At 35.8% G+C, this 144,179-nt stretch overlaps 9 protein-coding genes, 3 long non-coding RNA genes and 1 other non-coding gene across 15 annotated transcripts; 7 read left to right on the top strand and 6 right to left on the bottom strand.

The window, feature by feature from the left end:
* The first annotated feature begins 2,900 nt into the window (after positions 1–2,900).
* On the top strand, positions 2,901–3,876 carry LOC127802776 (uncharacterized). The gene is made up of 3 exons (XR_008023344.1): positions 2,901–3,278; positions 3,361–3,421; positions 3,516–3,876. It is a non-coding gene; the product is annotated as an uncharacterized LOC127802776 (long non-coding RNA).
* Positions 3,877–12,879: 9,003 nt separating this feature from the next.
* Positions 12,880–13,835, top strand: LOC127802777 (glycine-rich RNA-binding protein GRP2A-like). The gene is made up of 2 exons (XM_052338797.1): positions 12,880–13,047; positions 13,311–13,835. The coding sequence occupies exons 1-2, from the start codon at positions 12,937–12,939 to the stop codon at positions 13,635–13,637; spliced, it is 438 nt and encodes a 145-aa protein (XP_052194757.1). The 5' UTR covers positions 12,880–12,936; the 3' UTR covers positions 13,638–13,835.
* A 13,353-nt stretch (positions 13,836–27,188) lies between these two features.
* Positions 27,189–31,571, bottom strand: LOC127801233 (uncharacterized). Its single transcript, XR_008022988.1, has 3 exons — positions 31,297–31,571; positions 28,015–28,193; positions 27,189–27,890 (listed from the first exon to the last, which is right to left on the bottom strand). It is a non-coding gene; the product is annotated as an uncharacterized LOC127801233 (long non-coding RNA).
* LOC127801232 (protein RADIALIS-like 1) lies at positions 29,999–31,298 on the top strand. The gene is made up of 2 exons (XM_052336162.1): positions 29,999–30,273; positions 30,889–31,298. The coding sequence occupies exons 1-2, from the start codon at positions 29,999–30,001 to the stop codon at positions 30,890–30,892; spliced, it is 279 nt and encodes a 92-aa protein (XP_052192122.1). The 3' UTR covers positions 30,893–31,298.
* Positions 31,572–50,164: 18,593 nt separating the features above from the next.
* On the top strand, positions 50,165–52,570 carry LOC127800983 (3-ketoacyl-CoA synthase 4-like). The gene is made up of 2 exons (XM_052335703.1): positions 50,165–51,166; positions 51,266–52,570. The coding sequence occupies exons 1-2, from the start codon at positions 50,475–50,477 to the stop codon at positions 52,122–52,124; spliced, it is 1,551 nt and encodes a 516-aa protein (XP_052191663.1). The 5' UTR covers positions 50,165–50,474; the 3' UTR covers positions 52,125–52,570.
* A 13,887-nt stretch (positions 52,571–66,457) lies between these two features.
* Positions 66,458–68,374, top strand: LOC127801018 (uncharacterized). Its single transcript, XM_052335782.1, has 4 exons — positions 66,458–67,233; positions 67,750–67,848; positions 67,998–68,065; positions 68,192–68,374. Exons 1-4 carry the CDS (start codon positions 66,592–66,594, stop codon positions 68,304–68,306), a joined length of 924 nt encoding a protein of 307 aa, XP_052191742.1. The 5' UTR covers positions 66,458–66,591; the 3' UTR covers positions 68,307–68,374.
* An 11,960-nt stretch (positions 68,375–80,334) lies between these two features.
* LOC127801019 (uncharacterized) lies at positions 80,335–83,460 on the top strand. Its single transcript, XM_052335783.1, has 4 exons — positions 80,335–81,058; positions 82,761–82,859; positions 83,032–83,099; positions 83,224–83,460. Exons 1-4 carry the CDS (start codon positions 80,417–80,419, stop codon positions 83,336–83,338), a joined length of 924 nt encoding a protein of 307 aa, XP_052191743.1. The 5' UTR covers positions 80,335–80,416; the 3' UTR covers positions 83,339–83,460.
* A 3,353-nt stretch (positions 83,461–86,813) lies between these two features.
* On the bottom strand, positions 86,814–94,940 carry LOC127802053 (uncharacterized). The gene is made up of 3 exons (XR_008023258.1): positions 92,955–94,940; positions 87,931–87,992; positions 86,814–87,371 (listed from the first exon to the last, which is right to left on the bottom strand). It is a non-coding gene; the product is annotated as an uncharacterized LOC127802053 (long non-coding RNA).
* Positions 94,941–95,780: 840 nt separating this feature from the next.
* On the top strand, positions 95,781–98,549 carry LOC127802051 (transcription factor bHLH63). The gene is made up of 7 exons (XM_052337703.1): positions 95,781–96,592; positions 96,709–96,954; positions 97,065–97,199; positions 97,300–97,371; positions 97,449–97,658; positions 97,756–97,861; positions 98,350–98,549. Exons 1-7 carry the CDS (start codon positions 96,107–96,109, stop codon positions 98,385–98,387), a joined length of 1,293 nt encoding a protein of 430 aa, XP_052193663.1. The 5' UTR covers positions 95,781–96,106; the 3' UTR covers positions 98,388–98,549.
* Positions 98,550–105,488: 6,939 nt separating this feature from the next.
* On the bottom strand, positions 105,489–115,441 carry LOC127802052 (uncharacterized). Its single transcript, XM_052337705.1, has 5 exons — positions 115,153–115,441; positions 114,430–114,509; positions 106,055–106,173; positions 105,898–105,974; positions 105,489–105,807 (listed from the first exon to the last, which is right to left on the bottom strand). The coding sequence occupies exons 1-5, from the start codon at positions 115,382–115,384 to the stop codon at positions 105,782–105,784; spliced, it is 534 nt and encodes a 177-aa protein (XP_052193665.1). The 5' UTR covers positions 115,385–115,441; the 3' UTR covers positions 105,489–105,781.
* Positions 115,442–121,535: 6,094 nt separating this feature from the next.
* On the bottom strand, positions 121,536–121,617 carry LOC127802929 (small nucleolar RNA U30). Its single transcript, XR_008023379.1, has one exon. It is a non-coding gene; the product is annotated as a small nucleolar RNA U30 (small nucleolar RNA).
* Positions 121,618–122,411: 794 nt separating this feature from the next.
* On the bottom strand, positions 122,412–128,421 carry LOC127802297 (uncharacterized). The gene is made up of 11 exons (XM_052338013.1): positions 127,850–128,421; positions 127,610–127,657; positions 127,379–127,534; positions 127,245–127,291; positions 126,771–126,927; positions 126,611–126,672; positions 126,124–126,316; positions 125,749–125,838; positions 124,677–124,819; positions 124,472–124,598; positions 122,412–123,968 (listed from the first exon to the last, which is right to left on the bottom strand). The coding sequence occupies exons 1-11, from the start codon at positions 128,321–128,323 to the stop codon at positions 122,913–122,915; spliced, it is 2,553 nt and encodes an 850-aa protein (XP_052193973.1). The 5' UTR covers positions 128,324–128,421; the 3' UTR covers positions 122,412–122,912.
* Positions 128,422–134,687: 6,266 nt separating this feature from the next.
* On the bottom strand, positions 134,688–142,937 carry LOC127802307 (protein RER1B). 3 transcript variants are annotated; one of them, XM_052338037.1, is made up of 5 exons: positions 142,793–142,886; positions 142,563–142,621; positions 141,852–142,230; positions 135,441–135,621; positions 134,688–135,065 (listed from the first exon to the last, which is right to left on the bottom strand). In XM_052338037.1, the coding sequence occupies exons 3-5, from the start codon at positions 142,199–142,201 to the stop codon at positions 135,009–135,011; spliced, it is 588 nt and encodes a 195-aa protein (XP_052193997.1). In that variant the 5' UTR covers positions 142,202–142,230; positions 142,563–142,621; positions 142,793–142,886; the 3' UTR covers positions 134,688–135,008. The 3 variants fall into 3 exon arrangements, with proteins under 3 accessions (XP_052193997.1, XP_052193995.1, XP_052193996.1); XM_052338035.1 differs by lacking the exon at positions 142,563–142,621 and having other exon boundaries at positions 142,793–142,937; XM_052338036.1 differs by lacking the exon at positions 142,563–142,621 and having other exon boundaries at positions 141,852–142,222; positions 142,793–142,937.
* Between the last annotated feature and the right edge of the window lie 1,242 nt (positions 142,938–144,179).

The raw sequence follows: 144,179 nt of genomic DNA, 5'->3' as shown, positions 1-144,179 counted from the left end.
GCAGAAAATGGGCCTTAAATATGACGGTGCTAGGGCACGGCTAATGGGCCATTTGGCTTGGGCTTCCTTAAGCCTTAAGCAAATGGGCTCAGCCCATTTCTCCTCCAAAGGCTTAATTAAGGGCTTATGGCCCAACTTTTTAATGGGCTGCCAATGGGTGGTATATTTGGACGGTACTTCAATCCCGGGCCGAAGCCTATGAAGATAAACCCGAATATTCGTTATAGCCTTGGGCCTCTTTGGGAAACAAAAAACAACACATAACATTCCTTTATTTTACAAGACTAAACATCAATGGAACATAAGTTTCTCAACATAATTAAAACATATCTAAATCTTCATGAAGAAGCAAAATATCGAAACAATTTGCCAAACCCATTAGACACGACATTCCATGCCGTTATATCTCAACCACTTCCTTGCCTTCGCTGTAAGTCCCAACTTGAACGTTTGAATATTCTAGGGACATAACCCAATTAGAAAATGAACCTTTTAGTGAGAGTTTAAAAAAATAGTTACATAAATGAATGATGCAAATACATGAACAAACATATGCCCTAGTGTAACTTTCCTAGCAAACCAACTCGGCACGAAACCTTAAGCAATCATCCCGACATGCACACAAGGCAACATGATACTTCTATATGTTGTTCCAGCAACACTCTTGGGGAATTTCAGCTACACTATCTGGGCAACATTCCATCCCAATCACAAGTATCGATATGCCAACAGTATCATGCCAAGTAAAAAATCACAACTATCGATCCAACAATACATGTATAGATATGTCAAAATGTACATAAATTACATATAACATAGCAATCTTTGTGAATATCATGCTCAATATAGGCAAAACATAACACATAAGTGTTCGGAGAAAATCACTCACCTTTATATAACAAAAACCTCAAAATATGTGCCGACCTTGATTTACGTGCCAGGACTCAATAATTGTATAATTTCTCAATCTCGAGCCTCCACAATCCCCGACCATCATATTTATTCAAAAGAATATCAACATCTATTTTTTTCTCATAATTTCTCCTCATTTTCTTCCTATTTTCTCATCGAAAATTCTAAAATAAATACATACTCAAGGTTTTTCCCAAATTTTTCTCTACCATAATTCATAAAATAATTTCAGAAAAATAATAGAATAAATTTCAAAAATACTCGTGCCTCATGCGCCACCCGCGAGTGGAGCTTGCGTGTGCATGCCACGCGCATCTTCTTCTCTAGCAGCTACTTCACCGCCGGCGACCTCTGGCTTGTTCTGATGCCTGATTTCTTTCTTCCTCTTTAACCTACTCATCCTTTCGACCACATTAGTCCTAACCTTGGCCTGCAATTCTAGTTAAAGCTCCCTCAAATGGCTGATTTTTAGTCGGCCTCCGGCAAACCCCGATTTACCTACGACTCCTCAAAACAGCTTCAAACCATCTTGAAACCTTACCAAAATCTCCAGAATTCCTCCCCATACACCCAATAGCAAAAGCCCCTTATCCATTTCTTTCAATTCTTTCTCAAACACTCAAATTTTTGAGTTTAAATTCTCCATTTTTTGGCCATCTCTTAACCCCTATTTATACACAATTTTTGAACCAAAAGGAGCCATGCCTAGTCAAATCCAAGCCTTAATGCCTTGATACGACTTTAAATCACTTCAAATCGTAATGATTTTCCACGAACACCCCTCCCCAATTTTTCGGTGACCCTTGCTCATACCTACCTTACCAACGTCAAATCACGACCATTCTTGCCTTATACCTTATCCAAATCGACTCCCCATGCCCTGGAGCCCTTGATGGACCTTGAGGCAACCCTTTTCGATGATGGCAAGAGGTTGGCCGACTGTGGCCATGGTTGTTTTTTTTTAAAGTTTTACACTTTTTATTTGAAGTCCTTTGTAACACCCGAGATTTTGTTTATTTCTTTTCTCAGTTCAAATATGTAATATCCAAGAACTTTCAATTGTGATATATATCAGGGATATTTAAGTTCAGATACATGATGAAATGAGACATTTTCAAGGGGTTACGAAAGTCCTAAGACAAAAACTTAGTTTTTGAAGTAGTGGCAAAATCGTAATTACTAAGTCCGGGTAAAAGCGAAATTCTTGAAAAAACTTGGGCACAAGTGTAATATTAGTAAACTAGCCAAAATATCAACCAAAAATATCAAGGATTAGCCAATGATCACCCTCCAAGTGTCCTTGTGAGGTGGAAGCATCCTATTGGGTGTTTGAGGATAAGATCAACGATGACGTGGCACAAATCTATTGGCCCAGATTTCAATTAAAGTCTTAAGGTGGCTTAGCTTGGAAGTTGTAATAATTAACTTTACCCCAAAAGTATTAGAATGGCTTACCTTGGAAGAAAGAGATTAGTTACACCAAAAGTCTTAGAATGACTTACCTTGGAAGAAAGAGATTGGCTTACACTAGAAGCCTTAGAATGGCTTACCTTAGAAAAAAGAGATTGGCTTACACTAGAAGCCTTAGAATGGCTTAGCTTGGAAGAAAGAAATTGGCTTGGAAAGGAAGAGATAAGGGCCATGATGGGTTCCTATCCTATAAGCCACGTGAAGGTAAGATTTGGAGGCTTGGATTGGAAGAGAATAAAAGCTTGCTTGAGAATATTGGAAAATTCAAAGATTGTAATGATTATAGGACACATGACATTACTTGAATGGAAGCACATGGATAAGTCTAAGTCTTCTCCAAACCGTTACTTAACCTCCAAGTTTGGGACACACGTCACCATTTGGGTGGTAACAAATGGAAGTAATGATGAATCCGAAATAATTAAGGTGACACATGGCATGCTATGATTTGATGGATAATTCTATAAATAGGCTTGAAATATAACTTCTCAAGCCATTTCAAAATTGTGTGAGCCAAATCCAAATTACTTTGAGAGAAATTTCAGATAGAAATAAGATCTTGAGTGTGAGGAGGAAGTTCTGTAAAAGAAAGAGAGAAAGTTGGTGAAAAACAAGAGAGAAAACGAAGGAGAGGCAAAAGCTTGACGGAAAGCGGATAGCTGCAAAGATCTACTGTAACAGTCTTCCAATTGGAGAGTTAAGTCTGATTTCTTTCCATAATCATGTAGCGAACTGAAATAAGAGTCCGTAGGTTCAAACGGAAGTCAATTCGGAGTTAAAATGAGAGAGATATGGCAAAAATACGAAAGGGTGTCGAATCTGCCTCCAAGGCGCGAAAATGGGCGCCACCTCTTCTTGGGGCGCGTGGAAGCCCCTTTTTCCATGAGATTTCACATGTCAACCCCTTATTTAATTACCTACAATCCTTTGTAACGTTATGTGAGGTTTAGTTCACGAAAATATGTATTTTGTCTGCAGAAATACAAACCCGGTAAGGTGTGAAGCCTTAAACATTCAAATCTTGTCCAACTAAGTTGAGGTAAGTACATTATGAACTATTTATGATGTTTAAGCATGATCATGAATTATGTTATGTGGTCCCTCATGTTATGTTATGTTCACGCAAGTTTCAGGACCGGAGCTCGATAGCGCTACGTATGAGGGTTCTTACCCCTGCAAGTTGGTGGAACCTCTCATGTCTGCATATGTTATGTTATGTTATGTCATGACTTGTTTAAATACATATGATGGTTCTCTTGTACTTACTGAGACTCGCAAGAATCTCATCCCATATTTTTCTCCCCCAGGTGATTATGAATGAGGAGATCGGAACGTGGACGTGGAGTGTGGTGGCTATTTGAAGATAATTTTTAATAGTCGAAAAGATGTTTCTCTCTTCTTGTATTAGAAATATTTTCAATATTTCACTCTTATGATAGATGTACACTATTGCTACACCATATGTCCTTAAAGCTTATATAAGTTTATGAAAAGAGCCAAGTCTCATTTTAAGTCCGGATTTCTCGGTATGGATGCTATTATATTTTCTAAGTCTTTCTTTCTTCTATTGAAGTCATGTTTTCAGTACCAAACTTTATATTTACACAAAACATGCTCTGAATCTTATTATGTTCGAAACTTTACTCAAGTTTATAAAAGTTTTGTTTCTCAAGTTTTCGTCTGCGCTAAACCCTGAAGTTCATAAGAATATTATTATTATCATTATTATTTTTAAGCATGTTTTAAGTCACGGGTGTCACATCCTTAATCTTCGATATTTGACCATTTGAACCCCTAAGATCCATGCTCTTCATTTATCCCAACAAATTAAAAAAAAATATCATTTTCGACCTTTTTTCAACTAGAATTGAAAATTACACTTAAGCCTGAAACTATACAAAAATCACATTTTGATTATGGATCCTTTTGTTTTTTTTTTTTGAAATCACTTCAGGGTTTTTCTACTTACAAAATCAAAATCTTCTCAGCTTTTCGTTAACATTTCGAAAGTCCTTTACGACCATTCGGTCTTTTAGGCCGAATCGTAGCTATACCGAAAATCGTCTATGCTCAGACTGCTTTCAGCATTATAAATCACTTCTCAAGACACTCGTCAATGAAATACCTTTTTCCTTAGGTATCTCAGCTCCAGGGCACTCCTTATAGCTAATTTGGTCACTTGTTTCCCTTACAAGTCCATTTTTTGATATTTTAAACTCACTTAAATTACGTGACAAACTTATGAAAATATGGGGTATTTCATTAGCCATCCACTGAGGAAAGACCCTTTTCTTGTTGTAATTTCCTAATAATTCCTGCTCCAAATGGATATTATCAACCATACTTCTACCCTGGACGAAAGCGAATTGAGCTTGGTTTACCAAAGAATCAAGGATAGGAGCAAAACGCGTTGACAACTTTTGAGATGGCTTTATAAGTGATCTTACAGCAGGAGATAGGACGAAAATCCTACATTGTGGAAGAGTGAGATGACTTAGGAATTAAAACAACTGTAGTATGGTTCACCTGCTTTAATAAAGAACCCAAGCCAAAAAATTCCATGATCGCTTTACAGAATAGATCACCAATAGAATTCCAAACTTTCTTGAAAAATGAGATCACCAAGATAAAGAAAAAAAATGAGGGGCCTTAAGCCTTGGGATCGAAACAACCCCTAATTTCTAGCCATTATGACTAAGGTGCCACCTGAGTGCTTTTGCATCCCTACCATCAGGCTCTATGATGGGATCATCGACCTGACTGACCATATGGGGCTTTTCTTTTCCCACATGGTTGTTCAAGCTTCTATTGATGCCATGTAATGGAGAGCTTTCTTAGCTACCTTGGGGGGGATAGCAAGACATAGTACTCGAGCCTCTCTTATTGCTCAATTGTTAATTACAAGCAATTGAAGACTTGCTTTATAACTCATTTTGCACTCTTAAAGTGTCATAACAAGGGTCATAACAAGTCCTTGATGGCCTTGGTTACCGTTAAGTAGAACCAAGAAGAGTCACTAAAAGAGTTCATAGCTTGGTTCATTAAAGAAATGCTAAGCATGGAGACTTTGATTAAAGGATTGCCGTGGTCACATTCCAAAATAGTCTATGGGTTCGTAGCTTGGTTCATTAAAGAATTGCTAAGCATGGAGACTTTGATTAAAGGATTGCCATGGTCACATTCCAAAATAGTCTATGGGTTCATAGCTTGGTTCATTAAAGAAATACTAAGCATGGAGACTTTGATTAAAGGATTTCCATGGTCACATTCCAAAATAGTCTATGGGTGGGACCATTGCGCAATCCTTGGCTAAGACACCACCAAAGACTTTCATCAAGGTCCTTAGCTGGACACACAAGTATATCAATGCAATGAGGTGATGAAGGTAATAAAAGGATGCAATGATTGCATGCACTAATGCTTAGCACTAGATGCAATAATACATAATCAGTTTTTAAAACTTTTTCAAAAACCAAATAAATGAGCAACGAGAATGGATCGTTTCTTGCAAGACATAGTGATAACAGTCATATGCATATAACAAAGCCATATATTATGGAAATGCAATAAATTATAACTTTTACCTCAGGCTCAAAGACAGATGCTTTTGTTGTGCGTCTGACCCGAACACTTCGTTCTCCCGATCGAGCTCCAATGATCTCATTGTGTACCGGCTCAAGAACCAATTTCCCGAACTAGCTCTGGTACCTGTCCTTGGCTGACCAAACCACCTCCACAAGCATAGGGGACCAAGTCAGTCCACCCGTAGGTCGCCCTAGAACCCTTCGTTCAACCCATTCTAGGACTATCTCAAATGAAGGTGAAAAAGAGCTAGGACCGAACTTCCAATGGGATGTTTATCTTATGAACTTGAAACGGGATATAACAAAAATGGACGATAGCTGTAAATCCACCACTGGCAACTATTATCGGATAGTTACCAGAAGCTTGCCAGAAACCACACAACCCCTGTCATTGTTAGCAACTCTTGTCGTCATAGTTGCTGGAACCGCTGGAGAACTAACTGTTGTATTTTGTGTGAATGTAAGAAGAGTAGTGTCCCACATCGAAAGAGTAAGGGAGATTTCAAGTTTTTAAGTAGCCCTCACTTGCTCTTTGGGTTTGGGCCTCAAGGGGCACCCAGATTTTGCGAGAGGGTGAGCTCCTACCCACTCGCACTTCTGTCGTTACCGTCGTTTGTCCAATCAGTCGGTTCGATTTGAAGAGATATATATATATATACATTTTATGTATTTTTTTTATTTTCAACGATGTTAATTATCGGAAGTTATGAATTTGCTTTTGGTTATTTTATAACTGTTAAAATCGATTAATAATTGAGTTGAATAATCAATTTCGATTTCACGGTTTTAATTTTCAATTTCACGTTTTAATCTTCAGTTTTGCAATTTTAATTTACTTTTGGTTTCTTGTTTTGATTATCGGATTGAATGTCCAGTGGTTAGTTTTGGATTCGTCAGCTATATATACCCTAGCTTTCTTCGTTGTCTTTGATCTAGTCATTGAGCATTCTCTCTTCCTTGTGTGTTCCATTATTGAGTTATGGAAAGCAAAGTATCCAACGTGTTCTGCTAGATTCGGTTCGTCTATGATTGCAATTCAACTGGAGCGATCATTGAATCCTGTTGAGACAGACATCATAGTCTGCTTGTAACTGGTACAAGGCGAAATCTGTCTCTAGACAGCGTTTCTAGCATGCCTCGATTGCTGTTGTTTCCTTGTTGTTGTTCGTCTGTTTCCAGTTCGTGTAGTTCTAGATTGCTCCAATTTTCTAGTTCCATGTTCCTGGTTGCTTCTAGTTCATTGCTTATTGCCAAGTTCTTGGTTTGCTGTTGTTTATCCCAAGCTTTATTGGGTTGGTTCTGGTTATACATATCTACATTGCTATTGCGATTGTTTCCAACATTAACCACGATCGCCACAAGTTGCTTACTACAATACACTACTGGTTGTCGGCAACTCTTGATGGCGCTGAAGTGCTGTTATCTGGCTGTCTACGTTGATCTCTTACAACTGTCACGACCAGGGCCGACTATGAGGATTGAGGGTAGGCGACCAAGATGGTCGCTTAGGGCCTCCCAACCATAGAAGGCCCGCTAAACATTGAGTTCGAGTTTTGAATATATACTTTAAATATAATAAATACATGCTAAAATACATAATTTACATCAATTCTATTTGAGCTTAGTTAGTAGAGTGGTAAATTGTAAATCAAAGGTTTCTTAGGTCACTAGCTCAAGTTACTCTACCAATACATTTGAATTTTTTTATAATTTAATGTTTTTTAAATAATAAATACCAATTCCACAAATTTTGTAAGAAAAATTAAGGGTTTGTTCTCTTTACTGTTTTTAGGTCATTTTTAGTTTTCTAAAACAATGAAAATGTGTTTAGTTTCATATTTTCAAAAATAAAATTTTGAAAACAAGAAAAAATTTTGTAAAAAAAACTTAAAATAATAAAAAATTGTTTTGAGTATTTTAAGCCAAAACATTCTCAAAAACCCAAAACGCGAAAAATAACTCTTACCCACCTCTCTTCTTTCCCATTTGTTCCCATACCAAGCCACGTCTTCTGGGAGGTTTCCTTGGAAAAGAAGGGGCAAATTCCAAAAGCCTCAAACGATCGAGATGTGAGACGACGACCGCGAGAGATTGTCGATAGTCACGATGGCAAGATTGATGGCAGACGCAACCATGGGAAGCAAACAGCAAAGATAGCGACCGCCATCAATAAAGGCAAAAGATGGTCGCATAAGACCAAACGACAATGAAGCAATGATCATGATGAAGTGACGGTGGGTGGTGGTGGCAATGGCAGAGAAGCCGACGGCAAACCTAGCCGCAACGGAAGCAAACGACGATTGCTAGTGAGGATTAGTCTCTCTCAACCACGACTCTATCGTCCGTCGGTGCGCTTTGACCCACCGGCTTCTCTGCCATGATCACCTTTTACTGAGGCTGAAACATATGGCTTCGGAATAGTTTCTCGAAGGTTAATTGAAGAGAAACGTGGTTCAGAACAATTTGTAATGAAAATCGCCAACAACAAGATTGGTCTGGTAATTGGTAAAGGAGATACTATATGGAAGACATTTGTTGAAAAATCAATTACTAGTCTTGAGGCAATGGGAGTTAGAATTTATGGACTTAATAACCCAATTTGGTTATTGGAAGTATGTAATATCATGTGATAATATTGTTGGATATGATCCGTAAAAAAGAGATATAGAAGATACAATATTGTTGACTCTTCAAAATTCTAAAGTGTATAATAATCAAATTCATTGAATGAAATGTCATAAAAAAATATTTTTAAAATTTCAAAACAAAACATGTTTTCTAGCTTTTTATTTTGAAAAACAGTTTTTTAAAATGACAAACCAAATATATTTTTAATTTTTTAAAAATAGATTAACAAAATAAAAAATTAAAAATAAATTCAAAATTAAAAATCAAAGACAACGTGTCCTAATGCTTTAGTGATTTTTTTATTTTAATATTTGCTAAATAATAAATATCAATTTCACAAATTTTGTAAGAAAAATTAATGCATTGGTAAATTATTTTATATTTTTTAAATAGTAAATATCATTTATATATTTTTTTATAAAAAATAATATTTTAATTATTAAAAATTTTAAAAAATTAATTAAAATTTTAAATTTAAAAATTAATCATGTAAACCGTTAATATAATGTAAAATGTTAAGAGTACAAGGCCCTGCTGCCCCCAAAATCTGAGGGCCGGCCATGGCCACGACCAACTCTTTCGCCGAATCTGCAGTTGCTGTCCATTCTTTGGGCTTCCATTTTCCGGGATGCTTCCCTCCATCTCATAGATTTTTCGTCGAAAAGCTTCCCACCGAAGGACACTGATGGCAACTCCTTGCAATGACTTCCTTCTCAAATATACATATATATCATATATATATATATATGTATGTATGCGCGTGAGAGACGGAGAGAGGAGGAAGAGAAGACCGACAGAACAAGAGGAAGACGACGGAAAATCGGAGGTTCTGGAAGAGGAGCAAAATCACCAGAGGAAAGGGGCTGCTGCTCATTTTTAATAATAATAATAATAATAATAATAATAATTATTATTATTATATATTATATATGTATCGACAGGTTCATTTGGGGAGAACAATTCTCCCGAGCCAGCCAATGCCCCTTTCAATTTAATTTCTCCAGTCACATGATTGCGCCTCTGCCAGCCTGTTGTGCTTTTTTAAAAGTAATTTTGACTTTTCAAATTATTTGTCCTATTAATAATTAATTAATTTTTTATGATACATATATAATAATTATATATATAAATATTATATAAAAATTAATTACACACTATCAACATTTCCTATAAATAATATTCTGTTAAAAATTTTATTAATTCTTAATAATAATTTAACTCTCATTAACTATTAATAGTAAAAGAACAATCTATCAATTTAGATTTACTACTCGAGGGAATTACCTACTTAAGATGTAACTTTCTAAACTCATAGTCATATAATAATCAGGATACACCAATTCTTGATGTCGATCGAATATTTTAATCTACTAAGAGATTATCTTTATTTTCTCAAAGTATTGTGAAAGATTATGAGTATCCTCTAATTAAAATTCAATATGATCATAATGACAATGAAGTTAAAAATTATTGTAAACCTATTTGGATTCTCAACTACTGTGTACTATAGTTCTTTCACTGACTAACATTCCCGCTGAGTGAGAGTCATGGACCGACTAAACTTGCAGAATTCGATAATTATGTAAGATTTAGTCTGGGGTGATCGAGATGACGTATCGGAACTCCTTCTGATATCGAAAACTCTTTTTGATCATATGTGCCTTGGTTAAGGACTCCTACAGTCACCAACTGACTGGGATCATATAGGATGTTTACCCCTATTTCTCATCCTGGATGGTTCCGTTCAAAAATAAATCTTCGACACTAGTGTACAAAACAATTATGTCGCTTTCGATCAAAAGACCAGATACACACTTGAAAGCCAGTACCAGATCATTAATCCTCTCAGTCATGTGATATGTTACAGGTGTCACATTTAGTAAATGTTCAACTAACACATACTCACATGTTTGCTATTTACATCTCATGGAATATGACATGTGACTCACCATCATTTATCATTAGTATCTCATATTAATCAAATGTAATAGTCTATGTACTAGTCCGTATTCGATTAATCTTAGTCATCTTTAGAGAAATCTTAAGACTAAGAATACATTTAAGAAATCTTATGTTATAGATCTTTGTCACATATTCTTAAAAATTTAAAAATAAAGATCATTAGAATATCAAGTGACTCGTTCATATATAAATTGAGAACTCTGAATGAAAATATTATCATTTAAATAACAAGCAAGATTATATCATTAGACTCAATACTCATATTAGATGTTATCTAAATCTAACATTAGGGCATTAACACCGACAAGTAAATAGGGTCAAGTAGCATGATGGAAAGGAAAAGAAGCTTGAGCAGTCTATTAAGTAGCAAACAATGAACCAAGGAAATCTAAGGACTAACTAATAAACTAAAGAACTATGGGCTGCCATTAAGGAGTAGAGGACCACCACCCCAAATTGCCATCAAGTCTAGGGATGACCTTGGCTGATTATGGAGTCAGGGACCATCTAGTATCACCATGAAGTCTGGGGACAACCATAAATGATTAAGAGGAACCACTATTGGGCACTTTGGGGAAGATAGTCAACTTGATTGAACCAACTGCTGCCTACACCAAAGGGTTGATAATCAATTCTAAGTCTTTAATTGGTTAAGTGTTAAGGTAGTAAAGGTTGAAAAGTAAAGGCGTTCACTATGAGGTCCTAGGTTGCTTACCTTTACTGAGCGCCAAGGTAGAGCAAATAGAAATGTGTTAAAATGGATTCCTATCATGCTTAAAAATCGAGCTAGAAAGTGTTAAGGAATAAGCTACAAACCAACAAGTTAAAATGGAAAGGCCAAGAATAAAGGCTTATGCGACTCAGGGAGAGGGGACATGATTGATCAGGCTGCATGTTCTAGCAATCCGACATAAATCAAAGCAACTTGATGACCAAGTAGGCTAGTATGGAATTGAGCATGAGTTATTGAGGTTAAAATCGGGCACGAATCACTAAGGGCAAAAAAACACAAGCAATTGAGGCTAGAACTGAGCCAAGGAACAAGCAATTAAAGGCTAAACTAAGCCAAGCATGAGCCATCAAAGGTCAAACCAAGCCAAGGATTGAGTAGCTGACAGCCAAATTGAACACGAGTCGAGTTGAGGTTGGTGAAGAACTTAAGTAATGGAGACTCGAGTTGCCAAGAACAACGTGATCGACCACAAGATTGTCTAGTGGCCAAACACGAGGTGGTCGAGCAAGAAAGACTTGGGTGGTTGAGTAAGGGAGACTTGAGGGGTCGAGCATGAGGTGGCTGAGTAATTGGGCACGAGACAATCGAGAATAAGCAACTTTAACTGAAGCAATGAAGCAAGTAGAGACCAAGTAGCTCTAATTGAGCAAGGGAGCAAGACAAGGCCTTACATAGATTGAGAACAGCAATCACCCATTTCCCTAGTTGAGTTATTCTTTATATATTTATTATTCATTTATTTTATTGACTTTAACATTAAAGGTTATACTTAGGGAATCAACCTCCACCTCTTTCTTATGAAAAATATTTAAAAAAAATCAAATTATGATGTGGAAAAATATTCTAAAGAAAATGTTGTTTCACGAAAAACCCATATATATGTCATGTGTTTGAATGACCTAGAATGATTTAGGTTCAACGAGGAATAGAGATTAATCTAGGTATTATTTCAATCAAGAAATATATATTTAATCAAAAAATGAAAGAGATTAAATATGGATTCGAATAATCCATATCTCTGTTTTGGGTTATTTGAAAGATTGAGGATGGACCCAAATCAATTTAGATATTTTTCAAATCCAAAAAACACACACACACATAGACTTATGGATGGAAGAGTATATTGTTGCAACAATCATATCGGGATGCCTATTTGGATTGGAAAAAGAGAGAGAAAAAAAAGAAACCTCATTAATTGAAATAAAGGCTGAAATCTCTATCAATAAGAGTTTTCGAGAAGAAAGAGTTATAAAAATTATTTTTGAGAAGAGGGAGCTATAAAATTTGTGTCCTCCATTTGGATTGGGGGAGGAGCAAAGGAGATGAGATGAGTGATAAGAGAGAGCTGAGATGAGAAGAAAAGATAAAAAGTGGTTTAAATATAGGAAACATTATTAATTTACTAGGTTTATTAAAAAAATAAATAATATTTTTAAAAATAGTCGGTATAATTTACACAAATGGAAAATCGCAAGGCTATAGTTGGGATTTACCCCCTATAAATATCTAAGGCGCAGTGCGCACCCGGTGCAACGTAGCCCAACCCTAGTTATCTCCGCCTCCGTGCGGCTATATATAGACTCTTTCGCTCAGAAGGGCTAAACCGTGCCCCCATTTTCTAGGTTTTCTTCTCTCCCTGATTTTGCTATGGCCGCCGAGGTAGAGTACAGGTGCTTTGTTGGAGGGCTTGCCTGGGCCACCGATGACAACTCCCTTGAGAGAGCCTTCTCTCAGTTTGGTGAGATCGTTGATTCGAAGGTCCGTTTGCTCACAGAGATCGGATCCGATTCGATTCGGCTTTGTTGACTCTGTTACTGCTACTACTACCCTGCTCTCTCTTCTGTCTTTGTTACTCTGTTACTCTATAATGCTACTTTTACTGATTTCCTGAAACGGTACGTTCCATCTTTGATATTCTTGATGGAGAACGGTCGATTTTCAGTTTCAGTCCTTTTTGTGTTGTGAATCTGTTCAGATCTGATCCATTTATGCTTATTTGTATTATGGTTTTGGCGTTTCAGATCGTCAACGATAGAGAGACTGGCAGATCCAGGGGCTTCGGGTTCGTAACATTCAAGGATGAGCAGTCAATGAAGGACGCCATCGAGGGCATGAACGGCCAGGACCTCGACGGTCGTAACATCACCGTTAACGAGGCCCAGTCACGCGGGAGCGGTGGCGGGGGGTTCCGCAGCGGGGGAGGCGGCCGTCGTGACGGTGGCTACAGCCGTGGAGGCGGCGGTGGTTACGGTGGTGGCCGCGACCGCGACCGTGACCGCGGGTACGGTGACAGTGGGGCCCGCTACTCGAGGGGCGGTGGTGGATCTGAAGGATACTGGAGGAACTAGGGTTTTTGAATGGTGGTTTAGTTTTTTCGCTTACTTTTGTCGGTGCAAGTGATGTTTGTTTCGGATCTATGATGTCTAGTTTTCTATATGTAACTGTCCGTCTTCTGGCTGCCGCTGGTGTGTAGTGCTGGCGGGAGGCTTCGTTTCGATCTCCGGTTTGGAAAATGCAAGAACAAAACTGTCGTTTTTGACGATTGATGATTGGGTTTCCTTTGTTATTTTCAGTGTTGTGGCCGGTCAATGAATTTACCAAAGAAAATATGAACTAAATTTATTCAGTGGGAGATGGAAAGTGCTTAATCAAATTGGAAACCATTCGTAGAACCGCCATTGATATATGAACACATTAAAGGTGTTTAGTATTATTTAGAAATGCCATAAAAATCTTAAGGTAACATATCTGAAGTGTTATTTATGCTTTTGGTTAGTGACTAATCTCTTTTTTAAAAATGTTTTAATTCCAAACGTAAAGACGTCTGGGGTTAAAACAATTATTTACCTCAATAATTAACATATAAAATATCTGAATATATTTTATAAAATAAGTAAATACATTAACTTAAATTTTTATATAAAAATTAAAAAATTTACTGTCACAGATACTTAAGAAATTTAAAGTTGTATTAGATAACTAGTTTTCGACCCGATGCACGGTATACAATATCTAATAAAAATATATATAAAATATAAAATAATAATTCAAAATATAGAATGTAAATTATAGTAAATTTAATATACTGCATTGAGTTAATGAATGAACAACAATATTATTTCATGATTAAAGTAAATCTTAAGGGACATATAATTAAAGTAAATCTTAAGGGACTTATATGGTCGAAATTGTTTGTTCATTCTATTTATCATATATTAACATCTCATGAAATTGTTATATTTAATAAATAAAATAATTTATTTTTAATACATTAAAATCTCCTGTATTTAATAAATTAAATATAAGCAAAGTAATAACTTGGGAGAAAAAATAAAATTAGTATAATAACTTATTAAGTCTTTTCAACTAATTAATTTTGAAACCATCATTAATAATATTTATATTAATAATATTTATTTGCTATTTAATATGTTTAAGATATATTTTTTTATTTTTTAATTTCTAAATATTTATTTAATGTATTCAATAAATTGAATAATTTTTTTAATACATTGAAACTATTATATTTAATAAATTGAATAATTTATTTTTTTGTGTATTACAGTGTTATATTTAATAAATTGAATAATTCATTTTTTGATACATTAGAATCTATTGTATTCAATAAATTGAATGTAGGTAGATTCGGTTATATTTATCTCCTTGAATAATTAACTTTGAAACCATCATTAATTATATTTATTTGTTGTTTAATGTGTCGAAGATGTATATATTTTTATTTTTTATTTCTAAATATTTATTTGTTATATTCAATAAATTAAATAATTTAGTTTTTGATGGATTGAAACTACTGTATTTAATAAATTGAATAATTCATTTTTTGGTGCATTGAAATTTGTTATATTCAATAAATTAAATAAATAATTATTGAACAATTCATTTTTTAGTGCATTGAAACTTGCTGTATTCAATAAATTGAATAAATCATTATTGAATAATTCATTTTTTTGTACATTGGAACTTGCTATATTCAATAAATTGAATGTAGGCAGAGCAATAGTTTAGGAAAAAAAAATTAGCATAATCTACTTTTTAAGTCTTTGCTTTCTTAGTTTTAATTGATAGTTATACATTCGGTAATATTTATCTGCTTGAAGAATTAACGTTGAAACCATTATTAACCATATTTATCTACTGTTTAATGTGTATAAGATATAATTTTTTATTCATAAATATTTATCTGTTGTATTCAATAAATTGAATAATTCATTTTTTGGTGCATTAAAATTTATTATATTTAATAAATTAAATAAATTATTATTGAATAATTTTCTCGCTGCAGGCATAAAACTCTTTTTAAATAAATGGGATGGCTATTATATTTCGAGATAATTACAAAAATATGCTATAATATCTATTTTTTATGAGAAAAATAACTATTTACTAAGGTTATATGGTACCATTTTGGTATTTATTATTTAAAAAATAAAAACAAGAAATAACATTTAAAGCCAGTTTGGATGTCTTTTTATTCAATTTTTGTTTTAGTTCTACTTTTTATTATTAAAAATTTCACTATTTTTATTTGTATATTTTTTCTCCCCCTATCAGCGTCCGCTTTAATGTGGGTTGGGATTGATCCAATTGTTAGATCATCTCCAATGGCCATAGGAATCTCAATCTTTATTTTATTATAAATAATTTATTTCTTATTTTAATTTTATTTAAAAAAATTGTACATGTTTCAATTCACTCCGTATTCTCTTTTCTATTTCACTTTTTATTTTATTTATTTTATGTTACTTATAATTTTTACTATTATAAAAATTTATTATTTATTTTGATAATTCAATAATAAATATGATGGTATTGAAATTTTATAATATTTAATATATTTTTAAATAAATTTACTAATTTTTTTAAATACAATTATTTAAGAAAATTAGCTGAAGTATTTCTATAATTCAAATACACAAATCAATAACTAAATTCATAAATACACAATATCACTCATCTAATACACAAATAAAAAAAAATATAAAAAAAAAAAAATCACAAGTCAATTTGTTTGTTGATGAATAGCAAGCCAAAAAATTCACAAACCAATTTGGACGATGAACAACAATCGAGAGTGGGGGCACCATTGCCGATTGTTCTGCTAATTTTCGCCACCGCATTCATTGGTCGCCATAGCCTTCTCTTCTTCAGATCTCCTAAACAATTTATTCATTTGGTAATTTAATCTTGTATCAATTTGTTCGATATAGATAGACGGTCAATTCATTGTGTCATATGCAAGTGCGTAGCTGCAGTTGTAGTTGTTGTAAATTGTTTAGTCATTGATGGGTGTGAGAATAGTAATAACATGTTGAGACAATCTTGTATTGACGTAATATTTTTTAATTTTTTTTATCTAAATCGAATATATAGGCATTAGGTTGAACAGCTTTGTATGACACTAAAAAGATTTCACTAGTTGTGTCATGTCCTAAAAACACTCAAATTTTTACAACCAACTTTGAATATGAGTGTCATGGAGCAATTGATGGTTTTTTTTGCAAATAATACGACATAATATTAGGTTTAGGGTTATTGGTGAAAAGTTTTACAAATTGGTTGAAACTATACATCGTTATTTTTGAATTGTGCTATGTATAATTCTAAAATTATACAAATATATTATTAAAGATCGTAGAAGTGCCACCCCTACACCAATAGTCAACAATGAGAGATATTATCCTTATTTTTAAAGTGAGTGATTGTTTCCGTATATTTGGTTTTACCAATTTAACAAAAGAAAAAGTTCTCACTAAGGCTTTTTTAAAAAAAAAATTAGGATTAGGTTGGAACACTTGATGAAATTTATGTCCGAGTAAAAGCCCCTTACAAACTTCAAGCAACATCATCATCTAATGTACCTTTTGCATACGTATCTCATAAAAAGAAATGTTGCAATTTCAGGAATACAACTCGATGATGGTTTTTGGGACTGACCACCACGTGTCACTTCTGTGAATGGACCTCGGGAATTAGACCTCGGACTTGGTGATGTTGAACCTCGATGACAGGACCTACAAGACAACAGAGTGACGGGGTTAGGGTCCCCCGGGATGGACTCTGACGCTCAAATTAGTAGAGTAAATGTAAGTCGTAAAAATGTAAGAGCTGTGGAACTTGCCATACCTGGTGAGGACTCTTGTCCTTTTATATATAGACCCGTTATGGGGTACCCGGGATAAACCCGTGTTGAGCGGGGGCACGACTCCCGAGGATCTCAGTCAAGGTAGAACGAGTCTCGCGGCTCGGCCCGGATTTCTCGGGCTCCGCTCTGGATTGTTGACTTGCCACGTGTCAGTCTCTCAAGCGATCCACGTGACGGGTAAGATTATTGGCACGTAGGGGTATTTTGATAATTTTGGACAGTGCCACATCACAACTACTTCAATATTAGCTTTGAAAGTTAAAAGAAATGGCTATAAGAATTGGAGAGCTAAGCAAACAAGCACTTGCCGTTAATGTTCTATATTGAAATGGTTATAAAAGTAAAAGATTTTGATAAAGTTACTCTTATCTTTATTTTTGATTATTTGGCTTAGAATGAGAAGACTGCAAAAATTTTATTGACTAGAAGTGATAGATTAAGAAAATTTTAGGTGCATAACTTTATCAAGAGAGATGGTGGATGATTCATAACAAGATAATATTATGATTGGTGTTACTTAAATTTGAACTTTTACTTTTATTTATTTATTTTGTGGACATGCAATTATTAATCTTATAGAACTTAAAGCTTGAAAGTTTTTAGCTTGTTATTTTTAATATTGTAGAACTTATGATATAATGTAAAACTTATCTAGAACTTTTTAGCTTATTACTTTGTTATGCATAACTTTTAATATTGTAAAACTTATGATTATTTGCAAACTTGTTTGGATAATATATGATATCATTATATTTTAATTTTTATTGTTATTATGTGTTTATTATGTTTTTTTTTTATCTTTATGTTATAAATTTAATGATAAGAAAATAAAAATATTATAATTTTCTAAAGTACCAACAAAACACTGAAAAAGACTTTTCAACAACATTTTCAACTTACAATCAAATAACAAAAAAACACATTTAAAAAACACTTTTCAGAAAGCTGTTTCCTATAAAGAAAACACTTTTTTTTTTTTACAAACAAATAGAGCCTTAAAAATCAACGTAAGTGTAGTGGTACGCCACGTGTAACACCCCGCAATAAAGTAACATAAACCCCAAGGACATAGCAAAGTGATAAAGGGGTAGGCTGAAAAGCTTATCTGGAGGTTCCTAGTGTGGGTTCGATTCCTGGGGGAAGAAGAACGCTTCATTTTGGGGAGGATTTTAGGAGTGATATTAGTGGTGCTTAGCTCCCATCCTGATCACTTAGGCACATCCCTCGATTTACCTTCTTAGTGTAACTCTAGGGGTGGGGTGGTTGAGGATGCCAGTAATAAAACATAATAAAAAAAAAATAACATATACAGAGAGTGATATCTATAATCCTATTAATATATTAATGACATAAAAAAAATAAAAAACTACTTACACATCTTTAACACTCTATTAATCAATTATCAATATACGCTTATAATTACCAATATACCCCTCATTGTTAAAGTATCATAAATTATAAATTACAATTTAAGTAAAGAATATATTGATAATTAATTAATAAAATATTAATAAAAATGTGTAAGTAGTAATTTTTTAAATAAAAAACAAAAACTAGAGAACATATTCATTTTTTTTTCTTCTTTCTCAACTACCTTCTTTGTTATTTTATAAGTTTTTTTAATAAAAACATTTTACTTCATCTAATAAGGCTGAAAAACGAGAAAAATAAATTATTAAAAAACAATTGATGGTTAAAATAACAAAAAGACTATCTAAACGTGTAACTTAAGATTACCTTATTTTAAGTACCCTGTACAGTGTAAATAGATATTACATTCATGTTGTACAAAGCACGAGTGTTAAATGGTATCATAAAATTCCTCGCAAAGAGTTCAAAGTGGAGATTGTTTAGCAGAAAACCATGTTTTCTCTTGCAAATAAGTGGGTAAACATGACCCAAATTTATAAAAGAAAAATCAGAAAACATCTTTAACTTGTTTTCTAAAATCTAGTACAAATTTATAAAATACAAAATTTATTTTCTATTCTTTAATTTTGAAGAAAAAAACTTTTTAAATATAATTTTTAATTTTATATCTTTATAGAGATATTTTTCTAAAAACTACTCATCTTCCGCAAGTAAATAGGCCTAGGTCTCTCCCCTTTCTTTTTATAGCCAACCTAGAAGATCCACTCACCCAGATCAAATTTGAATTATTTGGATTGAACTCTCATTCCTTCTTCTTTTTTTTTTTTTTTTTTTCTTTTTTAAGTTTTTCTGTTTATTTTTTATCTTTAAAATGAATATTATAAATATATTTTATTTTTTAATCTTGAAAATAAATATTTCACCACTATAGTTATAACTCAGAGAGATATATTTTACATAATATCCTCGAATACTAATTTACGTGCCGAGATAAATACGACCCTACATAATTATGATAGAGTTATGATGGCAAACTCATGTTCATAATAATTTTTATGACTTAGAATTGTATATTTTTTCAACAAGAGAAGACTTTTATGATTATTATGGTAATAGATTCACATTCACAATGGTAGTTATGACTTCAATTGTATATTTTTTCAACAAGAGAAGACTTTTATAGTTGCTATGGTGGTCATCCAATTCATCTCTTTCATCAATAAAATAAATATTTTATTATTCAAATCCTAATCAAGAAAGAAAGTTCAATAGTCAGGGGTTATCCTAAAAATTAAAAAAATGTCAAACTGTTCTTACGTTTGCGCGGAGAGAGGCTACAGATAAAAACTGACTGTTAGGTTCCTTAATTTACATCTCTAGTTGGAATCATGGGTCGAGCAGCAGGAGACGCTCGTGATGGTGCGTTAATCAAAATAAATAAATAAATAAATAAATAAATATTTCATAAAAAAATACATATAGATAAGATAAATAATAAAATAATTCAAACACTACGTCATAATTTAAAAAAAAAATTATTCTGAAAAACTGTCAGTAGCAATGGAGGTTACGAAAACAACCAAAAAATCCAAAGAATTTTGCAGCGGTTAATAAAATAGTGTAAGTGATGTAAAAGATAGGAAAAATAGTGGAAAAAAGTATGAAAAAACGCAATTACGAAAACTGAGAAATTTCAAGGTCACAAAGATGCTAAAGCAGTAACATTATCCAAATTAGCAAGATCACAAGATGCTAAAACAGTAGCATTATCTAGAACAACGGACGATGCATTTATTTGTTGCATGAGGACGAGGGTGCTTTGAGCACCATTCTTGTCTTATTAGGCCCTCTTGAGCATCCCCAATCCTTTCCTCGGGTTAAAACTGATCAGTTATCCCAAATTTATCCTAAACTCTAAATTTACCCTAAATTTGAAGTAAAGATAAAATTATCTCCAACCATTTACCTCAAATTTGGGGTAAAATAATAGTATTTTTTTATTTTTGTTATTATAAACATTTATTTTATTTCTAAGATTATTTACTTACCTATTATATATCAACTTAAATTACTACCTAAAAATTATGTAATTAACTAACAAATTTCAATTAATAATAATATTTTTTTTATAAAAGGATTAAATCTTGAAAACTTTAATTTTCAAAAAATATGCAATAATATTCATTCGGTTCATTTTTAATTATCGTGTCTATAACTTTTATTTAATAATTTTTAATTTAGTGTATTTAGTAATTATTATTTATCAATAGATTACAATTTATTAATATTATTTAAATATTATTAATATTAATAATAAGTAAATAAAAAAAGATAAAAAAAATTAAAATTTATTATACTTAAAATGAAAGAACAAAATAAAAATAAACACATAACCTCAAATTTGGGGTAAGCGAATACTATTACCCAAATTTGGATAATACTATTCACTTACCCTAAATTTGGGGTTTTTAATCCTAAATTTGGGGAATTTGGATAATACTATTCACTTACTCCAAATTTGAGGTTTTTAATCTTAAATTTGGGGGTGAGTTGGAGATGTTACTAGAAGTTCGTTTTTTCGGAGTATTAGTATAGGATGATAATAAGGTTGTTAATTAAATATTTACTTTTTTATTAAATTTGTTAAGTTATAACCTATAAACATTTACTTGGAATATCATATTTTTATAGAGTAAAATTTTATAAAAAGTAATCATTACACTTTTTAAGGATAAAGAGACGTTTCAAATCTAAAAACAATTTATTTGAGGGATTTAACTATAAAAAATCAACTGTGAGGGAGATTGGAACCGTTTCAAATGAAATAATGTAATTGTAAATTAAAATATAATCTTAGAAACTTAGGACAAATTTATGTAAAAGATCAATAAAACTAACATATAGAGTCTCCAATGTCATTTCAAAACTACTAACAAAGTTTCATGGTAAAAAAGAATAAGGATTTACATTTTAGGCAAGACTCTTTTAAAAATCATACAGTAAATTCCTGTAAAATTACAATAAATTTAACAAAAGCAAACGCTTGTTATTGTAACAACAGAGAACATTTTGACAAATCTTAGATAAATTTTTGTAATTATCCCTAATGATGATGGTTTTTGAGATTAATTACCACAGTTCTATCTTGATGTGAATATTTGAAAAAATGGGTAGACTTGTTCCCTCAATATAATCTTTGACTCTGAGTTAGTGAAGTAAATGTTCAGTAAAGTGTATTGAGTACTTAGAGTTACTTGCTTTCTAACCTTTATATAAGCTCTGTGGGTTAAGATACTTAAAATTATCTTTAAGATTTTTATGATCAGATATCTCAAATTAGCGAAGAATTCATTGGAGTAGTTATTTTTCCAAGATTCTCAAAGTATTCATGGCTCAACTATTTCAAGATGATAATGGTAGATTTGTGATATTGGGCCGAAATTATTTTCTCTGAATTTTCGAAGTCATCTTTAAGTATCCTTGGCTCAAGTTTCTTAAGATGGTAAAGGATTCACCACGTCGATTGGAGATAAGTTTTAGTCTTGACCCCTTAAATTTGAACTAGGGAACAAGTCATGTGTCATTCTATTATCAACAAGTGATAAGGAAACACAAAAATGAGAATGGTTGCTTTTTAGGAGTATTTTAGTAATTTCTTATTTTTTGGGTGTCTCTTTATTACTTCATTTCCCATTTATCGAGCTGGGCAATCCATTCAATTCGGGGAGTAATAGAGATTATTTCTCAACTTGTCACTTAATATTGTGACTCTCGTCTCTTTGTTGGGTTTTTGTTGGATTAGTCTCCTCCCAGCTCGGTTTGGCCAAATTGGTTTTCCTGGATTCGATATTTCCAATTCCATCTTTACTTACTTGGGTATGCACTGCTTGATCGTGCCATGTTCAGGCCCTCAGATTGGTTTGGCATGCCCTCACTTCAACGAGTCATAACTTTTGATCTTATAGGAGTTACGTGTACTAACATTTTCGACTTTGAAAATAATTAATTTATAGATTTTAAGGAGATTTATCGAGTTGTTTGTGTGGTTTTGAGAAAATGGGCAATTAGGATAATTAAATATTTTATGTGAGAATATTTATGGAAATAATGAAAAAATAAAATGGATTGATTTGGTGAATTTTTGGAAATGTTGGGGCATAAGTGAAATAAGGAAGAAGTGGGATATGGGGGTGTGTGCATGATTACAGAAGCCTTGGGGCGCTGGTGTAATTCCGAAAAAAGTTGGAAGATTAGTTAAATAGAATTGAATGCATATATAGTTTGAAGGCAAGTGGCAAAACGGGCAGGCAGGAGTGGGATGCGGGTTCGATTCGTGAGGGAGGCGTGCACGCTAGAAGGAAAGGGCTGATTTTTAATCAGCCAAGGCGCCCCAAAACAACGTCGTTTTGGGGAGGCCAGCTGCTGGCCTTGCGAGGCCCAACCGCGCCACGTGGCACGCGTTGGTGCTTCCTCTGCCACCTACCTATGTTGCTTGCATTTTACTCATTTTCTGTTGTTAATTTGCAGTCACGTAAATGAGTAGTGGCTGAGGCATTTATTAACTGTAAATCCGTGGATTAAACTATGGATTTGAGAGAGAAATCAAGGGGTGGCCGAGCCTATAAATAGGCAAGCACAGCCGTGGGATTAAGGCATTAAGTGAAGACGAAGTTCCGTGAGGTGAAGAAAAGGAATTCGGCACTGAGGTGATTAAATTAATTTTAATATATAGTTTATTTAGTTAATTTATTAAGTTAATTAAAGTAGTTAGTTTAATTGGTAGATAATATTTAGAATTAGTTAAATTAGTAAATTTATTCGTGATTAGCCAATAAAGTACTTAGTCTTATGTATATGTATAATTGTAATAAGGGCGTTGCGGGTACGCTATCAGCTTGTATAACGAAATGGGGTTAGTTACCGAGTAGCAAATAATTCAAGGTAAGGGTTTAATATGTTATGTGTATAAATTTCTTTTGTCATGACTTATATAAAATATTGAGGAAGTGCCTAGGCATAGGGCGGTGGATTGTTGATCGTGAGAGTTCTAGGATGAGGTTATGGATGGAATCACTAGGGGCCACCTAAAACCTGAGATAGGTGCGGTGGACGGGCTTGCATGCAAGTTGCACTTCATTTTTATCTATGATGTAATACTTATTAATTTACTGCATACATATTGCCTTTACTGAGTCTCCGGACTCACCCTATTCACTCCCACTAACCCAACAGATGGCTCGGGATCTAAGAAAGAAAAAACAGTACTGGTGGGAGGGTCACCAATCAACAGTAATTGCAGGCAATGAGAATGTGGGTTATGTACGTATCGTTTATGTAAATTATATATGCTTTGTACTTGACTATGGAAGTCGGCTATGATTTAAATAAAGTTTGTTTTGGGTCAAGTTAAGGTTCCCGCTATGAGTAATTCAGTAAGTGTGAACTAGTTATACTTGACCATTGGAGTATTGTATTAGGCATGTTGGTATTTATTTATTTTATTTGAAATTAGATTTGTATTTTAAGGGCCTAGTCGGGTAAATTTTTGCTACCTTTGTACTTGAACCCAAATACTCAACAGTTGGAAGTGGCGAAGCTTGGACCCCACCCAGGGCGTCCATATTATTTCAATACTTTATGATGATGGGATATAATCATCCTTTGAAATAAGTCGGGATTATAACCACGAGTTACGGTGACACTTGATAGTGAGGGTCAATGCATCACACGTGTGTCATAAACTACCCTTGGAAAATTTATTCAAAGTTCTACGACATGACTCAACTGCTAAACTATTTAGGCGTTATTTTGGGTTTCAAAATCCATCAAAATCATTAATTTTGGGTCCTTAACACCTTGTCCCTTGGTTCAACCTGAATCTCAATTCATTTTCCATTGCTTTTTCTCGCTTGGTTTTATGCTAAGCCGTGAGGTTTGCTCGGCTATGCTGCTGTTGTTGGTCCACCACTGCTCAGTCTGTATTGAGCTTTTTGGCCTTGGTCAATTTGCCTTTCGTTGTGCTAGGTTCGCCTCGGCTCAATCAAATCTAGGTGCTTGGTATTAATTGAGACAAGCTTGGCTTGATCACTTGGTTGAATCTTATTTACCCCCCACTATTTGCTTAGATTTTGCTTGATGGCTTTGCTCAATATGATTGCATCCAAGTCTGGCTCCCATAATATTAGATGGTGTGGAATGGAAGGTGTCCTCTCGCCTTTTTGAACTAAGAGTTGGGCTCTATGAACTTAGGGCATTCGATCAAGGTAGAGAAGAAGTTGAAAGGTTAGCTATTTTACCTGAGGATTTTTCCCAACCTTACTTCACTCTTGACTAAGGTGGATATTAACGCCTTTACTTCTTGGATTGCTAGCTCATAGCTGGTTCCTTGGTCCTCTTTTGCTCGGCATTTGACGGAGGTAGGGGATTTGGAGTAGTTTCCTTGTCTTTGGTCCCTTCCTGCTTGGTACTTGGCCGACTTGGGGATTTAAAGTTTTCTTTTGATTAGCCCTACCTCGACACTTGACGGAGGTGAGCAACCTAGGACCTCATAGTTGGCCCTTAGATTCCAATCTTTGCTACCCTGATTGAGGTAAAAGACTTAAGATTGATTAACAACCCTTTTGGTACTTAAGTTGGGGTCAGTTCAAGTGAGCTAGTCATCATCCCTGAAATGACCAAGCATTCCTCGTAGGGATAGATGAAAGTGGTTTTGCTGCTCATCTAGGGTGGTCACCTAATTTCGATGTTGATTTGAGGTGATCCCAACTTTTCTCATCTCAAGTGGTCCTTAGATTTCCTTAGTTATTTTGGGATAATCCCTGGTCTTTACATTAACAAGTATCAAGTGTTTGAAAAAAAAAAAGCAAGAGTACATGAGGAGTTGGGTGGTCCCTTTCTTTGTTACTTACAAGTGTCCAAGCTCTACTGTGTGCTTTTTCCAGGCATGGTAATGGTTGCCAAAGTATAGAAGATTAGTGACTGTTGTGGCTCTTTCATTAGTTAGTTCCCCTCTCTTCTTGGAGTCAAAAACCGAGTTTTTTCTCTAGAGTGTCTTCTTCCTCCTCGAGGGTAATCACCTTCCCTAGAAACCAAGGCCTCGATTGATTAGCTCTTGAATTTCTTCCTTGAGCCATTGACAATTCTCTATGTCATGCCCATGGTCTGGGTGGAAGTGGTAGTACTCGTTCTAGTCCTTTTATGGGTCGGTGTCCTCATAGAAAAGAGGCGTCTCATGTACTCCTTGTCTTTAATAGCCATTAATGTCTTAGCTTGTAGTTCAAAGAAGTGAAATGAACTAGACTTATCTAGGTAATGGTTGAACCTAAACACTCGTAAGCTCTTACCTTGGGATTGCCTTTCTCTAGCTTGGAGCGTTGCTTATTCTTCTTCACCTTTTTGTCCAGTTATTTGGCCTATTTTGCCTTATCATCTCCTCGATATTGATATACTTATTCGCTCAATTGAGGATTTTGGTGAGCATCTTTGGTGGTGCCTTCGCTAAGGATGGAGCGAAAGGGCCAGCTCTCAAGCCATTTTGGAAGGCCACCATGGCGATCCTTTGATTAAAGTCCTTGATAGTTAATGCCTCTTCATTGAATCGAGCCACTAACTCTTTTAGTAATTCTCCTTGGTACTGCTTGATGACCAAGGCTATAAAGGACTTTCGATGATGCCTCAAGGGTGCAAAATGGGCAAGAAAACAGGTCTTAGCTGCTCGAAATTAACTATCGAGTGATGAGGAAGGCTCGAATACCATTCCTGGCTTGCCCTCTCCCCAAGGTAGTCGAGAAAGCCTGACATCACATGGCATCAGTAGATGCTTGGATGAGCAAAATGGGCTAGGAAGTGGGTTATTTCCACTTTTTTGGCTACAAGAGGGTCAAGCCATGGTTGAGAATGAGGCTGGGAGGCTTGGTAGTGCTAGAGGGCAGAGGTATGGGATCTTATCCCACGGTTGGTGCCAAATGATAATAGTTTTTGAGACAAATCACCATAGCTTTTAGCTCAATACAAACACTTGTAAGAATGGATGGGGCTTGTTCCTCTTGTATAGCTTCTGATGCTCAAGTTAATAAAGTAAATGAATAGTAAAATAAATTGAGTACTTAAAGTTGTTTGGTTTATTTGTGAGGGTCGTGACTTTTATATAGGTAAAACGAGTTGAGATATTTAGAGTTATCTCTGAGATTTCTAAACTCAAATATCTCGAATTAGCAAAGAATTTGTTGGAGTAAATATACGTACGAGGTCCTCAAAGTCAAGTATCCATGGGTTGACTATTTTGGAATGATAGCAGATTTATGCTATTGATTCAAAGTTATCTTCTTAGGATTTTTGTTGTCACATCCAAGGTTTCTGGGCTCGATTTTCTGGAGATGGTGGTAAATCCATCGAACGGATTTGAGACAAGTTCTGGTGTTGATTCTTCAAATCTAAATTAGGTGAAAGGCCACGTACCTTCCCCTTACACATGTTGACAAAAACAGCAAATGAGAATAATTGCTTTTCAATAATATCTTGGTGATTTCATCTTTTTGAGTACCTCCTCCTCACCTAATATTTTTAATTGGGAATATGAGATAATTGTTCCTCAATTACAGTCTACATGGAAGATATTATTCAAGGAGGCAGATAGGTTGGGGCCACCTGGCTCACTTGCAACCTGAGGACATATGATATCACAAGCCAACGATCTCTGATACCTTACCAGTTCAAATATCATTCCAAGCATATGGTTTGATGCCCGGCTGAAACTGTCCTTTCCTCTATTGATACACTCCACCAATGTGCATACTTATGAAACATGAATACAATTCTCCTCAATAAACCCGAGGGCGATTTATGTTACTAAGCCAAGTTAAGCAGGCAGCCAAGCTTAAGAGATACAGTTGCTAAAAGACGTTCACAGAATAAAATCAGCATCGTTTTACGAGTTTATCAGTGGCAGACAAAGGGAGAGCTTAATTACCTTTCATGAAGTCAAGCAAACATCCGACCATTTGTTGAACTGGCAATTCTCTGGAGACCAATTTGCAGCCTAAAAGCAGTACATTCATGCCCAGCTAACCTGCATTAAGAAGAGATACGGAAACGGTTTATCAGGATCCATGATTACATGAAGAAAGCCAGCACAAGGCTCAGTTGGAAACAGTATCCCGAATTTTTTAACATCACAAGGAGAAGCAACTTACCCAAGGGTACCAACTGGGCATTTGCATCCGAGAGAAAAAAGATTCTGTTACATCATTATATCTCTGCCACTTTGTCAAAACAAGTGAAAAGAACAAACAGATGTTTGGACACTTTTTATCCCGGAAGTAAAGAGATGTAGGGGCCAATCCAAGTAAATGTCGTGATCACTTTCTTTGAGCTAGAAAAATGACAAGCAATGAATTGGAAAGCTATGATTTCTATCCTTGAATGAGTTCAAAACTAAAGAACAAGCTGGCTGATAACATTGGCCAAAGGTTGCAGTTCCAACTTCCGAAAGGGACCAAAACCGTGCCAAAAATACCAAAAGCAAAAAATCATCTGCATGTATTCATGTTAGATATGGTGCTACCTAATTTTGTTTCTATCGATATTGGCCTTGGATCTGTTTGGCACATGAAAAGAGTGAGAAGGTCTAAGCCCTCTCTGTTATGATGGTAACACTTATCGCTCCCGTTTGCTTGTACTAAATGACGCAGTTTCGCAAATACGATTAGGTATGATTAATGGTCTCTGTTCAAAAACCAAGACGCAAATGCAGATTAATTCTGATGCACTAGAGGTAAGTGAAAAAACATGGGCATTTAATTTTACAAATGGATGGGCAGTGACGTGTACCAGACAATAAACTGAATAACAGCTACCAATTTATAAGGCCAGTTGTTGCGGATAAGGTCTAGATGGTAGATGGTATTTCAAGTTAGAACTATGATCATGACCATTAACAATATAATGCACCCATCCAATTGGTGATAGCAGATAGATACTAGAGAAAAACTAAACCCTAAAACCTAGAAGAGCCTGAAACCATGTTGATAGCTGCCGTAAAGGGGAGACCTTTGTGCCCAAGTGACCAAACAGCTTTCGGAGGGACAATTAAGAGCACCAACTAGTACTTCCCTTGCTAGAGAACTTAAGACTCGGGATGGTATCCGGACTGGCAAATAGGTGTGTAACAACTGTTGACATATGCTTGGAGGAGAACCATAACATCATGATTGTACGGAGTAGATGGCCAGCTATAAGTTTTGGAAAGTTGTTCAGGACAGAATACGTTTACAGGATCATTCGTGATGAGGAGAACAGCAGAAGTTATTATCTGCACAAACACGAGGAGAGGAGTCTGGATTATGGCACTCTCGTGAAAGGATTTGTACGACCAATCGATTCGGGCCTACCAAATTCTCACGGAAGAGGATACTCTTTCCGAATAAAACAGAGAGGGCAGACAGGATAAAATTTTCTCTGTGACACTGAAATTTCCTATACTGATTTTCTTTTTTTTTTCTTGCTTTATGCAGTGGCATGCTTATCCTCCGAGGTTCAAGCTCAATAAAAATTCCTAATATCCGGGAGTTAGGCAATCCCAATAAACCAAACCACGTGAGCAAATTTTGATAGGGTAAGTTGGCGTGCCATATACCACCGAAAGTCAATAGGAGAATGTGTAGAATAGTCTTTATTGATAGCTTATGCTGTTTTTGGAATTTCTAGCTGTTTTATCATTATAAAAACCACGTTTATATGTTAAACATAGAAAATCATAAGTGACATGAGGTCTGAACAAAAAGAAAGTAAACGATATGCAGTGGTATTAATCAATTTCGATATTCTTATGGACTGATTTTTCCCTTTGTTAGTTCTTTGTCCTGCTTCATTTTATGGTTCTTAAGGAGACAACAAATCAATATCATTCTACAACTTTTTGTAAATCTCCTAAGCCAGCTGGCAAAGACCCCACCTCACCCCCTCTACTCTGGACATTATAAAAAGAGTAGGCAGTGACACCTCCGGAGCATATATGAGCTCCTGACTAGAGTCTTCCCTGTTGACTCTCTTCATCCTTCTCACTCACTACTCTCTTTCTTCTGCTTTTCTAACAAATTTCCTAAACATTTCGCCTTAAGAGTTCAACTCTTCAGACCATTTTGCCTACTGATTCTTGCATAAAGATAAAATCAACATATGGCCTCAATGTCCTCTCGCGGCTCTGGCGCTTGGACTGCTGAGGAGAACAAAGCTTTTGAAAATGCTCTAGCTGTCTACGACAAAGAAACCCCGGACCGTTGGTACAACATTGCCAAGGCTGTCGGTGGGAAAACTGCCGAAGAGGTGAAGAGACATTATGAGATCCTTGTGGAGGACGTCTACCATATTGAACACGGCCAAGTGCCCTTTCCAAACTACAGGGCCACTGGACGGCGGATTAGCCATGGAAGCACTCGCGAGGAGGAGCAAAGGTAACATGGCTCTAATAGAATGAATGACCCATGAAATGAAGTTATCAACTTCATTAATTTCATCTTCCCCTTCTTGACCCACCATGCTTGCTTGTGGTCATAAACCCATATCAAATCATCCCAAATTTGCAATCCGTCTTCCTCAGATCGACTCAAGTAAAATTATGGATTATCACTACCCTTTATCTTTATCCTGGCGTTCCTAAGGAACACCAAACAAAATTGGCAGCCCAGCAGAGTTCCGGTTGCACTCTTGTCTTTGTTCCTTAAAAGGGATTTTAGTCATTTATTATGTTTCTAAACAGGGAATCTGATATTGTTCTAGCCTTGCTGTCTCCAACTCTCCTCGTTTTGTCCGGATAAAGACAAAACATTAAGCACGGACGTGCATACTTATCCTGTAGACTTCAATTTTGAGATTTAAAACTATTGTTTAATTCTCTCTTATTTCCTTTCCTATCTATGCCTAGCATCTAATTTTAACTACAAAGTAATGAGTATCCAAATAGTTATCACATAATTCACATTTAACTTCCTCAGTACTACATTTCAGGATTTCTTGTCAGATGATAATAATTTTTTTTTTCTTTTTTGTTTTTAATTCAACTTATGCAGATGAGAAATATAAAGCTCCAGTGAATTACAACCTCGCAGTAGCCAAAACAAGGAAGCATTCCTCTTGGCCGTGCAGACAGTAATTCAAGAATCAAGAGTAGACGATTGACTCTCTCTCTATCATCGTACCTTACCACCTAGTAATCGGTCTATTTAGCTTCAGAAATATTGAACCACTGATCCAGGAAGTAAAATTAATGTAATTCTTTTCGTTATCTCCAGTTTACTGAATTCCACCAATGAAATGTGTACTACGTATGCATCTGTCGGAATTTAAAAACATTTGCAAGTCCTCCTCCTATTCATGAAATTCACGGATGAAATCATCACGAAAGTGAAGCAGGAATTGCAATCTAAGGCTAAACAAAATGTTAATTCATTCATTTAACCTTTCGTAAGAGATCTAACCTTGAAAGCCGATGCTTAAACCTTCGAATCCTGCTGAAGCGTGAATCAGAAAGAAACAATTAGAATTCAGAGAGAGAGAGAGAGAGAGAGAAAGCGGGAATCCTTTTCGTGTAGAAAAATTTGTAATTAATGAATAATGAATATACAGAAACCGCATCATTGTGACTATAATTTTTGCATAGAATACGGCTGAATGCATCACGACGCTACGCTAGCAGTAGAAAAGTTGAAAGGTGAAGACATCAAGGGCAAACCGAAGGCTGGCTCCCGGTTAGGTGTAGTTTGCTCAACTACCTCTTCCTCTTGCAATTCCGAGATCCACAGCCACATCTGCCATGGCCCCACCAGCACCGCATCAGAATTTGAGCACTCAGCCTCACTGATTCTTTTCCGAGAACGATGGTGATTTTGTGGTCCATCGTTATATTTCTATTTCCACGTGATCACTTCCAAGAATAGGTGGGGTTTGTTTCATCGAGTCCACCTTAGTACAAGTAAATGAGTAATAAAGTGTAATAAAAGGATTCTAGGTTGAAATCTTGATGTGTAATATTAATGGTTTGTTATACTTAGAATGATGAATGCAATGCATTGAGGAGTTATGCCCACTACATTCAAATAAGTGATTTGATTCGAGTAATTTTATAAATCATGATTGATGATGACGTCATTAGTTATGTGTCGTATTTTTATTAAAGAATGTGTTAAGTAAAAGAGACAATAACACGTGATCATCTTAGTTTCTTTTAATAAAGATGTGTCACATAACTAATGACACAATTATCAATCATGATTCATAACATTATTCGATTCATATATTGAGAATGCATTTATTCAGTTTAAACTTTGAAAAAATAATATGGTTTTATCGTCGACTAAGGTAGGAAAATGGCGAGGGCCTACAGTGCTTTGCAGCTTTGGAGGGGCTCAGGCTGCGGGAGCAAAGCTGCTGGCCCGAAGCTAGCCTGTCAATGATCCGAATTTAAATAAGATCCGATTCAAATCTTCTTTTATGTGATGATTTAATTTAAATTCATTTAAATTTTAAATGGATCACGTAAAGGATCGGAAGATCCATTTAATTAATTCTGGGGGTTTAACTTGCAGCCGGGCTGCTCCATTGATGGGCTTCGCCTGGGCTTTGTGAAAGTTAAAAGCACCCAAATTGTCACCTAGAATGTTCCACTGGCACAAATGATATATAGTGTTGTTTAGAGTCGTAATCGAGTTGAGTTAGACCGAGTCGAGTTTTGTTCAGCTCAACTTTGGCTTGTTAGAATTTTGGGGAACTCGATTTTAGTTTCTCAAAACTCGTTTATCATGTTAGTCAACTCATTTAATATGATGCACAAATTATGTTTAGCATTATTTTAAGAACGTCTTAACATGTTTTTTGTCAGGGCAGAATGTGAAATTATTTAAATATTCTTTATTATGTGTATGTGTATGTATATATAATAAAAGGCATTTAATTAATTTCATAACTTGTCCAGACAAAAATCAACCAAAACGTCCTCAAAATTAGCATCTATATATATATAAATAGACATCTTTCCAAAATTTAGAGAAAAAACGATTTTATGATACAAAAAACAGCTACAAGATGATTGCAAGTGTATTCAAAACTTTTCAAAATAACATTTGTGGCAGTAATAAAGAGTAACTGAGACTCCTAAAATTTGAATTAAAGATGTTGAGGTATTAACATTATCTACAATCACTAAACTATAATATAAAATATTCATTGACTATCTTAATATTATTTTTTGTTAAAGTGTTATTATTTGTCCGAATTTTTGTGTGTGTAAATAAACACTAAGTGTCTATAATTTAAAAGTACTTCAACCTTGATGAGAATCATGGAGGGCGAACTAACTATAACGTAATCGGATCAATCAATCGAGTCAATTGTGTCGGAATTGGATGAATAGTAATTCTTTTTTGACTAAGATTCTTGTTTAGCAAGTTATGTACTTATTTCCTATATAATTTAGAAATGAGTTAGTTTTATTATTCCAACTTATAGTTGGATTTGGATTATGTTAGTTTTATTAGTCCAACTTGTAGTTGGATTGGATTATTTTTGTTATTCCTACTTTTATTTGGAGTGGGCTAACTAAAACCCATTAAATTTAGGATTTAGTTTATAACTAGGTTTTGGATTTTTATTAGTTTTCAAGTAGAATTAGGATTTAATTATTTTTGCTTATTTAAAGGCTTTTCCATTGTGAAAAAGAGGGAAAAAAATTATGAATTGAATTTGAGAGATTTCTCTTTTCTATCTTGTTCTTTTATGAACAAAGCTTCGAACTTATCAAATGAGTGATTTCTTTGTGGCGTTCAAATCCTGAACTCATCAAAGATCTAGGCAGTTTTTGTGGCGTTCAACAACACAATTCTTGGTTCTTGTTTCCGCACATCAACAGGTCTAGATTTTAACATAATCTAGGTTCTTGGTTCGTGAATCAACGGGTCAAGAATTATTTGCCTTATATCCGATTTTAGCTTTTCTGGGGTTCGTTTCAATATTTTGTGGGTTCCTTTGGCTTCATTCCATCGCGGGTTCACATCAATTGGTATTAGAGTTTCGGAGCGCATATCAAACCCTTTTAAGTATTTAAAGATTTTTGTCATGAATGTTTATGTTTGTGATGTCAATATCTAATTATTTATTTAGATAATGTTTGTTAATTAAGATATAGGATGGAAAATGTCAGATATGAAAAGTATTCTGGATATTTATTATTTTCAACGTATTTGTTAAATTTATTTGGTGACCCTTAGGGAGCGTTTGGTACGAGAAAAATTTTTAGATTCCAGATTCATGATTTTTGAGAATGTTCTTGAGAATTTTTTATTTTTAAGATTTATGCAATTCTATATTTAGTTAGATTTAAATATTTTTAGAAATATTGAATATTCTTTTTTGAAAATCTTACATTTTTATGTTTTGTTTAAATTTATCTGGTGACCCTTAGGGGACGTTTGATACGAGAGAAACTTTTAGATTAATAGGATTCATGATTCTTGATGATACTGGACCGATCACCGAGGTCTGCCTCGAACCAAGTACCAGCAAGGGCGGGGCTGTAATCCCCCGGGAGAACTCCGACGCTCAAGTCAGTAGAAGAAATATGCCCAAAATGGAAAATTGAACCAGTAGTCAGATGATCCGTACCTGTAGAAGTCGATATCTATTTAAAGATGGGGTAAAACACACATTGAAGAGATAAGATAAGTCTTGAACCGGACGTTGGAGAGAATCTCGGTTAACTGGGTCAGCCTTGTTCAAAATCAAATATGAGATAAATGATGAAGATATAGGTGATACGTGGCACTTATTGGGGCCGGCACGTGGCGGCACCACATTGGAGATCTCCAAGGGTAGTATAGGATTTTTGCCCTTAGTAAAATATTCCCTCATCACTTGCCCCCCCCCCAACTCCTTGAGCTGCGAGGGAGAGGAGCTCGGGCAGCTGAAGGAGTTGGGGGGGCAAGTGATGAGGGAATATTTTACTAAGGGCAAAAATCCTATACTACCCTTGGAGATCTCCAATGTGGTGCCGCCACGTGCCGGCCCCAATAAGTGCCACGTATCACCTATATCTTCATCATTTATCTCATATTTGATTTTGAACAAGGCTGACCCAGTTAACCGAGATTCTCTCCAACGTCCGGTTCAAGACTTATCTTATCTCTTCACGCACTAGTACCGAGCTCACTGCCTCTTCTGCCACGGCCAAGTAGAGGTATAGTGGCTCACCCATCTTTGGCTTAGTAAGGACTGGCGGTGAAGCTAGACATTCCTTGAGCTCGTTAAAAGCCTCCTGGCACCCAACGTCCCAGACAAAATCTTTGGTCCTGGATAGGGCTTTGAAAAAAGGGAGGCCCTTTTCTGCCGATCGGGAGAGAAATCTGCCCAGAGCCGCTATCCTTCCAGTGAGTTGCTGGACCTCCTTAATACTTCTCGGGGTCGGCATGTCTAGTATCGCCTTAATCTTCTCAGGATTCACCTCTATCCCACGATGATGCACGATATACCCAAGGAATTTTCCTGCAGAGACACCAAAAGCGCATTTAGAAGGATTAAGTTTCAATTGGAACCTGCGCAAGGTTTTGAAGCACTCTTCTAAATCTGTCGGATGCTCCTCTGCCAGCAGGCTTTTCACTAGCATATCATCCACATAGGCTTCCATGTTGCGACCCAATTGGTCCTGAAAGAGCCTATTCACGAGCCGTTGGTATGTAGCCCCTGCATTTTTTAAGCCAAAAGGCATAACAGTATAGCAATAAGTACCCCGATCAGTGACGAATGCTGTCTTCTCCTGATCTTCTTTATGCAACGGGATCTGATGGTATCCTTGAAAAGCATCTAGGAAACTCATGAGGTGGCATCCGGTCGTGCCATCAATTAGGGCATCGATCCGGGGAAGTGGGTAACTATCTTTTGGACAAGCCTTGTTCAGGTCAGTGAAATCAATACACAACCTCCACTTACCTTCCCCCTTAGGAACCAAAACCACATTGGCTTGAGATTGAGGGAAGAAGAGCCATACGACATTGTTTCTAATCAGCCATTAAGTCGGGAGATCATGGCAATTACCCCATCCGAGCGCCTTCGAATCCCAGCTATTAAGCCATATGGAGGCACAACTGACCCCACCGATCACTTAAATCTCTTCGCCTCTCACATGATGGTCCAGGCGGCACCTGATGTTATGTGGTGTAGAGTCTTCCCAGCCACTTTGGAAGGACATGCACGGTCCTGGTATTCAAGTCTGGCACATAGGTCGATCGCTAACTTCGGACAACTTCTGAATAGGTTCTTGGCTCACTTCGCTCCCCTTCGGAGGCACCGGAGGTCTATCGTGACCCTCGTGAATCTCAAGCAGAACCAAGGGGAGTCGTTAACAGATTTTGTGGCCAGGTTTAATATGGAGGCATTGAGCATTGAGAATCTTGATCAGAGTATCGCTATGGTGGCCTTTCAGAATGCCTTGAGGGTTGGCCCTTTTACCCAGTCACTGGCTAAGAGGCCTCCCCAAACATTCACAGAGATCCCGAGCCCCTGGCCTCCATCACTGCGCGAAAAGTGAAGCAATTTTTATGGAAGAACCTGGTTTGTCGGTTCGGGATCCCGCGGGTGATTGTTTCAGATAATGGGACCCAATTCACAGATCGGACGATCAAGGAATGGTGTCAAGAATTGGGGATCAAGCAGCACTTCACCTCAGTAGCTCATCCACAGGCTAACGGATAGATTGAGCTTGCTAATAGGACTATGCTCCATGGATTAAAAGCCCGGGTAGACAAGGCAGATGGAAGTTGGGTGGACGAGTTACCGAGCATCCTTTGGTCTTACCGGACCACGAGGAGGGGGTCCACCGGAGAAACCCCATTCAACTTATGTTACGGCTCAGAGGCCCTTATTCCGGTAGAGATCGGGATCCCAACTTTTAGGGTGGAGCATTTTGATCCAGAATCCAATGAACAAGCCTTGAGGAATAATTTAGATACAGTGGAGGAGCTTCGGGACAAAGCAAGGGTCCGCCAAGCCGTTTATAATCAGCGAATTGAGAGGTACTATAATCGAAGGGTGAAAGCTCGGAGTTTTCTACCTGGCGATCTGGTCCTTCGACGAGCGAGTGTGAGCAACCCCTGAGACTCCAACAAGTTGTCGCCGACTTGGGAAAAAAAAAAAAAAAAAACTGAAATGAAAAAGCAAAAAAAAAAAAAAAAAAAAGAGGAGGATGAAAGATCTCTTACCTTTTCACTGCACCTCCAAGTATGTTTCCACTCCAATAGTGTTTGTGAGGAGGGGACCATCCCCACCCCCCTTTTTATAGAATTCTTGGAGGGCCATGGGGAGTGGGGATGGGATGTTTAGTTGGGAAGCGAGCCAACAAAGCCAATAATAGAGCTCTTTAATCTTATTCATTTATCTTTTTTGTAAAATCTCTTTTTTCAAGAAAAATTGAGAAGACTACTCCTTCAGCTGCCCGAGCTCCTCTCCCTCGCAGCTCAAGGAGTTGGGGGGGGCAAGTGATGAGGGAATATTTTACTAAGGGCAAAAATCCTATACTACCCTTGGAGATCTCCAATGTGGTGCCGCCACGTGCCGGCCCCAATAAGTGCCACGTATCACCTATATCTTCATCATTTATCTCATATTTGATTTTGAACAAGGCTGACCCAGTTAACCGAGATTCTCTCCAACGTCCGGTTCAAGACTTATCTTATCTCTTCAATGTGTGTTTTACCCCATCTTTAAATAGATATCGACTTCTACAGGTACGGATCATCTGACTACTGGTTCAATTTTCCATTTTGGGCATATTTCTTCTACTGACTTGAGCGTCGGAGTTCTCCCGGGGGATTACAGCCCCGCCCCTGCAGGTACTTGGTTCGAGGCAGACCTCGGTGATCGGTCCAGTATCATCAATTCTTGAAAATATTATTGGGAATTTTTTATTCTCAGAATTTATGTAATTCTATGTTTAGTTAGATTTAAATATTTTCAGAAATGTTGAGTATTCTTTTTTGAAAATTTTACATTTTTATGTTTTGTTTAAATGCAACATTCTTGAGAATCTTTTTTTTTTTCCAAAATTACCCTTTTTTGATTTTTTGTTTAAAAATGATAAATTTTTTTAATATATAAAATATTGGGACCCACAACCTTTTAGGAAGTTAAAAAATGTTATTTTTTTTACACATTATGTATATATGTGTGTGTATATATATACATTTTATATGTTTGTGTAATATATTATGTATATATACATAATATATATGTTTATATGAGTATATATATATATATATTTGTAAGAAGCAAGTTATAGCAAAGATAATCGTGAAAGAGTTATAGAGTTATAAGAGAATAATGGGTGTTTTAGACTTTTTATTTGTTAAAAACTTTCCTAAGTCTATAGGAATGTAAAATTCTCAACCCTCTCATGAAAATCTTTTTATGAGAAAGTTGATTAAAAATAAATCATGGGAATATTATTTTTCCAAGATTCTTTTTTAAAAAGTTGTTCCAAACATGAGAATATAGATTCTCAACCTAATATTTTCAAAAATCTAAAAATTTCTCCTGTACCAAAAGTCCCCTTAAAAAAATGACTTCTTATTTTGATTTTTCTAGATATGCTTATCTCTATTCCTTCAAGATAGGCATATCTTAATCCTTACAAATAAGAAAAAAATGACACTTGTGTACTTTAGTGCATTTCAAAAAATTTAACAAATAATTTGATAAAAAATTTAAAAGATTTCTCAACCTTATCTTAATCATTCCATATCTTAATCCAGAAAGCATTCCAATTTTATTTTGATACTTACTTATTTTACCCATTTTAACAAACGTTACCTTAAAAATATTTGAAGAGGACACGAACAAAACTTGAAACCATCAATGTTCAACAAGAAATTCAAAGCAATCCAAAGTGATTTTCGTACTAGGGTATGAAGTTTTATACTCTAGATTATATTGAATGGATTGTTATATTCTTACCTATGTTGTTATCTAACACAAAATTATATGTTCTAGAAATGCATAGATGTTATAAATGACACTCATGTGGCAACATGGACTTCAGCATTGAAACAAAAATCTTTTGGGGGGTAAGAAAGTAGCATTGGTGACACAAAATATTATGGTTGTTTATTCTCATGATATAATGTTTACTTTTGTATATACTGGATAGGAAGAGATTGTTAATGATGCTTGTGTGTTCTTAAATACTCTATCAAGAGAAGGAAATAATTTTTTGTTTCTTAACGATGGTAAGAGTTAATATCATATAATATTAGTTGTTTATTTTGTTTTACAAGTTATTATTATGTGATTGATTTATATTATTCAAATATTCTATTTAGCTCCATATCATGGTGAGAGATACCATTTAAATGATTTCGTGGTCAAGGAAGATTTGTGAAAAAAATGAATTATTTAATTATCGACATTCATCTCTACTTAGATAGCGTTTGTTAAAATGAGCAAAATAAGGGAGTATTAAGATAAGATCGGAATGGTTTTCGGATCAAGATATAGAATGGTCAAAATAAAGTTGGGAAGCATTCTAATATTTTTATCAAACTGTTTGTTAAATTTTTTGGAATGCATTAGAGAACACAGATGTCATTTTTTTCTTATATGTAGGGACTAAAATATACTTATCTTGAGGGGGATGAGAGATATATATATATCTTGAAAAATTAAGATAAGAGATCATTAATGATTTTTTCAAGAATGATCATATAAGCTTAACAAATATGTTGAAAATGATAAAAGTCCGAGATGCATCTCATATCTTGATTAACAAACACCTACTTAAATGTTATCGAGAGGTCCTTTGGTATTTTGAAAGCTCGATTTCACATTTTAAAATCAATATCAAACTACCCAAGTTGACAAAAATTGATTCCTATTACATATTGTGCACTTCATAATTTTATTTGGCAAGAAGATAAACCTAATAATTTATTTACACTTTATGAAATAGAAGATTTTGGAAATACCTAATGAGATGGGTCATGAAGTAGTGCAAGAATGTTTTTCGATAGATATGTTTCAACAACAACAAATGAGCATTGTAAGAAATGTTATTGTGTTTGCCCGCATGGGCAGCCCAATTGGTCAAGAAGAAGGGCACAAAGTGCCTTCCGTGGTGAATCTTGGACCAAGAAATGTCATTGTGAACCAATTATGGAAAGACTATAACAATCATTAGTGCGACAACAATGGTAATTTTAAATGTTAGTTTATTTCAGTTCGTGTTGTATTGATAAAAATTGATTTTCCCTCGAGAGTTGTTCCACATATAATTTTGTTAATGACTAAAATTAGGTTAGCATTTGTTTTATTAATTTGTTTCAACTTAATTTTATTTTATATTGACAATTTTTTTTTTTTTTTTGAAAAGCACCCAATTCATGAAAAACTCACATTCAAACCTTACCAGAATTTTTTAGAGAGTCCATTTTGAACCAATTATGAAATGACTACAATCATCGTTAGGGTAGCAACTAGATAGTCTTAATACTATTTGATTAAGAAATACTATTTCTTGAATGACATGAATTCAACGATGATCTCTATTTTATGTTATATTTTAATTATCAAATTTTATAAAAATATAATAAATTATTTTGCAAAATGGACAAAAAAATAAATAAAAGTTAAGAAACCAAGTTGGGTCATATCTAGTTTGAGTTTGAAGAAACAAAGTTGGGTTAGATCTTTACAAATTGAATATTCAAAATGAAATTGGCCCAAACCCTAAAATTTAGGTTGAGTGTTCAAACCCACATTTTGGGTTATGGGCTTTTGGACCTAGAAATTTGGATTCGAAACTTTGAAGATTCAAACTTAGATTTTTTAATTTAAAACTTTAAAGATTCAAATCAAATCCAGAGAAAGAAAGGGGGGGGGGGGGGGGGGGGGGGGGGGGTGGTTGTGTGTGGGTTACCTTACTATATACAAAGGGGTTCAATTTCAAACCCCTTTTTGCAATTTTGAACCCCTTAAAGTTCAAACACGAATCAAGTTATAAATCTAACCCTAATTTGTTTGTTTGCAAAAGGGTCGATCTCTCTTTACAAATCGAACCCCGATAGGGTTTGATTGACAAAAGATTTTATTTCCCTTTTAGTTCCCTCTATAAATTGAACGCCATACTAATTTAGCTTGATAGAGTTAGAGAAAATTGTCGGCAACAACAATGATGAGGTGGTAGTTTGGGATGATGATGTAAAGGTCGAGTACTAGAAATTGGTGTTGTTAGTTGTTGTAGAGAACGCACCCTAATCAATGGAGACGATGATTGTTGTAGACAGAGAGAAAGAGAAAGAGATTTTTAGAAAAAGAATAACACGATTAATTAATATAATTTGTTAGCTATACAAAGTTTTAGAATCACAAGAATAATCTATACTATTTAATCAAATATGAAGAGTAATCAGCAAAATGTATCTTCCCAAGTTTAGTCCATAGCCAATCCTAAGATTGGATAAACGGAGAAATTAATATTCGTCTACGTGGGCTCAGCGAGATTTACACCTAAACAAGGCCTTGTTTGGACGGGTAAAGTTAGTAGATCTGTCTTTACCATTTAAACCCTTTCAAGAAACTTTTAATTACTCCCATCGATATTCAAGGGTTCCTTTTGATTTCTTCTAGTCTCCTCAGTCCTCGTCTGGAAACGGCAGTGGGTGGGTTTGGGCGGGATGATTATTATTAAGACAACAAATTATAATAATGATATTATTAATCATATGTGTAAGCACCCCCGCCCGGATATCTCCAACCACCCGAACTATCCGAACGGGAGCGTCTACGGGAGGAGAAAAATAATGAAACACGAGACAAAGACCACCCCGGCATGCATACACGAAAATAAGAACAGCGAAAGCAAAGCTCAAGACATGCATACACTATGGGTACCCCGCTAACACAGCGGTCACAAGATAAATAAATAAATACAAACTCCTGTGCCAACATACACGAGACTCGAGAAAACACCTGGCACAGTACGAAATAATAAAACAAATTCTACTTAGACATCAGAGTGGATAGGGATTGACGAGACTGCCTGTACACCACACTGACTCTGCCGTTAAAGCTGACTCCCTTGCTATGGCCCACGCCGCCACTACCTAGAATGATGGAAAGCAAGGTGAGTCGAGAGACTTAGCAAGCATAAGGAAGAAAAGGCTGAAGGCTACACAAAACCAGAAATCTCACCCCAAAATAAACCCCCAGGTACACACAAGCCATGAGACGCTACAACACAACAGCTCAATAGCATAACAAAATAAAAGCACATACCGGTCCTTGGGGCCCACATAAGACACTTGGCACCCAAGTCCCATACCAACCTGCCGCTGCCCTGAAAGGCAACAAATATCTGCAACAAACCTGCGCGCGCTGTCCCAGGCCGGTACTCCCGACAACCGAGCTAAAGGCTCCCTCGGAACGGTACTCCCGTCCGAGAACTAAATACTACCAGTATCCATGCAATGCACATAAAAATGCAATAGCGTAATGAGCATCAACGTGATACAAGGCGCCCATACATCCAGACATCAGGCCATGCTCTGCCCACATAGTAAACTACACGCCATGCATATGCTCGCGCTGGATGCAACCTAACCAAGCTAGAATGTCCGTGTCCAAGAATACTCAATAAATGAATATCCCAACATGCATCCCATACCCATGTGTATACCAAATCATGAACAGTAATACAATGCATCTACTCATACAATAAATCACATACCGGCAGAGCTAGTCAGCAATGCCCGGCACCGGTCAACGGCTAGTGACTAGGGGTGTCCACCCGACGGTCCACTTCAGGGCCGTACCATAGTCTACCCCAACGTCACCAACAACCGACTCCTACCCCACTGCTCGATAGCTCTAACCGAACCATAAATAAATCTGAGAAAAACTATAAAAAAATCCAATAAAATCGTAAATAAACCCTCACGTCTAGGAACCTAGTCCCCAAACTGGTTCAGTATCATTCTCGAAAGGTGTAGGGGCGGTACAAACCCCCGTAGGCACACAACAAATAAAACTCTAGATGTCTCGGATTTAATTTAACTTAAAATACTGAATAATAACTCAACAAATAAGGCGAGGTGCCGAATTAGAGTAAGAGAGAAGATAAAATACAGGAAATCAATGGATCTTTCACGGGAATTGAAGAACACGAGGAGAGGGTAGGAGCTTGCCTGAAACCAGCTGATTCTGACCTCACTCGAGCTCCCGATGCAAATTAAATCATTTCCTAATAAATAACACAACCGGGACCCAAATTAATTAATTTTAATCGCGAAAAATTTATAATTTAAACATAACATGCTTCTATTCATTTTTACCCACGTACCTGATCACTTCTCACGCCGAAATAATTCCAAAATCCCTTTATTTCACTTATTTTCTTTTCTTTCCTTTTCTTTTCTTATTTTCTTCTCCTCTTCTTCCTCCTCCTCCTCCTCCTCCTCCTCCTCCTCCTTCTTCTTCTTCTTCTTCTTCTTCCTCTCCCTGCGTCTTCCTCCTCCTGCAACTCTATTCTTCATCTCCTTTCCTTTCCTTCTTCTTCTTTTCTTATTTCTTCTCCCTCTTCTTCTTCTTCTTCTTCTTCTTCTTCTTGCGGCCGAACCATCACCGCCACAGCCTCCTTCTTCCAACTGCCGCCACCTCTGGCCAGCGGCACCACCGGCCAGCCCCGCCTCCAGCTCCGCCTTCCACGACCGCGCGCGCCACCTGTAAGCACCCCCGCTCGGATATCCCAACCACCCGGTTTATCCGAACGAGTGCGCTCACAGAAGGGAAGAGGAATAGACAAAAGACAGAAATGCCCTGGCATGCATAAATAAGAAATTTAACAGCGGAAGCAAAACGGTAAACATGCATGCCCACAAGCACCCCGCTGATACAGCGGTCATGAAGTATATAAAAATACATACAGACCCTGTGCCAACAATAGGAGGTACAAATGACGACCTGGCACAGTCAAAAATAAAAGACAACGACTCTAGCAAAACATCAGAGATGACGGGGGCAGCTAACTGTACACCTTACCAACGCGGCCGGCTGCTAAGTGGAACGATCCTCGCCCTCGGCCTTTGCTTTACCCTTACCTGGAATGATGGAAAGCAAGGTGAGTCGCAAGACTCAGCAAGTTTATATGAAAAGGAAGGCTATAACATGAATCGAAGAAGAGATCACCCCAAATACAAACCCACATGTACACACAAGCCATGTGACGCAACCAAACAATAGCACCGCGTAATAAAAGCACATACCGGTCCTTAGGGCCCACATAAGACACCTGGTACCCAAGTCCCATACCAACCTGCCGCTGCCCTGAAAGGCAACATATATCTCCATAAGCCTGTGCGCACTGTCCCGGGTCGGTACTCCCGTCACCCGTATCCCTGCCGGTACTCCCGACAGCCGAGCCAAAGGCTCCCTCGGAACGGTACTCCCGTCCGAGAACTAAATAATACCAGTATCCATGCAATGCACATAAAATGCAATGGCGTATTGAGCATCAACATGATACAAGGCGCCCATACATCCAGGCATCAGGCCATGCTCCGCCCACATAGTAAGCCACACGCAATGCATATGCCCGTGCTGGATGTATCCTAGTCAAGCTAAAATGCCCGTGACCAAGCATAACCAAGTCATGTTAATCCCAACATGCAGCCCGTACCCATGTGCACATCAAAACATGCAACGAAAATAAAATATAAGCAAGTATGCTATAATCACATAATGGTTAAACTAGTCAGCAGTGTCTGGCACCGGTCAACGATCAGTAGGTAGGAGAGACTCGCCGGCGGCCTAAGGTAGACCGTACGATAGTCACTCCGTCATCGAACCGCCGCTCCTAGCCCCCACTGCACAACCGCTCCAGCCAGAAAATAACCAAAAATCCAATTAATACCCGAACCGCTAAGAACCTAGCCCCGGGTGAGTACGGCATCATTCCCAACAAGCAAGGGGGTGGCACAAACCCCTGTAGGCAACCAACGAATAAAACCCACGAGATCCATTTAATAAATTAAATCTTAAACTAATCGTTTAAAACTTCATAATTAATTAATAGCCAAAACAAATGAAGGGAGGCCCAATAAATCGCCAACGAAAGAAACGACAAGATAGGTAAGAAGAACTTGCCTTATCAGAGATATCCTTAGGCTCGTTGGGTCCAAAAGCAGTAAAAATTATACAAACTGCAATATCCCAATTATTTGCCAAAATTAATAAAATTGGACGCAAAACGAAATTCTGACTGTACAGAATATTAATTACTAGCTGCTCTACATACCTGGATAATTAAATCTGGAATTAAACGCAATTTAATCCGAATTTTTCAGCCCCAAAATCTCACAAATTTCTCCCGTGCGCGCGCTGGTTTTTCTCTGAAATTGCTACTGTTTCTATGCTCAAAATCACGCCCGAAATCGGGCTTAAATGCGGCTAAAAATAAGCGGAGGAGACGCGGCCACGTGGCAGCGCGCAGGCCAGCCACTGGGAGGCCACCGCCTCATCGAAACGACGTCATTTCGGACGTCCAGTGGCTGATTAAAATCAGCCAAAAATCCCCCCCGCACGCAGCCCCCGCGACTCGAAGCCGCGTCCACCGCCTGGCAGCCTCGCGCGCGACCGCTCGCGCCCGCATGTGTCTTCAACCTATATGTGACTTATATTATATTTAAGGTGATTTTGAGCCCTTTTCTGCAACACACGCCAGCACCCGAAACTTTCCATTAATTGCACTAACGCCCACTTAATTAATTACATTAACTCCCGAAATTTCTGAAAATCCCATTATTGAATTTCTTTTAATTTTCCTATAATTCCATAAATTCCTAAAACAAATTAATTAATTATTTTAATTTCTTATTTCCTTAAAATCACATAAGTAAATTTTATTAAATCACAACAAATTATTTTAATATTTCTTTTAATTTAAATTACCCCAAAATTAAATTAAATTGACATTTACGGGGCGTTACACCACCGCTGCTCTGTGCCGTCGCCGCCGCTGCCGTGTGTTGCTAGAGTTGGCCTTGCTGCTACCTTTATATGCACCTACATACACACTGATATATATATCAAGTTGCAACTGTAAACCTACTTAGACGATCATACATACACGGATCTATATATATATATACACACTTACAGTACCTCACTTACACAGACACCGAGCTCACGCTCCAGCTCGCTACACCCAATGTAAATAGATGGGTTTGCACCAAACGGCCATGGCAGCTTCTTGACCCATCAAGCTCACTGTTAGTTATATATATATATATATATATATCACAGCTTTGCAATCTTAAGTTTCTGCCGACTCCACTGCCTCAATCTCAATCCTCTTTTAAAAATATATTATGCTAACAATTAAATATTGATTCATATACTCATGTATATAGCATGCAATTGAAACCTTGGAGGCTAAGTCTCTATCCCATTTCACTCTTCCCAGACGTAATCATGGTCTTCTGCCAATTTTCCCTTTCAACTGTCTTTTCTCCCTCATCTCTTCCCAGCCGTTTGATTTTCACCTGCTAGGGACATGCACACACATGCATTAATTGAGGTGGCAGCTCATGGAAATATCCTCATTTCCATTTCCCTTGATTTTTTTCACACACATAATATGTTTACTAAATTAATATAATAGGATATTAGCATAACATGTATAAACTTAAATTAATATTTGCTATTAACACAGTATATCATCACATATACGCACATTAGCCACTTCACTTCAAGATTCCTTCACTTGCTTTATTTTATTATTATTATTTAAATTTATCCCATACAATATATTAATTATTATATTAATATCTTTCTTTATTAACTAGTTCTAATAATTTAATTAAGTATCTTTAATCCCTTATTTTCCTCAAAACCACCTAAATAAATATTTCCTCTTAAATTTTCGAATATTCATTAATGTCCTTAAACACCGATTTGAATAATTATTATTTATTTTCAAATTTGAGATATTTCAATATGTATACATATGGCAATGAATGGCGGGAACTATAAATTCCATTCTCGCTCCATTCTAGACAAAAAAAAAGATTGAGACTTATCCCTACCTCACCTCAATCCTCAATTAAGTGATAAAGGGGTAGATTAAAATCTTGTCTAGAGATTTTTAGTGTGGATTCGATTCTTGAGAAAGCAGAATGCTTTCTTCTGAGAGAGGACCTTAAGAGTGATATTAGTGGTGCTAAGATCTACTACTCTGATCATTTAGACACATCTCTCGATTTACCTATTCAGTGTAGCTCTAGAGATAAGGTGGCTGAGAACGCTAATAATGGAAAGTAATAAAAAAAAAAAAAAGAGTTGGCTTTGCCCCCGAGGTTCAATCCAGTGATTTTTGATGATTTTCAAGAGTGTTGCCATCACGTTTGTATTGATCTCAAAATTGAAATTAAGAGACTATCAGGTCTTGATTTCAATAAGGATAAGGCGACATAAGTCCATGTAAAGACGAGTCATTTTATTATCCTTTCCATCATTTTGGGGCTAAATATTAATGAAGAGTAAATTTTTATATGAAGTAATATAATTTGTTAATATGCTAAGAAAAATATTTATGGTTAGGGTTGTACTTTAATAACAGGTGGTAGCATTTGTGAATCTAAGATTTTGAATTTAAGTCTCTTATGTTTCAAGTCTTTATGTTATTATATGAAATAATAATATAAATTTTAACTCATTAATCAATTTTATTTATAATTTTATCGTCTAAGATATTTTTATAGAACTAATATCATATTTAAGTATATATATCGTTTATTATTTTTTATTTTTTCAATCTCTTTTATTAGATATTTATTTTATTCTATCTACTCTCCTTATTTACTGTACTATAAAAAAAATCATTATTATATTATTATCACATTTCAGAAGGCTGGTTTATCTCAAAATCATGGACGGTGGGTCCCGCATTGGGGCAGGGTAGGGTAGCTCATGAGTCTTCCTTCACACGTAAGATCTCAACGTGTCTTTCCACCGTCAGGTCAGGTCAGGTCAGGCCTCAGCCTCTTCGTCAAAGCGTGCAAACTGCAAACTTCCATAAACGTACCCCCAAACGAAGCTTCCCACGTTTCGTCCTGATTTTCGATGACCCGCTCACCACGCTTCCCTTTTTTTCTTTCTCGTTCTTTTCGACTTCTTTAATGAAACTACTAAGTCCAAGGTTAGGCCGATCCCCCATTTCAGTGAGAGTGATCCCGTACGACCGCAGTTTTTAATAACGTAATCTGCACGTGGGCTTTTAAATCAGGACCCTTCGTTATTATGATCAGACTTGCCATGGTGTGAAGATCACGCGGAGCGGAAACTGAAATTTCGGGTTCGGGTGCCCATTAATAGCAGGAAACGTGTTGGCAGCTCTAAATATGTCACTGAGAGTTACAAAACTGTTTCGTGTGATACTTTTATATTTTTATTAATTAGATATGTAGTATAATATATGGATATAAAAATATCATACTAAAAATTACTTTTAGCGTTTAAATAATTTGTGCTTATTCGAAGAATTAGGCCTTGATAATCTATATTTATTCGAGAGGTCAGGTCTTAAGTTTGATCTACGATTCACTTATACATCTGTTCAAGCAAAAAATGTAGCAGGTCGTGAATTTTTAAAAAAATGAAATGCTCTTAATCAAGGATTATGTGTTGATTAGAGACTTGAGTTTCTCGCGCTAAAAAAAATATAAAATTTTAAATAATAGTTTCAGAAAAGTATATCACAAGTTAAAATTTTTTCAACTTTAGAGTCTCAATAATGTGAATTAAAGGCGGAACTTAAGTTTAATTTGTAAATGTTTTAGATAATATTGTTTATGAAAAGTTTGTAGAATATTTGGTATAATAATATGAAAAATATATTTTTTAAGTGTCATTAGAAGTTTGTGAGTCTTTTTAAGTGTAGTTTGTTTTTAGACAAAGTGTATTTGTCAAATTTTATTTCTAATATATAAATAATCTGATTGATTGATAATAAATACTCATATTTTAAATTATATTAATTAACCAATTAAATTATTAAAAATAAAATAAATATATTATTTAAAAAATAAAATATATTCATTACAACTTGACCATTATTAAAAGTATAATAATAATTAACATTGCTATAACATACATATTGCCTAGATTGAGATGGGTTATACATATTGGGGGCATCCTCATCCCAAATTGTACTTTTGGATCATAAAAGAAAAGAAAAAAGTATTGATTTTTAAAACCCATTTTGAATTGAGTAATATTAGAAGTCGTGATGGTATATGACATTTTTATTGAAAGAGTCATTAGTTAGACGAGACAATAACATATTATCTTCTTAAGCTGTTCCATTATTAGTTATAACTCTTAATATTATTTTTTTTGAGTTTTTAAATTATAATATCTTAATTTTGAATATTTTGGTAAGTTGCGCCAAAATTGTAACTTTGGGAAACGCAAGCTGTCTGGGTTTGAAAAAACTTCATTAAATTGGCGACGTGGTACTACACATTACATTGAATGCTTGAATTAAAAGAAAATCATATAAAAAGAATTAATAATTGTATTATACATTAAATAAAAAATGCCACATATATAGTTATGGGTGAGGCTGATTTGGTCAAAATTGAATTTTTACATTAATTTAGTGCGATTTTAATATAAAATAAGATTGATATATCTTTTTGTTTCAGTTCTTAAGAGTGGTATTTTGGTTTTTAATTGAATAAATCTAATTTACAAAAATTTCACTATTTTTTTTATGTTATTTACAGAATTGGCACAACTGAAATTAATCTTTTCGTGGTAATTGAACATAATTAAATGTCTTAAACTCTTCTTAAGTACCATTCCTAGCTAATTAAGATGATTTATTATTATTTTTTATTTTAAAATATTTTAATTAATTGATAAAATATTTTAAAACATAATTTATTATTTATCAACAAACAATAAAAGTCTTTTGTGAGTTGAATTAAAATAAATTACAATAATATACTTTATTTAAAAATAAAATAAATGGATTACACATTAACCATTGTTCTTAATATTAGTGTTGGTTTGAAATGACTTAAGATAGAGCTTAATTAAGCATATATATATATATATATATTTTCAACAAACTTACTGATAAAAAGCTTGTCTTGTGACATTTAATATGATAATATAAAAAATTGCTTATTAATGAATTCTTTTAAAGTGGTACTAAAAACACAAAAATTTATCTAAAGCTTTTAATTCTTCTATATTTCTAACTATAAAATTCGATAAAAAGCGGGTACCAAACAATGCGTCAGATCAAATATTTGGATTACGTTATTATTATATAATTAAGAGAGGGGGAGGGGAAGTTGCAGAGACGGACGAGGGGGTTAGATGATCGGCAGCCATTGTAGCCCCCCACGCCATGCCGCCGACTGCGAGCCATAAATGAAGCTCCATCATCATCGTCGTCGTCACTAATTCCAAATTAGTCGGGCCGCTGAAAAACTTGGCTATGTCGATGTCCAGCCTCAGCTGTTGATGTAGTTGCATCTACCCTACCGCTTCCAAACCCCCATCCAACCGCCCTTAAATCTCATTCCCCCCAATACCGTACATATATATATATATATATATGGTGTTCCCTCCCTCTCATTCTCCATTGATCCACACTCCAATGAGCTCCCAATCAATCCCTCCCTCTTCCGCCGGCCGCGGCCTGCCGGACTTCTCACTCAGCGTCAAGCTCAAGTACGTCAAGCTGGGCTACCATTATCTGATCACCTATTTGCTCACTCTGTGTTTGGTCCCCCTCATGGCGGTCACAGCTCTCCAGGCTTCTCAGATGGGATACGACGAGATTCACCACTTGTACGTCCAGCTCCGCTTCAATCTCGCCGGCATCGTCGTTTTGTCCATTGTGCTGGTTTTAGGGTCTACCATGTACATAATAACCAGGCCCAAGGCGATGTATTTGGTGGACTACTCGTGCTTCCTGCCGCCGGAGCACCTTAAGGCGCCGGTTGAGAAGTTTGTGAAGCACTCGAGGCTTTTCGGAGAATTCGACGAGTCGTCGCTCGAGTTCCAGAGGAAGATTCTCGAGCGGTCCGGGCTGGGGATGGAGACCTGCCTGCCGGACGCCTTGCATAAGGTCCCGCCGCTGATCTCCATGGCCGCCGCCAGGGAGGAGGCCGAGATGGTCATGTTCGGCGCTCTCGACAATCTCTTCTGCTCCACCAACGTCAAGCCCAAAGACATCGGCGTGCTCGTCGTCAATTGCAGCCTCTTCAACCCCACCCCTTCCCTCTCTGCCATGATCGTCAACAAGTAAAAGACGCCACGCTCACAAACATTAATTAATCAATATTGTATTATACACCAGTATTAGAGATAAATCTCATTCAAATTTGATGTGATTTCATTCAGGTACAAGCTTAGAGGGAATATCCGGAGCTTTAATCTGGGAGGAATGGGTTGCAGCGCCGGCATGATCGCCGTTGATCTCGCGAAAGACATGTTACAAGTTCACTGGAACACTTACGCCGTTGTGGTCAGCACGGAGAACATCACCCAGAACTGGTACTCGGGCAACAAGAAATCCATGCTGATACCCAATTGCCTCTTCCGAGTAGGCGCCGCAGCCGTGCTATTGTCCAACAAGCCTGCCGAGCGCCAGCGAGCCAAGTACAAGCTGGTCCACGTGGTGAGAACCCACTGCGGCGCCGACGACCAGGCCTTCCGGTGCGTGTACCAGGAGCAAGACGGCGAAGGCAAAACCGGCGTTTCACTCTCCAAAGATTTGATGGCCATCGCCGGCCAAGCTCTGAAAACCAATATCACTACGCTTGGCCCGCTCGTCCTCCCGATCAGCGAGCAGCTCCTCTTCTTTCTTTCCCTCGTTGGAAGAAAACTCTTCGACTCTAAAATGACGCCGTACATCCCGGATTTCAAGCTGGCCTTTGAGCACTTCTGCATCCACGCCGGCGGGAGGGCGGTGATCGACGAGCTGGAGAAGAGCTTGCAGCTCTCGCCGCCGCACGTGGAGGCTTCCCGGATGACGCTCCACCGGTTCGGCAATACGTCGTCGAGCTCGATCTGGTACGAGCTGGCTTACACGGAGGCCAAAGGGAGGGTCCGGAAGGGCCACAGAATCTGGCAAATTGCCTTCGGAAGCGGGTTCAAATGCAACAGCGCCGTCTGGCTAGCTCTCCGTCCAGTGAAGCCGTCAGAGCATAATCCATGGCTGCATTGCATTGACAGGTACCCAGTGGAGATGCTCCCCTGAAAATCGGCGTGAATTAATTAATGGATTGTTACAGATTCTTCCATGAGCGAAAGTTGACAACTTTGATGAAGATTTGGCGTGCGGGTTTGTCGAAGGTGAATTTGGCGTCAGATTCTCTTAATTTGTCTTATTATTAGGTTTCTGGTTTCTCATTATCCCATGCGGTTTGGATGTGCGGTGGGTTGCGTCCAATTTGTCACACACAATACTCTCTGGGTGGTTTTCTATTGCAAGTCTCTGCATCTCCTCTTGCTTTGCTTGCTTGTCACATGGCATGGCGCATATATACATATATTGTAATTAAATTAGCAACGCTAGCTGTATAATAATATTTTTCTTGTGTTAGTAAAGACACAGAGAATGTTTCTTTACTCTTATTATTATAAATGTAAGCTGTTTAAGTAATCTACTGGATACTAGCTACTTAATTGTTATTACCAGTTGGATCCCTAATCTTTTTATTTAAGATTTTTTCTGCTTCCTTTTACTTAGGGTGTGTTTGATTGCAAACATGGAATTTACATGGAAAGAAAATATTTTCTTGGTAATTCAATTGCCTAGAATTATATTCCAAGGAAAATATCAATTGAAGGTGTTTGATTGACTTAATTTTTTACTTAGAAATTGTTGTAATTTTTCAACTTTTGATTTTTGATTGCAATTATTTTTCATAAAAATAATCACATATACACTAATCAATAATATACAAATTAATAATTGATTACAAAAATAAATTAAATATAAATATACAAAATATTCAAAAAAAAATAAATCAAATACAAATATACATCCCCGATTCATCCATCCTTCAAAGACCCATCTTTGTTGCTAAGCAGCGAAGAAGGAAATGTAGAAAGAGAGAGAGAGAGACCAATTTTTGTTGCTGAGCAGCAAGGAAGAAGGTGAAGGGTAGAGACCCATCTTTGTTGCTGAGGAGAGAGGAAGATCTTTGTTGCTGATCAGAGATGAAGGCAATTATATACATTGCAGCAGAGACCCATTTTCATCGCTGTAATGTGAGTGTATATATACATATATATACATTGCAATAGAGACCCATCTTCCTCATTGCAACATAGACCCAGCAAAAACCCATTTTTCCTAGCAGAGACCCATCTTCTTCACTGTAATGTGTGTGTATATATATATATATATATATACATTGCAGCAGAGACCTAGCAGAAACTCATTTTACCTAGCAGAGACCCATCTTCCTCACTGTAATGTGTATATATATATATATATATTGCAATAGAGACCCAACAGAGCAGAAACCCAGCAAAGCAGAGACCCAGCAGAAACCCATCTTACCTAACAGAGACCCATATTCCTCACTGTAATGTGTATATATATATATATACATTTCTGCGTGTAATCTGCTCTTCACCTCCTTCCGCCCCCACTCGATACAGCGTCTCTTCCACTCTTACAAGAAGGTCGTCGCCCCACCTTCGCCTCCCGTCACTGGCCAGCCCTCTCAAAGCCAAGGGAAAGACCAAGTTTGGTCCATTCTCTCTCCAAGAGACACTTCGAAGCTTGCCTAGAAAATAATTTCTCTGCCCTTCCATGGGAATTCATTTTCCAGCAAAAGTGGAAAAAGAGGGTCACGTGACCTTAAGTGAGAAAATATTTTTCATGGAAAATTTGGCCAATCAAACACTCCAAAAGCTAGAATTTAGGTAGAAAATGATAATTTTCCATGGAAAAAATGGCCAATCAAACAGGCCCTTAATCTTGTTTTCTAGCTTTTTCTCACAATTTATGCTAAAAAAAATATTTATCGGCTCAATATTTTGAAGTGTATAAGTTTTAAATTATAAAATTTTAATTTATGGTGTAATTTTGGAATGGACACTTATAACATCAACTTAATTAAAATTTCATAATAAACAATTATTAATTAGTTGTTAATATTATGAACAAGTAACATAAATGCTACTTAAATATTTAATTTTAAAAGACTTCAAAATTAATAATGCAACCCAATACTTCTTACGTAAGAGTAAATTATGGACCATGCTATTGGTACTCTAAGGGCTATGTAACAACATGTTTTTCCTAAGTGTGCATTAATTTGAGATTTTGAAATTTTTTTTTTCCCAACATCATATGCGCAACATAAGTCTCTCGATTTACATACCCTTAACATAATCATTTCTCGATTATACTTTCTCAGCATATCAAATTTAATAATTAATAAACCAAGACAGGTAATATCAATCACATCAGCAAAAGCAAAATCGAAACCTCAATGATATATAACCGACAAATGTTTTTTACATACAAATAACCAAATCGATGTTTCACATGAAAATATCAAAATATAACATAATCTCTGAACATCGTAATCATAGACAAAGACCTACGAAAACTAAACATAGCGGCTACATCTCGATCACGTCTTTTCCCTTGGTGCCACTACTTTCACCTGGAACGTTTGAATATTCCAGAGACATAGTCCGAATTAGATGTTGAATCATCTAAATGAGAGTTCAAAAAACATTTTCATGATTTATGCAAGACCATAAACCAAACCGACATATCTCGACACACCCTAACTGAAGAGAATCTCATACAGCACTTAACCCATACCACGGGGAAAGATCAAATCTCTCTACAGGCAACCAGACCACACCGACATATTGGCATAACACAACCTAAGCTTAAGAGGGGCAACAACGATGCATAAACCCAAGAATCATCCCGTCATCATTACATTTCCACTCAAAGGCATCCTGGATCTCATTAACACCAACCCTGGCCACCAGATGATCAACACTATCATTGGGAATCCATGTTTACCTTGAAAACAATGTTGTCGCTCAAAGGAACCTAGGGTGGTGTCCACTCTCAGCCCCGTCACTTGAGCCGACCCAGGGTGGTGTACACTCTCAGCCCTGCCACTTTTGACTCGCAAGGGTGGTGTCCATTCTCAACCCCCATCATAGGTGGGCATTGATCCTTGGCACGTTTCCCTAGTGTTATCACTCAAGTGTAGTAACACAGGTTGACATCCCAACATCCCACATGAATATCACAAAAGATATGCCAATGCCATAACCACAACATATATCAATGAATTACAAACAACAACATTTCAAAGCACATGCAAAAACATTTGGATAAACCTTCCATATGAAATCAACCTATCACGGGTCAACCATTTGTATGCAACAAAATTGAGTATAGGGTCGTACCACCCACAATAAATCAAGAGTGATCATAAGTAACAAGAATATGTACTAGAATTGGATTGAACAACTGACCTCGAACATGTTCGGAATGTCTCGATCCACGTGCATTGTCTTGATTTGGGTGCCTGATAAAATTGAACTGATATGGAACACACCAAAAGGGGGGGTGAATTGGTATAATTAAAAATTTCTTTTGAGAAGCAAAGATACTTTCAAATGGTGAAGAGTAAAAATGGAATCTTATCAATGAACAATCAAAGTCAGTAGAAACAGAAATGCAAAGATAAGCAAGAAAAGTATGGAAAGCTATGAAGACACGAATTTATAGTGGTTTAGTTTTTCAAGCTTAGTCCACTACCTTAGCTATCAACTAAGGATTTTAAAACCAATCTTTACTCTCAAACCCCCTACTCAATACGAGCAGGTCCTTTAGTCCTTGACTAGGTAATTTACAACCTCCCAACTTAATGGGCCATCTAGCTACCGCTAGGAAAAAAAAAATACAGAGAATGAAATAGAGATTCTAAGAGTACAACTCTTAGTTACAAGCTCTCTCTTTAAATGAATGATCGAGGCTTAAAAGAATAGAATAGTAAGATATCAAAGCCTCTTAAATGGAAATACAGAGAGAAAAAGTTAAAAGCTCGATGTAACAGTGAAGGCACGATCGTTTAAGATATTCAATGTGTTTCAGCAGCTTTCAATGCATCTTCAACCGCCTATTTATAGTTGATGGAGGATATGTTCAAAATTTGGACCGTTGTGGGTGGTTGGGTGAGTATTTAATGCGCCAAAAACTAGCCGTTATAAGTTTCTGAGAAACACATAGTCGACAGAGAAAATGGATTAGTCGACTATTCTATCAAATAAAGCTAAGCATAGTCGACAGACAGAAAGTGATAGTCAACTATTTTTTAACACAAAAATCCCATAGTCGACAGATACAAATGCATAGTCGACAGATGTGAAAATGTGAAGAGAATTTTGAATTTAAAGAACAAAAATAGTCGACAGATGAAAAGCCATAGTCGACTATCCTTAATTGATAGTCAACAGATGTAAAAATAGTCGACAGATCAAATCATCATAGTCGACTATCCTTATACATAGTCGACTATCCTTAACAGTATATTCGACTATTCTAAGGCATAGTCAACAGAATGAAACACATAGTCGACTATCCTTTTGAAAACATAGAAAACTTAACAAATCCTCATTTTGATCTTTTTAAAAGCAAGTTGAGATTATCAAAAGTATATTTTGAAATAAACATCACTCAACCAAACTCAATATTTCTTCTATAGGTTTTCATATCTTGCTTCAAAATTCATGTATTAAAAAGTTATTTTCTCATTCATATAATTCATATTGTAGAGATTGATTTTCATATAGTCATTATCAAAACCATTTTATTACTAAGAGTAAAGTATCAGTGCCAAATCACAAACATCCAAACTTATACTCAACCTCGAACCACGACACTCCTTAACCACCATATTTAATTAAAGGAGCATAAAAAATTCATTTTTCTCAAATTTTTCATAATTTCTTCTATTTTTCTTCTAATTTTCATCTCGATAATTCTAAAATAATTATCTTCTCAAACATGTTTTTAAAATTTTCAACATGATAATTTCTAAATTAAATTTAGAAAAATATAGAAGCAAAATACCAGATTTGCCCTTGGTCCATGTGCCTTCACGCGCCAAGCGCGTGTTTGTGCGTGATGCATGGCGCGTGTAGCTCTTACGCTATCTTCTTCTCCGATTTCCAGTCGCTAGTGACGGCTCTGATGGCCGATCTGAGGGTGCCCCCTTGAAGCTCTCAACTAGTCGATCAAGATGGTACCAACCTTCGACCGAAAGCACACTGGAAAAGCCCTCGATCTGGTAGTTGCAGGCGCAGCGTGGCAGTCTGCCTCGTCTTTCCAGTCAAGCTCCAAAACCCACTCAAAACTACTCTGCTCACCAAATTTTCCAAGATTTATCCTTGATCCCTCAAGAACAAAAGCTCTCTATTCTTTGCCTTCGATTCACTCCCAAACGTGAACGATTTGTTGCTCTAAAATCAGCCAAAAACCCTTGCTATTTATAGCCCAAAATCGACCCTCACGTGGCCAATCACTGACCATAGCTTCTTCCACATGCCTCTTGGACCATCCTTAGCCATGCCTTGACGAGATTTGCCTGCCATTTCTTCGAATTTTCTGGCCAAGCTTGAGGCCAGATCAGCCATGCCCGCAGATCTTTCAGAAATTACACTTGGCCCATTTGAAACTTTCTTTTGTATTTTGGCCCTCATCCTCAAGCCCCTGCATTATCCAACTATTACACTAAGCCCCATAAGATCTAAACCCTCAAATCCAGCCTCAAAGACTCAGAAAAACCATTGTTTCGACCTCCCTCGGCCAAAATTAATAAATTACACTTATGCCTGATTATACGTAGGATCATATGTTGACCGAAAATCCTTATGTTTCTGCTCGAAACCTTTTAAGGGTTGTTTCTTATATTTAATATAGCCCTACTCGAGGTCCCATTGATTTCTTGGGAATCCCTTACCATCATTCGATTTCTCAGTCTGAATTTTAGCTTTACCGAAAACCATTTCAGATTTGATTTTTTTCTGTGCCATAAATCTTATCTCGGGCACTCATTACTGATGTGCCATTTTCTTTAGGCATCTAAGCCCTAGGTACTCCTTGCAGTCAATTCGGTGATTAATTTTTACTATTAAGTCATTTTTCGATATTTTAAGCTCACCTAAATTACATGGCGACTTCATGAAGATATGAGATATTATAGGCTGTACCTTGAGCTACACAATGCATCATAAATAAAAAAAATACTCCTCGTGCCTTAACCCCCTAAGCTGCCTCATTGCCTTGGGTGAGGGATATTTTAGTCATACCCCCTATCGTCTCACGTCGCCTCACCATTTTATTTCACCGCCTTGAATGAAGGGTATTTTAAATATTTTAACTACATTATGTAGTTCAATGTGTAACCCATGATATACCAATAACATTTTCCATAAATTATTTGATTATAGTGGTATTCCGTGAGCCCATAACCATTGTCCACTTGGTTGTCCCACTAATAAAAATAAGCCACATCATTAAATTAATACGCATCACAAAACAGTGATCATCCTAAACTAACGGTAAAAAACTTAACGTTCTTCTTCTAAAATCTATTATGCAATTAACAGGAAAAATGCATCTCTCCATTTTGAAGAGATGGGTTTTTTTCCAAACAAAATAGGTTTTTCTAGACAGAATACTTCCAAATGAATAGATATGTTTTTTTTTTTCTATTAATTATGCATAATGAATTTTGAAAGAAAAATATTAAGTTTTTTTGCCGTTAGTTTGAAATAATCACTATTTAGTGATGTATATTAATTTAATGATGTGACTTATTTTCATTAGTGGAATAGCCAAGAGGACATGAATATGGGACAATAGATCTCAACTCGTATACCGTATTGTTTAAGCTATTTTTTTATTGTGATTTTAGATTTACCAATCGACCAGGTTATGGTAATTAATTAATTTTTTTTAAACAGTATGATATATCGATGTTCGTATGTGTCAATACTTCGTCAATTCATAATTTTAGATTTAATTATTTTTTATTTTATTTTAAGGTAAATTGACTATATATTTATTGGATTTTTACTATTCAGCTTGTACATCTTGTAAATTTTAAAATTTTTCTAATTAATCCCTAAATTTTTTAAAAATAAGCAGAAACGTTCTTCCAAAACCAAAAATAAATTGATTATACATCCCTAATTTTTTTATTTTTTCAAATTAATTCCTAAACATTTAAAAAAAAATCAAGATTGATTTGACAAAAAAATAGAAATTCAGGAAGAATTCAAATTAAGGACTCAAAGTTTAGAGAGTATTTAGATCGAAAATTCAAAATTCAAGGGGTGCATGATTAATTTACCTAATAGTGTTAGTAAGAAAAGGTGTTTAATCATTAATTAAGTTAATTTTAAAGTTTATGATGTGTTCAAGTTAAATAACTAAAGTTTAATAAATATATAATAAATTTATCTTTTATTTTATTTTTATGTTTGAACAAATTTAAAATTATTGGTTAGCGTACCAAAATTTTAACCATAATAAAATAAATAATAAAGTGTAATGGGCCTCAGCCCACGTGGATTAAATTCCACGGGCTCAGAGGGTTTCGTTTTTAAATAAAACAAAAATTAAAAAATCCACGCGTAGCTTTAAGTATTGTTTGTTTTAATGTAAATATTTTTCATAAAAGAAATAAATTTTCATTAAAAGATTTTAGACAAGAAGTTATTTTTTTATATTTTTTTAATTTTTGGCTTATTTTAAATTTTTCAAAAAAAAAAAAAAAAACAAAATCTACCTTCAAATTCATTTACATAAAAAATGCATCACCATAATACAGATTATGTACTTTTTAGACAATATTTTTGTTAATAAAATATTTCATATAAAAGTATTTTTTTTTACCTAAATGCTACATAAAATATTTCATCTATTTTATTATATAAACAAACACTTTGTCGTCACAAATTTGAAAAAATTACAAAGAACACCTTTAAGATTTGACAAATTTGCAAGAATTTTTTTAACATTTGAGAAATAATAATAATCACCCATGTTGTTAAAAAATCTTAAATAACTATTTTACCTTTCTTATTTTTTTCTCTTTCTCACTCTTTTCCTATTATTTAAAAAAAATTAAAAACAAGCAATTAGCAATTTCCATTTAAAGAACAAAAAAGGTTGAACCCAGACTAGGCTTGGGTTTATCACCCATAGAAAGGGATGATGATGATGGATCTAGATGGTCCATGCAGAGATATGAGGATGGATCTAGATGGTCTATGCAGAAAAAGAAAACAAATTAGAGAGATAGAGACAGAATGAGTGAGTGAAATCCGTTATCTCAAACTTAAATCTAGTTTTAAAGAGAAAAAAAAAAGTAAAAAGAAGAAATCAAAGAAAGAGACGAAGAGAAAGATAATGAAACCCTTCATCTCAACCTAGATCTAGGTTCAAAGAACACACACACAAGAGAGAATGAGTGAAACCTTTCATCTCAAATTTAAATTTGGGTTGGAGATGAAAAACAAACCCAAATTTGGGATTAAAGAAAAGAAATGAAGAGTGAGAGAAGAAGAAGCTATCAAAAAGAGAGGAAGATAGTAGATGCACTTATTGCCATAGTTGTTAAACAACCTTCATCACTTTCATCGTGACTAAATGTCCCTATTGGTATTGTTGCCATTATTACTAGCCTCCACCATTACACAGAAAGAGAAAGAAAAAGAAAAAAAGTCTAATGCCTTTACTATTCTCATTGTCGTCAAAATCATGAACATTTTTCACTACATTTGATGTGACTAGATGTCCCCATTGTCATCGTCGTTAGTCTCAACCATTACAAACTAAGAGTGAGAGAGAGAAACAAATAAAAAATAAATAAAAAATGAACAACTGTGGCCATGAATCATGAATGGATGGCTATTATTGTTGTTGTCATCGTTTTCGCTCCTTGTTCATCATTATTATTGTCATTGTTCATCGTGTTTTGTTGGCTGCAAATAGAAAGAGAAAATAACAAAAGAGATAAAAAGAAAAGAGAAATAAGAGAGAAAAAAAAGAACGATTTTAAATATAAAGATATTTTAATTATTTTATAAAATTTAACATTAATTAACTAACGGTAGGAAGAAAATTACAATATAATACTGAACTTCATGAGTAGTCTTTGTATTTTCTCAAAGAGACACTTTTTGCAATTATCCTAAATGTCAAGGTATTTATAATACCCAGTGTTGCTGTGTTAAGAAATTAAGAAAGGAAGTGAGAAGCTTTCACAAATGCCCTTGAGAAAGTGATGAATCTTTGAAAATTATGATAGTTTATTAAAGGGGCATTTTGGTAATTTAGATAATGAAGTCCAATAAAGGATAATTTGGTAAATTGGAAATAATTCCTAGGTGAAATTAAGTATGAAGGTGAATTAATTTCTCATTTTCGAATTTATTTGGAGATATATGGGATTAATAATTCACAAAAGGCATTTTAGTAATTTAGAGTGAAATTTCATAAAGAAATTAAATTATGAAAAAAGAAAAAAAATGAGAATATTCAATTATGTGAGGAAATAATTGATTTTTTCCTAATTTGATGAATTAATATGGTAATGCCACATAAATAGTTGAGATGGAAGCATGGAGGCAAAGACTTGTGTCTAGTGGTGACACATGGTAAATTCTCCTTTAAGGAGAAGAAGAAATTAAAAAAAATGAGAAATTAAAAAATTGTGATTGGTGACACATGACATAATCTTGTGGAGTAAGAATAAACATTTAAAGAAAATTCAAAATGGAGAGATAATGGTCTTTCAAGCCTTAAATGCAAGCCATTATGATGTTGCCTAAAAAGAAAATAAAAAATAAAAGAAATTAGTCATCCATTAATGGTGTGAAAATAGAGAGAATTTCTTAAATGAAAAATAAAGTGATTTATGTTTTTCAAGACTTGTCTTGAAAATGGTCAAATTAAATTAAATAAAAAATAAAATAAAAATTCCCATGTGATCCAATGGTTGTGCTTGAATCTTGGAAGAAGAATGGATCCAATGGCTAGAAGTGAATCTTAGAGGATGGCATGGATTGCCAACTTATTAAAAGAGCGTGTTTTCTCTTTAGGGTGGAGATTAGTTCTTCTAAAATGGATGGATGTGATTGTGTCTTGCAAAGGCACATGGATTGTGCTTAATTGGAGGGCTAGGATGCATTCTTCTAACTTAAGTAAAAATCCTAAGGCTAAGATTTATTCTTGCCATGAAAATAAAAATGAGTGAATAAAGGGAATTTGGCTATATAAAGGGAGGTAGAGAAGAAGGTTAAGGTTTTTTGCCAAGTGCTTAATTGAGAAAATAAAAAAATCCTCTAATGAAGAAGGGAAAAAGAAAGAGCAAGAAGGATTGGAAGCATGAAAAGTCTTGAAAGCAAAGTTTTTGAAGCTTCAAAGAATGGAAAAGGTCTAGGATAACCCGATGGGATAGTGGCTTGGAAGTTGTAAGTATGTACTTAAACTTATAAATATGTGCATTGACATATTTTTCTTTGTGTTCAAGGACCTATGGCCATGAGATTGTGTGGGGTAGGGTAATTTAAAGTCTCAAACCAAGGTGGTTGTGAGGATGCAGAAACCCTAACCATGTTGCATGCATGCATTTGGCATCACATGATATGTTTTTGTTCATACTTATTGTCATTGCACCTTTATTGAGCTTAATAACTCATGAGATCTTTACCCTCACATATAGGTTGTAAAGGCATGAAAAAAATCAAGGTAAAAATGGAATGGTATGTGGAGTCATGGGAATGAAAATCCAAGACCATTATCTGGCTTATGGAAGCCTATGTTTGTTATTTATGATTCATGTTGTAACAAGTACAATGAGTGGGTGTAAGGACTATTATCATTATTATATATTTTGTGTAAGTTTTGGTGGAGAAAATGGGTATTTGTGTTTTATGGATGATGTGTGTAAAATCTAGGAAATTTAGGCTAAAAAGGTTGAGAATTTTTTTTGAGTTATGTAGGCAAGTCACGAGCGACAGGTAGGGTGTAACGCTCCATTTTTCGAGCGTGTTATAACTCAGGACAATTTTGGGATAATTTTTTTTTAAAAAAAACTATTTTTAAATCATTTCACTCTTTAAATATATCCCAAAAGCTCCATTCATTTATCTCCAAGGAGAATCATCATAAATATTAAATGCGGAAGCTAGAATCGAACCTAACATCATAACATTAATCATAATTCAGTGCTTACATCATGGGAACATAAATTTCTCAACATGTCTTAATACATAATATACGTTCTCAACTAACATTAACCCTAAAAAGGGTTCTACATCATCATTTCTCAAAACATTCAGAATTCAAAGTAGCAGAATTTAAATACATGAGCTACATAACATACATTTAACTGATCATACAACTCATCATGCACTTTGCTAAATGTCATTTCATGCCTCATTCATCCTCGTTCTGCTACAATCTCCATCTGGAACGTTTGAATATTCCAGGGGCAAAGCCCAAGTTAGATGATGAATTATCTAAGAAAGGGAAACAAAACATTTAATGCTCGTGTATGTATGTAATGCATATAACATCATAACTCTCATGTTTTGGTCTATTGCACCTTAAGATTACTTGCCATTTTTTTAGTCTCCCTGTCAAACCAAGGTGTATGGGTGCACCCTTGACAAAGTAACGGAGCCAGTACCTAATCCCAAACCCATGCAACGTATGACCGTGAATCTTATCATACTCATATGCATATTTCATAAATCAAAACATGTAAAATGCAATCTACACGGCATACTCATAACAAGGCATGACAACATGATAAGATCATAACACTTGGTCTAGTTGGGAAATACCACTTACCTTATAAAAAGACAATTTTGCCCCTAGCGTAATTTTACTTCAAAATTCACGCTGAACTTCCAATTGTACTCAATTATAAATCTTGACGTACCCTAACATTATAATTATTTAAGAAAATTAGATTTCTAATTTTTCTCTAATTTTTCTAATTTCTCCAATTTCCTCCTATTATTTCCTCAAGATTATGAAATAAATACTTTCTCATAAAATTTTCTCAATTTCTCTTCACAATAACTCTTAAAATAATATTTCTAAGCCCTAAAAATTTTCTCATAATTTTAAAATCCACGTTCTATTTATTTCTCATTTTTCCTTTGATTTTCAAGCATCTATTGCCTTAAAAATCCATAATAAATACTAATCATGCATTTTTCTTCCAATTTCACTATAAAAAATTCTAGAATATCATTCTAATATTTTTAGAATTTTTAAAGAAATGTTTAAAGATAACATACCTTCCCATGGAGTGGTTCAGTATTTTTCTATACTGCAATGAAGTCTCGATTTGCGTATCTAACAATGCCTTTTGTTACAAATTTTTACACGAACTACTAAACCCAACCTATAGGATTTTTCTAGAATTTTTTGATATTTTTCTCTATATTCTTTCTTTCTTTTCTCAAATCTCTCTCTTACTCTCAAATCCTTTTTTCTTACAACATTTCTCTTTCTAATTCAAATCCTCCAACCTTTCAAGTTTTCTCTATTTATAGAGGTTGAATTAAGTTTAGTATAATTGTAGTGATCCACTATCTTTTATTATTTTATCACATTTTTTAATTAATTTTTCCTAAATCTTACTCATAATTTTTAATTATTTGTCCATACTCTACTCTATCTTCTACATTTCTCCATTAATTCACCCATTATCTTTGATTATTTGACTACACTCTATTTTGTCTCCCACATTTCTCTATTAATTCATCAATTATCTTTGATTATTTGTCCACACCATATTTTGTCTCTCACATTTCTCCATTAATTCACCCATTATCTTTGATTATTTGTCCACACCATATTTTGTCTCCCACATTTCTCCGTTAATTCACCATTATCTTTGATTATTTGTCCACACTCTACTTTGTCTCCACATTTCTCCATTATTTCACCCACTATCTTTTATTATTTTTTACTTTAATTATTTTCAACTAAATCTTATTTTGAATAGACTATTCTTTCATTTAATCCATAAATTTAAGCCCATTTTTTTAGTCTACTAACTTTAAACCCATTTACTTAACCTTTAATTTCTCAACTTAGCCCACTAACTATAAGCCCATTTACTTAGCATTTTTTTTTTTCAATTTAGCCCACTAATTCTAAACTCATTTATTTAACATTTTTTTTTTAACTTAGCCTACTAACTCTAAGTCAATTTACTTAACATTTCATTTTTTCAAGTTAGCCCATTAACTTTAAGCCCATTAGTTTTCTCAATTATAATCTCTAATGGATGTTTAAAAAAAATATTTTAAATACAAAAATTAATTACTATTATTTTCAAAATACTAGGATATATTTACTACCTCTAATCACTCAAGAAATTATATATCTAAAAAATAACTCAAGAAAAAGTAAATTTTTTGTTGAATAAGTTGAAAAGGTACCTTTAATCACATAGAAGCTAGCCATCACGCTCTATCGCCGCTGCCATGTGGGCCCTGCTTCAAGTTTGAAACGTTAAAAGTTGAAAGTTGAAACATTAAAAATATCATCAAAAAATAAAAGGCTAAAGGCATATCCAGCCCCCTAACATTTCACCATTTAACTATTTTGCCCCCTAAACTTGAGGGGAGACCTATTGCTTTCTCAACTTTCAATTTTGAACTTGGTAGACACTTGGGGCAATGAGTGAGTTACACACGCGATTGAGGTACATGCAACATCATCTTTTTCTTCCTCTTTTCCAGTCTTCTTCGTCATTGGTGACTTTCCGCCTTCTGACTGACCTAGATCCTTCTTTTCTTGTAGCTGACTAACCTCTGGTCTCGTCTTTTTCTATCGATGGTCGTTGTCTCTCTCTCGCTCTTGTTCTCTTTCTCTGTCAATGGTCGCCAACGGTGTGGGAGATGTCAATCCAACCATTGGTCTCACTCTCTTTCTTTGTCGGCGGTTGCCAAAGGTGTGAGAAGTGTCAATTGAGGTCTGAGGGCCATTGATAGTAGCGGTTGGGCAGGTAGTGGCGTGGGAGGTGTCGATTGGCTTGGGATTTGTCAATTGGGGTCTGGGGGTCGGCGGCGTGGGAGGTGAGCGATCGATCGCTCGCCTCCTTATGCATGCTAGTGGCTGGCGATGGTGTCGATTGGGGTCAAAAGGGCTCACAATAGCAACAGTTGTTTGCCGTGGTCATTTTTCGGTGTCTTCTGATGTCGATTGAGGTCATTGGTAGAGGTTGTTGCACCTTCATTGTCGTTTTCTGGCAGTTGTAGTAGCGTCATTCGTCGCTGGCCCTCTTCCTCTCTTGTAGTAGCGAGACACAAGGCGTGCTTTCATTGGCTTAGTCAATGTAGGGTCCACGCGAGACCGTGCGTGTAACACATGCACAATATTTATTGGATATGTATTTATTACAAAATTGATAATTTAATGACACAATAAATTTAAAATTAAAAGTTGAGGGGCCAATACTCCCTACTCCCACCCACAAAATTTAGGGGATAAAATGGTTAAATGGTGGTAGGTGAGAGGCTAGGTGGCCAAAAATAAAACTCTTTTAGGACGGGCAGTGCGTGCCGATTCCCTTATGGGTGTCTTTTTGTCATATATCTTATCTATCTATTGACCATCAGATCGATCTATCGAGAAGATGGTTAGATTGGTTTCAGGAATTTTGGTGCCATTACTGCATGGCCTGATGAAGCTCGCCGGAGTGACGCCACAAGAGCTGGAGATCGAGCCGGGCACGACCATGAACATCTGGGTCCCTAAGCAAACCATCAACAGAGCCGCCGGAAAGTGGAACAAACCCGCCAAACCAGCGCTGGTCTTCGTCCACCCGTTCTGCGCCGACGGCATTCTCATGTGGTTCCTCCAAGTCCTCGCCTTCTCCGGCAAGTACTCCGTCTACGTGCCGGACCTCCTCTTCTTCGGCGGCTCCACCACCTCAGCAGCCGGCCGGAGCGCCTCCTTCCAGGCGGAGTTCCTGGCGAAGGGTCTGAGGAAGCTGGGCGTGCAGAGATGCACGGTGGTGGGGCTCAGCTATGGCGGCATGGTGGGGTTCAAGATGGCTGAAATGTACCCGGATTTGGTGGAGAATATGGTGGTTTCTTCCGCCGTGATGGAGTTGACGGAGTCGTTGACGAGAGAGAGGACTGCCAGCATCGGCAGGTTTTCAAGCTGGGTTGAGTTTCTGCTACCGGAGACGGTGGAAGGATTCAAATTTCTTTTCTCCATCGGCTTTCATAAGCTGCCATGGCTGCCTCGTTTCCTCTACAATGACTTCCTTCAGGTTTGTTCACTCTTTTTTTTTTTTTTTTAATTTTTAATTTTCTTTTTGAAGGAATGTATGGATTGATTAGTGACCACATAAGCATATAAGGGCTCGTTAATGTTTAAAAAGTATACTAAAAAACATAAAGAAGTGATATTTTAACATTCTTACATATGAAAGTAGGTATATATATGTATATATATTATTTTTTATTTGTAAAGTATATTATCATATTCATATTCTATAGTGTAGATAAATCATGAATATTTAATAGTGAGTGAAAATAAAATTTTAGTTTTTATTTTTAAATTTCTCAAAATCTACTTTCTATTATGCATTCCCAATTTATATACATAAAAAAATATATATAATTAGCGCACCTTTGGTCCCATTAATATTTTCGCCTTCTTGAGTATCTATAAATTAATTAATATTATGGGTTTTTCATCTATTTCTCTTTAAAACAAAAAAACAATTAATTATTAAGAGCAATAATTAACGATTTAATTGGTGATCCATTTTGCATTATTACAGACCCTATTCGGGAACAGAAAGGAGAAAGCTGAACTTTTGGAGGCCTTGGTGGTCAGCGACAGTGACGACTCCACCTCCATTATCCCTAATTATTCACAGGTTTGTATTAACCGGGAAAGGATAATTCAGACAAGTTTTTATCAATGTTTGGTAGCTATCTGTTATGAGTTAGTGAGAGTGATGTCTCAATAATCGTACCGTCTGCAAGATGAGTGAGGGCCCATCACTGATGGCTATGCTTCTTGCAGAGGATCCTCTTCTTGTGGGGAGATGAGGATAAGATCTTCAGTTTGGAGCTTGCTCAGAGCATGAAAGAGTATGTAGTTTTTATTAATGTTCTTATTATTATATAAAAATAAATATGCTTTGAAGATGATTTTAACCATTCTTTAATTATTTGGGGTGGGTTTTATAATTATAATTACACAATCACGATTCACAGGCGAGTGGGAGAGAAAGCCAGCCTGCAACGGGTAGGGAAGGCGGGCCACCTTCTTCAAATGGAGCGCCCCTTCGCTTACAACACACTGATCCGAAAGTTTCTCTCGTCCTTGTAATTTGTTTTTACATTCGGGATACCAATGGATATGGTTCTGCTGATGCTGGAAACTGATTTGAACTTTCAGTCGCTGTTTATTAATCAAACTGAAAAAATAGAAGATATAAAAAGTATTATAATTGTTTGTTAAAATTATCTAATTATTCTTAAAAAAAAATCATATGACTTCTTATCTAAGTTTTTCTAAATATGTTTATCTCTCTCCCCTCCTTCAAAATAAGCATATTTATCTCGTGTGTTTATTGAATAAGTGCTTTGAGATATTCTTTTGCTTGGAATGTGCTTGGGTGAGAATTATCTCTATCTTAGCTTAGAAAATACCTTCCATGCTCATCTTCAACTTAAATTGGATTCTTTCGAGTACTTTAGGGAATATTACCTACCCGAGGTTCGAATTCAACGGTATAGCAAGCCAATCAGGATAATCCTATGCGTTGATCGGTGCTTTAACCTCCAACGTGACTTCAATGATAGGGGTCATAGTTTTATGTAGATTTTTCAATTTTTTGTACATCATCAAAATTAATTAAAATTAGACCTAACAAGAGGTTTCACAATAATTTTATAACTTATCAAGCCTCAAAAAGGATCTATGATAACCAAACACGTGAATTCACGAATGAATGAACCTAATCAAATTGGGTTGAACCCAATACTCGAGATTGTAGACAAGGTTACTATGAAATCATGGGACCTAAGTTTGTCAAAAATTGGCAAAATGATTAAAAATTATTCGAGGCCAAAGTTGATTGAAATGCATGATAGGTTGATTAAATAGTCTATTTTGAAGTTGAATAAAATTTGAATGAGCTCGGATTTAAACAAACTAAAAAATTAGTGTCAACATAGCATAACCAAAAACACATTAGTATAACCAAATTTCACAATTGACCTTTGAATCCAAAATAATCCAGCTCGAAAGATTGAGGAAAAATTTTCTCGAGACACAATGAACAACTTGGTTAAGTAACTTTGAGTAAAATTTTGAACAAATGGTTAAGAATTGGGTCGAACTATTTTACGAACTCAGAGATGCGATAGAAAAGAACTTGTTGGTACTTTCGACACTAATTTTTGACCACAAACAAACAAGATATTAAAGGCCAAAAAATAGAAAAAATAACCAAACAAAATCAAAGAAACTAGTAAAGTGTTTGCTGGACATCGATTGATAACATTGCATGGACGTTTCTGGCGTGAAAGAAAAGTTGTTTGAGGTTGTTGAAGGGTGGTCAGAGGCTTGTTGACGATGAGATAGTTAATGAAGAAGAAAGAGGTTGGGTGGAACAATTTCTTAAAATATTTTTAATTTTTTGAGATGACACTTCTACCCCAAGGTTTTGAGTTATTGCACATAAATTTACTATTTTCTATTTATTATGCATAGCCTTTGATTTCGTTCAAATTGCACCAAGACCTTATAATTTGCATTCTATTATGCATGAGACCATTTAACTGGCAAAAATCATATTGTCATTGAAATTTATGCACAAATATAAACTTTATACTTGTTACAGGTATTTTTCGCTTTACTTCTTATGGGCTGGACTTAATTCAGCAGGCTGACCCAATCGCATAAGGTCCAATAGACTTTGAGTTGAGCTCGTTGAAGTGAGCTCACACATTGTTGGAGCTCGAGTTTGGATCGCGGGGCCAAGCAAGCTCCCGAAAATTCCTCTAACTTGAGCGAGCTCCCAGTGACTTTCACAGCTCGCCCGCTCTGGCCAATCAGCTTGTATAACGAGAAGGTTATGCGCTAGAGAATAATAATAGGCTAGGGGCAGGCCCAACCTGGCCCCAGTCTCTCGGCCCATCTGACTGGCCCATGCCAATTCTATCCTGGACTTTTGCAACAACATCATTACAGTCGCTTCTGGGTTTCTGCGCGTTCACCTTAGATTTCATCCTCATTAATGACGAATCCCATCATCATTAATGACGGATCTCATCCATATTAATGAAAGTTCTGTCGGCACCTTGCCATTGCATGGACGTTCTCATCGGCGCCAGGTATTCTGTCCCATCTCCTGCAGACGTACTACACATGCAGGGGGACATCTCCTCATATATATCAGCTAGCTATTTTGAGAGCCAGGGTATGTATGTTTTTCTACCTACTTACTAATATCTTGCATACTTACTTACTCGCTCATTGATTTGGGCATTGGAGTACCTTGCAGGGAAGGGCCGGCGGGTCAACAAATCGGACCAGATATCCCATTTTTCTTCCTCTCAAATCCACCACACCACTAAGGACCAACGAATCACCGTTGACCAATTCTGAACGTCGATAATACTTCATTGTATTAAAATTCATTTTTAATTGCACATATCCATATTTGGTCATATAATTGCCAATTATGACTTGATGTTTCGTCCTAAACCAAACAATAGAAGTTCGTTTGATAAATAATAAAATCTGGGTTCTACTCTATAGACCTAGTTAATTGAGAATCTCTCTAATTTTTCGAAAATCTCTCCAAACATATAAGAAATTACACTACAAAAAAAAAAGAGTTTAGAGACGAGAAAAATCAATCTTTAAACCCATAAAATTTCAACTCTCATATTTTAGAGGTGGAATTAGAGACAAATTTTGGTTCATCTATAATGACTCATCACTAAACAATTAGCAATGGATATTTTTGTTTTGTCGCTATTAAAGATGAAATTTTTTCATCTCTAATTCATAAACAGATTGTTTTATGTCTAAAAAAAATATTCTATCTCTAATTTAGTTATGTAATCAATCTTAAAATTAGTCAAATTTTATATTTAGAGATAGACTTGAAAAAAAATTATCGGTTGTTGGCCATCGTCTATGATAGATTCTGACAATCAAAACCGATCATCAGAATCGCCTCGGTCTAGCGACCAACATACCCAAAAATCAAAACAATCCAACAATTGGATCTCGATTGATCTAAAAATTAAATTTTTGCAAAATGGATTCTTGGTTCTGGAAAGGCATCATCGGCCATTGTCCATGGCAGATTTTGACGATCAGAACCAATCATCCAAATGGCCTTGAACTTGTGACCAACATTTCCAAAAATTGATCAAATAGTCAAATCTCAATAGATTTAAAAATTAATTTTTTGAAAAATGGTTACTTGTTTTTGGAAGGGTGATCGCCCTAAAATTTGCTGTAAGTGTATGGTTTGAGCAAGTAATATAGTAGTGAGTAATAATATCGTTCGCACGAGGAAAGGTTTCAAATACAAATTTTCAAACTTTCTATATTATTTAGACAATAAAAAATTTCAGATTTAACAAAGAACAGAAAAAAATAAATTAATCAATTGATTAATAAAAAAATTAATTTAGAAGATAACATGAATCAAATAAATTAGTGAATTTTAATAATTAAGGCACATATATGAACATAGCTATGCAATGCAAATTATAGATTTTTATGCGAATGAATTGATAAATTGAGTATGTGATAGCGAAATCTCCTAACGCATTCGTTACCCTATTTTTAGATTATAACGAGTTTATTCTCATCTAATAACTTCTTATATTTTTATAAAAGTTAAATTAAATGAAAACGCATTACAATTTATGAAATTCCTAATTTATCGGTAAAAGCCGCACAAAGAAATTAAATTCTATTTCTAGTTGATTTTATTTTATAATGTATGGTACCTATGATGCAATCCCTCCGTCTCAAGATTAGGCATCAAATTTCGTAAATAGTAGCTAATTATTTATAAGCATTAATTTCAATACCACACAACTCATCATAATTCAAATTATTCAATCACAAAAAATTATAAAAAATACACCATCATAGTTTCAACAAATACAAGACCTTAGTTTAACAGATTAGTTCATGAAAACATTAATTAAAACCTAAAATAACAGCGAAAGCATAAAAATTTAATTAAAAAAGAAAAAGTAGACAGAAATTCCTTAGCCCAGATCTGTTCAGATCTGGGTTAAACAAATCTGCCACCCCGCATCCGTCTCTGCCTGCGGCTAAGCCTGCTGCGTGCTTCCGCCTTGCTTCTGCCGCACAAAGCTTCTCCAATTTTCTTCACTGCCCGCTGCACTCCTTCAATCTCCAATCTGCCAACAAAAATCCTTTGCTTTTCCGCCTTCAAGTTCCGCTGCAATTCTGACTTCCTCAACACTCCACGTTCACACCACTTAATTTAATAAATTAATATATAACATATATACATAATATAATATATAATATGTAATATTTAATATTTAATATACTATTAATTATATTAATTTTAATTATATTATAATGTTAATTATTTATAATATTTATTTTTTATTTATATTATAATATTCATTTATAGTATTAATTTTGAAATTAATTTTATAATATCTTATTTTTGAATTTTTTTATTATTTTTTAACTCAAACACTAAGTACTATTCTTGTAAAATAATAAGAAGTATTAGAAATTAAATATTTGTAAAAAAACTTAAAATATTAGACAATTTTAGGTAAAATACACATAAAATACTAAAAATACTATTTAATTATGACTAATAAATGTGTGAATAAATTCTCATATCAAAAGGCATTGCAACAACCATCTTGGTAGATTTTGACGATCGAAACTAATAATTGGAATAGCATTGGTTTGGTGATCAACATATTCAAAAACTAAAACTTGAATTTCAATAGATTTAAAAAATTATTTTTTTAAAAAAATACTACTCATATTTGGAAAGGCATCACCAGCTACAATCCATAGCAGATTTCCATGATGAGAATCACGTTGGTCTAGTGACCAACATATCCCTAAAACAAAATGATCCGACAATTAGATCTCATTGGTAGGGGTGTGTGCGGTACGATTTGACCAGTCTAAACTATTTTCAGCACGCCAAATCGCTTGTGCAGTTTTTCGACCAAACCAGACCACTCTGGTTTGGTACGGTTTACTGCTATTTGAAAATTTGGTACAAATGAGGTTTAAAACCACTAAAAATTAAGACAAAATAGTGTAATTCAACATATAACATTTCAACATTAAAAGTAGAAAATAATCTGTTTAACAATGAATTATGCAATCAAATTAACCTATTTGGGGTCACTTTATAAAAATATTTTTTAATAATTTTTTGGGCGATTTGGTTTAAGACCGAACTGCCAACTGTACAAACCGTGAACCGCGTGGTTTGCACAGCGTCCAAACTGTTTTTGACTGCAAAAATAAAAATCCAATCGATTTGGTCTGGCCGATTTTTGCAGTGCACAGATTTTTTTGAACACCTATATTCACTGGATTTAAAAATTAAAATTGGATAACATTAAGTTCTAACCTTAAATTGGAGAAACTTTAGTCGCCGACGTTTGGGACGGTAGTTAGTGGCCGGATAAGAGAGGAAGAAAAGACAAGACGATGGGCGATGACTGTTGATTGAGGAAGAAGAGGAGAAAGAGACACGCTAGAGGGAAATGAATAGGTAAAGACAAAAGAGAAAAGGAGGAGAAAATAATGAAGACAAGCATACATATATATAAAGATTTAGTGACGATAAATATTCCGTCTCTAATTTTCGTCACTTAAAAAAATAAATTTTTGTCTTCTCGTGTCTAATAGAGACAAATTAGTAAAAAATCTTTTTAGAGACAAAAATTATTCCTCTTTGCGTTAAAGACGGAATCAAAGACATATTTTTCATCTCTAAAATAATATAGTTTTTGCTTAAATAAATATCAATACAGCAATAGAACCCTTTTCCCTTTTCTTTTTCATAAAAAACATGTAAATTATTTTATCTTTATAAAAGTGACATTAAAATTTCTATTCATGAAAACATCAATATCATGGTCACATTGATCAAATAACATTAGAGAGCAAGAGTAGGGTTGTAAAGAGCTGAGTTGCTAATGAGTAGCTTTACCTTTATAAAAGAATTGAGTTTGAACTCTAATTTGGATCTCAACTTATAAAAGAGTCGAATTTGAACAAAATAAAACTTGACTCGATTTGTCTCATAAGCAGAACTCGCGAATAAGTTCACAAACAAGATTGCGAAATAAATATTTTTATTATTATTTTAATATTTTGATATTTGTTTTTGTATTTCTGAATAAAAATATTTCTATTTATTTGAATAGTTTTATTGTATTTGATAATTTATACTTATATTTATTATATTTTTTATTATGTAAAAATAGGTTTTAATGACTTTAATTTTAAAAAAAATCTAGTAAATTTGAGATCGACTTATCAAAAGCTTGTTTATCATGATAAAGGAGCTAGCTTGAGCTCGATCAATCCTTGATGAGCTCAAACTCTCTAGAATTATAATAAAATAAATTCGAGTTGAGCAAAATTCAACTAAACAACATTTGATAACAACTCTAAATAAGTGTAAAGAGACACTTGTTTTACGAACTTAGAGACGAGATAGAAAAGAACTTGTTGGTACTTTCGACACTAATTTTCGACCACAAACAAACAAGATATTAAAGGCCAAAAAATAGACAAAATAACCAAACAAAATCAAAGAAACTAGTAAAGTGTTTGCTGGACATCGATTGATAACATTGCATGGACGTTTCTGGCGTGAAAGAAAAGTTGTTTGAAGTTGTTGAAGGGTGGTCAGAGGCTTGTTGACGATGAGATAGTTAATGAAGAAGAAAGAGGTTGGGTGGAACAATTTCTTAAAATATTTTTAATTTTTTGAGACGACACTTCTACCTCAAGGTTTTGAGTTATTGCACATAAATTTACTATTTTCTATTTGTTATGCATAACCTTTGATTTCGTTCAAATTGCACCAAGACCTTATAATTTGCATTCTATTACGCATGAGACTATTTAACTTGCAAAAATCGTAGTCCTTGAAATTTGTGCACAAATATAAACTTTATACTTGTTACAAGTATTTTTCACTCTATTCCTTATGGGCTGGACTTAATTCAGCGGACCGGCCCAATTGCATAAGGTCCAATAGACCTCGAGTTGAGCTCATTGAAGCGAGCTCACACATTGTTGGAGCCCGAGTTCGGATCACGAGGGGCTAAGCAAACTCCCAAAAATTCCTTTAACTCGTCAACCTATCCGTGCAAGCTCTCAACCACGCTTCAAGCGAGCTCCCAGCAGCTTTCACAGCTTGCCCGCTCTGGCCAATTAATTTGTATAACGAGAAGGTCATGCGTCAGAAAATAATAGTAGGCTAGTGGCAGGCCCAACCTGGCCCTAGTTTCTCGGCCCATCTGACTAACCCATGTCAGTCCCATCCTGTCCCTTTGCAACAACATCATTACAGCCTTGTCTGGGTTTCTGTGCGTTCACCTTAGATTCCATCCCCATTAATGACGTATCACATCCACATTAATGAAGGTTCCGTCGGTACCTTACTGTTGCATAGACGTTCTCGCCGGCGACAGATATTTTGTCCCATCTCCTGCAAACGTACTACACATGCAAAGGGACATCTTCTCTTATATATTAGCCAGCTTTTTTGAGAGCCAGGGTATGTATGTTTTTCTACCTACTTATACCTTGCCTACTTACTTACTCACTCACTGACTTGGGCATCGGAGTACCTTGCAGGGAAGGGTTGGCGGGTCAACAAATCGGACCAGATATCTCATTTTTCTCCTTCTCAAATCCACCACACCAATGCGGGCCAACGAATCACCGTCGACCAATTTCGAACGTCGACAATACTTAATTGTATTAAAATTCATTTTTAATTGCACATATCCATATATGGTCATATAATTGCCAATTATGACTTGATGTTTGGTCCTAAACCAAACAATGGAAGTTCACTTGATAAATAATAAAATTTGGGTTCTACTCTATAGACTTAGTTAATTGAGAATTTCTTTAATTTCTCAAAAATATCTCCAAACATATAAGAAATTGCACTACAAAAAAAATGAGTTTAGAGACGGAAAAAATCAATCTTTAAACCTATAAAATTTCAACTCTCATGTTTTAGAGGTGGAATTAGAGACAAATTTTGGTTCATCTCTAATTGACTCGTCACTAAACAATTAGCAATGGATATTTTTGTTTTGTCGCTATTAAAGATGAAATTTTTTATCTCTAATTCAGAAACAGATTGTTTTATGTCTAAAAAAAATCAATTCTATCTCTAATTTAGTTATGTAATCAATCTTAAAAATAGTCAAATTTTATATTTAGAGACAGACTTGAAAAAAAATTATCGATTGCTAGCCATCGTCTATGGTAGATTCTGACAATCAAAACCGATCATCAGAATCGCCTTGATCTAGCGACCAACATACCCAAAAACTAAAACAATCCAACAGTTAGATCTCGATTGATCTAAAAATTAATTTTTGGCAAAAGGGATTCTTGGTTCTGGAAAGGCATTGCCAGCCATGGCAGATTTTGACGATTAGAACCGGTCATCCAAATGGCCTTGAACTTGTGACCAACATTTCCAAAAATTGATCAAACAGTCAAATCTCAATAGATTTAAAAATTAATTTTTTGAAAAGTGGCTACTTGTTTTTGGAAGGGTGATCGCCCTAAAATTTACCGCAAGTGTACGGTTCGAGCAAGTAATATAGTAGTGAGTAATAATATCGTTCACACGAGAAAAGATTTCAAATACCAAATTTTCAAACTTTTTATATTATTTAAACAATAAAAAATTTCAGGTTTAATAAAAAATATAAAAAAATAAATTAATCAATTCATTAATAAAAAAATTAATTTAGAAGGCAACGTGAATCAAAGAAATCAGTGAATTTTAATAATTAAGGCACATATATGAATCTAGCTATGCAATACAAATTATAGATTTTTATGCGAATGAATTGATAAATTGAGTATGTGATGGCGAAATCTCCTAACGCATTCATTACCCTATTTTTAGGTTATAACGAGTTTATTCTTATCTAATAATTTCTTATATTTCTATGAAAGTTAAATTAAATGAAAACACATTACAATTTGTGAAATTCTTAATTTATCGGTAAAAGTTGCACAAAGAAATCGAATTCTATTTATAGTCGATTTTATTTTATGATGTATGGTACCTATAATGCAATCCCTCCGTCTCAAGATTAGACATCAAATTATGTAAATAGTAGCTAATTATTTATAAGCATTAATTTCAATACCACACAACTCAGCATAATTCAAATTATTCAATCATATAAAATTATAAAAAATACACCATCATAGTTTCAACAAATACATAGCCTTAGTTTAACAGATTAATTCATGAAAAAATTAATTAAAATCTAAAATAACGGCGAAAGAATAAAAAAGTTATTAAAAAAGGAAAAGTAGACAGAAATTCCTTAGCCCAGATCTGTTCAGATCTGGGTTAAACAAATCTGCGACCCGCATCCATCTCTGCCTGCGGCTAAGCCTGCTGCGTGCTTCCGCCTTGCTTCTGCCGCACAAAGCTTCTCCAATTTTCTTCACTGCCCACTGCACTCCTTCAATCTCCAATCTGCCAACAAAAATCCTTTGCTTTTCCGCCTTCAAGTTCCGCCGCAATTCTGACTTCCTCAACACTCCACGTTCACACCACTTAATTTAATAAATTAATATATAACATATATACATAATATAATATATAATATATAATATGTAATATTTAATATTTAATATACTATTAATTATATTAATTTTAATTATATTATAATGTTAATTATTTATAATATTTATTTTTTATTTTTATTATAATATTCATTTATAGTATTAATTTTGAAATTAATTTTATAATATCTTATTTTTGAATTTTTTTTATTATTTTTTAACTCAAACACTAAGTACTATTCTTGTAAAATAATAAGAAGTATTCGAAATTAAATATTTGTAAAAAAAACTTAAAATATTAGACAATTTTAGGTAAAATACACATAAAATACTAAAAATACTATTTAATTATGACTAATAAATGTGTGAATAAATTCTCATATCAAAAGACATCGCAACAACCATCTTGGTAGATTTTGACGATCGAAACTAATAATTGGAATAGCATTGGTTTGGTGATCAACATATTCAAAAACTAAAACTTGAATTTCAATAGATTTAAAAAATTATTTTTTAAAAAAAATACTACTCATATTTGGAAGGACATCACCAGCTACAATCCATAGCAGATTTCCATAATGAGAATCACGTTGGTCTAGTGACCAACATATCCCTAAAACAAAATGATCCAACAATTAGATCTCATTGGTAGGGGTGTGTGCGGTACGATTTGACCAGTCTAAACCATTTTCAGCACGCCAAATCGCTTGTGCAGTTTTTCGACCAAACCAGACCACTCTGGTTTGGTACGGTTTACTGCTATTTGAAAATTTGGTACAAATGAGGCTTAAAACCACTAAAAATTAAGACAAAATAGTGTAATTCAACATATAACATTTCAACATTAAAAGCAGAAAATAATCTGTTTAACAATGAATTATGCAATCAAATTAACCTATTTGGGGGTCACTTTATAATAATATTTTTTAATAATTTTTTGGGCGATTTGGTTTAAGACCGAACTGCCAACTGTACAAACCGTGAACTGCGTGGTTTGTGCAGCGTTCAAACCGTTTTTGACTGCAAAAATAAAAATCCAATCAATTTGGTTTGGTCGATTTTTGCAGTGCACCGATTTTTTTGAACACCCATATTCGCTAGATCTAAAAATTAAAATTGGATAACATTAAGTTCTAACCTTAAATTGGAGAAACTTTAGTCGCCGGCATTTGGGACGGTAGTTAGTGGCTGGATAAGAGAGGAAGAAAAGACAAGACAATGGGCGATGACCGTTGATTGAGGAAGAAGAGGAGAAAGAGACACGCTAGAGAGAAATGAATAGGTAAAGACAAAAGAAAAAATGAGAAAATAATGAAGACAAGCATACATATATATAAAGATTTAGAGACGATAAATATTCCGTCTCTAATTTTCGTCACTTAAAAAAATAAATTTTTGTCTTTTCGTGTCTAATAGAGACAAATTAGTAAAAATTCTTTTTAAAGACAAAAATTATTCCTCTTTGCGTTAAAGACGGAATCAAAAACATATTTTTCATCTCTAAAATAATATAGTTTTTGCTTAAATAAATATCAATACAGCAATAGAACCCTTTTCCCTTTTCTTTTTCATAAAAAACATGTAAATTATTTTATCTTTATAAAAGTGACATTAAAATTTCTATTCATGAAAACATCAATATCATGGTCACATTGATCAAATAACATTAGAGAGCAAGAGTAGGGTTGTAAAGAGCTGAGTTGCTAATGAGTAGCTTGACCTTTATAAAAGAATTGAGTTTGAATTCTAATTTGGATCTCAACTCATAAAAGAGCCGAATTTAAACAAAATAAAACTTGCCTTGATTTGTCTCATAAGTAGAACTCGCGAATAAGTTCACAAACAAGATCGCGAAATAAATATTTTTATTATTATTTTAATATTTTGATATTGATTTTTGTATTTCTGAATAAAAATATTTCTATTTATTTGAATAGTTTTATTGTATTTGATAATTTATACTTATATTTATTATATTTTTTATTATGTAAAAATAGGTTTTAATGACTTTAATTTTAAAAAAAATCTAGTAAATTTGAGGTCGACTTATCAAAAGCTCGTTTATCATGATAAAGGAGCTAGCTTGAGCTCGATAAATCCTTGATGAGCTCAAACTCTCTAGAATTATAATAAAATAAATTCGAGTTGAGCAAAGTTCAACCGAACAAGATTTGATCACAACTCTAAATAAGTGTAAAGAGACACTTGTAAAGGATATTATTTTAAATTTAATAATAGATTAAAAAAAAGTGAAATTAATTTTAGAAAGTAAAGAAAGATATATTTACTACCACTAATCACTCAAGAAATTATATATATATATATAAAATAACTCAAGAAAAAGTAAAATTTTTGTTGAATAAGTCGGAAATGCGGCCCGCTTTATTAAATCTGATCACACACACGTACGAAGCCAGCCATCGCGCTCCAGCGCAGCCGCCAGGTGGGCCCCGCTTCTAGTTTGAAACGTCAACGGTTGAAAGTTGACACATTAAATAAAACTCTTTCAGGACAGGCAGTGCAGTGCTTGCCGATCCACGTCTCGTTGTCTTTTTGTCATATTATCTATCCGTTGACCATCAGATCGATCAATCGAGAAGATGGTGAGTTTGGTTTCAGGAATTCTGGTGCCATTACTGCATGGCCTGATGAAGCTCGCCGGAGTGACGCCACAAGCGGTGGAGATCGAGCCGGGCACGACCATGAACATCTGGGTCCCTAAGCAAACCATCAACAGAGCCGCCGGAAAGTGGAACAAACCCGCCAAACCGGCGCTGGTCTTCGTCCACCCGTTCTGCGCCGACGGCATTCTCATGTGGTTCCTCCAAGTCCTCGCCTTCTCCGGCAAGTACTCCGTCTACGTGCCGGACCTCCTATTCTTCGGCGGCTCCACCACCTCAGCAGCCGGCCGGAGCGCCTCCTTCCAGGCGGAGTTCCTGGCGAAGGGTCTGAGGAAGCTGGGCGTGCAGAGATGCACGGTGGTGGGGCTCAGCTATGGCGGCATGGTGGGGTTCAAGATGGCTGAAATGTACCCGGATTTGGTGGAGAATATGGTGGTTTCTTCCACCGTGATGGAGTTGACGGAGTCGTTGACGAGAGAGAGGACTGCCAGCATCGGCAGGTTTTCAAGCTGGGCTGAGATTCTGCTGCCGGAGACGATGGAAGGCGTCAAATTTTTTTTCTCCATCGGCTTTCGTAAGCTGCCATGGCTGCCTCGTTTCCTCTACAATGACTTTCTTCAGGTTTGTTCACTTTTTATTTTTTATTTTTTGCTGGGATGCAGGGATTGATTAATGACCACATAAGCATATATGAAAGTAGGTATATATATATATATATGTATATTATATTTTCATTTGTATGCAAATATTTCATAAGTAGGTGTGTGTGTGTATATACTATTTTTCATTTGTATGCAAATATTTCATAAGTAGGTGTGTGTGTATATATACTATTTTTTATTTGTAAATGATATGTGCTACAATCAATAGACGAATATGTAACGGACCCACATGACAAGTTTGATTCAAAATCTAGGAGTCACCATTCTGTTAAGTGCATGTCTAGAGGGGTCAAAATCCACAAAACAAGATTAAAAAAGAAAATTAGCAAGAAAAAAATTAGAGAATTAATTAAAGTGAGGCAATTCGGCTATTGAAAATCAAAAAAAGTAAAAAATGCCTAAGTGAAGAAACAATAAATGGAAGCAAAAGGGGAGCTGAGAGGCCCCCACTCGGTAGGTGGCCACAATCGAGATGCCTTTCGGCCCTCATTTCCTTTGATTAGGTCCACTATCTCAGTTGATTAAGCCCCCCTCCCTTTCATTTAATTAAGAGGGTTGAGAGCCTCCCCCAATTCAAAGGGTGGCCATATTGGCCACCATCGAGAGGCACTCAGTTCTATCAAGATTCTTTCGGTTTAAGTCTTTTTTAAACTCTTAAACATAATATATCGAGAATATGTCATTCAAAAAGTTTCAGATGATTGCCACGTGGCCTCGGAGAAATTTGGGATGACTATCGCGTGTCCCCCACTCCCTTCTTTATAAATAGGCAACTTGCTTTTTCATTCAGGGGTGATTCATTTTTAGACAAAGATTCTATTTTGCTCTCAAGAATTCCAAGATCCAGTCGATTCTCAAGGACCAATCGATTCTTTAGGCCCAATCAATTCTCAAGAATCAATCAATTTTTAGGGCCAGTTGGTTATTTAAACAGTACTACTTATGATGGAGTTATTATTCATTAGTATAAACATGGGCATCTATGCACATATCAATAATGTCATGCATATTATCTACGACACGAATTGAATATATTTCTCAGAATGTTGTCTGATTTAGTCGTCAAATGGCCCGCGTAGCCTTCTAACTGTTGTTGTGCTCGTAAGCTAAATCTTGGATTGCCTGCACTTAGCCTTGTCACCCGAAGACCTTTTCAGACACCTCGCATAGGAGATTTTGGAGACTATTCGAGGACCGTGCCTTATTGAATTCCAACTTCGACCCGATCCAAATCAGTTGAAGCCTCAATAATGATATCTTGAACCCTTGATAATAGTAGATGTTTCTGCTCAGACCAATCTAGGATAAATAAATTTTATTATTATAACTTAACAACAACAGTAAAGTATATTATCATATTCATATTCTATATTGTAGATAAATCATGAATATTTAATAGTGAGTGAAAATAAAATTTCATTTTTTATTTTTAAATTTCTCAAAATCTTCTTTCTATATATTATGCATTCCAAATTTACATACATATATATATATATAATTAGCGCACCTTTGGTCCCATTAATATTTTCGCCTTCTTGAGTATCTATAAATTAATTAATATTATGGGTTTTTCATCTATTTCTCTTAAAAACAAAAAAACAATTAATTATTAAGAGCAATAATTAACGATTTAATTGGTGATCCATTTTGCATTATTACAGACCCTATTCGGGAACAGAAAGGAGAAAGCTGAACTTTTGGAGGCCTTGGTGGTCAGCGACAGTGACGACTCCACCTCCATTATCCCTAATTATTCACAGGTTTGTATTAACCGGGAAAGGATAATTCAGACAAGTTTTTATCAATGTTTGGCAGCTATCTGTTATGAGTTAGTGAGAGTGATGTCTCAATAATCGTACTGTCTGCAAGTCTAATGGAGTGAGTGAATGATCGAGGGCCTATCAGTACTGATCGATGCTATGCTTCTTGCAGAGGATCCTCTTCTTGTGGGGAGATGAAGATAAGATCTTCAGTTTGGAGCTTGCTCAGAGCATGAAAGAGTATGTAGTTTTTATTAATGTTCTTATTATTATATAAAAATATATATGCTTTGAAGGGAAGATGATCTTTAATTATTTGGGGTGGGTTTTATAATTATAATAATTATACAATCACAATTCACAGGCGAGTGGGAGAGAAAGCGAGCCTGCAATGGGTAGAGAAGGCGGGCCACCTTCTTCAAATGGAGCGCCCCTTCGCTTACAACACACTGATCCGAAAGTTTCTCTCGTCCTTGTAATTTGTTCTTACGTTCGGGAAACCAATGGATTTGGTTCTACTGCTGATGCTTGGAAACTGATTTGAACTTTCAGTCACTGTTTATTAATCAAACTAAAAAAATAGAAAATATAAAAAGTATTATAATTTCTTTTTTATTCTTCTCTGTGTTTGTTAAAATTATTTAATTATTCTTAAAAAAATGAAGTCACATGACTTCTTATCTGAGTTTTTCTAGATATGATTATCTCTCTCCCTTCCTTTAAAATAAGCATATTTTACTCTTTACAAATAAAAAAAAAAATGACGTTTGCGTCATTTAGTGTATTTTACAAAATTTAATTAATAATTTAATAAAAATATTGAAATATTTTTTAATCTTATTTTAATTATTAGATATCTTAATTCGTAAAATATTTTAATCTTATTTTGATATAATTTAACCTTATTTATTTTGTTGTGTTAGGAAAGTTCAACGGGTGTAGTCACTATATAAGAAGTGAAATGAATGGGCTGAGTTTGGGCCAGATCTCTGACCATTTGAATGGGAGGCCCAGTCAAAGTGCTGTGGATTCACAGAGCCCACTTTGGTTGCTGGGCCTTGGCCCAATTTTACCCTACAACACACGACGAGCTCATGGTGCAATGGAGTGCAAAGTTGACTTGCTATGGGCACACTCATAGTCATGGCCATGAAATCTCATCCAAACTTTGAATATTTTTAAACCCTCAACTTTGTCCAACTCCCTATTGACAGGAAAATCATTTCCCACGAGAATGTTTCTTCCACTAAATTGTAAAAAGTAACGTTTTACGAAAATAGAACTTCAGTAGATTGATGACAATAGCTTATAGCATGCTTAGTTATAATATTTAAAAATTAATTTTAAATTTGATAACATTGAAATTGATCAATAATTAAATTTATAAAACTCTCGCGACGTTTAGACCTTTTCTCAAACTGATATGACTTTAAAAATAATTGAAGGAATGCTACATCAATATTTAAGTTAGCATAGAATTATGGAGATAATTTAAAGAATGTTAAGAATAATATATAATATATTGTACCTTTGGCTCGTTCCTACAAATCTTTTTTATATTTTTTGAGTTGAACTTTAAGATAAAACTCACAATAAAAATTTGCCAATCTCACTCATGCCATATGGCACAAAGGACTTAGAACACCCATCATGTGTTTTTCCACGATGGACTTGGCTTTATTTACCCCTTGGAATATAGGGATTAATCATGCGTTTTCCCACAATGGACGACTTTGCTTTATTTACCCCTTGGAATATAGGGATTGACTTTTGCACGAGGGTTTATCTAATAATTGCTTTTGAGACATTCTTTTGCTTGGACTATGTTTGGGTGAAAATTATTTCTATCTTAGCGTAGAAAATACTTTGATGCTATCTTCAACTCAAATTGGGTTCTTTTGGATCGCTCATCTTCGAGTAGTTTAGGGAATATTATTTGTCCCGAGGTTCGAATTTCTCGATGTAGTAAGTCAATCACGATAATCTTATGTGTTGATTAATACTTTGACCTCCAATGTGGCTTCAATAATGATCTGAGTCTTAATTTTACGTGAATTTTTTAATTTTTTATACATCATTAGAATTAATTTAAATTAGACCAAACAAGAGGCTGTGCAATAATTTGATAACTTATCAAGTCTCAAAAGAGATCTAAGAAAACTAAACACGCGAATTCACGAATGAATGAACCTAATCAAATTGGGTTGAACCCAATACTCGAGATTGTAGACAAGGTTACTCTAAAATCATGGGATCTAAGTTTGTCGAAAATTAATAAAATGATTAAAAATTATTTGAGGCCAAAGTTGATTGAAATGCATGATAAGTTGATTGGGTAGTCTATTTTGAAGTTGAATAAAATTTGGATGAGCTCATATTAAAACAAACTAAAAGACTAGTGTCAAAATAGCATAACCAAAAACATATTAGTATAACCAAATTTCATAATTGACATTTGAATCGAAAATAATCAAGCTCGAAAGATTGAGGATAAATTTGTCGGAGCCACAACGAACAACTTGGTTAAGTAACTTTGAAACAAAATTTCGAGCAAATAGTTTAGAATTGGGTTAAACTCTTTTACGAATTCAGAGGCGAGATAGAAAAGAACATGTTGGTACCTTCGACACTAATTTTTGACCACAAACAAACAAGATATTGGAGGCCAAAAAATGGACAAAATAACCAAACGAAATCAAAGAAACCAGCAAAGTATTCGCTGGACGTCGATCGATAACATTGCATGGACGTTTCTGGCATGAAAGGAAAGGAAAGTTGTTTGAGGTTGGTCAGAGGCTTGTTAACGGTGAGGCAGTTAATGAAGAAGAAAAAGGTAGGGTGGAGCAATTTCTTAAAATATTTTAAAGTTTTTGAGATGACACTTCTACCCCAAGATTTTGAGTTATTGCACATAAATTTACTATTTTCTATTTATTATGCATATAACCTTTGATTTTGTTCAAAATTGCACCAAGACCTTATAATTTACATTTTATTACGCATGAGATTATTTAACACGCATAAATCGTATTGTCCTTGAAATTTATATGTGAAGTTTTTATTTATTATATTAAAATTATTTTTTAATTGCATGTATCGATATATGATCACATAATTGCTAATTATGACTTGGCCAATAATCTATGAGATACATTGTTTTTCAAGAAAGTGATTAGTGTTTCGTCATGAATCAAACAATGTAAGTTCACTTGATAAAGAATAAATGGTGATTATTACTTTTGTTTTTGTTATTAACACGTATAATAAATTTATACATATAATGTATTTGATCATATGTTCAAATTTTTTTTTGATAAAGCTGACACAAACTGGTTTCACTTAATTCGACGTATTCAAACATGTCACGGGTAATTTGGTGCTCCAAGAAAGAAAAAGACTATAGACAATAATGTATAATTTTTTTTTTCTAAGATTGTATTTAGAATATTTTTTCATTGCTTTAAATTCATTGGAACGCGAGAAATAAGGATTCAAATTATTAACTTGATATTTAATTTTTTTTATAATACATCCCAATAAGATTCAATCTCGACTTTGTGTAAAACTTTAATTAATCATCTTATTTCTAAATTTCTAAGGTAGTATTAGTTGAAATGAGTAAAATAAAATTGTATTAAAATAATGTTATAATATTTTTCGAATAAAGATATGGAATTGTCAAAATAAACTTGAGAAGCATTCCAAGATTGTTATCAAATTGTTTGTTAAATTTTTTTAAATACACTGAAAGATATATATATCATTTTTTCCTATCTGTAAGGTCTAAGATATGTTTATTTGGAGATGAGAGATATAAGCACATCCAAAAAATATCATATAAGAAATCACCTGACTTCTTTATCAAGGATTGTCAAATAAGTTTAATAAACACGTTAGAAATGACAAATGTCTAAAATATTTTCTATATCTTATCTTTTTTGATTTATGTATTACTTAACAAACACTACCTAAGATGATAAAAGCGGGTTATTACACTAGTCATGTAACGAGAAATTCAAAAAAATGAATCCACAGTCAAAAAAAAATTATAGTAATACCAAACGGGCAGTTGTGCATTTCAAAAACCTTTAAAAGGTGTCACCATTTACAAAAAAAAATATTATACTGCACCGTCTTGTTGATGGTATTTTCTAGACAAACACTTCAAAAAAAAAAAATTTCCAAATCTCCAGAAGGTGCAGAGCAACAGCCAAACAGCCCTTAGAAGAGTACAGCTGGCCCCCTCAAAATACATAAAGTTTTGTTTAGGTTGAATTCAATTCAATCAAATATGATTGGGATCTTGAAGGGGGTTTCCAGCATCTTTACAGTTGTAGGAAACCACATTCAAGAATTATGAACTAATCAATGATATGGAACAGCTTCCCTCACCCTAATCATTTTCCATATTGACTGCATTAACCATATACTTACATGCCCACCAGATTCTTCAAAACCTTCATCATTAGTTAATATCATTGTGAATCTTTGCAGATATCTCCATCTCCCCCACTGTTCTCAACCAAAACAAGCATTTAATTTGTGTTAGCTTATTAGCTTAAGTACTATAGTTTATATTTAATTATAAAGGCTTGAAACACAACAACCAAAAGCAAAGTTGTTTGTGTCGTAATCTCCAGATCTTGTTAGATTTTCTTCTACTTTAGGCCTCTAATCAAAAGCAATATGAATATGGTGTTAGGCACATAGTGTCCATAGAAAAGAAAAAATTATACAAAAGGCAAAGAGGGCCCAAGGAAGCAGTCAATCATGTCATATATAACACGTATTTCTATATGCCCCAATGGGGTTGTGATTTGATCATGTGGGGAGCCACCTCTCCCTATGTCCTTTCCAAGCAAAAAAAAAAAAAAAAAATCCTATATCAAATGATGCAACAGTAATATTTTTATAACTTCAAATTATCTTAATGAATTTTTAACAAACATAGTTAAAAAATTGCATAATTTACATATAAAAAAATGAATATATTTTGCAACCCTATCATCTTAAGAGGAATCCTCTTCAAAAGGGCTGAGGAGTTGAAAGCATGCTAGGGTGTATTTGGTACCTGTGTGGTCAGTTGTTGGCATGGAATGGTTGTCCAAATCTGTCACTTTGTTCAGTGCACATCTGCTAATCCAATCAATTTTTTTAGTTCAATTGGAACTACATATTTACATTACATTATCATCAGGACAGATTCTTCTTTTCTTAAACTACACAAAATTCAGAGCCCCTAAAAGTTCTTTATTTATTTTCTATTTTTTTTTTTTAATGAATTTGAAGGAAGCACACTAAAGAGCTTGCATGCAATGAAGATCCAGCTACATGTCCAGCCCTACACACACACCCACCCACCCACCCACCCCCACACAGACATATTATATGAATGAGTCTCACAAGCATAAGTTTGTTTAGTATGCATATTTATGTGTAAAGATATGTATAAAATACAGCACCAGCTTGGTCATATAATTAAATATTTCTGTCACATAATCATTATTTATCAGCCATACCACAAAGCGGTCAGGGAGTAGTTTCATGCACTGAGACGTTGCCGATTTATATTTACATTAGAGTCAAGCAAGGAGGGCATGAATGATCTATGCAATATACTAGGATGAAGCATACAGAGAGTGGGTTAGGGGGGACCTAGGAATCATAGGCAGAGGCAGAGATTGGAAAAGGAGGGGTCACAAGGGCAAGAATATTTTTGAGTTGGGTGGGTGTGGGTGAACAATGAGTGGTCTCCGGGGCCTAGAAGAATTGGGACAAACCCATATGGCTCCATGGACAATGGTGAGAGATGTTCCAAACGACTTGCCCGTCTTTTGCCCCCAATTACTTATCCTAATGCATCTCCTGGATCTCCATTTGTTTATATATCAATACCCAGATCATTTGCAGATTTTTCATGTCTCTGTGCTTCAAGGAAAATCATCCCCCCCCCCCCCCCCCCCCCACCCTCCCCCCCCAAAAAAAAATTAAACCTCATCATGTGACTCTGTCTCTACCATTCTTTTAGAACCAGATTTCAAACTCAGACAAAGTTTTTAACAAAATGGCTTTTCTACTCTTGGTGTCCTTTCTTTGGGGAACTCCTATTAATTAAGTTGGTTCAACTTTGAAGCATCTCCAAGGGCAATAGTGTCCAAGCATTGCCAGATTTTGTTTGCAATTGCATGAGCCCTTTTTGCCATTGAACCAATTCAATCATGAGAAAAGTAGTGTCAAGAAGATGATATACAAAGAAAAAAAAGAAAAAGAAAAAGAAAACCTAACATATGACATGATCTATATCTAGCCGGTTTAATTATTATTCTCTTTCTGGTTTGAAGACCAGATGATGGATGATGAATTGATTCTGAGAATTATCTTGAAAAAAGTTTAAGGGTTTCAAAAATCTAATATGGCAGTGGAAAACAAAGAGAATAAGAACACTAACCCTAACCCCCATAAATGTTATAGAGAAAGTGGGAGACGAGATGAAGCATTGATTCATGGGTGTTGTCTTCTTTGAAACATTAATTGATGCAAATTCTGGTTGACTAAACAAGGCAAATTTGACTCATCCAATGATCACTATATACAATGCATATATGCATATTCATGGCCACCCCCCTCCCCTCATTAAAAGGAATGGTCCCTTTTTCACAGCGCACCCTTTTCTTATCCTCTCACTGTTCACAGTCACAGTTGTTGCTGTAAAGCTATATCTACAATGCAACCCCATGTATCACATCCTGCCAGATCTAGCTAGATGTTGGAACTATACACATGCGTATATGTTTAACAGCTAATACCTTTTCCAAAAGTAAGATGACTAATGCCTAATGGAAGGCGCTGAGCAATATTTCAATTACATCGAAATAATTAAATTGAATTGATTAAATTATCAGTTTAGTTCGATTTAATTGAAGCTATAGGTCAATTCAGTTTGATTTTCAAGTTTGAAAATATTGGTTATTTCAATTCAGTTCACTCTCTATTGAAAAAAATCGAAATAATTAAATCAACCAAAATGTAAAAATGACATTTTTTTCCAATTTTTCTAATTTTTCCAATTGGTTCAATTTTTTTTTTTTACTTTTTTTTAATTTTTTTGGATTGAACATCTATTTAGTTAGTTCAATTTTTTCGATTGATTTAATTTGATTCGATCTATTCAATTTGAACAATTCTTATCTAATCAACGGAATGCTTACCCGACTTAAGGATACTATTTGTATCAAGGCTTTGAGGCTAGTACTCCTGTTTGTTGAGTACAACACTTTGCATGCTTGATTATATATATATATATATATCCTTAGATGTATGCACAATTACACATGAAGAATGAAGAATGTCAGCGTAACAAAGATAAAAAGATATTATGGTAGATGTGTGATCATACAAAATACTATTGAAATGTTTCTTAACAAAAATATATAAAATACATGAAACTTAAATACTGTTTAATCATGAAAATATATGAAAAAGTAAATAAAATAACACAAGTCTCTACTAAAAAACCCTTACATATCTTGTGAGTTACAAGAACTTTCAAAATTATACAATTATAGAAATAATTGACCATCTAAAATTTATATAATTAATTTCGGGTTTAAGAAATATTGGACCCATATTACCATAAAGTTTACTTTTATTTTATTTTTTAAGAGTAGAAACAGAGGTAATGGTGACAAGAATGATAGCAATGGAGAAGGGGAGAGGGGTCGTGTGGTAGCTTTCAGTCACTTTTAAGTTTTAATGATGGGAGGGGGCTGGGCCTTGTGGGCTCTGTCTAAAGGTTCTAAAGGCCATCGGAGCCCACCACTCTCCCCTTCTTCGCCACCAAAGTAACGCCATTGCCCTCCCTACCTATATTGCTGCTGCTGTTATAAATTTTTAATTGCTAAAAAAATGCGAATCATATGGTACCATGGCAGGACCCTTTGAGGATACAAACAACCCTCCAAAATAATCATAATTTATACTATTAATATTAAAATTTACAAATATCAACATGTGTGACAAAATGTTTAGTGTATTTTTATTTATATCGTACAAATAACTTATATTAGATCTTTAATTTTTTTGCCAAATTCTATTAACAAAAAAAACATAAAATATATTAATATAAACCGAAAAATGACTTGATGTTAAAATTAACCTAAACCTCACTGTTAAGTAAAATTATTAACAGAAAGTAATGAAAAATCAAATGAAGGACTGCTAATGCAATTTACCCATAAATATATGATACTATAAAGAAGTTCAAAATCATCACTTCGTTATTGTAAAAGACAAAAAATCATTATTATAAAACCACCCAAACCTTTTCCACTACAGAGTACAAACCTTCTTTATGAAAAGGGGTGGTCGGTGGTACAGTTTCAATTTTATTTATTTAGCAAAGAAACTTAAGTCAAGACTCAAGAGCACACATACAACCAATTGGCAAAACTGTTTAGAAAATCTAAGCTCAGAACACTCCAACTTTCTTAAATGGTTAAGGGAATATGTTTTATGAGTTCTAATAACCATTAAATCTGTTTAAAAAAAATTAAAAGTCCATGAAATCAAAGTTACTCTTTGAAGTAAAAGATTATGTGATTCCCCCCCCCCCCCCCCCCCCCTTCCTTTTTTTCTTCTCTTCTCAAATTCACAGAATTAGCAAATACAAGATATCTAACTAATTAAACATATGCAGAAGATGGGACCTATTATATTACCAGGAAGGAAAGTGGAAAAAAAAAAGGGGAATTAATCGCAAGAAGTCAATCCACCCAGCTGGAGATGAGCAAGAAATCATGACTAGACTAGAATTGCTAATTCTATTAGTTGGAAAAGAAAGACCTCAGAAAGCAGCTGCGTGCAGAGCTATGGAGGATTCAAGAAATATGATAAGGCGGCCCATAGTTTCATTGTATATGTTCACAAATCTAGCAGCCACCAACTGCAAACTAAGTAAAAGACACAGAAAGGGCTAGTCCCAAGATACCTAGCTCATCATCTCTCTCTCTCTCTCTCTCTCTCTCTCTCTCTCTATATATATATATATATATTGTCTGTGTGATTACAGAGAGAAGTAGAAGTAGGGTTTCTTATACCCTCGGATCTGCTGCCACATTTCATGACCTCCTTACCCACTGCTATCCAATATATTGTTTCCATACTTCCTTCCCATGGAAGATAAGATAAGAAGACTTCAAATAAACGAGCAATCCCAATGACTATACACACACACATATATATATGGGCAGCATTTCAATAATATTTCTAATATAATTAACTATAAGCTGACATGAATCTCGCATAGAAGTTTGGGCAGCAAGCCCAATCACTCGAGAGTCTGGTATACTGTGCTGCAATCTCCTCCACTATTCAAGTCCCCAGTTTAATGTCTTCACAACTAAATACTACTATTATTTCTGCAATTCTAAAGAACTCAATTTTGATTTTATTGGATAGTGCAGACTTTGAGGATTCTTTTTATAGAATTTTCTTACATGGAATACTATTAAAATAACGTCATATTAGAATTCCTGTAATTTTAAACTATTTTTATGGATGATGGCCCATTACTAACTAGTTGTGAGCCTAGTAACTAACTATCCAGGCAAGAGCTTGGCCCTAATGAGTAAGAGAGGACCAAGAATGGGAAGCATAGAAATTATATTTGTACATCATATAGATGGCCCTTCTATTAAATAAACAAGCATAGCAATGAAGGAAAGGTTATGGAAAGCAACATCCATATTGCAGAGATGCCAATGCATGGTTTGATCTTATCTAAAAGAAGTGCAATATTAATGATTGTGCAATCTAGGGTGCACTGGCCAAGTGAACCATGTTGCCGGAAAATACATTGTTCCATGCTCTAGTCAAGTTAAAATATTATATATGTATATATATAAAAAGAAGAGCAAGAAACTAAGCAAGGAAAGGAAAGGAGAGGAAAAACACAGAGAAACTAGTGGCAAATAGAAAGTGATGGAAGAAGTAAGATAGGGATGGAGAGGCCCCATTTGCCTTTAGTTTTGATATAAGGTCATGTGTGAGTGTACCCAATTCAGAGAGAGAGAGAGAGAGAGAGAGAGAGAGACTTACTAATAAAGTAGAGGGAGATTGGGAGGTGAAGGTCCCATTGGTGATAATGGAAGTAGCCTTCATCCTCTCTGGACTTGTTCCCACCACCCCAAATTACATCAGCTACCCTCCAGTACTGCTTCACGCTTCAAACATTTTAGAGCAAATAAGCTAGAGCAGCATCAAGAGTGAGAGTGTGTGTGTGTGTGTGTGTGTGTATAAAGTCAAATCATATTAAGCCACAGATATGTAAGCAAGCCATGGCCAACACCAGTAGGAATCTTTGTCTAATTAAAGTTCAGACTAATGCTTAAGGTACTATAAGGATGATTAGCACCCAAAAATGGTATAATTCAATCATTTTTACATGTCCATTTTTAACCACTAAACTGCTATTAACAACGATATCTTATTACAAAGACTGCGAATGTAAACGACATTTAGCACATAAACATGGCCATGTCGTTTGTTGTCTCAAAGTTTCAAATTATTTGTCCGTTTTTAACCACTAAACGCCCTTGACAACGATTTTGTGATCCAAAGAACATGCTAAGGCAACTAGCTAGAAATAGTGGTCAAAAACAGTGGCCAATCCAAATAAAAGGAAAAAAAAAAAATCTTAATTTGGACGGGTAATTGACCGGCCTAAGGCTAATTGTCAATTCAGCCAGCTTAAATGGCCAAAGTGTCTCTCATTTGAGCTCAAAGCAAAGAGCTTTTCTTTCACTGTCAAGGCCAAATTTCAGACAACAGAAATATCAATATAATTGGATGACAAGCCACCGAATTCTCGACTTGACGGTAAAGGCTACAGGATAATGAAATTGAATCTATTTCTGATTGCGTTGCCACCCTTTTCTGGGTGACGATGATTGTACATGAGAATTGCCCACAACGGTGGAAAACAACAGAATCATAATGGAATTCTATTATGCTAATGATGGGAGGTGGTTATCTAAAAGTGGGAAGTTTAGGGCTTTAATTAGAAAGTTAGTTACATAAGCCTTGCTGTTAACGACAAAAGGTACAAGCCAATTCTGCGTAACGAATAAAAATTGTTTAATGAGTAAAACATATGTGAAAAGAAAAGAAAAGAAAGGTGAAAGAAAGAGGGGACAGGCAAGACTACCCGGGGGGGGGGGGGGGGTGTTGGGGAAAGCCTGTGCTATTTTTAGAACGGCCTGACACAAGTGCTTAATGCGCGCAGTATCTTCAGCCAAGAATACGTAATCAAACCACCATGACTTCACTCTCCTCTACAAGTGCGTGTGCCACACTCTTCATCAAAATATCTCCCACTAAAATACCCATTTTCATCATGTCTTGACATAATGAAGGATTTAACTTTTTTATTTCTTCATTCTTAATTTTTCTATCCTGTTTTTTTTTTTTTTTTTTGTCTTCAACTAAACTTTTATTTCTACTTAGGGTTAATTACATGAATTATAATTTCTTTTTTACTTTCATATATGACCTTAATTTTTGTAAAATTCTTACAAGTAATATGACTATTAAATAAAAAAATTAAGTGATAATATTATTACTTAACATGGTTATACCGTATTTGAAAAATTAATAAAGCAATCCCTTAAGCATGGGATAAATCCATCTCACTTCCTTTAATGTCATTTAATCCTATATATCTATATATATATATATGCCTAGTAGGTTAATTTTTTAGTTTGATTAGACAATTTTGCCCCTCAAGTATAAATATCCTATGGACTCTCTCTCTCTCTCCTCTAAAGCCCCCCCTCTTTAGGAGCTTCATCTCCCATTCCACCATGGCAGGTTAGCAAATCAAATATGGGACCTCAAGACAATGACTCTTATACCTCGTTCAAAATTTACTATACCAAACATGTGATAAGTTACTAAATTTTAAATGTAGAATACCAAACATAACATAAGATTATTTAATCCCATAAATGTTTAATTCAAATATCAAATGGCTAGTAAGCATCTCTTACCAAGTTTCTTTTATTAAATACTTATTCATTCATTAGAGCATCACAAGATCATCACTTATATCTTATTACATAACTAGATATAATTTTCACTCTTATCTTAATATAAAGAGTTTCATTTTTATTTTTTGTTATATAACTGAATATTCATCTAAACATCATCTCTATTAGACTCACACATTGTAATCGTTCTTTCTTGTATAATTTTCTTTTTGTGGGTTTTAATTAAAACACATATACCATGCACTGGATAAATGGTTAACTAACTTATAGGAAGAAATCATTTTTAAAATGAAAATAAAGAAGTTTCACGCGACGGGTAGGGGCGTGAGGAAAGCGGCCACTCAGGAGGCATTTCTGTGGCGGTCTGTAACTCCCAATGTGGTACCAAATCACAATTCACAAAGGGGCAAAGGGCCGTGCTTTCGTCACATTCTACCTCATCAATCTGACGTGTCCGATCGAAGGGCTCCAGCACCTGCCACGTGTAACCCAACCCCACGCGACCACGTGGCCAGCCCCCCCCCCAAAAATATTAAAATAAACAAATAACGATTGAAAAACCCAAAATTTCTAAGATGACAATTTCAGTGTTGCGTTTTAATTAATTTAATGAATTTTAAATATTATATATTAAATATTAAAATTTACTAAATCTAACTAAGAAAAAAGCCCGGCAGGCCCAACTTGCCATCTATCGCCATCCTTCTCCGTAGCGGGCCCCAGAATCGCCTCGCCTCCCGCAAAAACCCCGTTCTGCTCCGGCCGTTTTACCGTTTTAGAACACACCCACGTGGCGGTCATGTCAGTGTGGGCCCCACCCCAATGGGCCTCTCGTTATGGATACATTCCAAGCCCCCCCCACGCCTTCCCCTTCCTTTCCCTTATTTATTCCGGTCACTTGGGTCAGATTCCGGCGACCACTGTCAGACCCTCCGGCTACTTTTTCCTACCTATATATTCCGCTCTCGATTCTCCATTCTCCTTCCTCTTCGGTCTTAAACCGACGAAGAACGATTGATAAACACAGAACAGAAGTTGGAATAGAGGGAGGACGTGGGTTAGGCATGAAAGCGAACAAAGTTGCCTAATCCTCACTGTAGTACAAGGCGGCTTTTACTTTCTATAAAGCAGCCCTTCTCTGAAACTCTTTTCCATCTCTCTTTCTTCTAAAAGTTCTGGTGATGAACAGAGCGTTACCCGGAGATGCTACACTGCCTGAACACGCCGGGGAATTTCGCCGGGAACGGCGCCGACATGAGCGTGCTGGAGAGGCAGCGAGCTCGGTTGAAATGGCAACAAGACCAACTCCATCAACAGCAGCAACAAAGGTACTTCGACGGGAATGAGATTGCCGGATTTTCCGTGGCCTCCGATCAGCAGTTTCAGGGTCTTAACGAGGTTCTGACCCGGGGATTGAAGTCGGACCCGGGTGTAGATAACGGGTGGCCGGATTTGGGTCATTTCGGGGAGGGTGCGAGTTCGGGTTCGGGGATCGGACCTAGTCGGTTTGGGATTGGGTCAGGGTTCGACGCGAATTACGGGATCTCTAGGACCAGTAGCTGTCCCCCGGCTGTGGCGGCGGCTGTGGAAATCAAACACGGAGAGGCGGTTCAGGCGGATAAGATGAGTTCAGCTGTTGGAAGAGAGAGCTTCAAGAAGAGAAAGGCTGACAAGAACCATAGCCTCAAGGTAAGATAAGCTTCATTGCTGTAAAGAATCTCCATTACTTTAACAAATTGAATGGAACTTGATGTTTGTTTAAGCAAAGAAAGTGTGAAAAGTGAACCTTTTTGGGCACAATTCAGGCAATAGCAGAAGATTATTCCAAGGAGAAGAGGAGCAAAGCATGTTGCAATGAAGGGGGAGAGGCGGCCAGGATCACAGAGCAGGGCACCAAAAATGACTGCAAGAACAGTGATAACATTAAGAAAGAAACTTCTGCAGATACTTCAAAGGACAATTCAAAGGTTACAGAGGTCAAGAAGCCTGATTACATTCATGTTCGGGCTCGTCGCGGCCAGGCCACTGACAGCCACAGCTTGGCTGAAAGGGTATGTATGTGGGAGTTGTTTCTATTTGTAATTCGAATTCCAAATTGAACTTAACAGTGTGTAGATCTCTTCTCAACTGCTATGAATTCATGTAATCAATATATCTGCAGGTGAGGAGGGAAAAGATCAGCGAGAGAATGAAATATCTACAAGATTTAGTCCCCGGATGCAATAAGATCACAGGAAAGGCGGGAATGCTCGACGAGATCATCAACTATGTCCAATCACTTCAGAGACAAGTTGAGGTAACACAAATTCATCTGTCTTCACAACTTTCTTCGCTTTTTTATCTTCCTTTTTTCTGTTAATAATCTCCCCCTGCTCCTTCATCGTTGTCAAAAACAGTTCCTGTCGATGAAACTAGCCGCTGTAAATCCAACGCTTGACTTCAACATCGATAACTTCTTCGCGAAAGAGGTAAACAAGACATCACAAATCAGGCATATAACAACAGGTTTTTCCAATATGATGTATATATCGCTTCAATACAACAGGTTTTTCCAGCATGCACTTCAAATTTTCCAATTGGGGTATCGACAGAAGTCACCAATCCGGCCTACCTTCAGTTTAATCCACTACAACAAGTAGTTTCATGCAGTGGGTTGGAAATGGCATTGAATGTCCCTTCTGATATGGCACTTAGAAGGACTATAAGTGCTCCCGTGACAATCCCTGAATCATTTCTAGATACATCTTGTTTCAATGTAATTTCTTCTACTCTTATTAGTCATTTTCCCTTCCTGTCTACATGTTGTGTCATATATGCAGTTTTTCTCACAGAAGTTAGTTATCATACTACAGCAAATCCAATCATCATCAGCTTGGGAGGCCAATCTACACAACCTTTATGGCGTCGAGTTTCTCCAAGAAAGATTGACATCATTTCCAGCCAACCAGCAATTTACAGGTGCATAGAACTAGGATATCTTCTTGGCTGTCAACACTCAATTCCGGTTTTTGATAATGGTATAGGAAGAAGATAGAAAATGAAGCAAAGTGGATATTATTATTAGTACATATGACAGAGACCACAGAGAATAATGGTTTTGATCAAAATAAATGGGTCCTCTTTGATTAGGTACCTTTCCTTTTCATTGTCTTCCATCTAAAATGACCCAAGCTATATGGGACCTTTGAACGACCATAAATTCCCGAGGCCGTTTTTCCAAAAGCAAAAGCATGAAAGAACTGATGCATTTTTGCCCAGAGAGACAATATTAGCTATCCATACAAGTCACTAATCTCCATTGAATAGTGCACATGCAATGAGACGTTGTGATCATTTGTTCACACTGATCATGGTGCCACTTTCTTAATGCATGCTTTGACCTCCATATACTCCTAACGCACCTATTAGAATAGATATCTAAAGAAACAACACTTGTTTGTCTGCAGGTTCCAATGAAGCAAGCAAACTGAAGATGGAGATGTGAACCAGAAACATAAATCATACGATTTATTGGATGAATTCAATCCAGATGCCTTTTTTGTAATTCTTTCTTTCCCATGCGAGTACATAACGTGTATAGTTGTATGTATACCAGCACTGCAGAAATAACTATTATAATGAGAAGGCACCTATTAACCTCGGACTATCTCAAATTGCAATGAGTTAACCTACTTCTAGAGGGGTACAGAAAATGTCACAATGCTATTGTGACCAAGAATTTTGATTTGTGCACGTAATATTGGTGGGGCTAAAATTAGAAGATGGGGGGGGGGGGGGGGGGGGGAAGTAATTCTTATGATCGCTAAAAATCTGTAACATTAATGATCAAGCAGCATATATTGTCCTGACGATTGAGACCTGAATGAAAATGTTGAGCACGAGAACTTGTAATAGGGGAAAATCAGTAATATAAGGGATCAACTGGCACAAGTTGTCCTCCTAATGAATGAAAGCTCATTAACAATGTTAAGCATTTCTGTAACGGACAGAGGACACAAGCCAACCGTTGGGCCATGGTGACTTCTTTTGGATGGAATGAGACGTTGATTAAGACATTGATAATTGGACAGTGAAAGAAAGCACAAGGAATAAAAATGTTGAAATACTCTCTCTCTCTCTCTCTCTCTCTCTCTCTGTGTGACAAGCACGCCTAACCCCTTCATACTAATGAGAAAAGTTCGAAGGAGATAACATAGCATCCTAGGCTTCACAATTTTAATGGCATGTTATTCATGAGTTGTGACGCAAGAACCTACTATAACATATTACTAACAGTTGTTCATTCATTTGCTTCTGGATCAAAGAATTTATCTTAATATAAAATTAATCGATATTAAATACTTAGAAGGTTATAAGACCACATGTTCCGTCTCAAACAGATAGATGGAGAGGAAATATCAACGGCAATCTGGGGTTCCCTCACTTTGCTGTGAGGCAAAGAGTTCAAACATCAAACCCACCTTCAACCTCGCATCAAAGTGTTCAAACATCAATTATGTCTAGTGTCAATTTATCATGTTATTCAAAGCCAAGGCCTCCTTTAGCAACTTCTTTTTTGAAATAAAGGGGATGATATAATTGTAGAAAAGTAATAAAAACCTGGAAGACATGTAAAGAGTAAGGACAATTGACTTCCGTGCACAGGATTGCCAACTGTGCAGACCTCACACTGTAGATAACAGAAGGACTTCCTTTCCTTTTCTTTCGTTTTTTTGGGTGTGGGAGGGTGGGGAGATTGTGAGGTTCAGTCTAATACTTTGTTGATGACTTGGCAAAATTATCTGCCTTGAAACATGTTTATCAGAATGACTAAATTACGCATACGACACCAAGTGACAATCTTGCTACTTGCTAGACCAAAATGAATTCAGATATAAACAAACATGCAGAGGTGTAGAAATGTGGAAGTGAACCACGTACCCAGAAAATTAGTTTCTTTCCTTTCCCAATTCCAGCATTCTTCTGCACTTACCACTCTATTGTAAAGAGACTAATAAAAAAAAATGTAGCTGGATGGTTATACCTAAAATTTAAGTCACATTTGAACTTTGCTACAAATGTGAGGAAGGAAGACAGTTTCACATACAACCCCATTTGCTTAAGCAAACTGATAAACACCTAAAGCCATTTCTTCAGAAACAGCAAATAATTGAGTAGAATTCAACAAAATAGCTCACTCCCATTCACATCTTATTCGCATTTAGATTAGGCATTAAACTAGGTTTCACAGTAGAAAAGATCACCCAATTGCAAAATCAAAATTAATCCACAAATATAATTGCCAGATTTTTTTTTTAATCCAAGAAGATGTGAAAGGGGATTATTTTTTAAAACTCTTGACTAACCTCTGCCTTATCCTCTCCCATCTTTGTCTTAAAATTACAAAGAAAAAATACCTCATTATACTTTTCAGGGTTGAAGAGATAATGAGAAACAACAAAAATGATATCTACTCTAGATCAGCATAAGATGTAACATACTACCACCGTTCTTAACAAGTTAACCTAAAAGGATTCCTCTCTCTATTCACATCTTAATGCTAAGGAAAGGCCATTATCATTGTTGGGTTGCAGCTACAGATGGGAGCCCACAACGGTTGCCTTCTCCTTAAATGCATCATCCTATTCTTGGAGTGCCAAAAGCCTTACTTTTATTTCATTTTCAAGCCTTGTGTAGTAGTGAGGAGGGTAGGCCCTGTCTCATCTGCAGGCAAGATCTCCATGATTCTCTCTGCCTCAAGTGGAAAGGAAGAGATGATTTCGCCATTTCCCTTTCTTAGGCCCACTTCTGAAGGGCTGCAATTGCCCTTCTCACTTTTACATAATGCAGATTCAAGGAATAATAGCTAAAACCCAAAATATTCTCTGGGCTTTGTGTGAATGTAAGTACATCTCTCAAGTCCGATTTTTATTGGGAGCAATGTTATATCAGCCCCCGAGTTCTGTCCTTCCCTTAAGACCCAAGTTTTTGTCCTTTACGCAGGAGAATCCTTATGCATTCTTCTCTGCAGAAAATGTAGGAATCAACTTACTTCATATTTCCAGAGGCAGAAAACAAACACTAATTTTTTGTACTTTAATAATAATAGAACGTAACACCCCCCCCCCCCCCCCCCCCCCCCCCCCCCTCTTTTCTTTCTTTCCTCTTTCCTTGGGGAAAGAAAAGAATCAGGATAACTAGACAATTTCCGTTAACAAAGATGCCCAAGCCCTCACCACCCATTCTCAGGCTTTGGCAGAAGACTCCACATCTTAAGATGTACCTCAAACATAAGTATGAATATACTAATACAAGTAGACTTGGTTTACTTTATTTAACTGAAAAATAAAGTCTCATGACTATATATGTTTGTCAGGGAAAATTTTCAAGCTCTCTGTCCTAACTCAACTGACAACAACCTGACTGTCCAAGTTTGTTTGTTTTTTCTTCTCTCCACGGTTATTGACACATCTACCAACTGTAAGATGAAAATGAGTTACTCAAAATACTGCACCACTTAGTTAAGATGATAAGTTCAAGTCCATACAAACCCAAGATCCAGACCAGACTATGAGGTAAATGAAAGTAAGAGAGTGACCAGTTTCAATTATAAAGCTGCACAAGCATTCCCCACATGCAGCTTTAGAAAGAATTTTGATTAACAGATGTTGAACAAGGTAACTAACCACTATGATCATCAGGCAGGAGAAAAACAGTCAGGGCTGAAGCAGGGGAAACAAATTCTAAGATCAAACAGGGTCTTCTCTTATATTCAATTATGTTTCCGAGCTTCTTTATGAGTAAATTGATGTGGGACAGCAAGGAGAGTTGCAGATTGTAGAGAGAGGATAGAAGAAGAAGAGAAGTATCTGAACACAGAAAGGAAGAAACCATAATATTCTTCTCAATCAATCAATCTATCAATGCCCACTGATTACATCCAAAACGCCTACTTATAGGCTACAGACAAAACATACTAAAAAAAAAAAAACCTAATCAGATCTTACAAGAAATAACAAGTCATACTAAATATCAAAAATCAGAATTCTGAATCAAAATTTGAACAAATCAAAATTAGAACCTATCAAATCTTACAAAGACAAAATGCCAAAAATCAGAATTCTAAATAAAAATTAGAACAAATCAAAATAATATTTTCCATCATTCTCACCTTTTCAGAAAGAAAAAAAAAGAAAAACAAACAAAAAACTCATCCTTGAGTTTTATAGATTCTCACTGTTCAAACCCAACATAAAGTGGTTAATTGGATGGCCTTAGAAGTTCGTCTGCAACCAATGCCTTCATATATGGAGAAAGTGTAACTTGCATTGCTTTAGATTGTGAAACGCACCACCCTTGAGAGAAATTCTCAACTTAGTCGAGTAAAGGAAGGAATTTGTAGATTGAAGATGCTGGGTGAAGGTGCCTATTTCCAGCTTCTACAAGCTGCTCTGGGAACTCTTAAGTATACATATACACTATGCTTGGCTGGCTGGATGATGAAATCCCCAGGCAGGTTAGTCACTGCGGCTGAAGGTTTTGACTTCAGCAAGGCTTAAAGAAGCTGGGGAACTGAGGCAGGCAGATTCTTGATAGTGAAGGTGGATCAAGGTTCTGATTGGTTTCATGATGGCTGTGATTCTCTTGGATGGTTGTTGCCATCTGTTGAAAGAATCTGCGACTGCAGAAAATTCTGAGTTGTTGAGAGATTTTGTTTCTTTGTTTCATGTTGTTGCTCGAAACCTTTTGGTTAATGTAATGATAGGAAACGGATGGAGTGCTGGTTGCTGTAATGGTGATGGTTTGGAAATTGAGAAGAGGCTGTGGATTGGTGTTTACTATGATACCAAAGTTGATGCTGGACGGCAAGGAGAGTTCCAGAATGTAGATAGAAAAAAGGGGAAGAAGAAGAATTTATTAGTGCCCTCCAATTACATCCATAGGGCCTACCTATAGATTAAAGATAAATCATACTAAAAAATAAGCCTAATCAAATCTTACTAAAGATACCTAGTCATATTAAATATAAAATCTAATCAAGTCTTACTAAAGCAAAATGCTGAAAATCTGAATTCTGATCAAAATTAGAACAAATCAAAAATCAAAATCATACCATGTAATTGTAATGTGAAGTAAGCAGGATACTCTAAACTAGTTGGTAGTGTGGCAAACTTTAGGCATATTTTACTACAAATACATAGGGTACCATAAACCAGTTAGAAGTTGAAGCAACTTCGGCATATTTAGCTATAAATATGACTCTACAAAGTTCCTAGATGTATTAAGTGTGATCTTATTCAAAAATTATTAAGACTCATTCCTGGTCTGAGAAATTCTAGACCCTCAATTATCTTTACTTCCTACTTCAATGATTTTACCACAGTTTTCTCATTGACAATCTCTGCTAGTACCTCGTGCAACAAACAACATTGTAAATCACCCTTTTGGTATACATCAAGGGAACATATGCATGAACAAAATACTTTTCCTTGATGAATTGAATCCTGGTGTACAAGATCATTAATGAGGTTTCACCAGATCAGGGAAGTAAAGAAACTTATAGCAAACCTGTAAACTATAGGATCCATCCCAATTTACTGCTAGCCGATCTTCATCTCCTCTGAGTTATGAGCCTTTCATCAACATCAATTTCCATTTTTCAAGAAAAAATAAATGTTTCTTCGTAAACCAAAACACCAGATTTTGCAAAGCCACCCTTCACCACATCCATAAGATGTCCTTTTTTGTCAGAAAGCAGATCTTGAGAGCAAGAAAGATGAACAGAATGCAGTTACCAGAAATACTATCTATTCATAATTGAATTATGACTGGGTGTTTAATTCTAAAGGAACACATTTAAACTGAAATTCTGAAACAGACCTACACCATGGGACATTATCATCCCTCTAATTCCATGCTAAAAGGCAAAGTTTGCATGGATTGATTGTTGTGCTCAATGAAACAGTCAATGTTTATTCTTGGCCACAAATGATGGGTCTTTGTAGGCAAATCTGGAGCTTTGGATGAGAACATATTAGAAAGAATTCCACAAGCTCATGTTTCATATGTGGAGCCAACTTGCATTAATAGAGATTAAGGACTTCTAATTAAGTATTTTGATGATTAATGAAAACTTAGAGATCCAATCAATATTTTCTCCAAGAGTCTAAAAGCAATTTGAAGGCCATTGAAAATTCCTGGTTGCCAGTCTCAGTATTGGAAGCCAAATGTCATTGTGACAGTTTAATATAATTAAATTATGGCTTTGGCTGTTGACCCAACAATCAACTGTCAGATGGTACAATCGACCTTTCTTGGACTGGGTTTCACAGTTGATCCACAGCCAACTGACTGTGAGGTAGCCGACCTAACTTGGTCGATGGTTGCGGCAGTCAACTGTCAAGTGCCTACTGGACCTTGTCTAGTCACTGGTTGGCCTGCAGTCGACTTGGGAGGATTCAGTCAATCAGAGTTAGATTCTGGAATTTGCAACCAACCTCACAGTAGGTAGTCATTATAAAAGTCAAGGTACCTTGCTCACTGGAATTGATAGCCAACCTCACAATTGATTATCATTGTTCCAGTTCATCTTCCAGGAATTATGTTTCACATTTTCGCTTTGAAAGTAAATCTCTCTAAGAGTTTGTCTGTTTTAAATCTGAATTTCTTGTTTGAGTCTATCTACCAGTGGGGGCAGTCGATCCCACAGTTGACTTTTACTCATTTTCACTACTCTCAGTATAGCTAACGGGAATGACTTAAGGGACACCTTGGGCTATAAATATGCCCTCTAAAAGACAAAAACAAGTTTAAGAAGTGCATTCAAAGCATGTATTCAAGACAATTCAAAGACAAGCCTCAAAAAACTCAAAGCAACTAAAGGCTCACTCAAGTTCTTTCAAGTCCATTTATTTAAGAGCCTTTGTATAAGCATGGTGAAGTATCTATCTTGTTTGCTTTGAATTCAATTTGTTCTTTATTTATTCATTTGGTCCAAATGTGGACATAAGATTGTAACCTCTACTTTAACATTCATTGTGTTATTCGGTTACCTAGAGCCTGACTAAATCTAGGAGTTGTAAACCAAGTTTCTGAGATGATGAGCTTGTGAGAAAAATGTTATTTGAGTTCTTAATGGAACACAAGGTGAGTTTTCCTTGTGGAGTGGGCATTGATGTATGAGGCACCGAACAACTATAAAACCTCGTGTGCCTTTGTGGTCACTTGATAGTTGAGATATAAATCCCAATATTGCCATTAAAATATAAATCAAACTAAAAGAAATGAACAAAAGATAAAAAGAATTGTTAAAATTTATATAGATTCATTTCAATGCCTCTCTTGAGTTTCACCCAAGTAGAGGACCAACATCATAGAGGCCAAGAAGCAAAGGTAATAAAAGACAGCTGCCAAAGAGTGAAATTAAAAAAGGCCTCCCAAGCACATGAGGTCCCCCACGTTGAAAAGGTTGGGGGAGGGTTGTTTTATACATAGCCTTACTCTTGTTTTGCAAAAAAGCTATTTTTTGCAACTTGAACCCATGACCTGACGATCACAGAGGAGCACTCTTACCATTGCTACCAAAGCTCGCCCTCCAAAGAGTACGTAGTCAAATTAAATATTTATTACTTGTAAATATTTACATAGCTCAGATTGAACAATCACCCAACATTGAGTTTTACTTCCTTGCCCATTTTAAACAATTTTTACATCAAGCTGCAAAGTGTTAACAGAGAATGGCCACACGACCATTAATAGAGAATTAACCACACTTCGTCTCTATGAATCCCTAAACAACTATCAACATGGACTTGCAAACTATAGAAGTAAACTTCTCTTCTTAACAGCTGCTACATCACTTACAATGGAACAAGGTTTCGCAGCAGAATATGTTTCCAACTAAATCACTGATGCATCTCCAGCTTCTGCCAGTTCCATATAACAATTGCATTCAAAATTCTATTTGACTCTGTAAGATACTGAAGAAAATCTAAGGGTTATTTAAAACAACATACCTTTTCCAGGAACTATGATAATGGGTGCTATTTTACAATTGTGGAAGCAATATTCACCCACACTTCCCTGCAGTACACTGAAGCAAACCTACATTCTTGAGAGAGAGATAAAGAGGCAGCTGGTAGGGAAGAGAGAGAGAAGTAGGGAGCAAATGACCTTTGCATTAAGCTTCGGCCTCTGGTACCCAAAACTACAGCTGCAGGTTTCAACCTTTCTGCTTCCTTACAAATTGCCTTCCCTACATCTCCTTCAACAATACGAGCCAGCGTCCTTACCTATTCTCATATAGAATACAAAATATGTCAGAAACAAGCAAAGGTATTATCAAAAATCAAGTTTTACTTGGATGGGATTTTATGTTTCACAATCCTAAAGGATTGTCTTAGATATGATTGGTAAAGGCAAACTCTGTATGTGAATCCTGGAATAAATAAAGTGAAGGCCGCCTCCTTCTAAGCATAGGCCATATAATTAAAACTGTTCTCTTACCCTCCCACTTTTTGTAATTATTTACATTTGTGTAACCTCGGTCCATACTTTTATCACTTAACTAGTAATCCCAACTTCATAAACTTTCATCATGAAGGTTTAGCATCCATATGGAAATTGATCAGAAGTGGATGATTATTTGTAAGGTTAATATATAAATCAAAAGCACTTGCACAAGCCTATGGTGATTACAGACCTCTGCATGGGTAAAACTCAAATGTATAAACAATGTTATATAATTGGTTGAAAATAGTTTCAATAATTAACAACCAAAAAAGCATAATATGTGGAGCGTGGACACTATCAATATCTATATTCAGGAAGTAAATGGAAATTTCCATGTTCAGTTACAATTATTAAATTGATAAGAGTTCCTTTATATATCAGCCCTTGTGAGTTGACTCAATGGCATAAGGAAGAGGATAGCAGTAGGCAATTCCCCCGTCCTTCCATTCACAAGAAGAAAATTCTAGTTCAGTGCCTGCTTTGGTCCTTAATGTGTTGACTTCAAGTCACATTTTACATTTACTAGTTCAGAATTCTTGGGACAAGATAATGATCTATGGTTTTTAACAATTTGACTCGTGCCAACCTTTGCTATATTGTGCTCTTTATCAACTCTAATCACAGCTTCAATTTTGTAATAACTAATAAGTCTGATTGCAGTTCTATTTTTTAGTTGCTAACAGGTATTCTAGTATAAAGCTTCTCTGAAAGGGAAGCCAGTGCAACGGGGTTGATTATTGTGGGTCTGGAGGGCCATTTATATGCTACATGCAAAGGCTCATTTCTTATTTCAAACCAGCTGCAGCTAAACAACCTTACCAGGTTACTGTTGTTCCATGGCCTGCCCATGCAAAGAAAAAGTAGAAGGCAAACCTTTTTACTGCAGAAGACTGGAAAAAGAAAGCAAAATATTTTTTTTTTCTTTTTCAGTGTCTAAACATCATTGACAGCTCCTAGTATCTGGTTAGGCTAGGAGCTTCCTATAAGACTTATTCATTTTCTGAATTTTTATTCTAATAAAAGATTCCCCCTTTCACTTATCATAATCAAATTGCTTTGGACTATTGGACAGTGTCAGCACTTCCGGGGCTGACAAGGCTGGGAATGGAATTCGAGAGAATTCCAGTGAATTGGGAAGAGAAGGGAAGGGAGAGAATGTGAGGGAAGAGAGAGAGATAACAGAAAAGAGAGAGAAAAAGTGAAAAATATTCTCATTAATCATTGGGAGCATGGCTCCAATACACTCAGCTTTATAGGCTGTTAGGGAATTCTTCTAGAAGGCATGCTGCGACTCAGCCTGCCCACTACCCTGCCGAGGCTCATCCAACTGAATTACAAAATGGGATGGACCCCTCTACCTTGCTAGTTACGTGACAAATTCCCCCCTTCTTAAAAACATTTCTTGTCCTCAAGAAATCACAAGAGTCCAGCCACCCGAGGGAACTGTGTGAGTAACTCCGAAAGGTATTCCCAAGTTGTGTCGTCCGGGGGCCGGTTGCTCCATTGGGCCTGCACTTGAATAGGGTAAGGACCCTTGGTAGATGACCCTCCTGTCAATAATGGCCATAGGTTCAGATTCCTCTAGGTTCTCCTCCTCCAAGTTTGGTGGTTCAGCACTTACCACTTCTTATGACCCTACTGATTTCTTGAGTAACGATACATGGAAGACCGGATGGATGCCTGCTCCGTCTGGTAGCTGTAATCGATACGTTGAACTTCCAACCTTAGTTGTTATTTGGAAAGGACCAAAGTATTTAGGTCCCAACTTAGAAGGGCGCTTGCCCGTGAACAACTGCTGCTAAAATCGCCTGATTTTTAAGTAAACAGAATCTCCTTCTTCAAAATTCCTTTCAATTCTCCTCCGGTCTGCCAGTTGCTTCATTCGATTTTGTGCCACCATTAATTCTTGTTTAATAACCTGGAGGGCTTCCTATCTTTGCCTCAAGTATCTATCCACATCCCTTTCCACATTGGTGTAGTACATCACTGCTGGAATGAGTGGCGGTTTGTACCCAAAGAGTGCTTCCAAAGGCGATCGCTTGAGTGAGCTGTGGAAGTTTGAGTTGTAGCACCGTTGAGCTAAGGGCAACCATTGATTCCAGCTTTTCGGCCTGGTGAAACACACACACCGTAGGTAAGCTTCCAAGCACTGATTTACTCTTTCGGTTTGTCCATCCATCTCCGGGTGGTAGGCTGTAGACATATGTAGGCCAACTCCTAGTTGTTTGAACAGTTCCCTCCAAAAGTTGCTTGTAAATTTCTTGTCTCTGTCGGAGGTGATGGACAAGGGCAGGCCATGTACCTTAACCACCAAATCTAAGCAGTATCCGGGCCACCTCAGAAGCTGTAAAGGGGTGAGCTAGGCTAAGGAAATACCCAAATTTCGTCAATCTATCCACCACTACGAGTATAGTGCTCTTCCCTTCGGATCGGGGTAATCCTTCCACAAAATCCATTCTTTGCCATGCTTGGTCTGGTATCTCCAAGGGTTGAAGTAAACCAGGGTAGGGAACTTGCTCGTGTTTGCATTTTTGGCAGACTGAGCATGCTAGAACATAGGCCGCCACTTCCTTCTTCATTCCCGGCCAATAGAATAACTGTCGCACCTTGTTGTAGGTTACATTGAGGCCGGAGTGTCCTCCCATGGGGGATGCATGCAGGGCTTGTAAGATTTGGGTCCGTAGTTCAAGGTCTTCCCCAATCACCATCCATCCTCGATACCTCAATAACCCCGCCTTCAACGTGTACCCCTTCTGTTCACCCCCATCTATGGCGAGACTGGTCGTGAGTTCTTGAGCCCAGGGTGTCCCTTCATAGCTGCGAGACACCTCTTTGATCCAATTGGGAACAAGTACAGAGACCGCCTAGCATTCCCCATTTTCTTCCCTTCTGGACAGTGCATCAGCCACTGTATTTTCTTTGCCCTTGCAGTACTAGATGTCATAATCCATCTCTAACAGCTTGGTGACCCCTTTTCTTTGTAACTGCGTGTGTAACCTTTGTTCTCCTAAGAACTTGAGGCTTTCATGGTCGGTCTTGATAATAAATGAATTTCCCTCCAAATAACACCTCCATTTGTCCACTGCCATTAGCACTGCTAATAATTCCGTATCATAGATGCTTAGTCCCAAGTGTTTGGGAGCTAACCTGGCTAAGGAAAGCTATCGGCCTGCCGTCCTGCGCCAACACTGCTCCCACGCCCATGCCACACATGCATCTGTTTCCAATATGAAAGGCTTGGAAAATTTTGGTAGAGCTAAAATGGGAGCTTGTGTCATAGCCTCCTTTAAAGAAGTGAAGGCGGCTACTGCCTCCCCTCCCCATACAAACCCATTCTTCTTGAGCAGTTCGATCAGTGGCTAGCTAATTATCTCATACCTCTTGATGAACTTTCTGTAATAGCCCGTTAGCCCCAGAAAACCCCGCAGCTCCTTCATAGTCTTAGGGGTAGGCCACTCCACCATGGCAGTAATTTTTTGGGGATCAGTAAGCACGCCCTCTCCAGTGATTATGTGCCCAAGGTATTCCACCTTTCCCTCTACGAAGATACATTTAGACTTTTTGACAAACAATTGGTTAGATTTGAGGACTTGGAATGTGGTTTCGAGGTGGGTTAGATGTTGTTCCATGGTTGGGCTGTAAACTAAAATATCATCGAAGAAAACAAGGATAAATTTTTTGAGATATGGGCAGAAAATGTGATTCATGAGGGCTTGAAATGTTGCGGGGGCATTGGTTAGGCCGAATGGCATTACTAGGAACTCATAAAGCCCTTGGTGCATGCGGAAGGCGGTTTTGGGGATGTCCACGGCGTTCATTCGGATCTGGTGATAACCAGATCTGAGGTCTAGCTTTGAAAAAATTGTAGCTCCTAATAATTCGTCAAGTAGGTCGTCTATGATAGGGATGGGGAACTTGTTCTTGATGGTGTAGGTGTTTAGTTGTCTATAGTTAACACAAAACCTCCAACTATCATCTTTTTTTTTTTACCAGGAGTACAAGGGAGGCAAATGGGCTCTGGCTCGACCGGATGACCTGTTTGGATAGCATTTCTTTTACTAGACGTTCAATCTCAGCCTTCTGAAATGGGGAATAACGGTAGGAGCGGACATTGATAGGTTCGGTGTTTGGCTTAAGATGGATGGTATGTTCTAAAAATCGGTCCGGGGGTAAGGAGATGGGTTCCAAGAACAGTTCCTCAAATTCAACCAATAGAGAATGTAAAGAATCAGTAAATGGTACCTCGCTCGGGGTGTCGGCTAATGCCTGTAATTTGAACCACTGACTGCCCATTGTGTCCTCTGTCGACCTTCCTTCGCACACCTCAACGGCATAGATCGAATGGAGTTGTGCAATGGTCCCTCCATCCTGCTCCATGAGCTTCTGCAAATGGTTGCCTGAGATTGCCCGGCACTCTCCTCCATCCCCGCTCCCTGTTAAGGTTACCCTTTGTCCTTCTTTATCAAAAGTCACCTCTAGCATGTTGAAGTCAAATATGAGAGGGCTGACTGTCTTCATCCAATCTACTCCCAAAACTACTTGACATCTACCTGACTGTAAAATCCTTAGTTCTGCCGAAAATTCATGCCCTTGCATCCTCCATGTAAACCCTGGGCACTTGTATCAGCTGATCATCTTGTGACCATTAGCAACCGTGACATAGAGGGGAGAGGTGGGTTGGAGGACGCATAGTAGTTCCTTGGCTGTGCTTTCGTCTAAGAAACTCTATGCGAGCTCCCACTATCTATTAATATCAGAAGCTTCCTTTTCCCAGCATTACCTCTAATTTTGATCGTTTTCTCCGAAGGGTGGCCCTCCAAGGCGTGAAGTGAAATCTGTCCTCCTTCCTCCTCTTCTTCCATTTGTTTTCCGGTGTCCTCTTCAGGCATGTCATCTCCCCCTTCGTCATCGTCCCCTTCCATTTGCATTAGTGCTCTCTTGCATTGGTGCCCCACTGTATATTTCTCCCCACACTTAAAACACAAGCCCATTTGTCTTTTCTGATCCCATGTAAGGGACCGTAGGGGACTAGCTGCAATTGGGGCCTTTGGTGGATAGCTTCCCTTTGACATTTGGGAATTGCCAACCTTCTGACTCCCCCCTGCCGGCCCTTGCCACCCCACTCCAGACCCTTTTTGTACGAGTCTATGCTTTCGAGCGAAGGCCTCCAAGGACAACTCATGCAAGCAAGCCTTCTCAGCCGCTTGTCTGATTGTCGTGGGTTGTAGCATTTTCACCATGGGTTGCAGCTCATCATGCAGTCCACTAAGGAAGGTAGACACAAAATACTGCTCGTCTAGCATTGGGTGGGCTTGTCCTAACCTCGATTTCAGCTCCTCAAATCGGGCATGGTACTCCTCCACTGTCCCATCTTGTCTCAACTTATTAAACTGCTCCACCACATCCGTCAAGCTGCTTTCCCCGAACCTGGCACAGAATTCCTCGACAAACTCCGACCATCTCCAATCCTAACGTCTAGCACTCCAGCTTTGAAACCATGAATCTGCTGCATCGTTCAAGTATGCAGCAGCCATGTTGACCTTGTTTTCTTCCATCACCCAATAGTGATAGAAAAAACGTTCGCACCTTCTTATCCACCAACGAGGCTTCACTCCCTCAAACACTGGTATCTCCATCTTTGGGACGGGAACATTATTTGTAGCACCTAAGCCTCCTCGCCTGGTCGCCTCTCCTGCAGGCTCCATCCTCTCATCTCTATCTTGACGACCCCGTGCTCCTTGGAAGATGGGAGCAGTAGCTATTCTAGGTGGAAAATCCACTGGTAAGGTCGCGTTTGGTTATCGAGAAAAAATGGCCAGTGTAGCGTTCAACTGCTGGCTTAGTCCCGTAAACTCCACTCGGAGATGAGTGAAGTCATCCCTCAAATTTCGCTCCATTTCGATAACATCTAACCTCATCCTGCTTATGTCTTCGTGGGTATTTCTGATACCTGCTTCTACCGTTTCCTCCACCAACTCCTGGCCATGTCACACTCCTTCGTCTATGGCGTCTAAGTGAGCTTCCATTTGTTTCATGCAGGTACCTTCCACCATGGTCGTTGGTTGCAGCTCGTCGATCCTAGACCGTAGTCTCTGATACCAATTGTCAGCACTTCCGGGGCTGACAAGTCTGGGAATGGAATTCGAGAGAATTCCAGTGAATTGGGAAGAGAAGGGGAGGGAGAGAATGTGAGGGAAGAGAAAGAGATAACAGAAAAGAGAGAGAGAAAGTGAAAAATATTCTCATTAATCATTGGGAGCATGGCTCCAGTACACTCAGCTTTATAGACTGTTAGGGAATTCTTCTAGAAGGCATGCTGCGACTCAGCCTGCCCACTACCTTGCCGAGGCTCATCCAACTGAATTACAAAATGGGATGGACTCTTCTACCCCTCTACCTTGCTAGTTACGTGACAGACAGTGTTTTCAGTTTTTCATTTCATTTGTTATGTTTGTGGTCAGTCTTTGTTTTTATTTAGAAAAAAATTAAAATTTAACAGATTTTTGGATAACTTTGTTTTACTTTCAATTTTGTATATGATTATTTTTTTTAATTTGTGTATATTTTCTCCCCACCCATCCCCCACTAGCAACTCCTCTGGTGAGTGGCCAGCATGAACCTCCATTGCCTCTTGGGAGGCACCGACTCCCAAGATGGTGCCTGGGAGTCACCAGCAAGTAGCAACAGTGACATTAAGGTTGTGAAAGCATGGGTTGCCAGCAATGAGGGGTGGAGGAAAGGAAGAAAATGAAACAAAATGACAATTGTGAAAACATCGTTTTCTTATTTTCAAAATTTTTGAAGATGAAAATGAGGAACCAAATACCATTTTCCCTTTCATTGTCAAAATAGTGAAAACTAAAGCTCTTCCAAACAGGCATCTTATTAAACAATTTGTGTTTTCTCTTTATCATTTACCAAAAAATTTTGGATTGAGTTCAGCAACTAATGGTAAGATCAACCTGATGTGTCTCAAGGAGACTTGCACATGTCATTGGATTCATGACAAAAAAACAAAACACTGCAATTTGAATGTGTTTAAACTTAGAGCAAGTATCTTCACAAGCAATTTAATAGAAAGAAACACTGATCTAACCTAAAGATAGTACATACAACCAAAAGCAAAGGACAAGTGTACATAAGATTTTGTAAACATTACAGCAACATATATAAGATCACAAAATCAAATTACTAAAAATGAAGTAAACATGGTTGTGAGGAAACAAAAGATAATAGAAAAAGAAGAGAGAAGAAAGAAGATAGAAAAGATAAAATGCAACATCCATCAAATGAATTAGTTACTTTATAGTGAAGAAGAGTTTATTCATGTAACCATCTTGTGTAACTGCACTAATTTTGATTCAGTTTGAGTCAACAACAAAATTCAGCAACAGAACGGATCAGTAATGCTGGACCATTGAAGGATAGGGAAACAAATCCAGTTCCTAAGAAATGGTAAGAAATGGATAGCGCATGAAAGGAAAAAAGAAACAGGAGCGCACTGGATGATTCTTCAAACCTGTCTTCAAGGTATGATAGATCATTCTAAACGACGTCTTAACTACATTATTCCTTTTAATCAGTTTCTTGCCCTTTATCTGGACATCACTTAACAAGTTAGCACCTGTGACTATGAGCAAGTTTTGGGTTCTACAGAAAATTAACATAAAAGCCCAATCAGAACTCCCCCTCTCTCTCTCACACACACACACGCACACACACCCCATAAAACTAAATCAAGTATTTCTGGTGAATAATTTCATTAAGCGAAGAACTGTAAACTATAGAAACCATCAGAGCAGGGAGCTGAATTGATATTGCCCCATTTATTTTATTTCTTCTCACGTTGTTACCTGAATCATGCAATCCAAGATTGAACATTAAATCATCCAAATTTCTGGCTCTAAAATTTTCTAAGAAAATAAAATAATATGCATGTATAGCAAGGTTGGCAAGTATACATAACAAACCATGGATACATGATATAAGAAAATATTCTTTTAAGGCAAAAACTAATACAAACACAAACAACTCACCATAGCAACCTCAAAAGCCTCTACCGCAAGCTTCTCCATTAGGCCCTCAGCAGCCCCATGCACAATATCACTCTTCAAACCTAAGAATTAGGAATTAAATTTGAATAAAAATAGAAAAAGATAAAGACTAATATAAGCCATGCGACGCAGGAAGGTAAATGAGTTAGGAAGAGAAATAAGTTTGATAACCAAAATCAACCTTTCAAATTTGATTTGTTTTAATCTCTGACCAACTTTGACCCAAACTTATTTGAGCTTAAGTTGTTTTCAAGTGTCCAAAGCTCATTCAAATTCAGCTTATTAATTACGTAAATTAAGATTCACCACATCGTTAAACTTTCATAATTCCCCTAACTGGTTTCCGACGGTCTTGATAAACTTAGAACGATATCAAATAACTAATCCGCTATAGCTCAACACGATTGAAAAAGATTGAAGATCAGCTCAAAAAACTAGAAAAATTAAGGCTAAACACATTTTTGAAACTCATCAAGTGATCAATCTAAATTTGAACAAACCATTGCTCTACTCGTCAAGTCATCAATCAAATACGTTCGAGTTCGATTTCTAGTTAAATAAATAAATAAATAATAAAAACACGAGGGAGGGAGAGCGGAGCTCAACCAGACGAGACGGTCCGATACGAATGGATATCAAACAGCTTGATCGTAAATCGTAATACTGCAAAGATACAGATATATGGAGACAGAGAAGGGAGATTACTGGAGACAACGTGTACGAGGTGAACGGTGTCGGCGAGGCGGCAGAGGTGGGTGACGGCCCAGTCGAAGGCGTGCTTGCTGTTGGGGCCATGATCGACGGCAATGAGGATGTCGCGGCCGCGGCGTCGCTCGCCGGTCTCCCGATCCAGCTCCGACGGCTCCACCACCGGAACCAGCAACGGTAGCTTCACTTCTCTCCAGTTATACTCTTCGTCTTCCATGACCGGTTCCATCTCTACTGTCTCTCTCTCTCTTTCTCCCCTGTTTTTTTTTTTTATCAATTAATTAGGGCATAATCCTCGATTGATTACTTCATTTGGGCATACTTAAAAGGGATCAAAAAACATCGAGAAATTCTATTCAGAACCCGTGTTTTTACTCTTCAAAATCCAAACCTCATAAAATTTCACATTAATTTTAAAATTCCTATTTTACCCATCCCACAACCCACTTTCTTCTCCAATTATCAACCTCTGCCTCGCCTCTCTCTTTCTCTCTCGCACACAAACATACACACACAAACACATACATATATATATATACACACATTCTCTCTCTATATATATATAAACCCAGCACACACACTTATATATATATATATATCACACACTCACACACACCTATATATATACACACTAACACATAAAACACACACACTTATATATATATCACACACTCACACACACCTATACATATATATATACACACACTAACACAAGCTTGGCCGCGGCCATGGCAGCCGCGGCCATGGAAACCACCCCCGCACCATGAGGTGCGGGGAATTCTCAAATCCCCGCACCTCGCGGTGCGGGGATTTTTGGAACCTCCGCACCGCGAGGTGCGGAGAATTCTGAATCCCCCGCATCTCGCGGTGCGGGGCTCTCAGCAGCCCCCGCACCGCGAGGTGCGGGGGTCTTTTAAATTTTTTATTTTTTTTATTAATGTATTTATTTTTATGTTTTTAAGTTTAGACCTTTTAAATTTTTTACTCTTTTTTTTAAAATATAATTAATTTCATATTATTCTTACACATATTTAAAATATGAAGTGTAAAAATATAATTAATATGAAAAATAACAAATATAATTAAATTGTCAAAGATAAATTGCCAAATAATATAAATAAATAAATTTTAAATATCTGTATTTTAGGTAATTATAATTTAACTAATTTTAAATTTTAAATCATCTTGTTGAATTTTTAATACTTAACAAAATTTAAAATTAATTAATTTATCTTATTAAATTACTTAAAGATGCACATGATTTAAGTATTAAATCATCCTAATTAGGTGTTGAATTTTTTATACTTAAAAAGAATTAAAATTAATTAATTTATCTTATTGAATTAGGTAAAAATACATATATTTAAAAAAAAAAAATTTCAAATGATGGTAGGATTTTCAGATATGTGTATCTTTAAATAATTTAATAAGATAAATTAACTAATTTTAAATTTTTTTAAGTATTAAAAATTCAACGATGATTTAAAATTTAAAATTAGTCAAATTATAATTACTTAAAATGTAAATATTTAAAATTTATTTATTTATATTATTTGACAATTTATCTTTGGCAATTTAATTATATTTTTTATTTTTCATATTAATTATATTTTTACACTTCACATTTTAAATATATGTGTGAGAATAATATGAAATCAATGATATTTAAAAAAAAGAGTAAAAAAATTTAAAAGGCCTAAATTTAAAAACATAAAAATAAATACATTAATAAAAAAATAAAAAATTTAAAAGACCCCCGCACCTCGCAATGCGGGGGCTGCTGAGAGTCCCGCACCGCGAGGTGCGGGGGATTCAGAATTCTCCGCACCTCGCGGTGCGGAGGTTTGAGAATCCTCCGCACCTCGAGGTGCGGAGGTTCCAAAAATCCCCGCACCGCGAGGTGCGGGGATTTGAGAATTCCCCGCACCTCACGGTGCGGGGGTGGTTTCCATGGCCGCGGCTGCCATGGCCGCGGCCAAGCTTGTGTTAGTGTGTGTGTATATATATATGTATAGGTGTGTGTGAGTGTGTGATATATATATAAGTGTGTGTTTTATGTGTTAGTGTGTATATATATATATATAGGTGTGTGTGAGTGTGTGATATATATATATATAAGTGTGTGTGCTGGGTTTATATATATATAGAGAGAGAATGTGTGTATATATATATATATGTATGTGTTTGTGTGTGTATGTTTGTGTGCGAGAGAGAAAGAGAGAGACGAGGCAGAGGTTGATAATTGGAGAAGAAAGTGGGTTGTGGGATGGGTAAAATAGGAATTTTAAAATTAATGTGGAATTTTATGAGGTTTGGGTTTTGAAGAGTAAAAACACGGGTTCTGAATAGAATTTCCCAAAAACATCCGATCGGCAAAATGATTGCGTGTTCCGTCTTTACACGTCAACCCACACACACACATGATCTTTAGCTAAACACGTGGCCCAAGATTGAATCGAAAGGCAAAATATCCAAAAGATCGGTCAAAATTATCATCCGAATTAAATCAAGCCACCCCCCACTTGATAATTTGTTTTCCTTTGTCTATTGGGCTTCACCGATCGTTCGTTCTACGTCTACCTCAAAAGGTTGTCAAATTGCTACAATTTTTGTCTTCGGAGCCATTGTCCAGATTGGTCCCTATTAAGAACAAATGTGCATGGGAAATTTCATTTGCAATCATAAATTTTGTTTTTCGTAACCAGTACATGTAAAATATTAAATTTTACTATTCGCCGCCACATTTATTACTTTGTTCAACCATTTATATACCAAATATACCCTCTAAACACTCATCCCTCAAAAAACACACTCCATGCGCATTCAAGTTGTTCTTCTTCGCATCAAATCCTGGTCTTCTACCTGTTCTCTTTCTTTGCGCATCAAATCATGTTCTTCTTCTTCTTCTTTTTCTTTAGACCACTCTCACAGACCACCGCCCTCTCGTCGTCGCCCACTTGGCTTGTCTCGCCCACCTTTTTCATTGGTGTTCCCCGAAATCTTAGAAATAGGTAATGCCCATCTTTCGGGGGGAGGGGTTCCCCGAACCTGCGAGATTCGAGAAATCTCATACCCTCGAATCTCGTTGTTCAGGGGGTTAGAAGTTCCCCGAACCATAAGATTCGAGGAACCCCTCACCCCCCGAATCTCGCTGTTCGGGGGGTAAGGGCTTCCCCGAAGGGCGAAATTCGGGGAACCCCATACCCCCCGAATCTTGTTGTTCGGGGGGTTAGGGGTTCCCCGAACACCATTGTTTCGGGAACCCCTAACCCCCCGAACAACGAGATTCGGGGGTATGGGGTTCCTCGAATCTCGCCCTTCGAGGGTAAGGGATTTCTCGAAAAATATGAAAGCAATGATACCAATTATATAAAATATGAAAGTAAATGATGTATAAAATTGAAACCGAACTTACCTAACTTCACACAATGAAATTTGAATCAGATTAAGTTGATTTATTGATATCAAAAATTAAAATTAACTCAAAAGAAAAATTAAGATTAAAGCAACATTAATTCAAGAAAAAATAAATATAATATTAATCCAAAGATCCGAGAAACAATAATTCAGAATAATTTATATATATTTGAAATAATTTATATACAAAATCATTATATATATGTATATAGTTATAATATACATATAATATATATACTATATAGTATCCATTCTCCCGAACTTATAAGTTCCGGAGAATGGATACCATTGCATTCTATATACATATTATATAGTATAATATTATAGCATTCTATATACATATTATATAGTATAATATTATATAATTGAATTAGGAGAATTGCATTCTCCCGAATCCATGATTTCGGGAAAAATGGTTTTTCCCGAATTCATAGGTTCGAGAGAATTGATTTTTCCCGAATCTCGAGGTTCGAGGCATCCCCCAAGTCTCGAACCCTGAGGTTCGGGGTATCCCCTACCCTCCAAGGCAGTGTATTTTTTATTTTTTAATTAATCTTATTTTTTAATTCATCCGTCGTGTATGTATATATAAACTATGTGATTGAACTAGTGATAGATGTTATAAATTGTGTTTTTTCTCGCCAAAACATGAATACTCGTTATCTTGTTTGTCAAACTCTGCTAAACATTTGCAGATAATAATCATCCATCACTGATAGTAATGGCTATGGCAATGAGAACTCGGCTGAGCAATGTTTGGTGTTCAATAATAGTGGCTGCTGCTCGGTGTTAAATAATAATGGTTGCGCGATATTCAGTTGTGTGTGAGAAAGTGACTATGACAATAATGGTCGAGAAAGTGACTATGACAATAATGGTCGAGAAAGTGAGTGCACGCGCTTGAAGAGTACTGATGGGTGGTTGAACGTTAAATATTTAAATGAAGGGCAAATATGACTTTTCATCTCAGAATATTTTAAAAATATTAAAAGTGGGTTACAGAGAGCAAAACGTATGATTGCAAATAGAATTTCCCAATGTGTATTTGCCACTTAAAAGGTTCCGCACCAGTGCCCTTGGTATCATCTTGGGTTTTTTATTATGCAATTAGGGGGTTTTAAGTAGACCTGTAAATGGCTCATTATATTTGTTTTTAGATTCAATAATAAATTAATGAACCCAGTTCAGATTGATTTGTATTTGAATTGAGTTTCAAGGATTTGTAAATGGTTTTTTATGCAGTTTTTGTTTGTACAATTTGGTATAGTTCAATAGTTATTTATTTGGCCACCCACCCGCATCTTTTGCTTGACCATTAAAGAACGCCTTTCTATGGTGGATCATTTGCCAAGGATTTTCCCTCAATCCATTAGATGTGTTCTTTGTGCAGAGGACGCTGAATTTTGGTTCAATCATCATTAAATATTATTATAATCTTGGTTTAATAAATAAATGGAAGGTAAAGCGTTAAACAATAAGTTATTATATTTAATTTTTTAAACTAAATTAATCAATGTATTTTAAATTAACCATTATATTCAAACTAATTTGATTATTATATTTAAAAAAAACATATATTACAATTGCAAATTTTGTTAAATCTAATTTTGGAATCTAATTCGAGATTTTTCAACTACATAATTAGAAAATTAATATTATTGATGAAATTAAACAAAGTTAGAAAACATGACCTATTTGATATTTTTAAAAAAAAAATAATATTAAGAATCATAACTAATAACATGCCATCAATTATTTGACACCTTATTGGATGAAATTAAGGAGATTATTTGTCATTATCTTTTCTATCTAGCACCTCCTCCAAGAAGATGCAATCTCTTCATTAATTATAATTTCTAATATTACTTTTTTTAGAATATAATGATCAAATTAATTTTTGAATGTAAAGTGACTCATATGATCTTCCACCAATTTGGTTTAGAAAAACCAAAATATAATGACTTATTTAACACTTAACACATAATTTTATAATACATTTGAAGAGAGATCACCACTCAAATCAATGATTTATTCCTATTCTTTTTGTCTAATCCTCAAATTAAAGACCATTACGTCAATCTTGGATCCATGCAGATCTTAAACTATATTTCTACAAGAAAAGAGAAAAATGAGATCTCATCTCTCTATATTTTAAGTCAAATTAAATCAAATTACACAAATATATTTTCGTTATCGAATCTAAACAAAAAATAAACTTAAAATCATAGCAGAAGTCATAATTATAAGAGGAAAAAAAAATTAATTCTAGTGCAAGCTATCTTTGTTTTTTTTTTATTTTAAATATTCCTTTACAAAATAAATAAAAATAAAAAATATTTAAAATATTGTATAACTTGAGCTACTAAAAATAAGTAATCAAACTGTTATTTAATATAGTATTTAATTTAAATAAAAAATAATCCTAAGCATTGGCACAAGAATAATAATTAAACTTCTATAAAAAAAATCTTATTTTTAAACAAAATTTATTAATTTTAATTTTATTTTATTAATTAATAAAATATTACAAAATATAATAAATTATTTATTGGCAAATAAACTCATTTTTCAATTAACGACAATACACTTTATTTAAAAACAAAATATATTTCTTAAAATTTAATTATCATCTTTAATACAATTCTACGTTTCCGGTGATGAGTCGGTGATTCTGATTGGCTTAATTCATAAGAATTTTCCCTAATTCTAAGCTAAGACACTGCTACAGTGCCAACTGGATCTATTAAGAAGCTGACCTCAAGCTGTACCTTTCGTCTTCAGGAGTAGACTCGGATCACTGTAAAGGCGGAAGATAGGCAAAAACGACGAACCACCGAGCGTTAGACCGCCATTGAGGATTCCAGATACTCCGCAACGGTAGAGTTCCAAAACACTCACATCCACAAAAAAATCAAAACAAAACAAAAGGAAGGATAAAGATTTCATCCAGTGAATGCGAAGGGGCTCAGAAGCTGTTGAGAATGGTATTGTTCTTTCCTCACAAATCGTCAGATTAACGAGATTGTAACATGCCTCATCACCGCACCTTCTCTTCACAGTAGAGAACGAAACGATAGATATAACAGGGACTTACGGCTAGATCTATGATCCATATTACCTATAAGATCTATATATGCGCATATAAATGATAAACCTACATACAAAAAGAGAACGCTAATTGCCGAAGCAGATGAGAGAAGAATCACGCCGTTTACAACCGGCGGCCGAAACCGAGAAGCGATGTCCATATCATTATTAGGGTTGGGTCTTCGGGGAGTATATATAGAGGTGTCGCCCGAGTCTGGATGCGCTCCTGGGCGATGGCTGGCCAACCGTGGGCTCGGCCCATCAACAAATAAAAAGAGCAAAAAAAGAATTATTCAATCTATCTGATGTGCCACATCATATGGTATTACAAGTTAGCTAAGTTTTGTAATATCTATACATAGTAACTATAATTAAAAGCTACCCATTATTATATATATATATTTATAATCTATACACGTAATAGTTAGGCTATATTATGATATCTATAATTCATTAATCAGAACGTTTATTTATTATTTAAATTTTAAAATTCTGTGACAAAAATGCTCTTCAGTCTTGAGATTATGAATTAAAATACATTACCTATTTTATTGACAAAAATGTTCCCTTTTCAATGTAATTGCCCGTCAATTATTTATTTTGCTTGAATCTTTTTATTTCTCAATTGCTAAGACATGTATTTGCTTTATTATACTGTTACATGCATTCTCCCCCACTTTTTTATGAGTAAAATCTATGGAGAAGTTCTTTTAGAGATCATGAAAATATTATTAAAAGAAGGAAAAGGCCTGTAGTAAAAACCAATAGCTCGATTAAAAGCTAAATAAATATTTAGACCTCACAACAGAAGCAACCCCAGTCTCCATTACAGCTTAGCTGCTTGTATCTTGAAATGGTTGACCTACAGGGGTCCTCTAATTTGTTAATATATGAGAAGTTTATGTAGTAAATGTGAAATCAACATAGCAAAAATAAACCAAAAAAATGGACTGCAGTACACAATTTAATGTGTGATGACCACGTCTAAAATCGAACTCCATTGCACCCGATGGGTCCGAGACTCGGAGATTTGAAAGGGGAAAAAATGGAGCAAAATATCTTCTACTGAATCATGTGTAGATAACTCAAAAGTTAACAAAAACTAGCAATAAACTCACAATCGAGTGGAAATCAGACGGAAAGAGTCGAAAGACTGGTGCCTTCCAAGCTTAAACCTCCAGCAATTTCACCATTCCCCAAAGCTTTTTTGCAGGCCCTTCAGCACCCTTCACCTTCATCGACTGCAGTATAGCTCAGTCACGGTTGCTCATCCTCCTGCCTTTGTTACCTTTTTGCCCTTTTGATGTGGCCTTTCCCGGCCCTTTACCTTTCTTCTGACCCTTGGCACCCTTTGAACCAGTTTTACCTTTCTTGCTCATTCCATGTGACCTTGCATCCTTCTTCATTCTTCTATCAACAAGGACTTTCCCCTTGCCAGTCTTGACTTGGACTCCTTTCTTTGCCACCACATATTCCTTCTGAGGCTTCTTCGGTGCCGCCTTCTTATAGAGTTGATCGATCATCTTTCTCTTTGAACGATCAGAGATGTCTGCCTGGTCTGATATGGAGTTGGCCTTCTTCCGAACCTGTTCTAGTTTCTTCATGGCAATCCGCTTCTTCCGGGCCTTAGCTTCAGCAACCTTCTTAGCTGGTCGGGTATTAATTTCTTTGAATTGTGCTCTCATTGCAGCAATCTCCTCTTTAGTAACAGGCTTAACAGGCTGCCGGTGCCTCTTTTCTTCATCCAGAAACCACATAGGCAATCCTTCATCGTGAAACATGTACTTGTTGTAGGCATCATCTAGTATTTGTTCCCTCTGCTTCTTCCTCAACATTTTCTTTGCATAAGCCAATATCTCAGCTTTTGTATCTACATCTTCATCCTCTGATTCATCATCAGATGATGATGAATCATCACTTGAATCTGTTCCTGGGGCTGGAACTATCTCAAAATCATCTTCATTTGTAGAGTCCTTCACTTCTCGTACTTTCTTTTCCCTGGTCTTTGCAGGCACGGACGGTGGCACTTTTGGTTCAGCCATCAAAACGTCACTTTTCTGTGTATCTTTAGGGTGTGAAAGTTGCTTCCTTACTCCATCCACTTGCATTTCATCTTCACTATCAGACTCATCCTTATTCCCCTGCTCATCTGCGTTGTCAAACACATCTAAACTAAACCACTTCCTTGCAATCTCCTCTTGTGTAGGCACTTCCTCCACAAGCGGCACCACAAGAGGGTTTGCTTCATTATCTCCACGGTCATTGTCTGAATTTTCATCAGATTCAATCATATTATTATCATCACCATCCTTGCAAAAAAAATACCCCAAAAAAAAAAAATCAACAGGGGAAAAACAATGGCACAGTTATATAACTCTTCTGGTGCAATACTTCCATGGAAGTAATAGCTGCGCTAGTCTCAGAACTACCAGTCATCCACCAATCTAGGAGTAACAAATAATAAAAAGAGGACAAAAAACAAAGCAGAGTAAACTTCAAATGAAAAGAGGGTATTATTTGAAAGATAAAAATAACAAAATAAATCCTCCCAGTATTAAAGGAATGCACTAAATCCACCCATTGCATGATCAATTATCAACCAAGACGGTTCTTTTGGAAGAAATCTCTAAAAACTAGAACCCAAAAGAGCCAGAACCATAGTTAGCCATAAGAAAATTCTGTAAATAATACCTTCTTACTCAGGAAAGTAAATTGTTTAGGAAAACAAAACAAGTACAAGCAAACAGAAATCAATGTTTGAACTTCATCCACAAGTTGGAGGGCTAATTCCTTCTGGTCAGAAATATTATACCTCAAAAAGTTCACTATCCTTGGAATGTTTCTGTTTTGAGCGCTTTCTCTGCATAGTACTTCCTTCTTTTTTTGCCACATACTGTTCATAAGCCTCTTCGAGGATCTCCTCCATCTGCTCATGGTACCTGCAAACATAATATATGATTTAGTCAAACTGGTAGCAAATTTTCCTTCAAACCCCTAAAAAAGAATGAGAGAATGACCTTCTGTGTTCTTCATCAGAATCCACATCACTAGATGAAGATTCCTGCTGTTCCTCATGGTTTTCTTCATTTTCACTATCTGCCACATCAGCAGCTTCGTCATCATATTCAGCAGTATCAACAGCTACTAAATCTTTCTTCCCCTGAGTATCGACAATGAGGGTAAGTGGATAAGGCCTCTTAAAAATTCCACAGGAATTCAGTTTTGCATTCAGAACTACTAACAGATAACTGATTCTAAGAGTATATGCAGGCATCTAGAACCTTTTTTTTTTTCTATTTTTCTTCCAAACCTTCCCCTGCCCTTCTTTATTCCATCCCCACAAGAAACAAGGGGAAAGAGGGAGTATTTAGGTCGAAGACTTGTGTGACACCAGTTCTCTCCAGAACTTGCGCCTACTGCTGACATGACAACCTTGTTTAATGTGTTGAACCTTAGAAGTAAAGAAAAAGGATAGCATGTGCCAGCTCATGTCAAGAATCCAAAATTACCATGCTCACTTTCATGCAGACATAGAAAAGAAACCACAAGTATAAAGTATAAGTGACAAGGTAAGGCTTATATTAATTGAAAATAATGCTTTCAACAGAAATTTCTCATATTGTTCAACTGAGAAGAAGCTGTTCATCCAAAATCACCAACTTTTCACAACCAAGCCACGAACTTGCTGAATTCAAAGCTTCAGTCCATCTTATAGACAAATGCTTATTCAGAAACAATGAACACTTGTTTTACTGAGAAAAAGCAGGCATGTCAAATAAATATGTTGATAATCCACGCAAGTGCCCAAGACGACATTTTATATACAGAATCCACCCTGATTCTCATTTCTTCAGAATAAGAGGGGTCAAAAAAGTTCAAAACTTGCAGATTCTTAAATCATTTCTTGAAATATAATAAAATCATTCTAAGTGCTGAAATAAATCAAAAGATGGGCGTCCCAAATGTGACTTGAATGTCAGAAGGTCCATCGATGGTCTTTGTGGTCTAACAAATAAAAAGTAAAAAATCAAACTCCCTTTCTATTAAGAAACCAATAATACAATTAAAAGAATCTTGTGGAGAACTTACCTTGATAGAAGAAAGAGAAAACAACTCATGATCATTATAACTATCCTCTATTGCATCCACTTGCATCCCCAATGCCTTTCTTGCTTTGTCCTGGATATTGAAGTGAATGAAAGAAATCAAAATATGGCTCATGAAACTTGCATATCTCATCTCTAACTCATTTCTTATCTGACCTTAGGAAAAAAAAAAAATAGCAGCATAGCAATTAAAAAGTTGAGCATAACTCCTAGAAAAATGGTGTCATAATGCACCTGCATCAGCATAGTGCTTGATTATATTGCGTGTGCATATACTGATGCAGGGGGGATGGGTAAAAAATATAAAGAAAACATTAAAAAAAAAAATAAGTAGTCAGAGAAATCACAAAGGCTCAACCTTAGCTTGTCTTTTTGCAATAAGTTTCTTTGCTCGTTTGTTCTTACGATCCATAGCATAGGACAGCTCCTCCATCTCATTCAGCATTTTCTCATCTTCATCATCACCATCCTTATTCTCATGTTCAACATCTGTGGTTGTAGGAGTAGCTTTATGTGAAGGGGACAATGCCTTTCTTATACTCATTCGCCATCTACAAGCAAAACAGGCATACAATATTTGGTTACAAGTTCCACATGGAACCAAGAAACTAAAGCACCTGGCCATGGAGGAAACTGTGATCTATTAATGTAGCATATTACATGTTCCGTGACAAGTTGGTCAATGACAACTCACTTGTTTAAATATAATGCCACACCCAATACAGTCACACCACAAGACAGGAACAAAACACAGGAGAAAACTCCTAATGGGGCAGGGTCTGACAAGTAATAGCCATATGCAGAATAAATCAAAATAACTTTGGAACAGAGGACGTATTCCTTACTTCAAAAGATGCTTGAAGTCTTGCTTTCCTAAGACATGCAAATCCTCACAAAGAGCTTTAACCTAGAGAGATAACAACAGGCAAAATAATTAACAGCTCATAAGATAGCTAATCAATAATTGAAATCCACACACACATCCAGACACAAACAAACAGTTACCTCCTCTGTTGTCAAACTATGATCCTTTATAGGCAAACAAGTAGGATCCTCGAAGGTGATAGTTGTCACTGAACCAAGGATGTCAAGGGGAGCATCTGACCAAACAAAATCTGCTGCAGAACAAACCTTTCTCAGAACAGTTGCTCCTTCTTCATACCTAAATTGACAAAGTAGAAATCAAACATCCAGCTATGGAGGCACACCCACAGATCAGAATATAGGATGTATACAGAGATACAGAATTACATAAGAGATAACACGATGGCCTAGTCATTCTAATATCATTGTCAATGACCACCGCATTCAATGTCTGTAAGCACATTAGTTTTAAGAGCACAAGACTGTTACCCAAAATGCTAAAATCATGGACAAAACTTTCTATGCATTGAACAAAATAAGCATAAGGTTCTCATGAAGATAGAACAACTTAAAATCTTAGTGGCGCAACAGATATATCCAGGTTCAAGGATTTACCCATCCCGGTGTCTCTTCTGCTTTGTTCCTCTAAGTACGTCAACAACCTGTCTTAGGAAAACAGCAAAGCCAATAAACACAAAAACATGGCTGACGATAGGAAATAATTCCGTGGATAACTTATATCAAATTACCTTTGGTGGTTCTTGGCCTCCCTGGAATAAGTGTTTTACATCAAGAAGCCGGGGATCAATCTTTGCAGGAGCCTTGTACTTGATACCTAGAATATATATCTCAGCAGATGCTGAACGACTGGCGGCTGGTTTATCCACCTCAACCTTCTCAAACAACTGCTAAGCTAATACCAAAATGAGTGTTTCGTCCATGTACAAGAAATTTCAATTATGAAAAGAAAAAAGCATCACCTGTCTAAGGCAGTAAAGAACAGCGCTGTAGTCTTGAGACCTGAAAACCTACATAATTCGATAACAATTATCCAACTCAGAAATAATGGAAGCCTCAAAACATCTTCACATTGAATTGAAAAAACAAAAACACCAGATTTTCTATCTTTTCAATCATTGCCTAAAATTGGAGAACATAACAATACATGGAAAAGATATTCTAAAAAATTAAAATCCATAGAGAAAGAGAGAGATTCGTACTTTGGTAACGAATGTTCCTTTGGGCGCTAAGAATTCAGTAGCGAGCTTCACAGAATCGATGACCAAAGCATTCTGAGTGGTGGCCTCCTGGGCCCAAGCACCACCGATATTAGGCGAGCCATCGTGCAACACCAAGTCGAACGCTCGGCAACCATGCTGCGCCATAAGTTTCTTGATGGCGACGCGGCACTGGGGCTTGGTGATGTCTTCTTCGACGGAGACAGCGCCGCGCAGGGGGCGGATAGGGACGAGATCGACGCCGATTACGAGGCTGCCGACGGGGACACGTTCGACGGCAACCTGCATCCAGCCGCCGGGGGCGGCGCAGAGGTCGAGGACACCGCGGGAGGAGCGGAGGAAGGTGTACTTCGAGTCGAGCTGAACCAGCTTCCATGCAGCTCGAGATCTGTAGCCGTGCTCTTTGGCTAGGTAGTAGTATTTGTCCAAGCGATGCTTTCCCTTCACCTTCCCCATCTCTCTCCCTCTGCCTCTAGGGTTTCACTGACTCAGCTGATTAGGGTTTTAACTTTGAAGGACAGACCTTTAGGCAGTGTTTGGTTCTGCGCAATTGATAATTTGTTCTCAATTTTCCGGAAGACCGTTTCCTATTTATTGAGTATGAAAATCATGACAATTTTAATAATCTATTTTATATGATTCTGTTATTACAAACAAAAACTCAACAGCCATCCAATCTACGCATCTTTTAATATTAATTTTAAGTTAAATATATATTTTTATATTCACACTTTCACTTTTTTTATTATATATGGTTACTTAATTTTTTTTTTTATTTCAATTAATTTTTAAATTATATAATTTTGAATAAATTACACGATAAAATATGCAACACATGCATATTGAAATGACCAAATAACCCCTCACGCAACCACTATCTCTGCCACAACTTTTTCCTTTAGTGGCCAACAACAAAATAGGTATAAATCGATAACTATGACAAAAAATGTAGAAGTCTCGATCGATTGGAGAAAGAGAAAGACATGGAGACAAAGGCATTGATAATGACAAAAAATACAAAAGTCGTCATCAATGATGGTAGAAGGCGAAGGCATCAACGGTGGCAAAAGACCATCAATGACTTCTGCATCTTCAGCCACCACTGACACTTTCGCTTCTTCTTATTTTGCCATAGTTAATGCTTTCGTCTCTTCATTTTCCTCTATCGTAGCCTCTTTCCGCCACTACCAATGCCTTTGCCTTTACCTTTTCGCTTTCAGCCTTCCCTAATCGACTACAACATTTGCACCTTCTAACTGTCAACTTGCACTTGCCTTGTTACCAACTGCAGAAAGAAGAAATTGTGGTGGAAATGGTAATTGTGTGTGAGGTAATTTAGTTATTTTAACATTGCACACTCTAATTGGGGTGTGGGGTGTGTAATTGATTTGAAAATATATAGTTTAAAGACATAATTGAAACAATAAAAAATTATATGAAAAAAACGTAAAAATACAGAAATATATACATTTAACAAATAATTTTATGTAAACGTTTATTTAATATATATTTATTTAAAATTTTTAAATAAATGCACATAGAATTTTCATTACTTTATGTATAAGTTTATTTAATATTAATTTTATAAAATTATATAAATATTGATTGACATATATTTTGTAAAACCAACTAATTATCTACACACTAATTCAATAAAAAAATGTTGAAATTTTTACTTATTTATATATATATTATTAACAAAATCATAAAAATTATAATATTAGTGAAAGATTACATCAACTTAATTCGAATTTCAAAAGTGATAAGTTTCAGAGACATTAATTAAAAAACTTATTTCTATTTATTATTCTTGTAATAAAAAATCTAATTAATTATTTTCACATTTTTAAAATAAATAAAGCATAACAATATGGTAATTTACTGTAACAATTTGGGTAGAAGTCAATGAGCCAATTATGGCACTTTCTCATTAAGGAATATGTATATATATATATATATATAAATCTTAGGAGTGCTTTTTAAAATTTATATTTTAATGTCTTAAAAATACACAAATCTCAATAATATCAAATCAATCATTCTTAACACTCCCTCTTAAGTTAAAACATGCAAATTACGAATGCCTAACTTATGCAAAATATCATAAAAATAATAAAAATTTAAAAGTTTGGTCAAAATATTTGCAAGTTATCGCTTTGAAAGGACATAATGAGCATCAATATTATAAGGTCGCAAGCATTCTCGAACAAAATGACAATCCATTTTGATATGCCTAGTCCATTCATGTAAAACAAGATTGGTGACAATGTGTAAAGTGGGCTAATTATCACAAAATAGGAACATGAGACTAGGGTGGACAACAAATAGATCAGCTAAGAGAGCATAGAGCCATAACAAGTCTAGAAATGTGTGCCTACTCAACCTTGGTTGAGGAGTGAGACATAGTGACTTGCTTCTTAGTACACCAAAAAAATGACGTACCAATCACAATGGGTATGTAATTGAAAAGAATTAGTGATGGAAAAAAATAAGCCTTAATCAAAAAAGCCTTTTAAATACTTTGGAATTCAAAGTACATAATCAAAATGAGGTTAACGAAGGGATTGCATAAATTGTGTCAATATATGGAGTAAATAGGTGATGTTGGGTCTAGTAACGGTTAGCTAAATATGAAGACCAAGCAATTGGAGATGTCGTCCTACTCAATTGTTGTGAGTTTTAGTTACTAAACATAGTTAGGAGTTGGCTTAGTCCTTAACAAAATAGTTTCTTAAAGAATGTTAAAAGAGAATGTGAAGCATCATTCCATACAATAATGACTTTGCCAACATAATAATAACAATAAAGGAGTGTTCATCTCGCTTGGTGAATAATGAATGATTGGCCTTAGATAGAGTACAATCATACTGAATCAAAGCACGAGAAATAGTCAAAAGACATTTTTGACATTTAACTAGATTAATTGCCAATGTTTAGCGAAAGAAATAGCTAGAAGACATCGATCTATGATCAATTTAGCTATGGGTGAAAAGGTCTTAATGTAGTCAATGCCCTCAACTTGTTTGTCAATAAGCAAGCTTTGTATCTCTTGATGGAACCATCAACTCTATACTTAATCTCACAAACCCACTTGGAACTTATAGGTCTCTTACATGGGGAAGATGTTATAAGGTCCAAGCGCCATTCTTTTGAAGAGTAGTGAGTTTGACCTTTATGCCTAGATGCCATTTGTGATACTCAATAGCTTGGGAAAAAATATTAGGTTCATCATAAGAGATAATAGTTGAAACAAAAGTTTGATGGGCTGCATTAAAATGAAAATGTGTGAAATAACAAGATATAGGATGAGCCTTACCCAAAGTCACTAAATTAGTGGATGGTCTTGGGGGTATACTACTCATAAGGCGTCAACAACATAATCCATAAGCCAAGCTAGTTGTTTTCTTTCCCTTTAAGGTCGTGTATGACCTATGGTAGGTGTAGCAGTTGGACATTACTTAGAAGAAGAGAACCAAGTGATGAAACACAAGATGGCTAATCTAAATGTTGTGTGGGAGATGAACAAGGTTCATTGACCAAGATTATACTATTTGAAAAATAGTTTCAACTTATTGATGATGGAAAGAAATTTGTTGGTGGGTGATTGGGAGATATGGTGGTGAAAATTAGCAAGTTCCAAGTGGTTATTGCTGGGCACATTAGAAAGAACTAGAGAGGATGTGACTTTGGAAAAATGAGAGAAAGGGAACTCATTATTTTTTTTAAATGCTTAAAAACCAAAATAAAAAAAATAAAAAAATCTAGCCCAATGGGGGCAACTGTCTTCACTGGGCCTCGTGTGGCTCCGCCCTTGTGTGAAGGTGTACGGTAAGGGCCCCATATATACTCACCGAATGAAAAGGAGAATCAGATTTATTAATCCTCAAATGAAATGGATTTCGTGTTTGTTTGGCATGACAACAAATAGCACAACAGTTGTCTAAGGAATTGAATGAAATGTTGAAAAGAAAAGGTTTAAACTTCAAATGTTTATAGAAGCAATGTCCTGACGAACCATGCCAAATGGTAGTAGATGTGTCTACTTTATTTGTTGATGCATATGTTATCTTTAAGCCCTTGAAGTAGATCACCTAGATCAATCAGCTTTTTGTGGCAAGGCCTTGTGGGGCACAACATGTAGGAAAGAAGAGAACAACACAATTTAGATCTCAAGCAATTTTGCTTAAGATTACAAATAAAATTGGGAGCATATAAGGTGTCCCAATTAGTAATGTCATAGGTAGGAATGCTTTCCCATTTGACTATAATATGTATTCCATTGGTAGAGGGATGTGTGTTGAGGTATTTTCAAGAGGTTGAATATCCCATAAGTTTGACTTACAAAAGGTTAAGTGGTCAGATGTACCACTATCAAGAATCCAAATACTAAAAATGTTAAGAGAAATCTTATCTACAAAGTTTATGGTACTTCGAGTTTTATGTGCCTCGAGGACACTAATAAGTTGTTGATATTGAGTAAAAAGAAGTCCTAGCTAGAATAGAGGGTATCCTTCCAATGGTTTGCAATGTAGCTGCATTCACAGTGGCTCCCCCCCTAAATTTTCATTCCCATTGCCTTGTCCCTTGTTTCCCATGTGTCCCTCTCCCTCGTGTTGCCACCCAAGTGGATACCCAATCAATGTGAAAAATTCTCTCAAATGTGTCCAATTTTCTTACAATTATCCCATCAGACTTGTCTCTTGTTTTTTTTTTTCCTTTGAATTACCTTCTTTGGTCATTTCTTCTACTATGCTCTTAATGGCAAAGGCTTATGCTTCTAGTTGAGGGAATCGGGTTCCAACAACTTCTTTTTATTTTTCACCTTGAAGAAGTAAAGAGTAAGCTTTATTTACTGTTGGCAATGGCTTCATAATCAACAATTGATGGCGCAATGTGTCCTATGAGTCCCTGAGCCAAAGAGAAATAAATGTACAACACTTGGTGTAGTTATTTCAACTCTCATCCCCCTAAATGGGCAAATTCATAGGTTATTTCAACTCCCTTCCTTCAAATAAACCAAATTTGTCTTGCAAATCTATGAGGCTGACACGAGCTAGAGCCCATGCCTACCCCCTAGTTAAATCATGTACAACACTTGTTGTAATTGACAAACTTGTTGCCGACAAGCCAATAATGTTAGAATTCTCAACTTCAATGAGAGAAAATGGATTATTGTTTGACATAATGGGCAAAGGCATAGATATAATCTCAAGTTTAAAGATGTGATGGCTAAGAGGCTTTGATTTAGCAATATTTTATTGGTATAAAAAAAAATTGAAAAAATTTAACAAGGATGTCCATCAAGATATAATTTAGCAATAACTTGTAGTAAGATTAAATTGTAAATGAAGACGCTCTAATATCATGTAAGAATCTGATTAGAACTCAATCGGCCAATTATGACGTTTTCTTGTTAACAAATATATATACAAAATTCTTAAGAGGGCCCTTCAAGATTTGTATCTTTATTACCATGAAATACACAAATTTGCATATCTCAAATATTCACATATTTTTAATATTTAGAACTCTTTTAAAGTACACACATCTCAATAATATCAAATCAATCATTCCTAATAGTAATCGTAAACATAAATGCTTGTATTTCTTATAATGATGCAAAAATTAGAATTTATGGACAAAATCATAGTTCGAAATTTAAAATTGAAGAAGTTTAAAGAACACAACCAAAAATAAATTTTATTTTACTATTCTTGCAATGAAAACTTCAATCTATTTTTGAAAATATAAAAATTGAAATAAATATAACCAAAAAAATAATGTCTAAACTAACACTTTTAATCAGTAACACATTGATTATGGGATAATTTCAGTTTTAAAAAGTAGTTTAAAATTACTCATGTTAAAATTATTTTTGTTTCAATTTTAAATTATTCTAATATCTAATAAATAATTGATTGAGAGAATAAGTGCTGTTCAAATACCAAAACGAACTAATCAGTCAAAAAAGCTGAAGATGGGATAATTTTAATTTTAAATTAGTTTTTTATTTTAAATTTATTAGGATATGTAATAGTAATAAATAATTGTATAATAAAATATAAGTAGATGTCGATGGAATTTTAAACTTGGACACGAAATAATTTTACTTTCAAATAAATGTTTTTTGCTTGAAAATTTGAACGTGAGACATTAGTTTATTCTAATATTTAATAAATAATAAAATAGAGATCATGTTGGTTTTTTAACCCAAAAAAAAAAACCAAATAATTAATTTATTCTAACATATGGATAATTAGGGTTATATTTAAAATATAGAAATTGCAAACTTTTTTTTTTATTTTTACCTCTAAATTTTATTTTTTAATTAGACAAATAAAAAATAATTTATCAATTAATTAATTTTTATGGTGTTTTCAAGATTTTAAAAATAATAACAAAAAACTACATGGTACTTAATATTCAGAAACACTTAATAGAGGTAAAAAAAAAATTATAGGTCATGATTTAAAAAATAAAAACTTCAATTAAAAAAATGATCAGACTCATAAGTTAAAATAATCCTCAACAAAATACTTTCAGATTCATAAAAACATAACATTCTGCAATTTAACTATTTTTTATCAATTATTATCGTAAAGGACAAACTATTTTAAGTAAAAATGATTTTTGCTTTAGGTCATGTTTGTGAGTTTTGGCGGGGAAATGACGAAAAGCTAATTTCCAAGTAAAATCAACAGCTTCTCATATGCTAATAAATGAAAGGCCAATTCAAGCACTAGTTTATCTCTCTCTCTCTCTCTCTCTCTCCATCAGTACAAAAAAACTTGCATTAAATTAACTTAACTACAGCAACAAAGTCAATAATAATGGAGATATAACCTAACAGAATCAAAGCAGATTTTACACAGCCAGGCGCCGCAATTAAATTCGTATCCAATCTTCATAGCAATTGTATAGAAAAACAACAATGCAGCATCTCTAGCAACATCAGATGATAGAATGGCAGGGCACAACTGAACTACATTTTCTGTAACCCCCCCTTTTCGAACTCAATAAATTGTTACTTACACATTCATCAAAACATCATCATCTATAGCAACCAATTTGTCCAAACTATCTTCTTATGGTCCTCTACAAACCATTTCCCTTTGTTCTAGTTATAGAACCAGCAAAAGCTTTAGTCTGCCCGGGAGCCACTGCCACTCGCAGCTGATTTCTTGCCACCACCGTATTTCTGTTACAGATAAGGATGAAGAGGTCAGAGAGAAATAAGGGGAAACTAAGAGTGCTAATAATAAAGAACAAATGGAAAAAGGGGATCCTGGTGCCCAAGGCTCCCGCTTTCTGAGAGTCAAGGGAAGGAGGGATATCTGTGTATACAACCTTCCCCTCTCGCCTTTTTGCCAAGACGCTGTTTCACAACTTCAGCCCTTGACTTTCCAGTTCCAGTTATAAAGTAGCAAGTGGAGAACAAGGAAACGGTAAAACACTTGTTCAAGTACCCTAAGAGAACATGCTAGCAGACCAGTAGCTACACCTTAAGCAAGGACATCTTGGCAGAATCACTCGCAACAAATTATGGGGAAGTATTTGATTACTAGAAACTCACCTGTTTTCCAATATTGAATGGGATATACTTGTACTTGATCATGTGCATGATTTGGCGCTTCATTGTGAGGATAAACAGCACCAACCAGTAACATAGAAGTATCGGCCAGAAGACAGGGACATCGAACATTGAGAAGAAGGTCATGAGAAATGATATACAGAAAGCTTTAGTGATCGAGTACCTGGAACCGGGAAGGACAAAATGAAAATTAGTCCCACGCTTATCTACAAAAAATGGGCTTGTTTGCCGTATGAGTTCATTACACATTCTCACAAAGATAAGTTTTTATGCATACAGATTAAACAAGTTCACGCATCAAATGGAGGGAAAAATCCAGGAGTTCCTTGATACTAGTTGTTGAAGACAAGATCTGATACATATCAGGTCACAGCCAATTGACAGAATATGACCGCTTCCAGAATTGTGTATATTGATACTTCAATGGGGCACTTACTGCTTGCTTTTTTCATTTGATATTTTAACATGCATACTTGCAGTTCTTTTCAATGTTGCAGGGAACACCAAGAACAAATAGAATTCATACACCCCATGTCATATAACACCTTAACCATGATGGTGACACTAAAATTAAATGCCAAAAGGAAAACTCCTTGGAATAATAAAAGGAACAAAAAGAAGACAAGAAAATTCCTTAGTAAACGAGAAAGGACGGCATGTATGATATATCTAGCGAAATTTCAATGTTCAAATAAAAGGAACCAAAAAAGGACAAAAAATTCCTGAGGAAACGAAAAAGAACAGCATATATCTAGTAAAATTTCGATGTCACTTGTTCAAAGATGTCTCACAGGAAGGATATCAGATCTCACTCTTAACAGAAACTGAAACAAGTCACTGTCATGTTCCTAGGGTTCTACCTAGGGTTTGAGAGGTAATTGAAGGGAATAGAGGGAGTTGGATAAGAAAGAAGGAAGAAATCAGAAGGAATGAGGGAGGAATTTCAAGAACAGAGTCAGAGAGAGAGAGAGATTAGGGAGAACCAAGAGAAAGAGAGGGAAATTGAGGGAGACAGAGATCAGATTTCATTCAATAATATTCTTGTGTGTCTTGAATTAGATTGGATCAGCCTTATATACTGATCCGGGTAGCAAACGTTGGCGCCAATAGAGCTGCCAAATATTCAAATCCAGTATAACTGAAGGCAGCTGTCTTTTAGGTACAAACCACTACAACTACAGTATAACTAAAAAGAAATTTGTCTATTATCTAATTACTACTATGTCCTTGGGTTCATGACAATTTTCCCCCCTTAGAGAGAGTTCTTGTCCCCAAGAACTTGCTGCAATTGGTCCCGTTTCTTCAGCCAATCCTGGCTTGCTCTTCTTCTCCTTTTCCATCCTCCAGTCCTTCCATATATAGCAGCTGTTTCTTGCATCAATGGTCGGAGCTAAATTTTTTGCCGCATTGGTAGCACAGCCCTGCCTGTCACTTTTGTTCCACCAAAAGAGAGTTGGCTGAACTAAGGTTAGTATAACCTCTACGATTGGGATTTCCTTCCAACTGCGGGTTGTTTGCAGGATGAATTTCGGTTAGGAGCTGGTGCTGCTTCGTAACGGCTTCCACGGTCATTTCTGGCAGCCTAGCACTCTCAGCTGCTTCTTTAATCGTCCTTGGTTTCAGCATTTTTACCATGGGCCTAAGTTCCTCACTCAAGCCGCTAATGAAGCTTGAGACAAAGAAAGCTTTGGTTAGGTGGGGATTGAGAATCAACATTAGTGATTTTAACTCTTTGAATTTAAGCTGGTAAGTTTGCACCACACCGATCCCTCATGTCTCGATTTGTTAAATTCTTTCACTACGTCCATCATACTCCGGTCACCAAAATGCTCACACTAGTCCTCCACAAACTCTGCCCACTGGCAGCCTTCTTTCACCCAAATCCACCCCAAAACCAAGCATCTCTGGTGTCATTGAGGTAAGCAAAGGCCAATGTGACCTTCTATTGTTCCGGCACAGTATATACACTAAACATCCTCTCGCAACGTCTCACCCATCATCTCGGGTTCTTACCATCGAACAAAAGTATTTCCAACTTCAGCATAGGGAAGCCGGGCTGATTATGAACAGCCTGTGCTCCCTGCCTCCTCTCTAGCTTATTTTCTACCACAATTCCTGAATCTGCCTCAAATTCTGAGGATCCTTCAGATCAGTGGGTAGTTCCATGCACAGGTAAGATCCGATCTGACCTCTCTCTAGGGGGAAATTCAGGAGAGAGTCTTACCGGATTTTGGCTGGCAAACATTACCATGAACTGCTGCATCTGATCTCGCAGTTGGTTACTCTGCTCCCGCATTTGATTGTGCAGTTGGTTGTTCTGATAACGCATGTCCTCACGCAACCATTCCATTGTGCCATCCAATCTCCTCTCCGCCATCAATTCTATGGACACCTCCATGGTTCCCATGCGGATCTGCATCTCCACCACTGATGTCGTCACTTGTTGCAACTGTGGCTCCATTTGTTTCATCTTGGTGCCGTCGATCATCAGACTTAAGATCGCTGCAGTTCTCGATGATATCGCATCCAAATCCACGATCGGCTGCCTAAGTCCCCTTCAAAACCTTGATCGCCAGAGTTGAGGAATCAACCTAGATTGCCTGAACTTGCTTGCTGCTAATAGTTTCCATACCCGCCTTCAAATTCCAAGAATAAACCTCCATGCATCGGAATCACTATCGCCTCCGATCAACTGTAACTAGTTGCCGACGATTGCACTTGCTGGTTCAGAAATCGCTCAAGATTTGCTTCACTAATTCACCATTATCACCCTGTAGCGACCATGGATCAGCGTTGGAAATTACAACATAGTAACTGAAGACCGTCACTAGGGATTTGTCCAGATCTGTCTCTGAATTCCACCGCTAGGATAGTCGGAACTTTCCTGGTCTGCTTCGCCTTCAAGCTTCAGAAAAGAATTGCCAAAGTTCCCAGCCTAGAATCGATCGGAATCACAGCCAAGGATTGACTGCTCTAATACCATTTGTCATGTTCTTAGGGTTCTATCTAGGGTTTGAGAAGTAATTGAAGGGAATCAAGGGAGTTGGATTAGAAGGAAGGAAGAAATCAGAAGGAATGAGGGAGGAATTTCAAGAAGAACAGAGTCAGAGAGAGAGAGAGATTAGGGAGAACCAAGAGAAAGAGAGGGAAATTGCAGGAGATAGAGATCAGATTTCATTCAAGAATATTCTTGTGTGTCTTGAATTAGATTGGATCAGCCTTATATACTGATCCGGGTAGCTAACGTCAGCGCCAATAGAGCTGCCAAATATTCAAATCCAGTACAACTGAAGGCAGCTATCTTTCAGGTACAAATTGCTACAACTACAGTACAACTAAAAAGAAATTCATCATTATCTAATTACTACTATGTCCTTGGGTCATGACAGTCACTTGCACAAACGAACTCAATTACCCCCCCTAAAGGGCAAAGGACAATGTAAATAAAGCAAAGCAAAAATCTCAATGTGCCGTATAGCTGACAAACTGTGAGCACATATAGATTGGACAATAAAGAAATATACATACAATGTGTGTGTGTGTGTGTGTGTGAGAGAGAGAGAGAGAGAGGATTGACATTAAAAGAAAAGGGAAAATAAGATGTCTAAGCATGCCAGTATTGTGCCACAAATGTGAGTCAGGTGACATAATCCTAAACAAACAAGAGGCAAATGGCCAATTATGGGATAGATGGAAGTATGAAATTAATTCTCAGGCTGCAGCTGTTAACCAATTATAAGTGAAAATAACATCAAGCCTCAGCATTAATCAGTGATATGACAATTGATATGCATAAATCATGCCATTTATATGACATGGTATGTAACATCAAAATGAGCTGCTCATGTTAATTTTTGTGGCTACAACATCAAGCAAAGCATTTTTCTCCTTCTGTACAAAACTATTTAATGTGAAAGGAAGAAAGATCACATGACAATAGACGCAATATAAATCCAAAGGACATGCACCCATTAGCCCTCCATGGATTAGGTATGAAATACATGCTTTGGAAGCCATAAGAGATGAGCTCACACCTGAGCTCAAGAACATTTGATCCTAAATAAAGTGTCTGTGTTGAGTTAATCTGGTTGTGGGTTTTCTGGATCAAGTGTTAAGAGTGTAGTAGGTCCAACAGATGATTAACTCAAAGGTAGAATCAGAGATGTTAAGAGTGCATTTGACCTGAATCTAATAGCTGCCAGGCCCATTTTTAGAACAAATTTGTTGACACTTCCTCAGAGTAGAAAGGCAACCTCTATCTTGTTGGATTAGAACAGATGTGCCACTGGTCCCCATGACAAGCTGGACTTTCATTCAAACAGGACTCTTCTTGGCAATTGCATTAGGACAAGAGCTTTCCACAGAGCCAGTCCCTCCCTCCCCCCCTTGTCTTCACCCCCCCCCCCCCCCTCCCTCCCTCCCTCCCCAGGGAGGGCTACTTAACTCACGCTCATCCACATTCACATAGACAAGTTTATCAACTATAAGTTTGCAAAAGATACAAAATATTCTCGCTGAATATATAAGGAAAATACATGCGATGGAGAAAGAAAATTATAGAACCATTATGCTGATTCCAAAGTGAAGCTTATGTAGCAAATTGAGTATCGCAAATGAGATGTTTTGTTGACCCTATGTTTGATTTTGATACTAACAAAACCTTTCAATAACAATTGTATAATGTTTTTGAAATGGAACAAATTAGTTTTTCAAAATATTTTCAAGAAGTAAAGTTTTGAAAGATTTGCAGCTTTTTTTTTTTTTTTTGGTTCAACTTTCAATCTTTTTCAATCTTTCACTGGAAAGAAAAGTTTTGAAACATAAGTTTCAAAACCTTGGTAAATGTCATTTTCCACACACTCAGTTTCTCAGCTCCTGCAAATTAGCTTCAAAATATTTTTATTAGTTTCAAAACCTTTTTTTTCTGAAACATTCAATGCTTAAAAACATGTTTTTCAAGTTCTGAAACATTGCACTAAATAAAAAGTGTCTGCCTCAATTTCTTGTTCTCTGCAAACAAAACTGTCAAAATGTTATTCAATGGTTTAAAAGCATTTTTACTAAAGCATTAATGAGTTTCAAAAAAATTTCATAAGCTTGAAAGCATTTTCACTGGAATATATAAAAGTTTTGAATTGAAAAATGTCTTAAATGTTTCAAAATATTTTGTAAATCTGTCATCTCAATTTTATGTGAAAATCCCTGCAGATTTTATTAAAGTTTCCAAGCTTAGTCTGATTCATTCCATCCTTCAAAGGAAACCCTAGAGACTATAAAAACCTCTCTAAAATAGGAAAAAGATGTAGATTGATTCATTGAAGATAATACTCCAATTGTGAAAAGCTCTCCAGTTCTCAAAGCTCTGCAAGACCTGTCTACCGCTTGTTCACCGTTGAAGTTTCTTTGGTGTTTTGCTTGTTATTATTGTAAAACAATCAGACCAATCTAGTGGTTCTTGATTGATTTATTTGGTTTCAATTTTGAACCCTGGAGAGGTCATTGGTTTGTATTAGATACACTAGTGTAATAGTATATCAAAGTTATTCTTGAAAATATTCTGTAGTGAACCTAGAAAACTACAAAGTTAGAAGTTATGTGGTGAACCTTTGGAAACCACAGGCTGCAAAGGTTTTAAGGGATTAGCTTGAAAACCTCTGTTTTAAATCAGTGAAAGATCTCTAGACATAATTAGAGAAGTGGATGTAGAATTGGTTGTAGCCGGAACCACTATAAAGATCGTTTGAATGCTGCGTCTTTGATTTACATTCCTTACTTTCTTTTTGCACTTATTTTAATCAATTGCTTAAAGTAAATTTACCCCCCCCCCCCCGCGCACGCGCGCCCAGGGGATGTTTTGGTGCTATCTAATTATTTCATGTTCCAATAGCGACAAAACATATAAATGCATTAAGAAGATAAATATGAAAATAGTTGAATACATGCCAAAAGATAGTAATGAGAGATATTGTATTGCATGCTTTGAGAAGTACAGATGGAAAAAAAGTAGGTGTAGGTAGAATATGACAATGCACATATCATAATGTGCACCAAACAAGTATATGCTTCACTCAAAAACCACCACATGCAGGATAAAAATAAATAAATATGCCACATGTCTTAAATTTCCTAAATATTATGGAAAAGTTTTTGCACAAGAGCCAACTAATAATAATAATAATAATAATAATAATAATAATAATAATAATAACCAAGCGTTAACCTATCTAAAATACCAAGAATGTGGGCAAAACTTGAAAACAACCAAGTCAGACAACCTATAAGATAATATCTAAGCCAGGAAGGTCAGCTATAGTAGGCTAAAATCACAGTAATGAACACAAGATGTAGCAACATATAAGTTAGTTATAGAGACAAAAGATCATATATGAGTACCAGAACTTGAACTCGGGGAGGCGGCGAATGAAAGGTTTGAATTCATCAGAACCTTTTGTTGGTAGCAATGGCCCATCAGAAGGCTCCAGCTCAGGATCAACAAGAGGTGACAAAAACCCAATCAACAAATTCAGTATGTAGATACCCAGGCCATAGGAAACAATGTAGAAGCCTTGAACATAGTAAACCCGCAGAGCATATATGCAGGCAAAAACAAAGGTTCCAACCCATCTATAAACAGCATGGGGAGTAGTTTTATCCAAATAATACTGGAAAAGCTTCCAAGCATCATGCCTCATTTGGTTTAGAGGTGCCGCAACAGAGGCACCATCACCTCCAACGCCCTCCATCAAAAAGTGAGCTTCACAGTCCTGCGGATCTATTAAAACACTTCAATCAACTCAAAAACGTATAGCTATTTAACTTTCTAAAACATTGCACAGATTAAAAAAAAAAAAAAAAACCCTCATAAAAAGAACCAGAGATCCAAATTTGTGAGTTTGGTAGCTAAGAAACAGGCGGCACAATAATTGAAAGTTGAACTAAATCCGCTCTCAGACAATGAGACAAAGGAAAGGAAAACCCCCAAATCCAGCGTTCCCACCAACCAATCAGAGTTCCCATTTATTTGAAAAACATAAATAACCGTAAAACAAAGCGGTCAGGACTTCCCTTTATTTTTCCCTTTTCCTTTTATTTTGTTTACCCCACCTCCAGTCGTCCATGGCCAAACAGAGGATCGGATATTCGCGTAAAACAAAATCCCAATTCTGAAACACAAAAGTATAAGAACAGATCTAACACGTGCAGATCCCAAATCGGAAGCCCTAACTTTGAAGGTAAATGCAGATGTGAGAATAATATTCGATACAGGGATTGGGATTTTTACTCGAGACGAAACAGATCGACAGTTAGATTAGGGTTAAGAGATGGAAGCTTGCCTTGCCCGACTGCTTGGAGAGATCGTTGGAGGCGAAAGCACGAAACGATTCAGATCTGCTTCCGCAGGAGTTGCAGGCAGGCCGACTTCACCGTTCGTTTGGATTTAACAATGTGAAAGTTGTGACATAAAAACACGAGAGCGAGCCAGCCTCCCGTTTGGATACTAGCTAACACAGTCACGTGCAAAGCACGTTTAATAATTTTTGACAAATTGTGAATTTTTTTTAGAATCAGGCTAGATGTACATTATTTTTGTACATCTTGGGTTATATAAGGGGGTATTATGATTAAAATACCATGAGCCTCTCCATGTGCCTCACGCGCCTCATAAAGGGATATTTTTGTCATTGGTATACCTTTGTGTAGTCCAAAGTGTACACAAAGGTGTACCAATAACATTATTCTTTTTTTTAACCCGTTTAACGTGCATGTCAAACTGTACATGGATAATAAGTTTGTATAATCTTGGGATGTCCTTCGGCTCGTCGAGAAGGGATAAATCTAAGTCTGATCCATAATGATTGTACAAAGAATGAATTTAAACTTAAAAACCCAACCCACCCACAACTCTCCATACCTTAAATTGTTCCAAGTTATCATAAGTTTTAATTACAAAAAATATTGAAATTGTTATGTTGTAGATAAAAGTTTATAAAAAAAATTAAAAGTCCAAAATAAATTTTTAAATAAAAATGTGTAAATTTTTCTGTACACACGATCCATACAACGAGCAAATTAGATAATTCTGACATTTAAATTTTTTTTCGAAAAAAATAATATCATCTATAAAAGATAGACGTTATTCGAAAAAATCTTAATCATAACATAATTAGAACTAGTCAAGATAAACATTATCTAATCATATCAAGGATAAAAAAAAGTCAATATAGACATTATCTATAAGAATTATAATTTTAACGGGTTTCAAAATGGCAAGATAAGCATTATCTATAAGATTCATAATTCCAAATTACTTAAGATTACCCCATATCATTCTATAAATAAGCAGACACTCATTACATAAAATGTATATCTCTAATACTAGTTTCAATACAGTTTTTATCATATTCAGTATCCGATTTAAGTATTGAAGTATTTACATGAGAACCTCATCGCGTCCTTTAATTATTTTCTTTCTTTACAAGCTCAACCGACTTGACGACAATATTTTCAATCAAATAAATTTATCATTGTATTTCATCAACAACATAAAAAGTCATTTTAGATACAAAACTATAAGATAAGCGATACATAAGCATAGACACACATCGCATAGTCAATCATATAAGATTTTAAAAAAGGCCTAAAAATATTGTCGAAATACATCGACAATGGTCTTCTCTAACTTTCGTGTTTTTGTTTTCTCTCTGAAGTACTAGTTTCACT

Source organism: Diospyros lotus, chromosome 5 (genome assembly GCF_014633365.1).
Source record: "Diospyros lotus cultivar Yz01 chromosome 5, ASM1463336v1, whole genome shotgun sequence".
In the NCBI taxonomy this organism is placed as follows: Eukaryota; Viridiplantae; Streptophyta; class Magnoliopsida; order Ericales; family Ebenaceae; genus Diospyros; species Diospyros lotus.
The sequence above is the reverse complement of the archived record's forward strand: the minus strand, read 5'-3'. Positions and strand labels throughout refer to the sequence as shown.

Coding starts and splice junctions, on each gene's coding strand:
- LOC127801018 (XM_052335782.1), top strand. CDS start 66,592: ATGGTTAGATTGGTTTCAGGAATTTTGGTGCCATTACTGCATGGCCTG. Junction 67,234..67,749: donor TCTACAATGACTTCCTTCAG/GTTTGTTCACTC, acceptor GCATTATTACAG/ACCCTATTCGGGAACAGAAA. Junction 68,066..68,191: donor CTTGCTCAGAGCATGAAAGA/GTATGTAGTTTT, acceptor CACGATTCACAG/GCGAGTGGGAGAGAAAGCCA.
- LOC127801232 (XM_052336162.1), top strand. CDS start 29,999: ATGGCCTCAATGTCCTCTCGCGGCTCTGGCGCTTGGACTGCTGAGGAG.
- LOC127802297 (XM_052338013.1), bottom strand. CDS start 128,323: ATGGGGAAGGTGAAGGGAAAGCATCGCTTGGACAAATACTACTACCTA. Junction 127,292..127,378: donor GAGGCCAAGAACCACCAAAG/GTAATTTGATAT, acceptor TTCCTAAGACAG/GTTGTTGACGTACTTAGAGG. Junction 125,839..126,123: donor TTGCAAAAAGACAAGCTAAG/GTTGAGCCTTTG, acceptor TTCAATATCCAG/GACAAAGCAAGAAAGGCATT.
- LOC127802777 (XM_052338797.1), top strand. CDS start 12,937: ATGGCCGCCGAGGTAGAGTACAGGTGCTTTGTTGGAGGGCTTGCCTGG. Junction 13,048..13,310: donor GTGAGATCGTTGATTCGAAG/GTCCGTTTGCTC, acceptor TTGGCGTTTCAG/ATCGTCAACGATAGAGAGAC.
- LOC127802052 (XM_052337705.1), bottom strand. CDS start 115,384: ATGGAACCGGTCATGGAAGACGAAGAGTATAACTGGAGAGAAGTGAAG. Junction 114,510..115,152: donor CCTCGTACACGTTGTCTCCA/GTAATCTCCCTT, acceptor CCTAATTCTTAG/GTTTGAAGAGTGATATTGTG. Junction 105,975..106,054: donor GGCCGAAGCTTAATGCAAAG/GTCATTTGCTCC, acceptor GGTTTGCTTCAG/TGTACTGCAGGGAAGTGTGG.
- LOC127802051 (XM_052337703.1), top strand. CDS start 96,107: ATGCTACACTGCCTGAACACGCCGGGGAATTTCGCCGGGAACGGCGCC. Junction 96,593..96,708: donor ACAAGAACCATAGCCTCAAG/GTAAGATAAGCT, acceptor GGCACAATTCAG/GCAATAGCAGAAGATTATTC. Junction 96,955..97,064: donor GCCACAGCTTGGCTGAAAGG/GTATGTATGTGG, acceptor ATATATCTGCAG/GTGAGGAGGGAAAAGATCAG.
- LOC127800983 (XM_052335703.1), top strand. CDS start 50,475: ATGGTGTTCCCTCCCTCTCATTCTCCATTGATCCACACTCCAATGAGC. Junction 51,167..51,265: donor TCTGCCATGATCGTCAACAA/GTAAAAGACGCC, acceptor GATTTCATTCAG/GTACAAGCTTAGAGGGAATA.
- LOC127801019 (XM_052335783.1), top strand. CDS start 80,417: ATGGTGAGTTTGGTTTCAGGAATTCTGGTGCCATTACTGCATGGCCTG. Junction 82,860..83,031: donor TTATCCCTAATTATTCACAG/GTTTGTATTAAC, acceptor TGCTTCTTGCAG/AGGATCCTCTTCTTGTGGGG. Junction 83,100..83,223: donor CTTGCTCAGAGCATGAAAGA/GTATGTAGTTTT, acceptor CACAATTCACAG/GCGAGTGGGAGAGAAAGCGA.
- LOC127802307 (XM_052338035.1), bottom strand. CDS start 142,201: ATGGAGGGCGTTGGAGGTGATGGTGCCTCTGTTGCGGCACCTCTAAAC. Junction 135,622..141,851: donor CTCCCCGAGTTCAAGTTCTG/GTACTCATATAT, acceptor TCCCGGTTCCAG/GTACTCGATCACTAAAGCTT. Junction 135,066..135,440: donor CATTCAATATTGGAAAACAG/GTGAGTTTCTAG, acceptor TATCTGTAACAG/AAATACGGTGGTGGCAAGAA.